The 144,179-nt window shown below is 38.3% G+C and overlaps 5 protein-coding genes and 2 long non-coding RNA genes across 17 annotated transcripts; 4 read left to right on the plus strand and 3 right to left on the minus strand.

Annotated features, from left to right (window-relative positions):
- The first annotated feature begins 215 nt into the window (after positions 1–215).
- Positions 216–6,636, plus strand: LOC124634606 (glutamate dehydrogenase 1, mitochondrial-like). Its single transcript, XM_047170249.1, has 10 exons — positions 216–395; positions 553–660; positions 918–1,010; positions 1,340–1,426; positions 1,545–1,711; positions 1,831–1,968; positions 2,267–2,428; positions 2,858–3,062; positions 3,350–3,492; positions 3,876–6,636. The coding sequence occupies exons 1-10, from the start codon at positions 275–277 to the stop codon at positions 3,990–3,992; spliced, it is 1,341 nt and encodes a 446-aa protein (XP_047026205.1). The 5' UTR covers positions 216–274; the 3' UTR covers positions 3,993–6,636.
- Positions 6,637–12,853: 6,217 nt separating this feature from the next.
- On the minus strand, positions 12,854–16,720 carry LOC124634630 (GDP-L-fucose synthase). Its single transcript, XM_047170285.1, has 8 exons — positions 16,575–16,720; positions 16,304–16,458; positions 15,937–16,051; positions 15,208–15,336; positions 14,901–14,974; positions 14,410–14,549; positions 13,660–13,788; positions 12,854–13,135 (listed from the first exon to the last, which is right to left on the minus strand). Exons 2-8 carry the CDS (start codon positions 16,456–16,458, stop codon positions 12,900–12,902), a joined length of 978 nt encoding a protein of 325 aa, XP_047026241.1. The 5' UTR covers positions 16,575–16,720; the 3' UTR covers positions 12,854–12,899.
- A 684-nt stretch (positions 16,721–17,404) lies between these two features.
- LOC124634373 (fragile X mental retardation syndrome-related protein 1 homolog A) lies at positions 17,405–63,884 on the plus strand. 10 transcript variants are annotated; one of them, XM_047169939.1, is made up of 14 exons: positions 17,405–17,565; positions 17,938–17,990; positions 18,076–18,229; positions 21,520–21,680; positions 24,288–24,437; positions 27,468–27,554; positions 28,807–28,954; positions 38,774–38,917; positions 44,496–44,648; positions 45,103–45,253; positions 58,328–58,560; positions 60,652–60,739; positions 62,452–62,563; positions 63,380–63,884. In XM_047169939.1, the coding sequence occupies exons 1-14, from the start codon at positions 17,515–17,517 to the stop codon at positions 63,612–63,614; spliced, it is 1,920 nt and encodes a 639-aa protein (XP_047025895.1). In that variant the 5' UTR covers positions 17,405–17,514; the 3' UTR covers positions 63,615–63,884. The 10 variants fall into 10 exon arrangements, with proteins under 10 accessions (XP_047025895.1, XP_047025898.1, XP_047025894.1 ...); XM_047169942.1 differs by having other exon boundaries at positions 62,492–62,563; XM_047169938.1 differs by having other exon boundaries at positions 17,406–17,565; positions 21,517–21,680.
- Positions 63,885–64,663: 779 nt separating this feature from the next.
- Positions 64,664–79,354, minus strand: LOC124634663. The gene is made up of 4 exons (XM_047170325.1): positions 79,339–79,354; positions 78,756–78,986; positions 66,395–66,482; positions 64,664–66,019 (listed from the first exon to the last, which is right to left on the minus strand). Exons 1-4 carry the CDS (start codon positions 79,352–79,354, stop codon positions 65,863–65,865), a joined length of 492 nt encoding a protein of 163 aa, XP_047026281.1. The 3' UTR covers positions 64,664–65,862.
- On the plus strand, positions 67,567–73,941 carry LOC124634376. 2 transcript variants are annotated; one of them, XR_006984856.1, is made up of 3 exons: positions 67,567–69,213; positions 73,300–73,359; positions 73,690–73,941. It is a non-coding gene; the product is annotated as an uncharacterized LOC124634376 (long non-coding RNA). The 2 variants fall into 2 exon arrangements; XR_006984855.1 differs by lacking the exon at positions 67,567–69,213 and having other exon boundaries at positions 73,109–73,359.
- Positions 74,131–78,586, minus strand: LOC124634375 (protein transport protein sft2). Its single transcript, XM_047169949.1, has 4 exons — positions 78,268–78,586; positions 77,649–77,800; positions 76,483–77,476; positions 74,131–74,357 (listed from the first exon to the last, which is right to left on the minus strand). Exons 1-3 carry the CDS (start codon positions 78,448–78,450, stop codon positions 77,206–77,208), a joined length of 606 nt encoding a protein of 201 aa, XP_047025905.1. The 5' UTR covers positions 78,451–78,586; the 3' UTR covers positions 74,131–74,357; positions 76,483–77,205.
- A 45,018-nt stretch (positions 79,355–124,372) lies between the features above and the next one.
- Positions 124,373–129,676, plus strand: LOC124634732. Its single transcript, XR_006984902.1, has 2 exons — positions 124,373–124,440; positions 129,617–129,676. It is a non-coding gene; the product is annotated as an uncharacterized LOC124634732 (long non-coding RNA).
- Positions 129,677–144,179: the final 14,503 nt, after the last annotated feature.

Consider the following 144,179-nt stretch of genomic DNA (forward strand, 5'->3'; position numbering starts at 1 on the left):
ATTTGGCCAAAGGTTCATTTCTGTCATGTCATCCGAAAGATCTGTCAGCTCTGACAAAACGAGACTTAGCAGGTGCCTGCTTTTCTTTGTAATCAGACCGATGCACGATGCACAGTGCCGCCATAGTGAAACTAAAATGATTGAGTGAGCTGGCTCGTCAGGCAGCCTCGCATGTTTGCAAATAAAGAACCTTAAGGCCATGCGTGATGAAGTCGCTAGGAAAAGCCATATATCACATGCCTATCGTGTACCTACCTACTTATAATTTCAGGTGATGGGCTCTTGTAATAGCTGTCTGCAGATGGAGTTCCCTCTGCAGCGTAAGAATGGCAACTACGAGATCGTCCATGCTTATCGCTGTCAGCACAGCGTGCATCGCTTGCCCTGCAAAGGAGGTAACCACAATACCGAGTTGCATTAAATTACCTACCTACCTAGAAAAGAGCCTTAAATTATGCCTATTTTGCTAGATAGAAAAAAGAAACTGAATAGGAATCTCTTTCTAGTTCATCGACTTCCATTCCATTACTCATCGGCGGTTTCTTTGTTTAGGAATACGATTCTCCAATGAGGTGAACTTAGACGAGGTCAAGGCTTTAGCTTCTCTGATGACTTTCAAGTGTGCTTGCTCCAACATTCCTTTTGGAGGTTCGAAGGGAGGTAAGTGCTGATACAAGGTATACGGTCCTAACGTCTGATGTCCTTCGAGCGCCAAAGCTTACGTCTGGTATTAATAATAGCGTCCAAAGCTGCTTTTGGCCATGGCGGTCAGCCAGCTGAGCAGGGCATATTAAATGTGAACATTTGCACAAACAGGGTGCACTCACTATTTCTTCTCTCATAGCATAGAACGACCTGAGAGAAATCCTACCTTGTACTATGAGCGTGCTAACCATGCATAATATGAAATGTTCCAGGTGTAGCTATCAACCCTAAGACATACTCTGTCGCTGAGCTGCAGCGCATCACCAGGCGTTATACGTTGGAACTAGCCAAGAAGAACTATATTGGTAAACAATCTTTCTTGCACTTCAAATGATCGTAGTACACTAAACAAAGGCTTGCACATCAATGAAAAACTTGTTATTTTTTTATTGCGTAGCAACTCAAAAATTTATATTAAGGAGCCAGTATAATAAATTTATATTAACCCCTTAGGGGATTTTAGCTTGACAGGTAATTTTGTAACACTTTGTATAAAATTGCGATCCTTGAAACCACAATATCTTCGTGTAGAGGCAACGTAGGTATTTATTTTCCGTGGATATTGAATCCGTAGGTAATGTAATTTTCTCTTAAACATTTAAATAAAATCAGAAATCAATAATTTCTCTTAAAGGTGCCGGCATTGACGTACCAGCCCCTGATATGAACACCGGGGGCAGGGAAATGTCTTGGATTGTGGACACCTACATCAAGACCTTAGGTAAGAATTTTTGGTGTAAAATGACCGATTCTTACCAGTGATTCAAACAGTTCCCCCGTATGTTATGTACTTAATGTTATATATGAGAATTTGTGTTAAAGTGTAATTTTTATCGCAGGCTACCAAGATCTGAACGCGGCTGCGTGCGTGACGGGCAAGCCGATCAACGGCGGCGGCATTCACGGCCGCGTGGAAGCCACCGGCCGGGGCGTCTTCATGACCATCAACTACTATATTCACGACCCCTACTTCATGAAACTCATCGATGTCAAGCCTGGCTTCAAGGTATATATATGTATTTCGGACCGTTTTCACGCGGTTTCTTCAGAGATATATGTACTTTGCTTAGGCTCTTTCTATCTCAAACGATTCAGTCGTAATATTTTACTTAATATACTACCCAGGGCAAGACTGCAATCATCCAGGGATTCGGTAACGTGGGCTCCTGGGCCGCTGTCTATCTTGCCAAGGAGGGGGTCAAGATTATCGGAGTATTGGAGTGGGATGTTAACCTCTCCAACCCTGACGGCATGAACCCAGTGGTGAGTCAATTGCTCGTCATTCTTGCAAAATTATTACTTCTGAATGTTTGATAACTTTGGTAAGTAATGGTTTCGACTCTTTGTATTATTCCGAGCTTCTTCCCCTTAGCACGCTGCACCTAAACAGCAATTCGCAGGATCAGCAACGTAATTATTAACAAACACTCGTGAGAAATGAACTCCCAGTGGGACCCCTAAGGGACTTAACTTGGGGACACGAGACCTTAGCCAAACGGTGTGCTCTAGTAGCAATAAGATAAATCAGTCGTTCTGGTGTCAAGGATCAATGTGTTTGCAGGAATTGATGAAATATATGGCGAAGAACAAAAGGAGTGCTAAGGGCTTCCCGAATGGCAAGGCGGTCGGTAAAGAGCTTTTGTACGAGAAGTGCGACATCCTTGTAGTGGCAGCTACGGAGAAGACACTCACCGCGGACAACGCTGGCAAAATTAAAGCCAGGGTAAATTATTCCTTATAATCCGTATTAGCTAGGAATTCTAACCGAGAGCTACTTGAAATTATTCGGAATTTGTAAATGATCCCTGCAAAGACTGCCCATGTTCACTGACAAGCCAACATAACGTCAGTTTTTTTTAAACTGTTTACTATGAATTTTTACTTTCAATGCACAGCTCCACGCCAAGTTAAGGTGTGTTTTGAATGCTAGCTGAGGATCGCAGCTGCTGCCGCTTTGATCCAAAACGGTTTCATGTACCTAAATACATACAAACCAGTAGTGCAGCTGCGGCCAATTTTGTGCAGTCGCGGCATGTGTGGTCCGCAGCTAGAACTCAAAGCGTACCTAAATTTTGGCCCTTTGAAGCCACAGTGTTTAGTTCATATGTCGGAGCGTTTTTTGAGGTGGTTAAGTCTATATGTTCATGTCCAGATCGTAGCGGAAGGTGCAAACGGGCCGACGACGCCGTCCGCCGATGACATTCTGTTACAAAAGAAGGTTCTGATCCTTCCTGACCTGCTGACCAACGCGGGCGGTGTCACCGTCTCCTACTTCGAATTCCTCAAGAACCTCAACCACGTCAGCTTCGGCAAACTAAGCATCAAGTTCTGGAGGGATTCTAATACTGCGCTTTTAGGTAAATTCTCATTTTCTAACAACGTATAATTGTAAATTTTGCCTCTTAAAGATATTTTACACTAGAAGATTATACCGAAGGGTATAAAGGGTATAATCGTGGGTTCTCCACGATTAGAAGCAAAACCACTCTAATATGGGGTGGCCTACGTTTAGTTAGGAATTGGGATTGTTAGTGCGAATTTCTTTGTAACATTGAAATCTGTAGACCTAATTAATGTGTTCACAATTTTTCTGCGTATAAAGATTTTCATTTATATTAATATATACAACATTGGTTTGCATCAGATTCGGTGGAGAAGTCTCTGAAGAAGGCGAAGGTGGACGCGAAGGTGGCGCCCACCAAGGCGTTCGCGTCCATGATGTCGGGCGCCAGCGAGAAGCACATCGTCGGCACCGGCCTCGAGTACTCCATGACCAAAGCCTGCATGGTATGTCTGCGTCCTACATACCCCCATGTCCGACAATCGGTGACCGTTTTCTTGTAGGAGGCAAATAGAATAGTGATAGCTATAGTTAGAAAATCTTAATAACGACCTACAAAAAATCGGTCCGATTAACTATCCTACAAACTAGTGTGGGCGAGAAACCTATAATAGCTTGCCCCAGCGATTCCATCTGCATCTCAAGGGAACTACTTCGCGCACTCAGATATAATTAAAGTATAAGCTTCCTTGGTAAATTCTATGATTGACTGAAACCTATATATATAACTGAAAGCTTTTTACATCAAATCCAACCAATAGTTTCCAAAATTAGCGTTGAAGCAAACAAACTCCCATCTTATTATAAAGTGAAACACATTTTGTTCCAGAACGTGGCGGCGGCGTCCAAAACCCACAAGTTGGGCATCGACCTCCGAACAGCCGCCTACATCACTTCCATCGAGAAGATATTTGTCACGTACGACGAACACGGCCTAGCGTTCTAAGAGGTTAATTGTTCTAACTGCTAGTCTTGTTCTTTGCTTAGATAGATTCTTCACGACTTGTTATCCGATTACAAGGAAACACTGTCACGTTGAAGTTCCCCCTACTATTGAATATATTCTCAGAAGTGTCTGGTGGTCTAAGGGAAGCATCATACATCGCTTCGAACTGTTCTAGTTGCGAAGCTGGTGTGTACATCTATATGACCTTCAAACAATATCTTCTGCATGTTTTGGTTGATGGTCACTCTTGTTAATAAGGGACTTTCATAAGATGCCTGGCCAAGGGACATGTATATGAGAGATAAGCAACCTCATGGGGACCGTGAGTCGCCCTTCCGTGACGTGATGTGATAAGAGTAGCTTACGGGATAAACAGTTTACTTTATTCCAGCTCCCGGTTCCTAATAAACATAAACGACTCGTTTTACTTACTATTGGTTGTTTTATCGTAAGCAAAACGACTGTTTATTTTAGGAGCTGAGCAATAGTGTTATGTTACCAGACCAGTCAACGGCCCCGCGATAGCGGGTGAGTCAAAATGACGGGTGTAACATAGCGAACCAAATTATACCAATTGTCAAAAAGATACCTACTTAGCTACTATTTCGTATCTAGCTCTAAAAAAAATAGGTATCTCTTGAATGAAGTTATATCAAAATTAAGATACCCGCCATACTGACATCGAGATGGTTGTATTTTATTTATCCATAGCTAACAAAATGTGTTAACTTACATAAGAACAACCTCATATATGTTTTCACTGACCACCGGGCGGGTACAATAACGTTCGTCAGCAACGCGAGTAGTCTTTTATGTAATAAAATATAACACGAATAATGTTTACAACAAAAGTCTGCAACTCGCACAATTACGCACAACAATACTATCCTAGATAATCTAAACTAAAGCACTAGGATAACAACCTGAGCAGTAAAAGCTATTGGCTGTGGATAAATGAAAAGGGCACGCCTTCGGATTCGCCGACTACCACTGTGGTTAGCTAAACCTCTTGACATTGTAATTGCAGATCGTATCAGCTGTTTAAACAGAACAGTTTATGAAATACAGCTGGTTTGCTTTTCGCTGGCTCAAGGGTGGAATTGATTTTACTTAAGGGCACTCCGATTTCTGGTGTCCACAAAAGAACACCTCGGTCAGACCCCTTACTTCGGGGACATACGCTTTACACTGTGTACAATAACATCCGCTCACAACGCGAGTAGACTTTTATAAATAAAAATATAAAAACTAAATATATTTTCATTAAAAGTCTCAACGCGTCACTGAAAAGAAGTACACGATTGACTAGTATAATAATAGTTTTGCTCGAACTTGGCGGACACACTGCCGTGTGTCTAGATATTTTATTACGACTTGCAACACGATTATCCTAGGTAACCTAAACTAAAGCACTAGGATGACTAAAAATGCAAGTTCGTAATATAAGTGTCACTAGAGAACTCGGAGTGCATGCAACAAGAGCGTTATTTAAGAAGTTAACTGTTTTACAGTTGTATCAGAAATTAATACAAAAGTTCTGATTTTCTGTTCAGTATGACCATAACTGAAACGAGGCTGCGGGAGGCGCGAGGCGAGGAATCCCCGAGACAGTCACCGTTTTGGTCACAAAGTCACGGTTTTTCAAGTCTTCAAAGTCTGTGTGCACAATAATACGAATACATACAATGTCTACAAAACTCGTAAACGGCCGCACGTCGGGCGTCGTTCGAGTTTGAATAAGACTGTTATGTACAAAATAAATGTGCACACAACTATTGTATGAAGAATGCAAAGTGATAGCAGAAAATAACTACAGAACCAAAGACATAGGAAAAAGAATATATATCTAGCGACACTTAGGAGGAGCTTGAGTCCGAAAGGCGATCCCTAGACGAACAATTAAATTGCGCAATATTACCTGCGTATAATTTTTGACCATACAGGTAATATTGAAGATTGCGCAATGATAATTAAATTTTGATATCTAAGTTCTAAAGGCTGTAACATTTTTTTTGAACTAGTTACAAAATGGTAAGTTGTAGGCATTTTTTTTGTAATTGGTATATGTAATTTGAGTCGCTGTTACACCCGCCATTAGACTCCACTATTGCGAGGCTTTTGGCAGCCAGAATATCCATATGCACAATTTGTCTTATTTATAGTTAAAATAAATATTTGTTTTTGCATTTCCGTTACCCGAGACAGCGTCTCACTGTATCCGTGTTGCCTCGGACCTTGTATGTTGTCTTGTCCTAAGGCAAGGACGCGTGGGTCAGCGCCATAATGTTGTGCTTTTGAGCTCAAACGCAACATCTAATCTGAGCGTCTGACCTTTCGCACAGATATGACGCAAAAATAGCATATTTATAGTCTGTAATATTTTTTACTGTTACTTGTTTTATTTTTATTTAATTTTATATTATCTTACTGTGCGCGATTTTGTAGTTTCTTATTTTTAAGATTTTTATTAAATTTTAATAAAAGATTGTAAAATTTAATTTCGTTTTTATTCCAAAAAATATAGGTATATTCATATTTGATACTGCAGAAATATTTTTTTACAATAACACAAATGTATACTGGACACTATCTGTCACAGGCACAATCAATCTTAGGGTGCGTCCACATCTGGCGAATGTGCCGCGAATGTGCAGCTCGCGAGCCGTTTGCTCGCTGTCCGCGAGCTGCGCGCGTGCATGTTTGTTCGTGCGCCGCTTCTGCTTGGCCCGCGCTTGCTCGCGCGCGACCTAAGCGCCGCACGCGAGCGGCGCGCAGGCGCAAGCGACGCGCTCTTTATTAAATAATAAACGGAACTGTCCGGGCGAGAACTGAGTGCGCGCAGATCGCGCGCCGCTCGCGCGCTCTATACGAGCCTTGCGTGAGTTGCGCTAAAGAGGCACACCAAACTATCGCAGTGACTGCACGCGCGCAGCTCGCAGACAGCTCGCAATCGGCTCGCGTGCTGCGCATTCGCGGCACATTCGCCAGATGTGGACGCACCCTTAAGGTCAACAGCTAGCCAAGCCAGAACATGTTGAACAAAAAAAAAAAAAAAAAAAAAATAAAACTTTATTCATCCAAGAAACAGGGTACAATATTTCTTTTTCCACAACAAAAATCGCTTAATACAACTACGTAGTACATGACTTAGTGAGTGGAAAAGAGCACCTGTAGCCTGTACTAGTTGAATAACTGTATTACAGGAGACAGGGTCTTTCGTCTTTAGTGTGTCAGGTAGTTAGCAATCATTTTGACAATTATGACAGAGCCTAATGTGTAAGCCAGTGGGAAATAGTTGCGGATACATTTTAAAGAGTATAAAAGTAAAAAAAAACTAAATAAATTAAAATAGAATAAAATTGTAAGCATAAGTCTAAGTGTGTGTAAGTGTGTTGGGTGTACGTGTGTGTGGGTGTACGTGTGTGTGGGTGTAAGTGTGTGTGGGTGTAAGTGGGTGTGGGTTTAAGCGTGTGTGTGCATCGGGAGTGTGAGTAGTATACCCCAAGTATATAAACCAAAGTTCTATATAGTTGGAGTTAATAGACATTCCGTCTGTTTGTATGTAAGGGTCAGGAGCCAGTCCTTTAGCAATATTTTACACTTCGTGAGAGAGTATGCATATATACTAAGGTACATATTTGCCTTATTGTATAGACGGGCAGAGAGAACATAATAATGTCGTTCAGCCAGTGTTGTCTTATGACGTACTAGGGGGCAAACATGAGTTTTACGTCGCTTGCCTTTAAAAAGATGTGGGTCATACTTCAGAGACTTATGTTTCCTAAGAATTACTTGAAGCACAAAGAGCTGTCTTGCCGTCAGAATTTTGGACTCACTGTATAAAAGGGACGTAGGGTACATTCGCGGTTTGTTCAACATAACTTTTAGGACAGCTCGCTGCGCTCTTTCAAGTTTTAGGAATTCCGTTGCACAAACACCACCCCACGCGGTTATGCAGTATGAGAGAAGAGACTGAGCTAAGGCATAGTACACAGCCATAATCAAACTAGCTACTAAGGTTGTTCTAAGCCTGCTGAAGACAAATATCAGTTTGCGGACGCGGCCGGTTAGTGTTTTGAGGTGTTTTTGCCAGCTCATAGTACTATCAAGAAAGACACCAAGGTATTTTATATCATAACTGCGCTCTAGATATGGACAATTACAGATCTGGGTGTTTGAGTTATAGCAAGAGTGGGCTTTTAGTGATAGGGTTTCATTTCTCGGTTGTGATCTTTTGGAGGATGAAAAAGCTAGGTACTTTGTTTTTGCGAGATTGAGAGTGAGTAGGTTATTACTTAGCCAATTCATAATAATTTTAATGGCTTTCTCTGCCGTTACCCTAACCTCTTCCCAGGAATTTCCGTGCACAAGTACAGCCGTGTCATCTGCGTATGCAAATAATTTGCAGTTGGGTATATTCAGCTGACAGAGGTCATTTGCGTATATTAGGAACAGTGTGGGGCCAAGAACACTGCCCTGTGGCACCCCAAAACCTGTGAGGGAAGTGAAGTCACTGTAAACAGTATTTATTTTTACGCATTGGCTTCGTTCAGTAAGGTAATCTTTAAATATGTCCAGAGCTACTCCTCTTATTCCTATACATTCCATTTTATTCAGAAGAATGCTGACAGAAACAGTGTCAAACGCCTTAGATAAGTCGAGAAACACGCCTAAAGTTTTCATCTTCCTATCCAAAGTGCCAACAATATTGTTCGTTAGGTCCATGACAGCATCCTCAGTAGATCTTTGTTTCCGAAACCCATACTGATTATGCGCAAGAATGTCATTCTTTTCTAGGAAATTGATTAACCGGGAATTGAGAACTTTTTCCAAGACTTTTGAAAGCGAGGTAAGCACTGAAATGGGTCGATAATTACTGACATTGTTTCTGTCACCAACTTTGTGTATAGGATGTACCACAGCTTTTTTAAAAACAGTAGGAAATACACCTTTGTGTAGACAAAGATTAATTACATGTTTTAATGGTGTTATCAGGAGGGATTTAGCAGCCTTTAAAAACGCAGTAGGTATTTTGTCAGCGCCAACAGCACTGTCATTGCGCAAACTCATAATAACCGACTCCAATTCTGCATCGTCAACAGGTAGCATAGCAAAGGAGGCGACGGGTGGGTTGGAGCTGGATGTATAATCAGATAGGGTGTTATATAAGGGTGTGGCAATTTTTGCTGCTAGTTCTTGGCCAACATGTGCAAAGTACTTATTTACTGCATTAATAGATGATACGGCATTGTTGTTATTCAGAAGGTCCAGCGCTGGTTGGGATGTTTTTTTCATATTAGCTAACTCTCTTATGATATTCCAGGTAGCTTTAGGGTTTTTCTGATGCTTTTGAAGTTCAGACTGGTTATAGTTGTGTTTTATTTTTTTTAATAGTCTATTGCAAAAATTACGATACCGGACATATATGATTTTTGACGTGTCATCCGGCGCTGACTTTTTAGTAATCTTATTTAATTTATCCCGATGTTTGATACATTTTAAAAGTCCGGGCGTGATCCAGGGTTTTATAATCCTTTTTTTATTCGGAATCTTAACTTTCCTTGTGTTTTTATTAATTATGGAGGTCAGAGTGTCCACAAACATATCTGCGGCTTCGTTAGGGTTGTCGGATTCGAGGATTCTAGCGAATTGAATGCCTTCAACGTCCTTGACAGCGCTAGGGATATTCGTTCGCTCGCGATAGGGACAAAATTTTACATTTTTGGAAACGTTGAGCTCAGCGTGAAACAATAGGGGAACGTGATCGGTAAGTGGAGCATCGAGGATAATAGTTTTGGACTTACCCAAAGTTTTCAGAATGACGTGGTCTAGGCAGTTACCAGAACGAGTTGGAAATACATGTGCCGGAAGAAGACCATGAGATGCCAAAGTGGTCAGATAGTCCTCGGAATTGAGATCACTGTTATCAAGTGAGATGTTTATATTGATGTCTCCAATTAGAGCGATAGTTTTGTACTTTGTCAGTGTTCTAAGTAAATCGTCTAGACTGGATATAAACGAACCAGCATCATGCTTGGAGGGGGAGCGGTATATCGCGACAAGTGTAAACTCTGAGCCACATTTAGCAATGAGACAATTAGAATCACTGAGGTCCACTTCAGTGATGACACAGTCAAGGTTGGTCCGAGTGTAAATTATAACTCCGTCATTTTGGTTTCTGTGATTACTTTTAAAGGAAGTGTAACCTTCCAAGTATGGGCAGTCATTTGTTTTTTTTAGCCAGCATTCGGTCAACACTATCAGGTCACATTTTATGTCAATTCTTTGCAAGATAACTACAACACTATCGAAATTGCAATTAACACTACGAACGTTAACGTGGAATACTGTTATAGATCTAGGGTTACTGTTGATATATTTTGTACATTGTTCTGGGGAACATATAAGGGAATCTGATATTTCAAAATTCTCCAGATCAACAGTGATATCAGCAATCTCAACCATTGTGTTTTGATTTAAAATAGTGAGTCATAAAATTTGGATAATCAATAGTAGCGAGGTGGCAGCCCGAATCCATGGGGGTGATAGTGTTATTAGAATGGGTATATGGAATGACTTCTAGTGTATGATATGAATGTATGTGTGTTGGTTGCCTTGCATGTTTGTAACAGTTGGGGTATGTGTGTCGCAGTAGTATGTATAGTGTGAGAAAGTTTGATAGAGTGAGTTTTCGTTTAATTGCTTTGGATTTGTTTTGTAGTGTGTTGAGTATTTGTTTTGAGTGAATAATATATACAAATGTGTGTAAAGTGTAGGTGTAGTAACAAGAATTCTTATCGTTAGCGCATGCAATATCTATACAATAGGCGAAAACAAATGAAGAGTAAAATCGAAAATAGCGCACAAGTACAGAAAATCGGCGCATTTTCAAAGACAGGTACAAAAAACTAATATCACAAGAGATCTTAGGTAGTCAAATTTGTAGTTTATGAAGATCACTTTCAGAATCTATACGAGTAGCCTGGTCACCTTCTTGTTTCCGAATATATATTCTGCCATTGTTTGTCCAGCAAAAAATGTACTTATTAGCCTTTGCAAAGTTACGAGCAATTGAATAAAGTCGTCTTGTTTTGTAAGCCAGATTCTCCGAGATGTAAATAGGTTTTGTGGGTCCTCGCAACTGTAGATTACTTGTAGATAGTTTATTTTCATTGTTGTGCTTGTTGTAGGTTTTGACTGATTGCAGTATGTTTTCTTTCGTGATAACAGATGTAAATTCGACAACAAGTGGTTTTTCTTGAGATGATTTTGTGTTGTATCTATAGATGTCACGGATGTCAGACTTTTGTAATGGCAGAGATAAGGTTTGACCAAGACTGATTATGACGTTGCAGAGATCCTTCTTTGTCTCCTTTTTTTCTAGAGGGATGTTTCTAACCTCTATACTAGCAGATCTACTGTTTCTTTCCATTTGATCAATACGATCCTCCAGGGTTTGGATATATGACATCTTATTTCTCCAGTCTAACTGAAGTTTGTCAAAGTTCACTTTCAAATCTTCGTATTGCTTTGAGATGTACTCGATTGAATCCTTGATACCAGAGCTTTGTTCTCTTATTTCGCTTACAATTTGTAGAAGTGCATTGTATTTGACTTCCTGTTTCGCCTCAAATGATGTAAACATCGTTTCGAATTTGTGAATCGCATTCGTAACTTCTTCTCCATGTTCGTTTTTGCGCTTATTATTTTGTGATCTAAAAGTGGTTTCGGACTCCGGGGTCAGAGGGAGCAGTTTAGGACCGGATCCGACTTGTACAAGTGGCGATGTTGCTCGTGGTGGTGTTCGTTTTACAGACATTGTAAAATATATTGTAAGAGAAAAATTATAATAAAAAGTTAAAAAAAAAAAAAAAAAAAAAAAAAAAAAAAAAAAAAAAAAAAAAAATATTTCCCTTCGTCGGATTCGAACTCGGAACCCAAAGCCCAGGAGGCCCGTACTTTTCGCACACGGCTATGCCTGCGCTAATATGATGTTCTTATGCAAGCAAGTTTAGAAAACGACGCTAATGAGGTCCTGTTACTTTGTTTGAAGCTTCGATTTCTGAGACTATGTTTCTGTCTCGCTCTCACCTTGCCACTGTTGCACTGCGTACGCTCTCCGGCACGCACGGCTTCGCGCGCATCTGATTTCCTAGTAGTCAGGAAATGTTATGATGCGTCCCGTGAGTTAGTTCTTCGCATATTCGCTGTACCTTTTATGTGTGTAGCAATGACAGTATGGGGTACCAGCAGCAGCGCACGGAGTACGAATTTAGTACGAAAGAATTGAGTAATTTACACTTTTTATTTTATTTTTAGCAAAAGGCGGTACTTTAATAAAATTAACGGCAAACACGAAACACGTCTGTTCTCGGTCGAGGTTCGATCGAACAGAGTGCCTAGTGCGAGTTTTGCAAGTAATTTTTTTCGATGCGAAGATTATCATACCATTGAATCACGTAGCACTTATCATAGAATTGTTTATTTAATAAAGACTGTCATCAGTACTTGGTCGTATTACACTTGAGCTCACTTTTGCGAGTGTAATCATTATTAACCGGCAAAATAAAAGAAGCAGTAATACCTAAATCATGTGACGTAGCATACGACTCTTTATTTCAATAGACTTATAATTACGTATCGAGTTGCGAATGCTGTCAAAACTCGGAATCAGCACTCCGAATACCTAGTCCGACGAGCATGTATGTAGCGCGAGCATGGACGCGCTTCCTCACGCTACACGAACCGAGCACAAGCGGCGTCAAGTGTGGACGTACAACGAACCTACAACGATTACTGTTCTCGAAAGTAGTTTTCCGCAGTGAGTTCGCTAACTTGTAACTGTCACAAAAAGATGATTATTTATATTAAATAAATTATAATTTTCATTGATAGGTACATAATGAGTTACGTCCTAGCATGTTCCCGGTTTTGTTTGAACCACGCCACAGTATCGTGTATCGCGGTTTCGAAGGGCGTGAATTTGAAGTCTTTGTACAGACTCCTGAGTTTGGCATTGGAAGCTGTCTTCTTGTATTGTCCGTCGGCCTTCGTGGTGTCGTACACGATGTCTCCGGGGAAACCGTGAGCTTTCTTTATCATTTCCGCCACAGTACTTATTGTTACTTCATCTGCTTCGTCCACTGTAAAAAAATATGTCAAAGGTTATTATAAACACATTCTTACCTACATTACACTTTTTCACGTCAATAACATGAAACTGAATCATCAAAAATGTGACGTGATGTGTGGTCAGGTTTCTTGAAACAGCTACTCAACTGCATCCGATGAGTATCAGCTGTACGAGTTTTTAAGCAAAGACCAACGAAGCGCTATAGTCGTAAGGGTTTTTCCGCCAATTTTCTCCAAATAAGGCGATTTTCACACTGCCCCGCATCATGCTGCATATTGCGTGTCGACGCACTGGCACTGGATGGGTGTGGCATGCCTTGAGTCTCATCGCGTGATGTGTCTCCGCGTGTATGCGCGTGATCCGCGTGAACGCGCGTGGATGCATTTTCTGTGTGTTAGACTGTGCGTGTTTTCCATACAAACGGAGATACTTACAAGCAACGAAAGAACACGCATCCACGCGCTACGCTGCATCATGCGGGGTAGTGTGAGAATCGCCTAAAACACTAGTCCAGATAAAATTGTCAAACTGTACCTGAGAGGATGATAGGTTCGACGCTGTCGTAGTTCCTGAGCACCCATATGAAGAGCCGCGCGAGGTCCAGAGAGTAGATGAACTGACGTAACGGCTTGCCGCTACCCATCACCGTGAATGTTTTGTCACCTGCAACGTGTTAGCATAATCATTAGGCTGACGTCCGATAATCGGTGACCGATTTTTTGTAGGAGACAAATAGAACATAGTGAAAATAATGTGCAACGCACACACGTCCAACAAAAAGTCGGTCAGAAAATCTTAGGAAAATCGGCCCAATTATCAGACCTACAAAAAGTCTTGACGTAGGCAACCTTATGCAATGTGTGTCATAAATCCATAGATATAGAGTAGTAAATAGATCGGCAATGGAGTGATTTTTTATGAAGATAAAAATGAAATACGTCAGTTGAGTGAATATCAGTCCTGGATTTATGAATAGGCTGTATAGGCCGCGGCCTAGGGGCGGCAGATTTCAGAAGATAAAAGTCAACACGTCCACTGGTTTTTTATAAGTACTTTAAATAGATCAACACATGGTCCGGGCCGTTCCACGCGCTAAAAAATAAGGTTTCCTTGGTCGAATTTACTACAATAGGAAAATTATTATTTTTAAGGGTTTGTACATGGGGCGGCGGAAATAAAGTAGCCTACTCATTAAAAATATAAATCCGGCACTGGTGAATGTTGCGTGAAAATGGTTTCAACCAAATAAATAGAAACCAAAAACCCATATAATAGTAAACGTACCGTTGTGCATAGCATCATCCATCCTCCGGATAAGCGCGGGTATGACGTGACTGGACTGCAAGTCGAAGTTATCGTGCGGACCGAACACGTTGCACGGGATGACGGACGTGAACGTGCAACCGTGCGACTCGTGGTAGCCTCTGAATGCACAACAAATCATTGTTTTACACCCAAGGACAACGACAAAATAAACAATATTAAAGAAAACTACTTTTATGTATTTTATAATATGATTTAATTCCGTCGTTTTGGATCCTTTACACTTTACAGCAGCCATGGTCACGGGCAGGTTGTCGGGATTAAGTAATATTACATAATATAACCGCGATAAAATCCATAAAAGTAGTTTTATTTTTATTACATAATGTGACATGGGCTTTTGCATTGAATTGAACCAACAAATCCCAAAGTACGTGTTTTTTTTAAGTGTCAGAATTGGTAAAACTTTTATATACCTAGGGGAATGATAATAATTGAAAGAAAAATAATACCTGTTTAATACATCAATCATCCTCTTGGCATAGCTATATCCAAAGTTTGATGTGTGTGGGGGGCCATTGTGAACCTGAAATTATTTTGTAAATATTCTTAGAAACCATATCATTGTTATGCAGTTTTACAATAGTTTCAAGTTATTTTGAAACATATCTGGCAATATTCAAATAAGCATTTGTAAGAAGGAGAGTAATTTGCATTGAAACTACAAGGAACAGCCAGTTTTCAATTTCATTATATTGGTATGATTCAAAGAAACTTATAGCGTTTGTTAATTATCTAATTACTATAGTTGAAACGTACCATAGTCTCATCAATAGGATATGTGGTTTTATCAGGAAATATGCACGTTGATAAACACGACACGACTTTCGTGACTTTATTTTTATGGCTGGCACTTAGTACATTGTCATTTATTGCCATATTCTCCCTCTGAAAGAAAAAATATAAATTATAAACTGAGGGCATTTTTAAAGTACAAATCAGAGAACATTTTAAATATAACAGATTTATCCAAGTTGAGTTACTGATGCCTTAATGTATGTAGACAATAACAACCTTTCCTGTGGGAACTTCTTCCCAAAGCTGGACAAAATACAGCCTAATCTAAGCTAGTATAGCTTGCTAACAGTGAAATTTTTGAAATTGGTTCAGGGGTTCTGGAGACTTTAATGTACAAACAAAAATATGATTCCTCTTTATTGTATTAGCATAAATAAAAACAACTGTGGTTAAAACAAGTACACTACAAAATTACTGCATGATATTTACAGACCAATAATAATGATCTTATCAGAATATCTACAAGTTCATCAAGCACTTGTTATCAAATTGTTAAAGTACTATCAGATTACCTAACAATATCTATTTTGGAATTTTGTGAACAGAATGTTTCTAGTTATTATGTTCTATTATGTTAAATACAAAGTATCTTTACGTCATAAGGAAACAAGGTCCTGCTCTAGTGTTACAAAAATTTGAAATATCTTGACTAAATCGGTTACTTTCTACTCTTACTATATTCATACTTACAAAGAAATCTAAATTATGTGCCATGTTGTGGAAGAGCCCTCCAACCATGGCGGCCAAATGTATCACATGAGTGGGACGATGTCTCTCAAATAAGGCTTCTGTTTGGGCCTTATCTCTGGAATTTATCACAAGGAGGTTAACTCACATTATCATGCTTTACATTGGCTTCCCTGTAAAGCCACTTTACACTATACAAAATAGACTGTTCTATAATTGAATCAATTTTAATCTTACATGTATCATAGGACTGGAATGGTAATTTTAGATACTAGTGGATTACATACATGGCAATTATATGAGGAACTCGATTTTATTTTTAATTAGAAATTTAATACATTAATTTTTTTAAAGTTGATAGTCGGCTTACCTGAGGTCTCCGTCTTTCGACCCACAGAATATCCAGGACTCATTCTTAACACTATCATTGTTTAATGACTTTTCTTCTTCAATGATTATTCTTATTGCCTGGCCAACAAGGCCAGAACCTCCGGTCACTAATACTACACGTCTTTCGTCACTCATCTGAAAATATTCATCATTTTGTAAATACAAACTCTGTTTACGTTTAAAATACTTTTCATCTTGGTAATTCCTTTACTGTCTCAGCAGCTTATCAATTTGTTTAAGTGTATACTTACTTTCACTGTATGGTAATGATATTAGGAAATAAGTATATTTTAGATAAGCTGATATGTGGCACCAATTCAAACAAATATTATTTTCATGAAAGTTGACATTACATCAAATTGACGTGTATCAGTGTCATTGACCGTAGACAGCCGTCAACGACCGATATCCATCAATATTGTCTATGATGATACTCGGTGCTTGGTCAATGGGCAAAATATAAACTAGAAACTGAAAAATATAAATCTAAACTTAACTTAACTTTATTAGTTACTTACTTAAAATCCAGTCAATTTGGAAAACATGCAATGATATATGCTAAAAGTGAATAAGACTGGAACTACAACAACTGCTAATGCAACAGGAGCAAACGCAACTTATTACTTTGAATTAGATTCATGGATTATTTTTTAATGCAGTAATACGTAGTTGTAAGTTATATGTGAAGTAACGTCGTTGATGATAGCTTTCGATTATGTTTACTATTGTTCGTCACCCGCGTTTTTATTTTATCAGACTAGCCAAATAAAAGCTTAGGTACGTGATTCACTATTTTATTATAAATAGTTTTTTTAGGGATATGACTGATCCTAAGATATCTACCTATATACTACGGTATAGGTAGATATCTTAGGATCAGTCATACTACGGTATAGGTAGATATCTTAGGATCAGTCACATGTTTCGATGGAGTAAATGAGTGGCTTTATTAATTAATAACAATGTTGCACAAAATGTGTTTTGTTGAATACTTATGATTATTTATTTTTAACAGGGGATTCCAAATTCAAAAACGTCGATGACTCACAAAAGTATATTACAATGTAGCAGCACTTTTTAAAAAGAAAGCTATTCTTGTCTATGCTAAAATACTGGTTAACGATTGGCCAGTAGATTCTCTACGAAGATTCGTTCTCGCTCCGAAAACGCCAAATACGCTTTCAAACCAAAATGGAGGATTTGTCGGTCGAGGTGTACGGTGATAATGGTGCTTATTATAAGGTTTGTAAATTGTGAAGTACGTTATAATTTCATACAACAAGTATTATTTTGATTAGTGTAATGTTTATTCAATTATTTCCGATGATCAGTACCTAGATAATTCTTATACTTACAAAAATATTTTTCCGGGAAGATCATCACGGCTGGAATGGACGCCATGTCCGCCTGTCAGGGCGTGATTTTTCCATGTGTTGTAATAATTATATTACTTTCTACAATTTTAGGCACGATTCAGTATTAATGAAACTGGAACAACACGCTACGCAAATTAAAATTTGCGCATAAATGCTGAAATGACCTAGATATCTTATTTCTAGCGCATCACGAAGTTGGTGTATAGTCGGAATGTTCTAAAATTCTCTTTATTTTTAGGCCATTGTCACCGACGTGCTCGACAACGAGGTTCTCGTAGCCTTTGAAAATGAGTAAGTATTGCACTTTATGGACACAAATATTTTTGAGATAAATTAGTGCGGGTATTTTTATTTACACTGATATTTTGCATTGTAGCTGGCAGCCGGAATCAAAGTTCCCGTTCTCGCAAGTGTTCCTACCACCGAAAGACACTGGCAAACACACAGAGTTCGTGGAAAACCAAGAGGTGGAGGTATACGCGAGATCCAATGAGAAGGAAGCATGTGGGTGGTGGACAGCAAATATCAAGGTATTGAATTACACATTTACCACTTTATTGGAACATCCATCACAACTTATCCAAGTTTTTTTTCTTTTACCCTCAGTTTTATTTATAATTGCTTAGTTATGCATAGATACATATTATATTTTTATTAGTTTTTTAATAGTTAGCACCAACTATGTGCTTCATAACTTTCACTTGGGATTTGCAATTGCAAGCAAGAATTTATATTAATTAATAACAAATTTCTGGCATACTTGATATGTTGTCATAGCAATTAATAATACAAAAATTGCAGAACATGTTTGGGTAACTAAGGCCTACCCTCAAATTATGCTAAATATTCTTGTCTGGGTGATAATATTTCTTTGTGTACAAACCTGATTCTTGAACCCTACAAATTATTTTATCCATATGCAAAGCTGCTCTGCATGTCATTGTGTATTACTTTACAGTTAACTTTAACTTAACATCAATAATATAAATGAAATTTAATTTCATCTCACTAAAATGTGTATTGATTAAACATGTAGTAGTGTTGCTTATGGTCTTTGTTGGTAAAATCAAAATCAAAAGTAATTTATTCAAAGTATGCTGAAAATCAGCACTTTTCGAACATCTAATTTACAAAAGACAGCCCCCAAAACGCCCGCCCTGCACCACTTCCTATGTGTTTTTGCTGGGAAGAAGAATTGGTGGAACAAACTCGCCAGCAACACAATTCTGTCTATATGGTTTGAAGAACCGTATACAAATATTATTAAAATATCACTATACAACATTGTATACATAAAGAAGACAGATCACAATCCATACAAAATTGCCCCACGTCCTATAACAATAGGACGTATCTCAAAAAAAAGACAAAAATGTTAAAAAAAATATGGCATACTCTCTAACTTATTTTTTTTACACCTTCATACGAAAAAATTGCATTAAAAATTGTTCAGGCGCTGTTATGAAAACATCGTTCGTAAGATTATTTATGGACCATTTTTTAAAATTATTTTTTTGTTTGATAGGGTATACCTCACAGGTGGTCCCATAATCATCAGGTCAGGATCTGATAACGGAAACCCTGAGAAATTCAGGGCAACTTTTGAAAGTTGTAGGCATGTGCAGGATAAAAACTTAACAATGATGATTTATTTTTGCCTTTTTGTTACAAGCATAGTTGTCACTATATTATATTAGTGGAAAGTTCTCATCAATACGATTAATATAAGACTAAATACGAGGTAGTTTACATATTCAGTTGTCGAGTTCCCTCGACTTTCTCTGTTCTCCATCGTCAGGTCAGCTCCAAACCTTCACTATTGCAAAGGTCTATTCAATACAAATAATATAAGCCCAAACACGAGGTCGTTTCCATATTCAGTTGTCGAGTTCCCTCGACCTTCTTTCGTCTCCATCATCAGGTCTGCTCCAGACCTTCACTGTTGCATAGTGTTATCAGACTTATCATCATTGTTAAGTTTTTATCCTGCACATGCCTACAACTTTCAAAAGTTGCCCTGGATTTCTCAGGGTTTCCATCATCAGATCCTGACCTGATGATTATGGAACCACCTGTGAGGTATACCCTATCAAACAAAAAAATAATGAAACAAAATATTCCATAAATAATCTTATTAACGATGTTTTCATAACAGCGCCTGAACAATTTTTAAAGCAGTTTTTTCGTATGAAGGTGTAAAAAAAATAAGTTAGAGAGTATGCCATATTTTTTTACACATTTTTATCTTTTTTTTGAGATACGTCACATTGTTATAGGACGTGGGGCAATTTTGATCCATCTTCTTTGTATATAAAATCAATTCAAATAGTTAATCATACATCACTCTAATATGGAATATGAACTTAAAAGGGCAAAATTCAATGAACCTTATCAATACTAATAGGAATTCACTGTGGATTTGTGGTACCTAGTAAAAATAATTTACACAGAGAGAAATTAAACTGTGTATTCAATAAATTAACACAAGCCCTATAAGTGTTCTCTATACGAATTGAGAGCTCTGAAAATCAGATCTTTAAGTAATTAATTGATCTATTGACTCTACAGGTTTATCTAGACATCAAAACAAAGAAAAATCTAAATTTTCATAAAAAATGTTTAAGACATTGCAATAATTTATCCCTGAATATCAGATCCAAAAATTAAGTGTGGGTCTTAAAATGAAGACTTATACAAGTATAAATCAATATTATTTGGGTGTGATGACATGCAAGTTTAGCACTATACCCTACTTACTGCACTTTCACTCAGGCATAACATGCAGCATGCAAGCAGTAATTATTATTATGCCATGTTAAACTGAGTTATTTGGGGCTCTTTCTTGTCTATTTTAAATAGTTAACTTCAAGATTCATTCATACCTAGGTGTAGTCTATCCTGCCTTCATTGGTTTGACTACATTCTCCAAATTGAGTTTAGATTAGTGAAGCCATTTTATTGTTATTGAACATTTGTAATTTTTGTTTAGAACTGAACTGCAAAAGTTTTTTGTTTTACAAAAATAAAAAACAACTTGTAAATAACAGTTACATTAGCACAATAGACTCATAACAATGCCTTGGCATCTAAAAACGAACTATTGACCAAACATTCCAAAAAATTATAAAAGTATATTGTAATGAGATATTTTTTATTAAATTATAGAATTATATGTATATTGTCGTATAATAGCGCATTGCGCATTTCTTAGCTAAAGAAAATAAGATCAATAGTAGTGCATATTATGCTTCAATGCCGTCAATATATTTCCGGGTATTTACGCATTTCTTATGCCTTAGCCTCGACTTAATTATTCAAACTGAGATCATTTTTTAAAATAGTACAAAAAAATTGCAAATTTCTACCAAACGGTTTTAAAATGGGTATAAAACTATTTCAAATCAATAGTTGCCTGGAAAAGTAGCATGTATTATTTACTAGCTGATACCCACATCTTTACTGTCTGTCTGAAGCTTCTTGAACCATATACATAATATTCTCTCAACAAAATTCTGTCAAAATAGGTTCGGTTATTTGACTGGGGGGGAAGTTTAACAAAGTAACTGATTCATTTAGTTATTACTACTTATCCATCAAACAGGTCAAGAGCTATTTCTACTGCCTTAACTTTTGTACAGCTTCCTCATACTTAGCAATGTAGGACAAAGACTTTAAACACAACATTATATTTTATTTATTTAGTTTTCTTATACCATAAAAAAATTCTGAAAGCTAGAAAAAAACACCCTTAAAACTAATTAAGACGAACTAGGTCCATCGCAGCCATCTATTACTTGAAAATCGTTATTGTTTCCAGATGATGAGGGGCGACTTTCTTGTGATCGAATATCTGGAATGGGACAACTGCTACACGGAGATAGTGCCAAAGGACCGTCTTAGAGTGAAGACACCCAAGACACCTATTGACAAGAACACTTTCCACAAGTTCGAAATACCCGTACCTGATGATCTCAAGGACTAGTAAGTATTGTGCTACCATTTAAATACTAATTGGATAGGTTACTTGCACATTTAAATTTATTCTCCAGGAAATTATGTGAAAGCTCTACTGTTTCATAATATGAAGCTGAAGATTTTGTTTGCATCAAATTTCGAACATGCTAATCTGAACTACTGGAACAATTTGAAACATTTTTTTAGTTTTAGATAGCCCATTTATCGAGATAGGCGATAGTCTTTTATGATAAAAGAAAATATAATGAACAGATGAACTTACTTTAACATAAAGGCATGCTTAGGTACACTGCAAGTAGGCTTCATGCAAGACGCAAGTTGCATGTAAGATTATTCAGGATTAGATAGAAGACTGCCAAATAGTCACAGATAAGCGTGTTCCGTTGAAATTGGCGCGTATTATCAGTTAATGTTTACGCTAAGCATCCGGACCCAACGCCCACACAGCGAATATTCGCGCCGTCCGAAGTTCATATTACTCAAGTCTGTGTCACTAGGTAAAGCATACAATTAGTAGTTCAATGGCCAATTAACGGTACATGGGATTAAATTCGTAAATCTCATTCAAGGTAACATAGGTAATAGGAAGCGAAGACTAAGGCATCATTTTCAATTAGATTGCAGAGTTATTCGAAAGTCTTATTAGTAATCTAACAACTAGAAAAGGCAAGGCAAGGTTTTAATAAGTTTTTAGTATTAGCAGAGTCGCCGAGTACATATACACGTATGGTTCACCCAGGGATAGGGTAGCTTCCCAAATAGGCTCGGTGGTTCCGGAGCCTTCAGAGTTTCGTCACAGCCTGTGAGTGCCCAAGATAAACTTACAAAGTACATACAAGCTTGGAATAGTTGTGTGAAACTTGCCTGACCCGGAATCGAATCCACACTCATACATGAGAGGTTGGTGTTTTACCCACTAGGCCAATACGACTTATACCTTCCTTCAGGGCATAAACAATAATTTTTCCTTTTGTAATTTGAAAACATATTCAAAACTTGTGTTCTACAATAAAAACTTTTTGTTTTAAGATAAATATCCTTCTTACGATCGTCTGATGCGTAGGTAGTGACACGAAAAGTTGCGGTGTATTTAATGGTTCAAGTGACTAAAACAAAAATAAAGCCGTGGAATTTTGGTTTGGCAGCTTTTGACTGTTATATGTTCGGATATTGCGGTTTATTTCTATTCTAGAGCAATTTTCTATTTAAGTTTTTACCAGTCAAACCTACTGTTTTATTGATAATACTTCCTAAATCAAATGTACGTCAGTTAGTCAAAATATTTGGGCGTATTATTTTGCTTTAAATGCAAAATAATACCAAAATCATCAAAGTTTATCAAAATAATTTACACCCATCAATTATTTTTCTCTCTATAATATTTTTTCCTAAAATGTTGGATGTATTTTGCGTTAAAAAAATTAAAGAATTACCGTAATTGACCACCTCTAATACTGTAATGGGTTTTAAATGGTAATTTACTATCCCTACCTTTGACTAAACAATAACAAACTACTGTAATCCATTAGAAAGCAGGGACTCCTGATTACATGTGTTCAAACTAGCCATCGACCAGGCAATGCATATAAGATAAATAATTTGATAATCCTTCTCAGGAATTCATCAATTAATATTACGAAATAATATTTCCTGTGATCTACGGGATAAAATGTAGATATTCACAAAAGGAAGGCATTAGTTTCCGAGCTGAGCGTGTACAATCAAACAAACTCTTCAGCTTCAGATATGATATAGTATCTTAAAATATGGATTTGTTTGTACATATCGATTTTGTACTACGGCCCTCCTTATCGAAATACATAAACGAACGTCCCGTTTACATAACCGCTCCTTTTATATCAGTGCATACTGGGAGTCGGTGCTACCCACTTTGGAACCCCATGTTCTAGATTGTATACCCGCCTTGTCCCACGGTTTCATCTCCGAGGGAACTGCTTCCCGTATCTAGACAAAATAAAGCCTTTGATGTTAGGAGGTTGTATAGCTTTCCAACAGTGAAAGTATTTTCAAGTCGGTCCTGTAATTTCGGAACCCTTAGGATACCACACAAAAAAATCATTTTTACATTATTATAGAGCTCAATATAAGTTTAGATTGTTGCTGTGTAACTATGTATGACTGTCCATCATCAGAAGAGTATGAATGCCTATCAGCCAATATTCTACTGGGAACTGCCCTCATCATCATCTACCTAGCCTTTTTCCAACTATTTCGGGGTCGGCTTCCAGTCTAATAGATGCAGCCGAGTACCAGTATTTTACAAGGAGCGACTGCGTAACTGACCTCCTCAAACCAGTTAACTGGGCAACCTAATACCCTTGGCAAGACTGGTTGATGATCTAAATCGAGCTACCCGCGCGGTTTTGAAGTCGCGTATCGACAGCTCGCGGCTGCCGTGCGAGGCATGTTCGGCCGCGGCAAATCTGCGTTTTGGTGAGCAATGTTCGAGCTGCCGCGCGCGTCTCCATTCTGCGCGGCCGCCGCGCGACCCAATGTTCGATGGCTTGCCGCGCGCAGTCGATACGCGGCTCGAGTTAGCCCTTCCTATTTCTTCGTTGGGAACGGCCCTGTAACATTGTCTGTTCCCCGCAGCGCGAAGGTGGAGAACGCACACAAGGAGTTCCAGAAGGCGATCGGCGCCGCGCTGGTGTGGTACGTGGCCGAGCGCGGCGTGCTGGCCGTCGTGTCGCGCTGCGAGACCTCGCACAAGCGAGCCCAGATGCTGCAGGAGATGCACTTCAGGTACACGACACATACTGTAGTGCCGAGCCGGCGTGCTGGCCGTCGTGTCGCGCTGCGAGACCTCGCACAAGCGAGCCCAGATGCTGCAGGAGATGCACTTCAGGTACACGACACATACTGTAGTGCCGAGCCGGCGTGCTGGCCGTCGTGTCGCGCTGCGAGACCTCGCACAAGCGAGCCCAGATGCTGCAGGAGATGCACTTCAGGTACACGACACATACTGTAGTGCCGAGCCGGCGTGCTGGCCGTCGTGTCGCGCTGCGAGACCTCGCACAAGCGAGCCCAGATGCTGCAGGAGATGCACTTCAGGTACACGACACATACTGTAGTGCCGAGCCGGCGTGCTGGCCGTCGTGTCGCGCTGCGAGACCTCGCACAAGCGAGCCCAGATGCTGCAGGAGATGCACTTCAGGTACACGACACATACTGTAGTGCCGAGCCGGCGTGCTGGCCGTCGTGTCGCGCTGCGAGACCTCGCACAAGCGAGCCCAGATGCTGCAGGAGATGCACTTCAGGTACACGACACATACTGTAGTGCCGAGCCGGCGTGCTGGCCGTCGTGTCGCGCTGCGAGACCTCGCACAAGCGAGCCCAGATGCTGCAGGAGATGCACTTCAGGTACACGACACATACTGTAGTGCCGAGCCGGCGTGCTGGCCGTCGTGTCGCGCTGCGAGACCTCGCACAAGCGAGCCCAGATGCTGCAGGAGATGCACTTCAGGTACACGACACATACTGTAGTGCCGAGCCGGCGTGCTGGCCGTCGTGTCGCGCTGCGAGACCTCGCACAAGCGAGCCCAGATGCTGCAGGAGATGCACTTCAGGTACACGACACATACTGTAGTGCCGAGCCGGCGTGCTGGCCGTCGTGTCGCGCTGCGAGACCTCGCACAAGCGAGCCCAGATGCTGCAGGAGATGCACTTCAGGTACACGACACATACTGTAGTGCCGAGCCGGCGTGCTGGCCGTCGTGTCGCGCTGCGAGACCTCGCACAAGCGAGCCCAGATGCTGCAGGAGATGCACTTCAGGTACACGACACATACTGTAGTGCCGAGCCGGCGTGCTGGCCGTCGTGTCGCGCTGCGAGACCTCGCACAAGCGAGCCCAGATGCTGCAGGAGATGCACTTCAGGTACACGACACATACTGTAGTGCCGAGCCGGCGTGCTGGCCGTCGTGTCGCGCTGCGAGACCTCGCACAAGCGAGCCCAGATGCTGCAGGAGATGCACTTCAGGTACACGACACATACTGTAGTGCCGAGCCGGCGTGCTGGCCGTCGTGTCGCGCTGCGAGACCTCGCACAAGCGAGCCCAGATGCTGCAGGAGATGCACTTCAGGTACACGACACATACTGTAGTGCCGAGCCGGCGTGCTGGCCGTCGTGTCGCGCTGCGAGACCTCGCACAAGCGAGCCCAGATGCTGCAGGAGATGCACTTCAGGTACACGACACATACTGTAGTGCCGAGCCGGCGTGCTGGCCGTCGTGTCGCGCTGCGAGACCTCGCACAAGCGAGCCCAGATGCTGCAGGAGATGCACTTCAGGTACACGACACATACTGTAGTGCCGAGCCGGCGTGCTGGCCGTCGTGTCGCGCTGCGAGACCTCGCACAAGCGAGCCCAGATGCTGCAGGAGATGCACTTCAGGTACACGACACATACTGTAGTGCCGAGCCGGCGTGCTGGCCGTCGTGTCGCGCTGCGAGACCTCGCACAAGCGAGCCCAGATGCTGCAGGAGATGCACTTCAGGTACACGACACATACTGTAGTGCCGAGCCGGCGTGCTGGCCGTCGTGTCGCGCTGCGAGACCTCGCACAAGCGAGCCCAGATGCTGCAGGAGATGCACTTCAGGTACACGACACATACTGTAGTGCCGAGCCGGCGTGCTGGCCGTCGTGTCGCGCTGCGAGACCTCGCACAAGCGAGCCCAGATGCTGCAGGAGATGCACTTCAGGTACACGACACATACTGTAGTGCCGAGCCGGCGTGCTGGCCGTCGTGTCGCGCTGCGAGACCTCGCACAAGCGAGCCCAGATGCTGCAGGAGATGCACTTCAGGTACACGACACATACTGTAGTGCCGAGCCGGCGTGCTGGCCGTCGTGTCGCGCTGCGAGACCTCGCACAAGCGAGCCCAGATGCTGCAGGAGATGCACTTCAGGTACACGACACATACCGTCGCACTGCTGGGCACAGGCCCACACTCGTACAGAAAAGGATTGAGGGTTACTTACCACACTTGCTCACAAATTTGACATTACAGTCTAATTTTCTTAGACATGTTTTCCTTCACCCTAAATCAGTCATCTTTGTCCAATATATACTTTGAAAGTACATATAAACTTAAAACATTGCTTTCGCACTTGCCTGACCTGGAATCGAATTCACACTCCTTAACAGGTTGGTTCTTTACACACTAAGAAACAACTCCTATTTATTTACACACAAACGTCTGTGTTCTTATAAACAACTGTTTACCATGGATTACTATTTCTAACTTACGATTATCGGACACACAATATTCAGACATACAATTTTCAAAGCAAACAGCTATTTTTAAGATAAACGGATGCATGTTTATGTTGTCATTGAACTTGGTACCTAACAGCCTAATAAACATGCGTACATATACATGACAAATAAATTTATTCCATCAGTCAAGTCTTTGTATTACATTTGATATCATTTGTATTTACCTTCATCAGCACTTAACTGGGATCTCAATTGTGAAGCTTCAATTGAGGTCCTATTTGTTTGGGCAGCCGACTCACTGCCTTTACAAAACTGTGCTAACATTAACATAAGCCACAGGGCCGACGGCTGTAAGATACCTGCCGGATTGGTAGTACTGGGATTATAACATTACCATTTTAATTGTTCATACATATATGAAACATTTTGAAAGAATATAAATAGATTTAGCCCTCTATATAGAATACCATTGAAGCACAAACATTGTTCTATTTATTTGGTTATTTTATATGTGTAGTGTGAATGAAATTCTAACACAGCGTTGTTTTGGTTTCAGGAATCTAACTCAAAAGCTGTTATTGCTGAAAAAGACTGAAGAGGCAGCTAGACAGTTGGAATCCACCAAAATACATAATCAGGGCGGGTGAGCACATTATTTCAATACTGCATAATTCATAGCTTTTTCGTGGTTTTGACAAAATGTGATGTGAATGTTTATGAGGGCGTGATTCTTTTACGAACACTCAACATGAATCATGGGCTTAATTACTTTATAAATGGTACATGTAATGACGAGAGTAGAAATATAATCTATGTATTTGTTTGATGATACTTCAAAATCTAATTATAAACACTGTGCATATGCATATTACTTGCTACTAGTTGCGTATTAACCTAACTGGTTTTGTTATTATACAAAGATAAGATAGATAGTCATCTATTTTGGTGAACTATAAACGTCAATATGGCTACTGATAAAATCAACACAATATTATTCCCGATAGTATAAGTGTAAGTAAAAGTATCGTGACGAGCGAAAATCTAGTTTATTGTCACACTTGGTTTCGTTATTCACGGATTGTGATGCTTCGAGCGATTGTGACGCATCGCTTTCTCTCTCGACCGACTCGTGTGACAGATGATATTTTGATAAGTGATCTTGACACCAATAAAACGGCAAAAATATTTTCATTTTTTATGTATTAAATTTGATGTTATTTAATGAAAGTATGAATTAGGTAAAATGATAGATAAAATGTAACACAATGGAGGCAAATATGTTACCCATACGTTATCTAGAATCGAGGGGATTCCCCGTAATATATAGAACGGACTGTTTCTGCAACTTTAGATATCGTATAGCGCTTATCGATTCCGGGAACTATTAACATTCGTTAGCCATGTTGTGGAATTGCGATATACATAGTTTGTAAACGACAAAATTAGCCGTTGAAAATATTTTTTTCACCCTATTTTCGGTAACGCGATTTCCGCATGCCGCGGCGACGCGTGCCGACACGCATGCTACAAATTGAGACGGACGCATTCTTGCGTGGCGCCTACCCCAGTTCGTTTGATTGCAATCGTGGCCGATACTTTTATAAATGAAATGATGGAATGCCTAAGAATATGTTGCATCAGACGTAGTTTAGCCAAGTGTTACATTCGTCATTTTTAATACTTGGATTAATTTTTCGGCGTTTGTTAGAGATTACTGTTTACTGTACTCACGGAAATGGTAACTCTTGCCTAAAAATAGTGTGTAGTTTTTTCTTTGTGAAGGTACATTAAAATAAAATATAACATTTTCTGCAGCTCCGTTCTGGTCATTCGAATGACGCATTAATTGATTTAGTAGAAAGTAGTAAGTTAATGAGTTGGTTGTATTGTTCCAGTTACACGGACGAGTTCTCTGTGCGCGAGGACCTGATGGGGCTGGCCATCGGCACGCACGGCGCCAACATCCAGCAGGCGCGGAAGGTGGCGGGCGTCACCAACATCGAGCTGGAGGAGGTCTCCTGCACCTTCAAGATTTGCGGAGAGGTGCGTCTCTTGCCCAATCATCATACCTAATGTTACTGTTACAGCCTTAGGCCTTTTTATCGTTCCACTTGCTGGGCACAGGCCTCCTCACACACAGAGAAGGATTGTGCCTTCTGATCACAAGTATTTTTTTCTGATCCACTCACTCTAAGAATCAATGACAGATGTCAATTTCTAAAGTCTCCTCGGAATTGCATGTACGCTTACACATGCTAGGAGTGTACTCGCGAAATCACGTACACATTGTTGTTAGTGGACTCTTCTCGTAACAATTTAATAATTGTATTATATGTCCTAATTTATGCTATGTTAATGTAGTACACACCAGTGTCTACTCAAAATTTGGATACCGATTGAACGGTGAGATATGTTCTACTTAGAGCGGGGGCACGCGAGCGGTGCGGCGCCGTAACGTTGTTATGTCACAGCGGCGCCGTAGCGTTGGACAGTCTGTTGTCCTTCCTCGTGACGCACAACAACTGAGCGGTGCCGCTCCGACGTCGCAAGGCATTGACCCCTGCCCGCCTCGTGTTGGTGGTTGCGAGTCCGGTGCGGCGCCGGAGCGCATCGTGTGACATGCCGTAGATATTTCTATGTAAGACGACGCAGCGACTCCGTGACCGTCCGACTCGTGTGCCCCCGCTCTTAGGGCCAGGCCACAACAGTGCGTTGCGGCGTCGCATCGCAAAAATCAACGACGCCTCACAACGCATCGTGGAAATTTCCGATGCCGCAACGTACAAATCTGCGATGCGACAACGCTGCAACGCTTTGCCGTTTAGTCGGTGTCCATACTTTGAACGACCTGCACGTGTTTTTTAAGCGATATGGCGCAGTACGATGTCGACCACCTGATATCTTTAATTTACGAACGTCCCGTCCTTTGGGACAAAACTATATCACAATTCAAAGACAAATTTTTAAAAACAGAAGCATGGAGGGAAGTGTGTACAAGTTTATATTCAAATTTTGAGGAGTTAAATAGTGTTGAAAAAACAAAAGTACTTATAAATATTTATATTTTTGTTAACTGCCAACTAAGACCTCCAATGTTACTATTAAAATAATTACAAATTTCGTTTCTGATTATGTTAGCTCCTGTTCTACTTTCATGTGTTGTTTCGTGTAAAATTTGCAAAGAATCGTCAATAATCATTTCTTCAAACGTTTGTGCGCCATCTCGATTCAATACAAAGTTGTGTAATACACAGCATGCTTTTATAATGTCTATTGTGAAATCGTAAGAAATCGATGAAATATGCGCCATTTATTTGCGAGTATGCCAAAGGCGCTCTCAACATATCGTCTGGCTCGGCTCAAACGATAATTAAAAACTCGTTTTTCTATCGATAAAAACTTCCCAGAATATGGGCGCATTATATTATTTGTCAGTGGTAATCCTTCATCCGCCACGAAGACAAAAGGAATTTCTTTTTGAAAGCCAGGTAACGGTTTTGGCGGAGGTATAGATAATTGACCTTTCTTTAATAAGTCGTATAGATTTGAGTTCTGAAAAACTGGAGTCACATTCCTTACCATATGCACCTATATCGACATATATAAAGAAGATGGATCAAAATTGCCCCACGTCCTATAACAATGTGACGTATCTCAAAAAAAAGATACAAATCTTTAAAAAAATATGGCATACTCTCTAATTTATTTTTTTTACACCTTCATATGAAAAAAATGCTTTAAAAATTGTTCAGGCGCCGTTATGAAAACATCGTTCATAGGACTATTTATGGACTATTTTACTAAATTATTTTTTTGTTTGATAGGGTATACCTCACAGGTGGTCCCATAATCGTCAGGTCAGGATCTGATGATGGAAACCCTGAGAAATCCAGGGCAACTTTTGAAAGTTGTAGCCATGCGCAGGATAAAAACTTGACTATAAGGTGTATGTCTTATAACACTATGCAACAGTGTAGATTTGGAGCTGACCTGATGATGGAGACGAAAGAAGGTCGAGGGAACTCGACAACCGAATATGTAAACTACCTCGTGTTTGTGCTTATATTGTTTGTATTGAATAGACCTTTGCAACAGTGAAGGTTTGAAGCTGATTTGATGATGGAGACCACATAAGGGCGAGGGAACTCGACAATAAAATATGTGAACTACCTCAGAAGTCGGTGTCTAATGGACGTACCTAAGTTTATTTTCCCACCGACTCCTAGGCCGATGCTCCTAAGAATAGTTTCGAAGTTTCTTAAAGAATAGTAGGCCACGGCCCCTAGTTCCCGGCAGTCCCGCTATTCCCGGTCACGGTGGCGACCGGGGTGCGAAGAATCTCCGGGTTACGGGAGGCCACCAAACAAAACTGACTCTGGCGACGTACAACGGCCGCACGCTACGGCTTGACTCGCATCTGGCGCAACTCGAGGTGGAACTTGGGAAGATTAGGTGGCACATATTAGGGTTATGTGAAGTTCGAAGAGAGGGGGAGGACTAGAGATGTAAAGTGACCGTCACGTTATATATGACCGATTAATCTGACCGAGCATATTGGACATTTATCCAATTTGACCGATCACTTATTGTCATTTATTGTCAGCAACGTCAATATCGTTTTTTTTTGTATATAAATAGAATTAATTAGAATTAAACGTTTTTTCTTTCTTTATTCTATAAAATTACGGAAGTTTTATAATCATCGAAGCTAACCAAATGTCATTCATCGATCTTTAAGATAAGATTTCGCCCGGCGAGAGATGTCGTGCAGTGTTCCGCAGGGGTCGGTTCTGGGGCCGCTCTTGTGGAACATCGGCTACGACTAGGTGCTGCGCGCCGACCTCCCTAGCGGCGTCAGCGTGGTCTGCTACGCTGACGACACGCTGGTTCTGGCACAAGGGAGGTCGCAAGAGGTGGCCGACATAATGACGCGCGGGGTTGCGACGGTCATCGAGAGGATCTAGCTGCTGGGCCTGGAGGTGAACTTGCACAAATCCGAGGCCATGTGCTTTCATGGGCTTCGGAACGCGCCACCTTCAGGCTCCCAAGTCACGGTGGGGGGGGGGGGGGGGGGTTCCCATCGGCGTCGAGTGGGCGATGTACCTAGGACTCGTCCTCGACAGCCGGTGGAACTTCGTCGAGCATTTCCGACGTTTGGGCCCCAAACCTGCTGCCTTCAAACGACTCCTGTCCAATCTGGGAGGCCCAAACGCCCCCTGCCGTAAACTCTACGCGGGGGTCATGCGGTCCATGGCCCTTTACGGGGCCCCGGTATGGGCACGTTCGGTACGGCCGCGGGCTGTACACTACCTGAACGTGCCCCAAAAGGTGATAGCCATTAGGCTAATCCGGGGGTACCGCACGATCTCCCGCGAAGCAGCTGGCCTACTTGCTGGACTGCCACCGTGGGATCTGGAGACGAGGCGAGGGTCTTCTTGCGCCTGTACGACTGGCGCGAGGAAACACTGCGCCCATCATCAGCCTATCGCAGTCCACTGCTGGACATAGGCCTCTCCAAGTGCACGCCACTGAGATCTATTTTCGGCTTCTCGCATCCAGCTCCTGCCAGCCGTCTAGCGCAAGTCATCACACCACCGTGCCTGAGGACGTCCTACACTACGTTTGTCGAGGCGTGGTCTCCACTCTAGAACTCGTTTACCCCAACGGTTATCGGTTCTTCGGCTAATATGGCCAGCCCACTGCCACTTCAGCTTGCTGATTCGGTAGGCTATGTCGATGACCTTGGTTCTCTGACGGATTACCTCATTTCTGATGCGATCCCTCAGAGAAACGCCGAGCATAGCTCTTTCCATAACCCGCTGAGCGACTTTGAACTTGTGGACCAGCCGTACCGTCAGTGTCCACGTTTCGGCTCCGTAAGTCATGACAGGTAGGACGCACTGATTGAAGACTTTTGTCTTTAGGCACTGTGGGATCGACGATGTTAGGACTCGACGTAGCTTCCCAAATGCAGCCCAACCCAACTGAATTCTCCTATTCACCTCGTCCTCAAAGTTGTTTATATTTCCGAACAACTTCGAGAACGGCGCCGTGTATCGCAATCGGTTCCGGTAGAACATGTTCATTGAACATGACCTTGGTTTTGTCCAAGTTCATCCGTAGGCCGATGCGTAGAGAAGATTCAGCCAGGTACTTTAGTATCTGTTGTAGGTCCTGCAGCGTTTCCGCCATGATGACGATATCGTCAGCAAATCTCAAGTGAGAGATGTGTTCGCCATTGATGTTGATGCCGCGCGCACTACTGACTGCGCCCGCCGGGGGGAAACTCCGCTGCCGCGGCAAGTTGTCGCGCAGCGGGCGGGGCTCCGGCGCGATCTCATGGTGGCCTGGAGGGAGCGACTGTCGCAACCCAGTGCAGGGCACGCCACCATCGTGGCGGTAAGTCCCCTCTTTGAGGAGTGACTCGGGAGGGCTCATGGCACCCTCACGTACCGCATGACGCAGGTCCTCACCAGACACGGTTGTTTCGGGAGGTACCTGCACCGAATCGGTCGTGAGGAGGCGCCCGGGTGTAACCACTGTGCGGACAGTCCCGAGGACAAGGTGGACCACACAGTCCAGGTGTGCCCCGCATAGGAAGGGCACCGCTGGGTCCTCGTCGAGGCTTTAGGCGGCGGCGACCTCTCGCGTCCGGCCCTGATCCGTCCCTGATCTGTCCGGGGCGAGAGGGAATGGGATGCCGTCGCCTCCTTCTGCGAAGCAGTCATGCTCGAGAAGGAGGAGGCGGAATGCCAGAGAGTTCGCACCTCTCATCCCAGCCGCCGTGCTGGACCAGGTAGACACCACGGGCGCCGGGCGTCGCGAGATGACTCCCGGCCACCGTAGGTGTGGGTCTGTGGGCGGTGAGTTCGGGTGGCTCATCGTCCTTCTGTCTACTTAGACGACAGACCCGTGTCGACGGCGCGCGTTGCTCCACGCGCTCCTCAAAGAGATGTCAGCAACCCCAGAGGGGCCCAGTAGGGCCAAGGCCTGCCGGGGCTGCGGGTTGTTCGAAAGAGTTACCGCGGCCCTGGTACATAAAAGGCCTACGACGGAACACGACGGTTTTTAGTCAGTAAGAGTCTGACACTCCCTCACTGCTGCTAACCCACAGCGGGAGGGGTCATTTGAGGATTACTAACGTCGATAAAAAAAAAGATTTCGCCGACACTCAATGATTAATGGTTTGTCGGTATTCATCAATAAAAATAAATACGTACTTGAGAGTCTATCTTTTTAAAAGGTTATCTATGCACTATGTTGGTGTAGAAAGGCAATAGGTATTACGTATTTCACATTCATAATGTTTTTAATTTGCTTGAGACGATAATAATAATTGTACCAAGTAAAAAATACTTATGTATTGTGTGCCAATACCCAATAATACCATGTACCAATGTGACCGGTCATTTAATAGTAATTGACGGACACTTATCGTATGTGACCGTCAGTTTACAACACTAGGGAGGACACCATAACCCTCGAATCAGGTCTCCTAATGTACTTCCGAGAGGGAGACCAACAATCCCAAGGTGGCGTTGGGTTTCTGGTTAATAAGTCCCTAGCTGATAACGTTGTGGAGGTGTCTAGTGTGTCGAACAGGGTAGCGTACCTTATCATAAAGCTCACCGACAGGTATAGCCTCAAGGTAGTGCAAGTGTACGCACCGACTTCGACACATTCAGACGATGAAGTGGAGGATATGTTTGATGATATATCAAGGGCCCTCCACTTCACTACAAAGACCCATTACACCGTTGTCATGGGGGACTTTAACGCTAAAGTGGGAGTACAGATTTGCGGCGAATCGGTATTAGGATCCCATGGATTGGGAAGCAGGAATCATAGGGGGCAAATGCTCGTCAACTTCCTCGAACGCGAGGGGCTCTTTTTGACTAAAAATGAGATTGACTTCATCATGACGAACAAGAAGCACATATTCAGAGACGTCTCCGTGATCAATAGGTTTAATACCGGGAGCGATCACCGACTTGTCCGAGGCTCTCTGAATATCAACTTCAAGGCCGAACGTTTCCGTCTGATGAAGGCCAGGCTCCGACCAACACTGCTCCAAACCATGACAGGATCTGAAACGTTCCAGTCAAATCTGGAGAACCGTTTTGCCGCCGTGGAAACCACAACAGACGTTAACCAGAACCATGAATATGTGGTTCGGATCCTCAGGGAGGAAGGTTCGAGATTCTGTAATATGCAGCGTAAGGGCAGGAAATCAAAGCTTTCGGAAGAGACATTAGGGCTTATGAAGAAACGACGTGAAAACCAGCCTATCACTTCGTCAGCTAAGCGGGCTCTAAACCAAGAGATCAACAAGCACGTACGACGCGACCTGGGCGCTGTAGGTCTCAAGGGGGGCGGTAAGAGACCAAAAAAGAAAAGGGGAGCGTTGTGTAGAGGCCTGGGGGGTGATTTGTAATTTTATTTAACTAGTAGGCTAGACAACGACTGCATGAGCTCTCGACTCTCAACAACAACTTGTGAACTAATATGAATTAAAAGATTGCTCAAACTCGGTTCTATATTTCTCTCCGCGTAGTTCATATATCTGTCCCATTTTATTGAATATAGAAAAAATGAAAATTGTTGTATGTTTGTTTGTTGTATGGGAGCCAACCAAAATATTTATTGTATTTGTTGTTATAGTGGCAACAGAAATACATCATCTGTGAAAATTTCAACTTTCACGGTTCATGAGATACAGCCCGGTGACAGACGGACGGACGGACAGAGGAGCGAAAACAATAGTGTCCCGTTTTACCCTTTGGGTACGGAACACTAAAAAATGGGGGCGCTAAAAAAATATTTATTCTTAAAGTGGGCAGTAGACAAAATAAGTTTGGGAACCACTGATCTATACGACCAGCTCCTATTTCTGAAAAAGAATTCTCAAAATAAAACAACATCAAGTCTTGACGATGAAGAAATAAGACCAAGCACCTCAACCCAACAAAGCCAGCAACCTGTCATGCCACGTTACCAGCCTGCATCGCGTAAAAGAAAAATTGACGAAGACGAATTTGAGAAGAATATTATAGCTGCTTTAAAAACACCTGAAAGTAGACATTTATCTTTTTTTAAAGGAATTTTGCCATCATTGGAAAAATTGAATGATAATCAAACAATAATTTTCCAAAGTCGTGTCCTACAGATATTAAGTGATTTACACCAACCATCATACTATCCCAGCCACTATCAAACTTCACAAACATCCGTCCAAGCAAACTATCAAACAGCTCAAATGTCTATGCAGAGTGGCTACCAATCAGCTCAAATGCCTATGCAGAGTGGCTATCAAACATCCATTCAACGCAGTGCCTTCCAAAGCGGATGCGAAACATCACCGGCACCTATGCAATCGTCTCCACAAACGCCAAGGAATGATGATGTAAATGAGCCAGAACAAATTCATTTCGATGAGGAACTAACAAATTTGACGAATGACACACAATCGGAATACGAGTTTTGAATAACACTAAATTATGAAAATGATTAAACAGTATGATTATAGTAAAAATAGTTTATTTTTTTCTTACCTTACAGTTAATCCCAGCATCTCCAGAGGTTCGATGGGTTTTTAGGGTTCCGTAGCCAAAATGGCAAAAACGGAACCCTTATAGTTTCGTCATGTCCGTCTGTCCGTCTGTCCGTCTGTCACAGCCGATTTACTCGGAAACTATAAGTACTACAGTGATGAAATTTGATGGGAATATGTGTTGTATGAACCGCTACAAAAATATGACACTAAATAGTAAAAAAAAGAATTGGGGGTGGGGCCCCCCATACATGTAACTGAGGGATGAAATTTTTTTTTTCGATGTACATACCCGTGTGGGGTATCAATGGAAAGGTCTTTTAAAATGATATAAAGTTTTCTAAAAAACATTTTTCTTAAAGTGAACGGTTTTTGAGATATCAGCTCTCAAAGTCGTAAAAAGTATGTCCCCCCCCCTCTATTTTTATAACTACGGGGTATAAAATTCTAAAAAAAATAGAGGTGATGCATGCTAATTAACTCTTTCAACGATTTTTGGTTTGATCAAAGTATCTCTTATAGTTTTTGAGATAGGTTGATTTAACTGTAATTTACGGAACCCTTCGTGCACGAGTCCGACTCGCACTTGGCCGGTTTTTCTAAATATGTATTTCTTTTGTAAATGAGGCTTTATCAAACTAAGAACTTCTTCAAAATTTACTACACTCATCCTAAAGTAATCGAAAAATTTAACCTCGTCCACTTTTAGCGCCTCATATTTCCTTTTGAAGTGGTTTCCATCTTTATTCATAATTGTCAGTGATGGGTGCACCCAGTACTTTCTTTTCTGTTTCTTTTTCTTAATACGCCTTAACGCAAGCAGAAGTAGAACACGCGCAGTGCGGTCCATGTCTCACTAGAAACTGAACTGACGGTTAGCGTCTTGTCGTACGATGTCGTATCCGATGAAATTTTTGCGTTGCGACATCGCATCGCATAGCTGTGCAATGTTTTTGCGATGCGACGCCGTAACGCACTGTTGTGGCCTGGCCCTTAGGCGTCGTCCTAATTGGCAGCGATCGCGCGATGGCGCGATGCGTTCTCGTCGTGCGATGAGTTCAAACATACAGATTTCATCAGAGTGTCCTATTTGAACCTCGCAAGTAATCGTGCGAGCACATGAAATGTTTAATATTGATCGTGCGATGCGTTTGATCGTGCGACCATGTAATCAAAGCAACAGATCTCTTTTGAGTGTCCTAATTGGACACTCGCCCCTCGCGCGTCGACGCGATGCGTCGACGCGCGAGGGGCGCGGGACGAAAGGGGCAAGGGCCAACACCAGTGACACACAGTAGGTACTCGGCTCGCTCGCGGCCGGACGCGATTTTTTGTGTTTTCATTCTTCGTGTAAAGCGTTTGGCTATTCTGTTACACACAAGATGACATTCGAAGAAGATTTAATTAACCAAGTAGGTACGTTTACATCCTATTGTTTGGAATAAACAGAGTGAGGACTATAAAAACAGGTTGAAAAGTGAAAGAGCATGGGATATAATTGCGAGGAACGTAAATTTTAAAGCAATATTGCCCGACAGCAAAAACTGTGCATCTCTATAAAGAGCCATCGTGAAAGTGGCGTAAGCGCGACGGAGCGACGGCATCGCACGATAGACATCGCGCGATCTATTAGGACACCTGTAAGGCGTCGTCCTAATTGGCAGCGATCGCACGATGGCGCGATGCGTTTTTCATCTCACGATCTCACTATCTCACTTGCGAGGTTCAAATAGGACACTCTGATGAAATCTGTATGTTTGAACTCATCGAACGACGAGAACGCATCGTGTCATCGTACAATCGCTGTCAATTAGGACGACGTCTTAGATGAAAAACGCATCGCGCCATCGCGCGATCGCTGCCAATTAGGACGACGCCTTAGGGTTGGACCACATCTGGCAGCACGGAACCGCATTTGTTCCGCCTGTGCTACCACGTGCTGCAACACGCTACGGCATGCGGCAGCATACTACGAACTGGTGAAACTTATACTGTGAACTGGTGAAAGGATGCGTTTGCATAGTATCGCGCGCTTCAAAACGGAGTGTCCCTGCGGACCACTGCATTTTATTCGTGATGCCGATCGCGTCGACGATTCCGCCGCGTGCTATCGCATTATGCTTTCTGTCTCGGTCTAGCAAATGGCAGTTCTAAGCGACAGAAAGAGAAAGGGCGACGCGACGGAAAAAGGCGATTCCGTACTACCAGATGTGGTCCAACCCTTAATGTAACCTAACTAATACACCTGTAATACCGTGTTTCTGTAAATAAAGATTGTTATCTATCGTCATAACAACATTGTGGTGTTGCAGTCGGTGGACGCGGTGCGGGCGGCCCGCAGCCTGCTGGAGTACGCGGAGGAGTCCATCAAGGTGCCGCGGGCGCTGGTGGGCAAGGTCATCGGCAAGAACGGCAAGGTCATACAGGAGATCGTCGACAAGAGCGGCGTCGTGCGCGTGAGTATACATACGTCATCCGAACCTGTACTCGACTACATTTTCACTAAACATAAGTTTTTACTGAAAAATCATCCCAACATTAAACATGGAAGTTGGATGGCCATTTTGTTTATTTAACACTTTTAATGTGTAAATGTTGAATGATGATATTTTTGGTTTCTGGAAGCCTGTCTGTTGTTATTTGTCTTTAACCCGGCGGGAGTGTGGTGCGCAAAGATTACATAGAGTATGTGGTGGGGGTGTAACATACCCCACGGAACAAAACGTGTCCCTTCGTCCAGCATACTCACCATGGAATCCTGATATTTCATGAATGTCAAAAAACTGTTCTGAAATAGTGCTAAATAGTGCCCAAAGGAAAAAAATAGTGCTCTTGTACTTGCGAAGTTATAGCCATAGTTCGATGAGTATGCTGGACGAAGGTTTCGCCCAGCATACTCACCTCCGTCCGGAGAATCTGTATACGCTTCAAACATAATTCATACTTCAAAAAATAGTTCCCAAATAGTGCCAAACGGTGCCCAAAAAGAAAAAACAGTGCTCGAATAACTTCGGAGTTATAGGCTTCGTTCAGTGAGTATGCTGGGCGTAGGTTCTACGCCCAGCATACTCACCTCAGTGCGTGAATATCGAACGAGCTATAGGTACAATTTACGTCTCAAAAAATTGTGCTTGAAATAGTGCCCAATATCAGTCCAATTTTTGCTTGACTTTTGACCTAGAAAACCATTAAATTTGATTGTAAACTTCTACATACTAACGTAAAATGGGGTACAGTCGTCGACACATGTTTTTGGACAAAAATATTAAACTTTCTAATTGTAGACTTCATGTTATTGGAAATAATTATGGTATTTTCTCACATGTCAAAAACAAACAAAGAAACTGAGAAGCGCTTGTTCGTTTCGATTGCTTTGTGACACAAAATGGACCCTTATCACCTTCAAAATATAGATCAGTCTTGTCTAATAATCGTAAGATGTTAGGGCAGCGCCATCTAGTATTTAAACATAAACATATTCATTTGCGTCGCGGGCGCCGCGCGTCGCTTTGTGACACAAAATGGACCCTTATCACCTTCAAAATACAGATCAGTCTTGTCTAATAATCGTAAGATGTTAGGGCAGCGCCATCTAGTATTTAAACATAAACATATTCATTTGCGTCGCGGGCGCCGCGCGTCGTAAGCCCCATACCTATTGACCGTACGTGCATCCATTACTGCCACACTATATTGAACTTTATCACATGAGGAATACAGGTCAATTCCGTAAACGTTGTGGTACCGTCCTTGATCCGGAAAATGATTATTTTGAATAATTTTGTCAGTTGTAATGTAAGCATTAATAACAGAAACTTTATTTTTCATGCATGATTTACTTCATTTGATATCTTAATCCTTCAAGCGCCGTGATCTAGACAAAATATATAAAATCATTGTTCCTAGCTACCGGGGTCCCATGCGACGCGCGAAGGCTTAATCATATTATTATAAAGTATTATTAAAATAATGTGTAATTAATAATATTGCGATTCTAAAGTAAATACTCCCTTACATAGACAATTAATAATTTACACAAGACAAAAATTGTTAGAAAGAAAGTTAATAATATTGTATTCGACTGTACTCAATGTAATGTATGTAGAAGTTTACAATCAAATTTAATGGTTTTCTAGGTCAAAAGTCAAGCAAAAATTGGACTGATATTGGGCACTATTTCAAGCACAATTTTTTGAGACGTAAATTGTACCTATAGCTCGTTCGATATTCGCGCACTGAGGTGAGTATGCTGGGCGTAGAACCTACGCCCAGCATACTCACTGAACGAAGCCTATAACTCCGAAGTTATTCGAGCACTGTTTTTTCTTTTTGGGCACCGTTTGGCACTATTTGGGAACTATTTTTTGAAGTATGAATTATGTTTGAAGCGTATACAGATTCTCCGGACGGAGGTGAGTATGCTGGGCGAAACCTTCGTCCAGCATACTCATCGAACTATGGCTATAACTTCGCAAGTACAAGAGCACTATTTTTTTCCTTTGGGCACTATTTAGCACTATTTCAGAACAGTTTTTTGACATTCATGAAATATCAGGATTCCATGGTGAGTATGCTGGACGAAGGGACACAACAAAACGTCTTTTTACTAAGTATTTCTCCAAAATTTTACAAAATTATTACGAAGTATTACGAATGGGAATCCCTATAATAAAAATTTTAACAAATAAATACATATTTTTAAAACTTTTATTACTTACTTAGCAGTTGAACAATTTGAGAACTTTTTGGTGACAAAAATTTATTTGCTCTATTAAACTATTCATAAAATCAACCATAATGATTAAAACAAAATAAAAACTTCTAAATTAAGACGCCACCGTGATTTTGATAGCCGTTTGCCATGCCAAATTATAGGACTACCCGCTTACCAATGGATCTGAAATTTTGATATAGGTAAATTGATATCTTTATCTAGATTCTGCCAGAACGAAAACACGATACTGATAATTTTACTCGATCATAATTAATTCCGAAAACACGTCTAAAAAAGTACTATTTTTGAAATTACAAGGAAGTTACACTATCTTTATGTTTCAAAATTACTCTAATATATTCTTAACATCAATATTAAGGTTCTGTCAAAGTCATTTTTCCATAACTATTACCAAACATTTTTAATTAAAGTTTTAAGATATTGGATTTTTTGAGCGGCAGCGATCATGATAGACGCTACGCAATTCTGAACCTTATGTCCGTGCTCTAGCGATTGATACACAATGTGTACGGAGACGAGCCAGTCCGGCGATAGCCCTCGTCGAGGTCGGACCTGCGCATGTTGTCGCTCCGGCCGTAGGTATAATAATTTGTGACGATAACTCAGATTTGCGCGCGGCCCTATGTGTGCGTCGGCTTGTAAATATACAACTTTCGCTCGTGTGACAGTGACGTCGTCCGAGCATGACGTGTTCTTATCGCTTTTTGTTATGGGTACAGTCGTTTACAAAAATGTCTAGTTGTTCACGAAGAAAATGTTTAAGGAGTCAGGTAGCGTTTCAAAAAATGAAACAACATCCAAAGCTTTTTATTATTACATCTTACAGTTTTTCATTATTTTCTCATAAGTTTTTTCAAATTGACATTGACAGTATCTAAGAAATAAATGAGGTGAAATATCTAAGATGAATTAAATACTCCTTACATATTTTCTAGCTCGGGGTACGAGGACAATAAATAAAAGTGTGGACTTGATTTTTCAAGTAGCGATTCAGAATCATTATAAATAAATAAATATTTTTATTGGGTATTAAACAAATCAAAAACTAACTTAATAATTTCAATAGATATTTACACAGATAAATAAACATTAAATTACGTAATAACTGTTTTTCCTTAAACAGCCGTAACCCCTAAATAACTGTATTTGTACCCGACTGTACCTCTTGTCACGCACACAAAGTCACTGTATATGTACAAGGGTTACCCACACATAACCGCGCGCAAGACTGAGTTGAACTTACTATAAGCACTCTGAGAACAAAAAATCTATGGAGACCGTGTTATACTATAAATTCTTTTTTTTTACATTATATTATTATTTATATTTCAGTTTTAATAAATATGTTTAAAAATGAATTACTTAGCTTCATTACTTCTTTGATACCTTACAGCTTCACTACATACATTTATAGCATACATAACACACAAGATCTGCGACGCTTTTACTCCTTAACCACTTAATTTTTACTAGCTGTTTAACGCGATTTTAGCCGCATTCCCGGGGAACTTCTTCCTGTGCCCGGATAAAATATGGCCTACATTCACTGGGGATAGTGTAAATCTCTAATTGTGAAAGCAAATCAAATCAGTTAAGCAGTTTCAGAGCATATACAATCCACAGAAACAAACAATCAAATCTTCCCTCTTTATAACATTAGTATAAATTATTTAACACTGGTCAAACGCTTTCATTTGATACCCATATTGAGAGAGCTATAAAAAAACAATGCAATTCAGCATTTTCTGGCGGTGGCTATCTTGGACTTTAAATAATATTATACATGATTCTACATACTAATCAAGCCCTTTCATTTGATATCCATACTGAAGGAATTGTAAAAAATGTATGTTATTCGCCATTTTGTGGCGGCGGCCATCTTGGGCCGATATTCACCAAATAAAGCTAGGAACACTCCCGATTAATTTCATTTCAAACAAAAAAACCTAAATACATATCGATTCATCCATTCTGGATATACAAACACACATACACGACACACCACACATACATACACACAACCATACGCGTCCAAATTATCATATTACTCTTCATAAAAAGTTTTCATTACAAATAATTTTTGTAAGTACAACAAAAAAAAATCCGATCAAAAAATAAAAAACTTAGGTAAGTTGCGGCTCCCTATCTTCCCTGTTCGGTTCTCCTGACCCCGCGCTGACCTCGGCGTGTGCGATTGGCGCGAAATTCAAATTTTACACATTGAGTGAAGAGTATAGCTTGCGCGACGCGATAGACGCGGAAGTGTAGTGGGCGGAGCTATCTAAAATCAAAAAATCCGCGGTGCGGTCTTAACAAAAAAATAGATCTTCTTTCAATTAAAAAACACTAATGGAATCAAGTGGAATATCTTGGTAAGAGGCCTCGCCGTCAGCACAATTTTTGCAAGAAAATATTGCATGTTCTAGGCACAGTGATTTTCTGCAGCTTGCACAGACATGTTTTGTTTTCCGATCTTTTTTCCGAGGACAATCCGCACATCCTCGTCATCCCATTCCCACTCGCTGCTAATCGCTTCAAGGTCATCACACACTGTTTGCGTGTCAGATTCAAGCTCATGCTCACTGCATTGATCAAATTCTTCGGTAGAACTTAATTCATCTGAAGATTCGGATAAAACTTCATGAATAATGCTTCTTATACGTCTTTCATCTACCTCCAGTGCTATTTTTATTCAAAAAGTATAAAAAATATAAGTATACATGTAAAAATACATACATATAAAACAGACGAAAACAATACGCGAACTATGTGGCGGGGTGTGACTTACTCCACGGACGTTTACGCACGTGCATTCCAATCACCAGCCGGCGTAACACCGAGATCATGCCACTGTCCCCTCCTACCTCCAGCTACACGAAGCCACGAAATCTAGTTGTTACCAGTTAAAAAAATATTCCTAGGTAAACCAATGCTGGGGTATGCTACACCCCACCACACTCCCGCCGGGTTAAAAAAACTAGCTGTTCCACGTGGTTTCAAATCGAACAAGCAATTTCGGAGCCAGCAGTCGATGTGAAACAATGAAATGTTTTCTCTTTATATATTAGTATAGTTATCGGCACGGATATTGAGCTCTCGGCGGAAGAGTGGGGATCGCTTTGCGCACTGTACACATAAGGCAATAAGCCAACAAATCGCTTCTGCTCAGGTGAGGGTCAGGGCTCAATATCCCTGCCGATGATCGTACTAGCGACTCGGCCCGGTTTTGAGTATTTCCCCCAGTATTGAGTGGATGTTAATATACCGGGCGCTGAGTCAGTGGGGGAGTGTATGAGCAGCTGTGGTGCGCGCAGGTGAAGGTGGAGGGCGACAACGAGCCGCAGCCGTCGGCGCCGCGCGAGGAGGGCATGGTGCCCTTCGTGTTCGTGGGCACGCGCGAGAACATCGCCAACGCCAAGGTGCTCGTCGAGTACCACGTCGCGCATCTCAAGGTACGCACGATCACCTCGTACCCAGCATCGCACCCTTCCAAAATACTCATTCTAATTATTCCGCATTTTTAGATTGTACAGAAGTATTAGATATAATCATCATAAAGAAATAATCTGTATATCGTCACGTATGGAAGAAAAGAACGAGTGGAAATGCCATTGAGTTGTTCGTTTAGATGCAACTTCCTTAACCAAAGTGCAACACTGACGTGGCTGCAGCTCTGTGGCCTAAAAACAATCTTATACAAGAAATGTAGGATATAATTTCTAAATGTCTGATTAACCGACACTTGCTTTTGTACTGTTCTGTAAAGGCACTTCCACTCCTTCATTCGCTTTTCCTTTCCCAGGAGATTTCTGTATCAGGCACGGTTTTGTCTCAGATCTGTGCGTATACAGTCGGTTTTTCAAGTGAGACATGTAGTATTAACGATGAACATTGTCTGTATGGCAGGAGGTAGAGCAGCTGCGCGCGGAGAAGCTGGAGATCGACCAGCAGCTGCGCGTGGTGATGGGCGGCGGCAGCATGGCGTACCCGCCGCCGCGAGGACAGCCGCCCTCCCGCGCCCGCCGCACCCGCCCGCCGCACCACCGCTACCCCACCGGTAACACACGTACTCATACTGTACCCGCCGCCGCACCACCGCTACCCCACCGGTAACACACGTACTCATACTGTACCCGCCGCCGCACCACCGCTACCCCACCGGTAACACACGTACTCATACTGTACCCGCCGCCGCACCACCGCTACCCCACCGGTAACACACGTACTCATACTGTACCCGCCGCCGCACCACCGCTACCCCACCGGTAACACACGTACTCATACTGTACCCGCCGCCGCACCACCGCTACCCCACCGGTAACACACGTACTCATACTGTACCCGCCGCCGCACCACCGCTACCCCACCGGTAACACACGTACTCATACTGTACCCGCCGCCGCACCACCGCTACCCCACCGGTAACACACGTACTCATACTGTACCCGCCGCCGCACCACCGCTACCCCACCGGTAACACACGTACTCATACTGTACCCGCCGCCGCACCACCGCTACCCCACCGGTAACACACGTACTCATACTGTACCCGCCGCCGCACCACCGCTACCCCACCGGTAACACACGTACTCATACTGTACCCGCCGCCGCACCACCGCTACCCCACCGGTAACACACGTACTCATACTGTACCCGCCGCCGCACCACCGCTACCCCACCGGTAACACACGTACTCATACTGTACCCGCCGCCGCACCACCGCTACCCCACCGGTAACACACGTACTCATACTGTACCCGCCGCCGCACCACCGCTACCCCACCGGTAACACACGTACTCATACTGTACCCGCCGCCGCACCACCGCTACGCACGCTAGAGTTCGGTTATATCGCGCATCCAAGAGAATTTTTCAAAAGTCCGGGATAAAAACTACCCTATATTCTTTCTTAAGGTCAACTCTCATCTCTGTACCAAATTTCAGTGGTTTAGACCTGAAAGCGTAACAGACAGACAAAGTTACTTTCGCATTTATAATATTAGTATAGATGTTTGCACATTTTTCTCTGAATTTAAACAAGTTGTCGGATATCTCGTGACTCTCCCGAATTTTGTTGAATGTAGGATGCAGGTTAGTTGGTTATTGTGATGCATTTTATTATGAATGTCAATGAAAGTCAAATAAAATTGAGCCCGTTAAAAAATGAGACGTATTAAAAGTGTTTACAAACATCACAATCACATTAGAAAAAGAACTACTACGAAAAGTAACATTTTTACCGAGTAGGTAAGGAAATAATAATAAACTAAAAAAAACAAACTAATGGTGCTTTATTCTTCAAATGAAACGCTGACACATTCGGGCACCCCGGCCGGGCTCGCTCCGGGCTAGCTCCGGGCTCGCTCCGGGCTCCACTCGACGCACGCTCGCGGCACTCGCCACGAGCCGCACGCTTTCTCCGACTCAACTCGGTTTGCAAATATTTTAACTCGGGCTGACTCGCTCACGGTCTAACTCGAGTCGCCCATCGCTAGTTACAATAAGCGGCATTTCACTGTAGGCAAAGTCATTATGTCTTTTTATAAAGAATTATATGTGCAAACGGCTCGTGTTTAAACGCCGCCCAAAAAGTACCTATTTCGCAACCAAAAAAAATCCAAATGGTTACCAAAATGGATTAATGGTCACCAAATAACGTTTCCTAAAATATTATGAAATAAATCATTTTTTTCCTATTATTGTCTGTCATAAAAAAAACATATGGACGCCTTAAATAAAATACACTTTAGACCAGTGGTTCTTAACCTTTTAGTCATGAGGGACCACTTTAACTAAAGTTTGTCTTGCCGGGGACCACCTCATCGGTTTACCTAAATTAGCACTCTGCTAAACGCATGTCGGCAGTTGTGTAATTAAGCAAATGCAAATAAAGAAAAACTTGCCTATGTAGTTTCGAAATGCGCGCGTGAAGCGAGCACGAAATTTTTATCGGACTTAAACCAAATATTACGTAAAACTTAGCCCAAACGTACTTAACGTTTTATTTGTTGACAAATGCAAAAAAGAAAGTAAAAAAAAACAATGCCCAAAAAAGTTATAGCCAAAAATGAATTCTTAATTTTCGGTAGTTTTTGTATGTTATCATTATTATTTTTTATTTTATTCCACCTCAATTTCCGCACACATTTGCATATAAACAGCCCATATTTTTTGCCCGATGGATGTACGAATCACTAACCAATTGAGGCGCCAGAAGTGCTTGAATATTTTCATATTTCATATTTATAATTATTTGCATACCATAAAGTTATAAAGATGTTACAATAGGGTAATTAGGTACATATTATGGACCCTGTTAGGGCACAGCAAAAGAAGGCTAGAAGGTTTAATTCCAGTAGTAGATACAATAATAATAGATGCAATAGTAGATTAGGAAAATACAAGTTATTCATTCGACTATTTTCTTATCGTCAAGGTATTCTTTAACGCTATAGTAGCATTTGCTTAGGAGAAGTTTTTTCAATTTGTTTGCAAATATATGTGTCTTTTTTTCATTTCTTAGTGTTTCAGGTAGTTTGTTGTAGATTTTTATAGACATGACTAGTGGGCTTGATGAGTGTATTTGTAATCGGGATGATGGTAAGTTTAGGCGTGTTTTGTGTCGAAGTGTGTATTTTGTCTGTATGTCTCCTCGTGTGGTGTAAAGATCTTTGTGTGTGTGTGCGAATTTACAGATTTCCAGTATATATAAGGAGGGTAATGTGAGAATGTTTAATTTTATGAAGTGTGGTTTGCAACTATCTGTTTGGTCTATGTTAACTAATGTCCGAATTAACTTCTTTTGTGTTGTGAATAGTGCTGGCGCGTCGGTGCTATTTCCCCACATTATTATTCCGTAGTTTAGCCATGCATGCGCATAGGCATAGTAGGTAGTTAGAGCCGTTTTTAAGTCTGTTGTCTTCTTAATTTCACGGAGAGCATATACAAATTTTGATAGTTTTGATTTAGTTTTTAGTACGTGCGATTTCCAATTTATGTTTGTGTCTATTGTGATTCCTAGTAATGTAAATTCATTTACTTGTTCTATGTTGTGGTTGTTAAAGGAGAAATTTAAACAAAGAGGCTTTTTTTGATGAGGGTGAAATATTATAGTTTTAGTTTTTTCAAAATTAGCTTCGAGATTGTGTGCATCCATCCAGGTTATTGTTTTAGTTAATATATTTTCAAGGGTAGAATTAATGTTTGTGATGTTATGACACGGTGTGATAATCGATATATCATCAGCGAACAAAACAGAAAGGCCAGTTCCTTCTAAGGTTTTGGGAAGATCGTTTATATAAACGAGAAAAAGAAGGCACCCAATAACACTTCCTTGTGGTATTGAGGCTGTTACTGTTTTGCTATCGGAGCGGTATGTTTGAATTTCTTTTTTTTTATCATTAAAGTGTTCTAACTCTACAAATTGAGTTCTGTTTTCTAAATAAGAACTGAACCATTCATGTGTTTTCCCGCGGATACCTATTCCATAGAGTTTATTTAACAGTATTTGATATTGTACCTTATCGTATGCCTTAGTCATATCTAGGAGCAGACCGATTGCGTATTTTTTGCTATTAATTATATTTATTTATTTATTTATTTAATGCTTCTGCACATTTCGTACAAGGCGGACTTAACGCCATAGGCGTTTTCTGCCAGTCTACCTTTGGGTGGTGGAGAAAAAGCTGTGGTAGGTGCAAAGTTTTTGTTAAAAATATTGTCAACAAAGAACACAAAAATATATATATATATTTACAATATATGAATAATAATAAATATACAGTATACATACATACTTAAATACATACATACTACAATACATACAATATTACATTTGCCAAGAGAGGCCAAGAAACAAATTAACAACAATAAAATAAAGTAAAAAAAATAAGAAAAAAACACCAAAAAAAAAACTGTCTACAGTTGCGACTCTGCCAATTTCGTATGGATGTGGTCGCGTAATTTCTTTTTGAAGGAATAACGACTGTTGACCATCCTGATCTCCAGCGGTAGCTCATTCCAGAGAAGAATAGACTTAACAAAGAAGGAAGAATGAATAATATCTGAACGGTGAGCAGGGCAGTGAAGAAGACGATTATTAGAGGAGCGGAGATTTTTATTGTGCTGTGAACACACAAACTGAAAGTGGGAGGTTAAGTATGAAGGTGAAGATGGGGTAAATAGTATAGAAAAAAGAGTAGTTAAAGCCCTCATCACACGTCGTTGTCTTATCGGTAGCCATTTAAGTTGCGCTCGATACGCTGACACATGATCGTACTTGCGGAGATTAAAAACGAATCGAATGCAATTGTTGAGAAGCCGGTCAAGTTTATTGAGCAGATCTGCATTCAGGTCATAGTAGCAAACATCACCATAGTCAATTATGGGAAAGATTAAGGTTTGCATAAGCGTCGCCTTAACATTGAAAGGGAGAAAATTTTTCAAGCGATAGAGGAACCGTAGCGTGCTAGTAACTTTCTGACTGACAGCTGCAACCTGTGATTGCCAGTTTAGCGTGGAGTCAATGTGTAGGCCAAGATTTTTCACAGTGCAACTGTACAGAATGTTGATGCCGTTAAAAGCTAAAGGTGGCAAGCCAACACTATCAACTTTGCTCATAGTTCTCGAGCTCCCAATAATAATGGCTTGACATTTGGTAGGGTTAACCTCCACCCCAAACCTGTCAGACCAATTTTTCACTACTTCTAGATCAGAATTAATTAGATCAAGCGTATTAATCAAGTCCGTAGCTTTGGTGTGTCGATAAAGCTGCAAGTCATCAGCATAAAGATGATACGAACACTGAAGCTCGAGAGTGAGTAGATTTATAAATATCGAGAATAGAAGAGGTGAGAGTATGCCGCCTTGTGGAACGCCAGCATTCAAAGTACACCAAGTTGATGAGCCTTCATCCACCCGAACAGACTGCTGACGATCCCGAAGATAAGAGGAAAACCAGTCTATTGATTCAGAAGAGACCATAAAATGGGATAGGATAGATAACAGGATGTCATGACTGACGGTATTGAATGCATTCGAAAAGTCGACTAGAACCAGCACTGTTAGGTTAGCGTCTTCCGTAGCACGTCTAATATCGCCAGTCACTTTAAGGAGGGCAGAGGAAGTGCTGTGGCCCGGCCTAAACCCAGATTGTAGTGGGCTCATGAGTTTGTTTACATGAATAAAACGCGCAAATTGCTTATGAGCACAAGCCTCAAGCACTTTGGACAAAAAGGGAAGAATAGAGATAGGACGGAAATGACTGGGGAGAGTGGGACTAGAAATTTTGGGAAGAGGACGTACGTACGCTTTTCTCCAAAGCAAGGGGAAAGTTCTAGAGAAGAAGGAGTAGTTGACAATGTGGGTGATAACAGGCAGGATCGGGACAAGGATGGTAACAATCATTTGCCGACTGATGTTATCACATCCCATCGCTTTTGATTTAATGGAGAGGATAATTTTTCTGATCTCTCCCTCATCGACTGGCTGAAAATGAAAAGGATTTATATTAGGACGCGTTAGACGTGATATGAAATTTAGAGTATCCTGTTTGGTTAAATAATCCAAATCAGAAGATGTGCTGAAAAGACTGTTTAAAGCATCTAAAGATATAGAACTAGGTAGGTCTAAATGACGCGATTTGCCAATACCCAGAGTCCCTAGAAACTTCCAGATATCGGCAGAGGTCGATGATGAGACATTGTTTAGTATATGGCGGCGTTTAGCGTTGCGTATCATCAAATTACACCGATTCCTAGCAGCCTTATATAAAGCCCAGTTTTCATCCGTACGTTCCCTTTTAAACTTGCGAAACGCCCGGTTCCTCCTGCGCATGGCAATCTTGATAAGACTGGTCATCCAAGGTGCTGGTGGCCGTTTTACCCTTACCTTTTTAACTGGTGCATGGACATCGTACAGCTTGTTCACAAAGTTGTTAAATATTGTGACCTTGTCATTAACGGAATCAGCTGTCATCAAAGGTGTCCAATCAATTTTAAATGCGTCCTCAAGCAACCGATCTACATCCATGCGTGCGAAGCACCGCCTATGCAGAACCTTAGTCTTGGGCTTGGGAGGTTTCAGGATATAGGAAAGGAAAATGAGGTCGTGATGAGAGAAGCCAGGAGCAAGATATTGACCGTGAGAGGAAACAAGGGATTGATTGGAAATGATCATTACATCCAGCCAGGAATCATTACCGACCGTGGATCGATGAGTAGCCTGGAGAGGAAGTACAATTAAGCTGGACGATTGTACAAGGTGCAGGAGTTTACGGGTACGAGGAGAATTAGGAGTAAGGAGGTTTGTGTTCAAATCACCCATGATAATGTAATGTGCATACTCTGAACCCAGCGATTCTAAAACCGATTCAAAATCAGTGAAGTAATCGACAGAAGGGGGGCAGTAGACAACACCAACGACAGCTTTGGCACCCTTCACTGAAACCTCTAGAAAGAGATATTCAGCACTTGGTAGAGGACCAGAAGAGCGAGCCAAAATCCTATAAGGAAAATCTGATCGAAGGTAAATTGCCACGCCACCCCCTCTTCTCGCAAGCCGATCATTCCGAATAAGAACGAAGCCAGGAAGAGAGTACGAGGTGGACAAGAGATCTGGTTTAAGCCAGCTCTCAGAAATCAGGATGGCGTGAACATTAATATTACTAAAAGTCACAACGAGTTCACTGTAGTGACTCGGGATACTCTGAGCATTGATGTGACATACATTGAAAAAATTATTTATTTGTTGGAATTGTGCTCTCAAAGTATCACCGAGGGTATCAGGTAATGAGCAGAAACTATCATCGTTATCACCAACATCCAAGGATTCATTAGCAGAATGGAAACTATCACTATCAGAATTCATAAATGGCAAATGATATATAAAACAAATATTTATAAGTACCTATATAAAACTAAAACTAAATAAAAAATAAATTTACTTTTTTAACTATTCCAACACCACCCGCCAGCGAACACCAATAAACAATGAATAAAACAACAAAAAAACGTTAACAGCAAAACAGTAAATAAAATAAAAACTGACACGAAAATAGCAAAAAAAAAAAAACACACACATAAAACACAAAAAAAAAATGATACACTAATGGGTTACATTATTATTATAGTATATGAAAAGCATATGAAAAGCAAACAGATAAAACTATTTATGTGCGTCTTGTCATTCCATTAAAGTGTGACTATGCATGTTTGACACATGACATATCTGACATTACTTAGTTTGACATTCTAAAAGGATTTGAGATTTAACAAAATAGGAACGAATAATATTTATTTTCTAGAGGGTAAACTAAGATTAGAATAAAATAAGTGAACTTAAACAACAAGAGATACACGAAGTAACATTACACTAACTAAAATAACAAAATAATCCAAAGGAAAGTAGATCTAAACATCCACTGTGAAGAAAATTGTGGAAAACGTGAGTATAAATATGATAATTACATATTGAGAAATGCCAGTCGTCACATACCTAATGCACAAGTGTTTTCAGATCAATCAGTCGAGGATGCATTAGACTTCACCGGGTACTTCTCCAGAAGCGGTATCAGTTCTTCCAATGAAGAAATCCTATGCCGGGTCCCATCTGAAGTCCTGACGACAATCACACCGTCCTGCGACCAACATGATCGCATACCGAAGTGCTGCCTGGCCTTGGTGAAGATGGACTGCCTGGTCTTAGTCAAGAACTCCTTCACTGAGATTTTGGTTATATTAAGGGCCTCCTGTATGAATTTATACACAGCTAGAGTAGTTGACCTGTGTTTGCGAAAACCATTTTGGCATTCATTAAATATTTTATATTTCTCGCAGAATGCGTATACACGGTTGCACATTGCTTTCTCAAAAATCTTTGATGCAGTTGGTAAAAGAGCTATGGGACGATAATTGCTAGGGTTTGTTTTTGCGTTTTTCTTATGTAGAGGTTTCACTATTGCTATTTTGAGCTGGTCAGGGAAAACGCCTTCTTCGAAAGATTGATTTATGAGTAGATAGAACGGTAAGGTAAGTTCATCTGCACATTTCCTGAGTAGTTTTGGTGGGAGGTCATCAATGCCGTGGCTGGTTTTATTTTTAAGATTTTTTATTAATGCATGTATTTCATATGGATCTACAGGGTTGAGAAACATTGTGTTCTCTGGAGTGGAATGTACGGGGTTGCATGTTGGTCTGTTAGTTTGACTTTGGCTGTTTTCACCGATAGATGTAAAAAAGTTGTTAAAAATGTCTGCGATTTGTTTGGGGTCAAAAATTATTTTGTTGTTTACTTGTAGTCTTAGGTTTGTTCGTTTTTTTTTTAATATTTTGTTGGCGCGTTCGTTAATTATATTCCACATTGTTTTTACTTTATTATTTGATTTATTTATTTTGTTTATATATTGTATTTTTTTTGCTTTAGTTACAATTTGTTTTAGAGTTTTTTCGTATTTTCTGTAATAGTTTGTTATTATTGGATTTTTTGCCTTTATTGTAAGTGTTTTTAGTAATCTTTTATTTTTGCAGGATATTTTTATGCTTTTAGTTAGCCAATCTTTTTTGTGTTCGTTTTTTATTTTTATCCTACATATTGGTATACTTTCATTCAATACATTTGTTAGTGTATCGTGAAATCCTTTATAGTTATCGTTCACATTTTGATCTGTCGTTATAATGTTGTTCCAATCTATGGTCGTCAACATGGATTTAAATTTTAATATATTAACATCGTTGAATGATCTCTTGTTTGTGTAAAAGGTGGTTTGTGAGGTGGAAATTTTTGGTATGCTGATGTTTATTGTCGTTGCGCTATGGTCTGAGAAACCTAGATCTTCTACACATGTGGATATTCTATTTGGGTGAAAATTTGTGAATATTAGGTCGATGCATGTTGATGTGGTTTGAGTAGTACGTGTGGGTTTTCTTATATGTTGAGTGTACTTAAATTCTAACATTAAATCTAGAAATTGACTAGTTTTTACATTGGTATCTAAAATATTTATGCTAAGATCTCCTATAACAACATTATGTTTAGAATATTTAGTGTTTATATTATTTAGAATAATATTTAACTGACTATAAAATGTAACTTCTTCTCTCCTATTCCAATAAATTGTTAATAATAATATATTCTCCTTAGGTAATTCTATTGCCCATAATTCTATTACATAATCAATGGACATATTGGTAATATCATTTCTTACAATATACTCAAAGTGGTCTTGCAGTAGAATGCAGACGCCACCACCTCCGCGCGTGCTTCTGCAGTATGATGCTGCAACGTTGTACCCGCTGAATTGTATCATACTAAGTTTTTCCTTTGTTAGCCATGTCTCTGATATACATATTGCGTTATATATAGGGTTTTGTTCAATGAATGCTTCTAGAATGTGTTGTTTATTGTTGATGCTTTGAAAGTTTTGGAACAGTATTTTAAATTGTTGGCCTTTGCTTGCGAAAGCAATGGTTGTCTGTAAAAGCGTCGTGTGTTGTTTCATTTGGTGGGTTAGGTTGGTATTTTCTATTTTCAGCGTTTTCTTTTATGTTAAAGCTTTCATCCTTCTCATTATTACTGTTTTTTTTATTATTTATTAGTTACCCTTCGATATATAATTTATTGTTTCGTATCACTGCAAATAAGCCTTTATTTCTAGCTTTCATCATTTCTTCTCGCAAGTATTGTCTTTCTTTACGTGCATTTTCATCTAAATATTCGGATATGGATATTCTTGTTTCTTGAAAATAGTGGCCGTTATTCAGTATGTATTTTACCATTCTTTTACTTATTAGTTCTATTATTAGTGGTCGAGTCCTCGCAGTGTTCTTGCCTACTCTGTATATGTTTTCTATATATCCTGTTAGATCTACTTGTAAGATATCTCGAAACATGTGAATTAGCCTGTCGTGGAGTAGAGGTTCCGGTTCTTTTAGGTATTCGGCAAAGTCGTACACGACAATTTTCTTCAGGTTGCTCTCCGTGCATTGGACAGTGGTGGGAGTGGAATTATATTTTATTTTTAATATTTCTTGTTTTAGTTTTTCATTTTCTCTTATTAAGGTTTCTATTTTTGTGTTGACTTTTTCTATTTCTTGTTTTTTTTGGTCGTTTTGTTTAGATAAATAATTAGTTTTCTGTTCAAAATCTTCTGTGAGCTTTGAAATGGCTTTATTTATTTCCATTTGGATTGTACTCCGCAAGTCCGATATTATGGATTCGTTATTTTCTTTTAGACGTATCATTATCATTTCGCTTAAATTTTGTAATGTTAATTCAGTTTGTATTTGGTTTCCAGAATTATTTTCAGGTGTTTGGAGTGTGTCGCCTAACAAACTTTCTTCAAAACTTGTTTCAAAATGACTGGTGCGTATTTTTGTAGGTTTCCTTATCGTGATATTATTGTCTTCATTTGGTGTAATATTCTGTTGCAGTATCATACTCTGCGAGCGCACAGGAGTGTCAGTGTTATCGAATTTGGGCATTTTACTTCGACAACCCTGACATTTCCAGGTTTTTTTTTGGTCTGGGGTCATGGATGTCTTAAAAAGTGCTCGGGGAATGTTTGGGCACTCTAAATCGTACCTGCAGTTACATTGCATACAAGTGAGATGTTCACAGGTGTGAAGGTGTTGAGTACATCCGGCGCATTTTTGCTCCACTTTATTTATTTTTGATGCTGGTGCTGCCATCTTGCGGGGAGTAGCGAAATTTCTCACTTGGCTGTCCTTTTTTTGTTTTACTTGGATGATAGATGGCGCTGTTGTGTGTTTTACTACAGGTGATTGTATTTGTTTTTGTTGTTATTTTTATGTGTTTAAAGGATATTTGAGATAAGTAGGAATTAGAAAGTTCTTTTTATCACTGTTGTACCTTATAAGCTCCGTCGTAAGTAGTTTTGTTATCGATCTGGTTCACAAAACTTCACTTGAAAAGTTCTGACAGTTGAACTTTTTAACACTTAATTTCTTCCAAAATGTGTTGTATAACGACTGTACTCTAACTTATAACACTGCAGGTTACAGTTTGTCACAGCTTTACACACTTTTTATAGCTATTTTCTCACTTCAACTATTTTTAAAGCTTTTTTTCGCGGAGCCGATGTTTGTTTACGCACTGTCAAATCTACCCTCTCGAATATACTCAGCGGTGCCTGGATCTAAGAAAGTTCGATGTAACTGGTGGTGTCTTCTCTCTTATAATAAACAATTCCATTTTGTCAGAAGTTACAGAAAGTATGAAAATCGAAGATCACGACAAGTAATTAAAAAAATGAAATTGAAAAAATCTATAAAATGTTTTATTTGATTTTGCTGAAATTTTTTCTGGCATTATATATTTTTTACTTTCATAACAAAAAAAATCTATATTTAACGGGCTATCTAGCCATATAGGTCTCGTTCGTGGTGGACATTTGGACCGGAATCGCCCATTGTCCTTTAGCCCAAACGTACTGGGTTATTCCCGCTCGGTAACACCCTGTCATCAACACTGTTGACGATCGGGAAAAAAAAGTTTCGTTCGTTCACAGTGTTGACGAACGCTACTTATTATTTTAGTGTAAAATGGTTATTATGCATATGATAAGGCCACTTTTATTTTCTAGTTCCTTGTGTTTTAAAAGATCTAACATAATTCATAAAAAGATTTAAAAAATCTATGACATTTTATTTCCATATTTTAAAAATAAAAACCAGCATTCATGGACACTGTGAACGAACGAAACTTTTTTTTCCCGATCGTCAACAGTGTTGACGAAAGGGTGTTACCGAGCGGGAATTACCCAACGTACTTAACTTTTTGTTTGTTGACAAATCCAAAATTAAGCGCATACAGTTTCTGAATACGCGAGCGAAGCGAGCGCGAAATTTTAATTATTTTTTATTTAAGACTCAAAACCAAAATTACGTAAAATGTAGCCCAAACATACATTTTCATGAATGGGGGGGACTAGGTACGACACACCCGATATACGTCCATGCTAAAACTCGCAAACTCGCTCGCAATTATAAGTAAATAAAAATAAAGTTAGATAACGACTAGCAACGTCGCGAAGCTAAACTTCGCGGGCCACTTGGAATCCCTCCAAGGACCACCAGTGGTCCGCGGACCACCGGTTAAGAACCAATGCTTTAGACTAAATATTATATATGACAATATAATAATGTACCAATGTGTTACCAATTATGTAATACCATGAGTTCTAATTTGGTAATTTCCTCTAGGGTAAAAAAGCTAACAATCGCTAGAATATTTCCCAAATACTAATTAATATACTCAATAACTTTATTGGCATACCATAATGTGTACAGGCTGGTGGGTAAAATTAAAAGAAACAATTATGGTCCCTGTCGGGCACAGCAAAGTTAGTTTTTGGAGGAGAGGACGAAGAGAAGAGAAGCTTTTTAAACATAATAATATGTGTGTAATGTGTATTTGTACACAGAAGCTGTTGGTGTCCCTTTAAATAAATAAATAAATAAATAAATATGGAATTAAATGTAGAAAATCTTGTATTTAGATATTTGAGTAGGTATTCTTTCTGTGTAGATTATAATTTATTATTTATTAAAGGCGAATGGCAGGCTTGTATGGGACTTTCGTACCGCTAATAAAACTTCGTGTTTTGGGATATTTTTTGTTTTAATTGGTACCCACCAATATGATAGACAAGCCCTTTGTAAATTCATAGATTTTTAGAACGTGGGAAGTAAAAGTTATTGCCAGTTTCGTATTTTAAGGTTATGCACTACACTACTACAGTGTACCCATGTAGGTTGTTTTAGCTAGGTACATAAACATTGTTATGGTTATAAAATAAATGTTCTACCTAGCTCGTCTCTTAATCAACAGCCAAGAAACAACAACAACAGCAAAGAAGAACAAAGACTCTGAAAGATTTTCGTTACGACGTCAAAAATCATCAAATGACCCCTCTCGCTGTGGGTTAGCAGCGGTGAGGGAGTGTCAGACTCTTACTGACTAAAAACCGTCGTGTTCCGTCATAGACCTTTTATGTACCAGGGCCGCGGTATCTCTTTCGAACAACCCGCAGCCCTGATACTTTATACCTTACTTTGCGGCGACCGAAAAATATGATTATAATGTTTTGTCATACTGAATGTGTTGTTTTCCGTAGCGGGCGGGCGGCGCATGACGCCGGAGCTGGGCGAGGACCGCAGCGAGAGCGCCGGCTACCGCGCCCGCGGCGGCCGCGCCCCGCGCACCAACCGCTCCTCCGACCGCGCCGACCGCGCCGACCGCGCCGAGCGGTCCGACCGCGCGGAGCGCCGGCCCGACGACCGCCGCGTGCCGCTCGAGAACGGCCGCGCGCACCCCGCCGCGCCGCGCCAGCCGCGCCCGCCCAACCCCGTGAGTACAGCGACTGTCGCTATCAGTGCAGCGTGAGGCACTCTCGCACTCTAAGGCCGGTTTTACACTCACACTGACCATTAGCACTCACAGCTACGCGTGTAGTTTGTCTGAACGTCGTCTACGCTGACAGCTACGCATCATTCTAAAACGTTTCATAGAATTTCATATATTTTCAATCGTCGGCGCTGATGGTCGGCGCACGATCAGCGTGACTGTAAAATCAGCCTTAGGCCGTATACAAAAATAAAGCTGGAAGAAGCTGGAAACTTATAAGCGCTTAAGGTCTACGGTGACGATCCCTTTCCGATCCCATATGTGTGCTGAGACCCTTATGCTTATCGGCGCGTGTTCATATATTTTCCAGCGTGGGTTACCAGCGCTGTCAAGCGCCGATAAGCGCTTATAAGATTCAGCTTCTTCCAGCTTTCTTTCTGTATACGGCCTTACTGACTTACCACTTTCCTTCTTGAGCCCTTTTATGTACCAGGGCCGCAGTAATTAACGCGAACAGTGTCGCAGCTCCACTCAACTCACTTTGACTTCCTACAATACACACCTTCGCTAAAAACATTTTTAAATATCAGTGTGTCAAAATACCAACACCCTTGGGAATAAAACATGATGAACCCATTAATATTGTGAATGGTGCGCAAAATTAGCATTCATTTTTTTGAGACCGTATCAGCGCGCTTAGTAGGTATTATAGTTCGGCCGTTCAGAGAATGCGTTCCTGACACGTCGTGATTGAACTGACGACGTAACTTTGTAATGGCGTTGCAGTTACGATAAAAATATTTTTGCTGGTTGTTTACCGTTTTTTCAATTGATGAGCATTAAAACAACATTATTATATCAATAATCAATGAATGTTATAATTTTGTGCCAAACTGCGTGTCAAATAACTTGGTAAACAATATTTTTCTAAATGTATACTGCGCTATTACAAGGTTATGTCAGCGCTTTATATTTTGTAGTGCTTTGCTAAAAATAACAGGCAAGTATCGTAATCTGTTCTTATACAGTTGTACTTACTTACTTAATAATACATTTTGTTTTTCTTTTTAAGAATTTGAAAATAAAGGACTATAAATAACTTTTATGAAATATAAAAATAAAACTATGACCAAACCGAACGCGCGAAAGAAAATAGCATTTTTATATTTAGGTTGAAAATGGTAACCCCAATGGCGTTATGGGCCGCCAAATCGATGAACTGGCTCTGGAGTACGGTCATCGCGTTCTAAGAATTCTACCGTATCATTGCCAATATAACGCGATCGGGCTAATCTGGGCTCAAATAAAAGGTTACGCCGCCCGCCACAATACTTCCCCGCCATTCAGGACGAAAAAGATGATGACCCTATTAAAAGAAGCCTGCGGGGAAGTTACAAGAGATGACTGGGCAAAGGTTGTTGGGAAGACTAAAAACCTGATTTTGGAACATTTTGACCGAGATATCAGGATTGATTCTGTTATTGATAATAATATAATTATACATGCGAAGATGATGATGAGACACCACCTCCTCAAGCGAATCGGAGTCTGATTAATATTCTGTACGCACATTCAATTCAATGTACTTACTTTATTGCATAGAAATACAGATTGTAACTTTGTAACAGAGAATAATTAAAACAATTTTATTATATGAATATTACCTTTCTTTTGGTTTCCACTTAAATAACTAAAATATAAATTTTATATGATTCCGCCAATTTAAAACGAAAATAATCTTAAAATAATGCGGCGGTTCATTTTGTAGGAACGGTAACGAACTTAGTGTTATGTTGTGCCCATCACTAGTCGTGACTAACTGATAGGTGTCAGGAACGCATTCTCTGAACGGCCGAAGTATAAGTGATTTAAGTCTTCTAACTGTCTACATTTATTTTAATCCCCCAAATGTTTAAGATTCATTATCAATCATTTAAATATCTGCCTATTTAATTTACAATTATATATTATTATTTAATGTATGAATATTAATTATTGTTAGTTATTAATATACAATTATTTTCATTTAACGAAGTTACTAACTTTACCTAATACGATACTGTAAAATTGCTAAAGACAAACGTTTGTATCCAGAGTGGCAGACGACGTGAGGACAGACGAAGGCAAACTGATGATGAAAGCAGCGTGCTGGACAGCCAGGACGTGTCCAGTGCGGACAGAGGTACGACTTAGTGCTAACTGCTTACCGCGTCCTATGTGAGCGACCGACACTCCTGTGTCGCCCCCTAACAATTACATTCAGCCTTTTAATATGTATGAATAACACATTCCTACATATAACATACTTAGAAGGTTAGGTGGCTAATTTCTGAATAGGAAAAGTTTTTGACGCGAACTGTACTTATATTTTCGGTTTGCGTTTCCGCGTTTGTCGTTCACCTAGGATAACGCCATAGTCTTGCAATACGCACGATGCATCTCGTCAGGCTTAGCCTATTAGCTGCATTAGATATATGTCTGTTGACATATTTATAGTCCATGTCTTACATTAGCCAAAAATATTAGACACGAATTTTATTAATAACAAAAATAGGTGTACAATATTCCTTATTATTTGTTGAATTGTATGTTTAACCTTGTCAACCCGCCTATTTATTTGTGGGATACTACTGTTTTGCGCAGCCAAACAACTAACTTTAGGCTTGCCAAGATACCTCGTACGTATTGTACATACACGGGCGCTCGACAAACTGGACCCTACGCGGACCGTTTGATGCCAGAATTTATTTATTAAAAAAGTACTTTTTCGAATAGGTGGGTGTGAAAATTAACAGTATGGCCGACGTTCCTTGACGAGCTTAAAGTTACGGTGTGGCTGCGCGGTAGATCTTTTAGGAATGTGTATTGCGCAGCTAATCAGTCGATTTTACAGTAGCCAAGATGCATCGGTTTTACTGCTAACACACTTTCACCTTTTTTTTTTCATTTGAAGTAACGATACCCACTTGAACCACACGCCGTAGTAAGATTAGTTGAAACATCATGATGTTTCTATCAATTGGAAGTTGACAGAAACACTGTGGTGTAATAGTTTAGCAGGTCAAACTTAAAAGTAAGTGTTTTCAAATTGTTGACAGAGATTGTTTCTTAGGGAGCGGTGGTGCAAGCCGGTTTACCAGAATTCTGGCGTCAGTTTAACAAAGTTAACTACTGCGCGTTTTACGGTTGTTATCCATTGCTGGCCGCTCCGGGTTGTGATACAATGTAGGTAGCGGGAAGCCTGCTGTGTTTATAATTATATTATAACTATAAAGATATTCGTCTCGTTTAGAAACGAAGTCTTTGCAGCTACGTTATTGTCCTTAGATATTAATTAGTTAAAAGATTAATAGGCTTTTAATGTTTAAATAAAAATATTATCAGATTCCTTGCGTTTGAATTTAGTTGTTTAGATGTAGATTCGAAGTTATAATTTATGTTTTGTGACAAAATCACAATTTACTCTAGTCTTTTCTTTTGTTTCTTATTTGATTCATACTATGATACTTACGTCGTCACGAATGAGTGAAAACTTTGTTTTATAATTATTGAATTCAACAAGGACATGATGGTCTTTGCTTGTTTACTGGATACACATTATATAGATGGTAAATATATTTCTAAAATATGTCCGTTTGTCGACCGCCTATAGCATAATACCGAATTATGTATTACTATTATGAGTGCTAAAGCAATCAAAATTTTATTCCATTATATTTATCGAAAAATCTGAAAATATTACTGAATGTGCTAGTTAAAATGTAGTTGTAGTGTTTTTATCTCTTAAGTGTATTTATGCATTATGTTGTTTATATGTTTATTTTTGTTTCCGTGCACCCCGTTTTACATTTTAATTAGTACATAATATGTAGAGGGATGAATGGTTTGCGGTAGTGAGTAGTCGGGTAGGGCGTACAGTTGGCATGTTGTCCAGAGTCGGGCACGTCGGACGAGCAAGCCGCCGGCCAGCGCAACCCCGCGCCGCGTCGCCGCCGCCGGAGGACAGGTACCCAAGACCATGCTACACGCGTACACTATTCTATTGTATTGTTCCCAAGCGAAATATTCATTTTAAAAAAAAAACAAAGGGCTTGAATTTAATTCTTATAAGTACTGAGGTAGTACAAAGTAATAAAAAAAAGTTTTTTTTTCTTTTCATTATTCTTTTGGGAAAAATATTAAATCAGAAGAACTCTCTGTGCCACCGCTATTGACGGTAACAACCCCGGCACCGCGTGAATCATGGGAATGCCACGAACGAATTTACCAAGCTATATCACTCTCAACAAACACTCACACGTTTGAATTCCACTACTTACACCTAAAGATTTTGTTCAGCGTGATGATTGTCAACCATTGCACCTACAATTACTAAATAACAATCATACTTTGTTTAAAAAAACAATCGAATACATATAAGTAACTTCATATACTGATATATATCATTTGTGAACAATCAACTAACTTGTAAGTAAATGCATGTTTTAATTTGTGTGTATTACACTAAAAATTTATATTCTTCTAGTTCACGGCTTTTCATATTGTATTGTTGTAGAAACATAACGGTTGCATGATCTAGAACTGTTCGCAAACATGATGTAAAATTTTCAGATTTGTAATTCGACCTCGATACTCATCGTAATTCACTTACAACCCCTACGTGCTTAGCACATTGTTCTATAAGCATGATAAATATGACCATGTACAATGATGTGGCACGAGATTGGTGCAGAAAAAAACCAGTTGGTCTATTTGGGCATGGTATCCGTGTAAAAGAGTGGGTCGGGTCGGGCTGCGTCAGTAAGCGTGGTGGGTGTTGCAGGAGGCGGGTGGAAGAACGGGCTGAGCGGCGCCGGGGCGGCGGGCGGGGCGGGCGAGGCGCGCGGGGCGGAGGCCCGCGGGGCGGGCGAGGGCCGGGCGGGCGGGGCGGGCGAGGGCCGCGCGGCCGAGGGGCGCGAGGCCCGGGCGGGCCCGGCCAAGCGCCGCAGCCCGCTGGCCAAGGCGAAGGCCGAGCCGCTGCTGAACGGCACCGCGTAGGCGCTGGGCCGCCGGGCTGACACCCGCTCGGCCCCGCCGCCGCCGGGGCCTAAACTAAACTAGACTTACTCGTATTATGCTTTTGTAAGAGATTCGTGATTTGTATTCCTGATTACTCGATATATGAAAATTAAAGATGTGTACGTCGCTCCCCGGACGATACGCGCCGATCGCGGCCTTTCGGTACCTTTATGGGAGATCGGACATAGCGCAGTACATACGTGTTCGTAGCCTGTACTCTGTGGTTATGTGATTTCCTATAAAATAAACATTTCTGTACATATTTTCAATCGTATTTTTATTTGTACGAATAGTTCGTTTCGTCGTCCTCCCTGTCTAAATTACAGAGTGTAGCGACATTACAAATTTTTACAATATACACGTTACGATGTTGAAATACAATTAACACTTTATAAAAATAGTATGACTAGTTGGAATGTTACAATTAATACTTAAATTAATAATACTATAAACTCGAAAGGTACCTCGGTAGGGAAGGGGGCGGGATACATACATTTAGTTTGGTGTGGCACTAAGAATTAAAAATTCTAATGTGATTCTGATGACACAGACCTATATTAACAAATATTTACAGATCTAGACTAAAATATCAGTCATAAACAGTACCGTGATATGCATTATTGCCGGGATATCACTAGGAAGTATTTACAAAGATATGACGTCAGGTAAGAGACAGGACCTACTCAAGTGAAGCGAAAAGAAATGCCATGTTCACAAAAGTAGAGGACACAAAAACGAGACAAAATATTATAATAATTTAAGCCTAATTTACTTTGACTACTTTTACCATTGTTGATTGACTAGTTTTGTGAACAAGCTTTCTAGTTTCATGGATATGACATCAATTTTTTACTTACCTACTGTTAGTTATTTGATATTTGTACACGAGAACTTCCAAGAATACCTACTAGACATGAAAACTAAGATTCGTTTCAGATTCAGTTGAGAATTTTGTGACATTAAGTATTACGAATTGACTTTACAGCCATGTGTCCTCCCAAAATGTACTTTATTCTATTTGTTTTTTGAGCTAGTAATATAATGATGGTCTATGCTATGTTTCCAATCTATTTTGCAAATGAAAAAAAAAATGAAAATGACAAAAAAAAAACCTAAATGATTACGTAGATTTCGTAGTCAATGTAAACGAAATTGACGAATACAGATACTGGAAAAGACTTGATTGTTTTCGTCCAGTTCTGTTAGTTCTATTTCATCCCAGATTATTAATGTACCTATGTATTAACAGTGTAGAAAACATAGAATGTTGATTTCAATAAAAAATGTATGCTATGTGCAATACTAAATTAATAACCCAAGTCTTCTTCAAAATGGTTGTCTTTGTTTTAAGTACTTAGACTAAATAAGTATTTATGTAGTTATTCTTAGACAATTCATGAAAATCACACAGTTTATGATTGTTTGTTTCTATTCACTTGGCATAGATTCCTTTACGAAGTAGGTACGTTTGCTTGTACAAAATGATATGTGTCTACACTGTACAATAATTAGGCTTCAGTATATATAGTATTATATACTTAGGAATACTGTAATTCTTTCCTATTATAAACATACATTTGAAAAGTCACAATGGTGACTAATATGAAAAAGAAACATTGTTTTTGTAAATTCATTAACATTGTATACTTTTTAAGTAAACACTGAAGTCTTTAAGACCCAGATATAATTTTGATTCATGGCATAAAAATATATGCGTTTTTTACTGACCTGTTTGAGTTTTAATACCTTTATTACCTATAGATGGAGTAGACGTCTAATGACAGCAATACACTTGATATCAGAATATTTAGACCTTTGTTGACATTGTACAGGCTAGTCAAGCGTGTGGCTATCTATCACTTAAATTGTGTGCAAGAGTGAAATGGAAGATTTCATAAATCCTCTATTCCATAAAATAGCCAACCATATAAAGTAAACCTTTTTTATCAATAGTCAAACAATAATAAATATCTTAGTGCACCGGTTCTGCAATAGATGTGCTGGCACAAATTTATCAAGTCCGCATATTTGCAAATTTTTTTGCAATTTCTGCATTTCAACCACTTAACGGAAATTAGACTATTTTTAAAATAAACTTGATAGTTCTCAAATCTTTGCGAACATACAAAATATACACACAAAAGTGATAGCTACCCGCTTGCCTATACCAGAAGAATCGTACAAAGCTGTTCAAACAAATGTTCCCAACTCAGTGGGCTTCTCCCCGGCAATAATGAGGTGGTGGCATTAGAGTAGTCGATGCTTGTCCTCGTGGCACGTCTCGAGGTCACTGTCCTCAGAGTCTGAGTGCGAGCAGTACGAGGAGTCGCTCCAGTGCTGGAACTCCTCTTTGTGGTGCTCTAGTGCCATCAGCGAGGGAAACAGGCTGTCACACGCGCTGCATCTGAAATGTCACCAATTACATTATAAGTTAAAGGTGTAACTGAAATCGCCCTTATTTGGGTTTTCCCTGATCTCTATAAATTGGTGGTCATATTACATAGGATATTCTAGGGAGCATCTTTCTGCTCTTCAGGCCATCCGCTAAGATATTTTAGGTACCAGGAGAAGGTCTCCGAAAAAACTTCATAAAATTAACATTACAGATCCCACTACAGTCTACATTAGGTACAACATTCATATTTTGGGTGTTCCTGTATTTTAATTTAAAGTTCTTGTTGCCTGGGAAAAAACTGGATTTTCACCGGAAAAAGTTCTACCTTAATGAGGTTTTACTTTCACCTAATTATTTAAAATAAGATAGGTTTTGCTTGCTTACCCAAAATGTCGTTTCTTCTGTTGATGATCGCCGAGTTGACGACGCGTTGGAAACGACCGGTCGCACACGTTGCAAGTGAGAGCTTCGTCTGAAATTAAAATGTCTACTTTATTGGTATTTATTTATTTTCCAGCATATAATTTACATTTTTAAATATTAAATATAAAAATAAAAAACATTTAAAAATATAAAAAATAGGTTGCCACCGATATCGGGCACAGGGTCCAAGGTACCGGTGGTTAGGGTCCCAGAGACAGAAACCTCCTCACAATACGTGCCGTATCAAGGAGTACTGCCTTCTGAATCAGTCCCTTGATCCAGCCGCCCAACGAGAGCCTCCTGAGGTGTTCGTCGAGGCTCTTGGCTATTAAACCATTGGCCGTAACGACAATCGGCACAACAACAGCCGTGTCGACACTCCACATGGCGACAACCTCGTGCGCTAAGTCGAGATACTTTATTTGTTTCTCTTTCTCAGCTTTCACAAGGTTCTCGTCATGCGGAACGGCGACATCGACTATCATCGCGCGGCGCGCTGATCGATCTATCACCACAATATCAGGCTTATTGGCTACAATAGTCCTGTCAGTGATGATAGATCGATCCCAGTACAACGTGATATGGTCCTTTTCGAGAACTGGGTCGGGCGCATACTTGTAGTACGGTACCTCAAGGTCTACAAGGTTGTATTGCAGAGCAAGCTGCTGGTGGATAATCTTGGCCACTTGGTTATGTCTGTGCAAATATTCACCATTAGCCAAACGAGAACAACCAGATATAATATGTCTGATAGACTCACCCGGATGGTGACATGCCCGACATATGTCAACCGTCCCGTCTTTCACGATATATCTCCGGTAGTTATTCGTAAGGATAACTTCGTCCATAATTGCAAAAATGTCTACTTATTATTATTCCTTAAGGAATAACCATAACACTCCTCCCATCTTCGAAGGTAGTTCATTGTAAGTCAACAAAAAGTTTTCGCTACTCATAAGCACAAGCACAAGTCATACGTACGATATTATGTAGGTACATCCAGGATGGATTTTACGAGTAAAGATTAATTGAATTTCCTTACAGTAAATGAATGGAAAAATTGTTAGTTGTTATCGTTACTTACTAACATTCAATATTGTTATAGGCACATTATTTTCAAACGCATTTTTAAGTAAATAATATTCGCTTGTATACTGTTTTCTTTACTAAAGAATAAACAACATAGAATATGTGCTGTACGCCTTTGAATAACAAGTTAGTTTTCGTTTATCAAGCAGTGTTACTTTTACGTAAGTACTAACGTAGGGGCCCATCTATGTACAGCTACCAAAATTGGATTTTGTAATGTCAGTGGATTTACTGTCGTGGGCACTGTGGGTTTGCCTACAATCCTAATTTAGGTACTTGTGACGTGCTTATTTTCATGTTACTCACTCTGTCAAGTCCCTTATGTACTTCCCCTACAAGCTCCCTACCTCGATGAACTCTCTTATACGGGTGTAGTACCTACTCCGTTTTTAAACTCTACCCTAATAAACCTTATGTATAGGTACACCAATACTTAAATACTTATTTATGGTACTACCTACACCAATGTACTCTCTTATGTAGGTACTGTTTTACGTATTCCCCCAAGTACCGAATGGCCATTTAGATGGTCGATTTAGCCCGCGCGGCAAAAATCGTGCGGTTGTACCTACATAGCCCTATGTACTCTTTGTACTTTTTTTTGGCAGGGGAAAATCCTCATGGACTTTCCTCCACCTGGGGTCGATGTCCCGGACTCTTACAGGCTAAAAACCCACACAGTGTTGCCTTCAATTACCTATTGTCGAGGGCACGGGTAACGCCAAAGCATTCTTCTGCACCCCCGACAGGTACCTATTGGCCCGCCAGATGTTCAAAGGCGGACCCTGATACCCTCTGTGTCAAACCATCACATCCTCACAAAAGGAAGCGACGGCGTTCCACAATTCTTCGCTGCCGACCATGCAGGAAACGACAGCCGGCATCGAACGACTTCCCGCAGAATCTACTGCTGCCGCAAGATCACGGCGCTGCGTTGCCCATGCTGTGCACTCCACCAATGTGTGCAGCGCCGAGTCTTCGCTGCATATGCCACAGTGGTGGCATTCGGGCGTGGGCTCCCGGCTATGCGACACAGAAACTTTCCAAAACACCCATGTCCGGTAAGAACCTGCGTCAGCCGGAAGCTGAGGGCGCCGTGGCGTCGCTCCAGCCACTCCTTCAGTATGGGCCTTACCGCCGCGACAGCGGAGTGCCCTGCCGTGCGTCGCGTAAGTCGCTGCTCCCATTCCGCAATGAGGTCTTGGCGGATCTCTGCCCTGCGCGTCTCAACTTGCCGAGGCACGAGGCCCTCGCCCCGCCGCTGCTTAACTCTCGTTGTGTATTTCCCTCATTCATGTGCCACCCCTATGTACTGTCGTGTCCCTGAATGGAATGAATGTTTAGTAGGAAAGTGAATTTTCAACCATGTCGGATGGATGTGTTGCGACAGCTCTGTCCTTTAGGTACCATACAATCAGTAGGTACATATTTAATGTGGAGGCTTAAATAAAGGATAAGGAAGTATGTACCTAAGGATAACGATAGATCAATATTTTCGTAGCATCGTCTTACTCCTATGTGGATGGAGTTACGACAAAAATGGCAAAAAAATTGCCGAAGAATCCACCAGTGTGGTCTAACGAGCCGAGCGTGTATTCCATGCCAAATCTGCGTAAAGATAACAAAGAAGAGGAAGAAGCAAGCGCGATAGGCGGAGGAAAACAAGCTCAGGCAGACGGCGCGGCTAACAGGTAGGTATGTACCTAATTTTAATACTACAAGGGGCTAATTTGACTTAAGCGACACACGATTGATATCTAACTACGATTGAAGCGTACCTATGTAGCATTCCGCTATTTTTTCTTTTAAATAAACGTTTATCCTTTTCTGTGATTCAATACTCGATACTCAATTCTTTAATCAACTTTAATGCATATCATAATGTTTACAGTTGTTGTTCTACAGGTAATTTATGTCACAATTATTAGGTATACCCAATCGATTACAATATGATTGTAGAGCAGGGACCCGCCCGATTCTGCTAAGTTTATGATGTTAAAATTGAATAGAAATGGAATCGCAATAGCAGTTTTAACCATATCGGGCATTCTGCTACTAATAAAAGACCAATCGTATTCCAATAACATTCGGTTGGTTTGCGATTGGTCTGCCATTGGGTTTATACGGTAGTTTGTTCTAAAATTATATTGCAATCGTAAATAATTTGCAGACAATATGACTCATTATTGAAGCCCAGAATAGGATAAAAACGTTTATTTTAAATTATAAATTTAAAAAAACCCCCGACCCAAAAAAAGTACGCAATTAAACCCTATAAAAAGCAAAAAATAACTTTAAACACTACGTAAGTACCAACTAAAGCATGTCAGACTAAACTAAATTTTGTCGTGTCGAGGGACCGCTCTAATTTATTAGCCTAACGTTAGAGGTAATTATATACTACTACATTATATATACTACTTATAACTTTGTATATAATTGTGTTTTTATACGAGTGTTGTAATTAGGTAGGTATCATTTGATTTATGTAAGTATTTTTAAAGGTAAAGAGCGGTCCCCCGACACGACAAAATTTTGTTTAGTCTGACATGCTTTAGTTGGTACTTACGTAGTGTTTAAAGTTATTTTTTGCTTTTTATAGGGTTTAATTGCGTACTTTTTTTGGGTCGGGGGTTTTTTTAAATTTATAATTTAATTTTATTTCATGCTTTTTGAAGGAGCTCCTTAATTTTTCCTTCCTTCATTTAATTTCTTTTATTTTAAGATGGGGTCGCTATATGCGATCACGGCCAAAGGAAGCTGTTTAACAATCCTCATGACAAACTGGCTCTGGGAGAATTGCACAGATTAAGAATCAATAAAGATTAACTTTTGGTCATTCTAGATTTTCAGCAAAAATATAAATCGGTTTATCCGTTTCATTCCGGCATTCCAGGGTTTCATCCGTCACATCCTATTTCCAGCATCAGGTTCTCTTCAATTCGATTCGATTTCCTTCCTTCGATTTCCACCAAACATAGCTAAGAACACTCCCGAATGACATTCCTTTCAAACAAAAAAAACCGCATTACAATCGGATCATCCGTTTGGGAGCTACGATGCCACATACACACACACACACACACACACAGACACGTTAAACTTATAACACCCCGTCGTTTTTGCGTCAGGGGTTAAAAAGAAAAAATAGCAGAATGCCAAATACCTACGCTTCAATCGTAATTGAGTCGTGATTGGATCTGAGTCGGATGTGAATCGAATGTCGCTTGAGTAAAATCGGTAGAATCGCGCCCCAGGTGGCCCAGTAGCGCTCGTTGTTACAATTCCACGTCTGGCGCAATTGAGAAAACCGTCACAAGTTAGGTGATCAAAACCTACACCTCACTCGATAAGAAGCCGCTGTCGCGAGGTTAGAAGCTAGCACCTTTCCATTAATGTATAAATGTATATAATTTATATTAATTATAGTATATAATATATATTAATATCCATAAATGTATATAATTTGTTCATAGATTCTCACAAGCATTAATTACAACAACCAAAAAGACACGGACTACACCTTCCTATGTTTCAGTGGATGAACCGTGCGACTATATAGCATTGCAGTGTTTCAGAGCTTTCCAGTACGTTATTATTAAATTACCTAGATACTAGAATCCGCTAATGCTTTCACCTACAAACTGTAGGATCTACTCCGCGCTCGCTCATAAACAGCAGCCTTTCTCGATAAATGATTTTTTCAAATCGATCCAGTAGTTTCCGAGATTAGCGCCGCGCGTTCAAACAAACTTCAGCTTTATTTATGATTCTAATTATAAGGAAGTAGGTACAAAGCTGATGGATACATTTCATACACATCATCATCCTCCGAGCCTTTTCCCAATCATGTTGAGGTCGGCTTCCAGTCTAACCGGATTGAGCTGAGTACCAGTGCTTTACAAGAAGCGACTGCCTATCTGACCTCCTCAACCCAGTTACCCAGTTACCGGGCAACCCGATACCCCTTGGTTAGACTGGTGTCAGACTTACCGGCTTCTGACTACCCGTAACGACTGCCAAGGATGTTCAATGACAGCCGGGACCTACAGTTTAACGTGCCATCCGAAACACAGTCGATGGTGTCTAAGATATACTTAGAAAGTACATACAAACTTAGAAAAGTTGCATTGGCACTTGCCTGACCTGGGATCGAACCCACGCCCTCATACTTGAGAGGTTGGTCCTTTACCCACTAGGCCATCACGACTTTTTTTTTCACAACAGACGGAAGAAAAAGAAAGACGAGTTTGATCTTTTTTAATTCCGTGCGGCAATAGTCCCATGATCGATCAGTGCTTATTCTTATAAGAGGTTTAATCCAATTAATTACTCATCGTTTTACTAGGACCGGAAGAATATGCGCCCGAACAGTTTATAATAAGTATTTTACTTTCAAGAATTACTGCATGTTGCTTTTCACCAATTGCATGGAAAGATATGAAGGTTTGTGTTTGTTAGTTCATTTATTTATTTCACAACATATCATTTACATTTTTAAATATTAAATTATAAAAAAAAAAAAACATTTAAAAATAAAAAATAGATGGCCACCGATATCGGGCACAAGGTCCAAGGTACCGGTGGTTAGGGTCCCAGAGACAGAAACCTACTCACAATACGCGCCGTATCAAGGAGTACTACTTTCTGAATCAGTCCCTTGATCCAACCGGCCAACGAGAGCCTCCTGAGGTGTTGATCGAGGCTCTTGGCTATTAGACCATTGGCCGTAACGACAATCGGCACAATAACAGCCATGTCGACATTCCTCATGGCGACAACCTCGTGCGCTAAGTCAAGATACTTTATTTGTTTCTCTTTCTCAGCTTTCACGAGGTTCTCGTCATGCGGAACGGTGAAATCGATTATCATCGTGAGGTGCGCTAATCGATCTATCACCACTATATCAGGCTTATTGGCTGCAATAGTCCTGTCAGTGATGATAGATCTATCCCAGTACAACGTGTTATGGTCCTTTTCGAGGATTGGGTCGGGCGCATACTTGTAGTACGGTACCTCAAGATCTACAAGTTTGTATTGAAGAACAAGCTGCTGGTGGATGATCTTGGCCACTTGGTTACAAATATTCAACGTTAGCCAAACGAGAACAACCAGATATAATATGTTTGATAGACTCACCGGATGGTGACATGCTCGACATATGACAACCGTCCCGTCTTTCATAATATTACCTCCGGTAGTTATTCGTCCATAATTGCACATACAAACCCTTCGGTTTCTCCAAACAGGTCACCGAAGCGTAGCCAAGCTACGGACGCATTGAAGTCTACATCGGGACCATGAAGAGCTCTGAAAAAGCGTCCATGTAGCTGTTTGCTCTGCCATACTTCCTTGCGATCATGGGTAGTTAGTACCACAGCTCTGCGCCAGTTCTGATTTGCCAACGACAGCGGAGTGGGTCCTCTGTCCACTGCTACCATATCACGGTGCATACCCACGTCGCTTTTGAGAAGATATTCCCTGAGACTGCACACCTCACGGTTGTTTTTTTTCACATTTCCGTGGAATGTACAGTCTCATCACCGACGATCATGGGTGATGCATTCGTTCTGCGGTCAGCAGTGTGCGGACTCTCCTATCCAAGGCATCCTGCACCCAATTCAGTTTGAGTCCATTTGAGTATGCCGAAGGAGTACATCAGGACTGGCATGACCCAACCATTATAGGCGCGAACCTTGTTGCCACCTGATAAGGAACTTCCATCGGAAACGAAAATTCCATCAATGTTTTGATACTTTCGTTTTGTATGTTCATAGTTTGGCAAGCCACACATATGGGGGCATGTTACAAGCTCAAACCCAACAAGAAAGTTCACCGTAAGTTCAGTTTTATTAACATTGTGTTTAGTATCTTAAATCACCTACATGCATTTTTTTGGAGTCAATCATCGGATGAGCCCCTCCCCCTCGTATGTAGGTGGCGTGTAAATGAGTATCAGGCTCATATCGCCTCAAACCATAATAATACCTTATGGAGCCCTAAGTAATCCAGTTCCGAGGTACTTAACTGTTTTACAATCCCACATCCATGATAGATCGACCCGGCTCATATCTCCAATCGTTTTATCAACCTTCTTACAATGTTAAAATCATATTCACAAGGAGAACCAAGGCGAAAATGATTAAAAAAAAATGATTTGTTTTCAGGTGAGAACTCAAAAGATTCACACATAGGGGATGGCTATTACTGGCCAAATAATTACTAGAAATAAATACCTACTAGTAGACTTTACGTGAAGAGTGGCAGTTATTATCCAACTTTGGCAATGATGCCAGCCTGTTAACAAATTGTGAAGAAATACTGATACTTTTAAAAACATGGCGGTATGCAATTGAAAGCCATTCATCGTTAGATACACCTATATTATGTGTAGTGTAAATAAATTCCTGGAAAACTGATAGGCAACTTGTTTTAGTATCCAAGGCCAAAATATAAGCTAGCTTCCGACCGCATCGTCCTAAGGACACAACTTCGCTTACTCTGGTAAAAAGTAGCAACAACAATGCTTCCGAATATTACTTATCTAATAAGGATAAATAATAAATAAACTTGTTTCTCCACAGGATATAAAATAAGTAATAAAGGGCTTCCATAATAGAACTTAAGAAAAGGGCCAAGTTTATTTGAATAAATCTTTCTACAAAAAATATTATTGTAACTAGATTTTTAATAAGTTTGAGCATAACTATTGATAACAGATATTCGTTCGCAAGGCAGTAGATGAGACAAGTATAATCTAAAAATTCTGACAGAATATTCGATAAATACGAATGACATCCTTAAGGCAAGATAACATTCATAAATAGATTTAAAAGTGTGCGTTCGCGCAGCGGAATGTTGTTGAATTTAAAGATTTTAATTATGCAGATAATTAGTGTATGACGTCCTATAATTGTGTATGGTAAATAAAAATTTGTGTATGCAGCCATTGTGGAGAAATTCACCAACAACAGATTCCGCTGGGCGAACGTTGGCGAACGTTGTCCTGGCGGAACTTTTTTTAATCCATAGACTTTAGAAGAAAAGAGATGTGTCCAAAAATTAGTGTGTATTTGTGTATAATTGATTATGTATGAATGAAATCAGTGCATGCATAAACTTTGGAGAAATTCAAGTTTCCGATACGCGAACGTTTGGCCATTAGCTAGTTTTCATATAAAGCGCTTACATAGAGAGCTGTAGATTTTTACATACGTTGTTTTGAATTTGTTTATATTTGTTTAAAAAACAGATTTAGAAAAAGTCGTAGGGTTTAAAAGATAAAAATATAAACGTAAAATACACTTATAAGGTCTTAGTTCTTAAAGTATGCAGTTTGGGGTCTAGATTTTCACGTTTACACAAACCTTGTAAGAGTCTCCAACATGTTACCAAGTATCAATGATGTTCCGTTAGTAATTAAAAAGTTATAGGATATTTTATCATGATATATGATGAATAGATCACTGTTTTTCAAAGCAGTCGAATATCACAACGTTCTAAAGGAATTGCATGGTAAAATGTATGCCAATAATTAGTTTAATCATTCAACTATTCACTTGCAAAATTTCATGTCATTAAATTCAGTAATTAAAGAAAGACAATTATAATACTGACGGAGCAACGCAAACCTACATAATCCAACCAAGTTCGGATAGCTACAAAAAAGCGGCCGTGCCATATGTCTAAGAAACGTTCTTAACTTGGAAGGTTAGTATAATTATTAATATGGTACAGCTGCGTACACAAGCGTTAGGAAAAAATAAAACAATTGCATTTCTTGAATGAAAATTATTTTTTTTAATAATAGCGCCACTATCTACGACATTTTAGTTAAAATACGTAACGTTTATTAACGTTATTTTTAATCACCTAGTTAAGTAATTTATGTAAGTAATGATAATAAAAATATTTTTGTACACGGATATTTAAATAGAGAAGTACTTGTTAATTGAAGATTTATTTTTATCGTAGATAGTGGCATTATTATAAAAAAAATATTTTTCATTCAAGAAGCATTGTTTTATTTTTTCCTAACGCTTGTGTACGCAACTGTGCCATATTAATAAATACTAACCTTCCAAGTTAAGAACGTTTCTTAGACATATGGCACGGCCGCTTTTTTGTAGCTATCCGAACTTGGTCGGATTATGTAGGTTTTCGATGCTCCGTCAGTATTATAATTGTCTTTCTTTAATTACTGAATTTAATGACATGAAATTTTGCAAGTGAATAGTTGAATGATTAAACTAATTATTGGCATACATTTTACCATGCAATTCCTTTAGAACGTCGTGATATTCGACTGCTTTGTAAACAGTGATCTATTCATCATATATCATAATAAAATATCCTATAACTTTTTAATTACTAACGGAACATCATTGATACTTGGCAACATGTTGGAGACACTTACAAGGTTTGTGTAAACGTGAAAATCTAGACCCCAAACTGCATACTTTAAGAACGAAGACCTAATAAGTGTATTTTACGTTTATATTTTTATCTTTTAAACCCTACGACTTTTTCTAAATCTTTTTTTTAAACAAATATAAACAAATTCAAAACAACGTATGTAAAAATCTACAGCTCTCTATGTAAGCGCTTTATATGAAAACTAGCTAATGGCCAAACGTTTGCGTAGCGGAAACTTGAATTTCTCCGAAGTTAATTCATGCACTGATTTCATTCATACATAATCAATTATACACAAATACACACTAATTTTTGGACACATCTCTTTTCTTCTAAAGTCTATGGATTGAAAAAAGTTCCGCCAGGACAACGTTCGCCAACGTTCGCCCAGCGGAATCTGTTTTTATTGAATTTCTCCACAATGGCTGCATACACAAATTTTTATTTACCATACACAATTATAGGACGTCATACACTAATTATCTGCATAATTAAAATCTTTAAATTCAACAATATTCCGCTGCGCGAACGCACACGATTTAAAATAAAAATCACAATCCTGTATATCGAGAACACTCACACATTGAAAACGAAAATTAGGAACAGACAATATTGACGTGCCATCGTAATAGTATAAATTAGAACCTAAAGAATTTATAGCTCGTTATTTTAGGTCTTGAACAGCTGCTTAACATCTCGCTAATTTTGATAACCAGTTCACTTTTATAGGGCAATGGAGTAAATACAAATACATTGACCTATTGAACAGTTAAAATTCGCGTTCAGTGACCCGATGCGATTGCGAACATGACGCCAACACGCAATGAATTTGAAATTCATTATGTAAACATTCATATACTTAGCTGCAATCTATCGTCTTTACTACATATTGTGTCGTTTGTTTCGGTTATTTTGAGCTATTTGATGCGTATCTTAAGACTTAACATAATTTACACAATTTCATAAATTCATTTAAATTTTTTACTGAAGCTCAAAGCAATTAAAGTCTTTCTTAAGGCAAATGTTTTTCAACACGAGGAGTGGAACTGGAGAATTTTATTCAAGTTTCATATACAATTCAAAATCAGTTATTTTTAATTGTTAATCCATGAATAAAGAGAACAAGACAATGTTCAATGTTACAAAATTTTCTTTAGTTCAGAAAACCTTAAAACCACGATTTTATCTCCTATAAGTATAAAAATAACGATCTTATTTACTTGTATCAAAACTTATATCAAAGTGTTGCAGTCAGGGTTCATGTTGTGTTATATTGGTAATGTATTTGATACAGAAGACTTGAACATGCTGCCGAAGAACCGCATGCCCGATGATCCGCCGGGTATGGATCCCATCATCATCCATAGAAGTGCTACTACTTGTAAGACGGCACATACAATCGTCCATGGCGTGCTCTGCAAGTGCAGTGCACAGTACAACGTGGCTATGAGCGTCAGCATGTACAAAGAGGTTGTGAGTGCTCGCTCTTTACTGAACATGGACTTCAAGTGGTTCCATGGGCCATACAGGAAACTGAAACTGTTTCAGAAATATCATTAGAAACTAGCCATCAACAATGTATTCTTTATAATTGAAGTAACATTTATTGATGAATTCTAAATATTGACATGATTCAAAGCTAATTCAATTTTAATGCTTGAATATCATTGTTGCATACATGCCTAACTTGGCAATACCTTTGGAACCTTACCTGATTATAAAAAACATGCTTCCTAATGTGAATAGCAGTGCAAACTTCCTGGCTTGGAGCAGCAGTATGGGTATGTAGAGGAATGACAGGATAAAACATAGTACTCCAAAGAATAAACATATACCAAAGCCCATAAACCTTTGTGTCCGGCTCTGAAAATAGATGAGGTAAACTTTTCTATTTTATGTGTCAAAAGAGGTTGAGTTCATTCCTATTGTCATAAACAGCAATAATACATTATTTTATCATACATCTATTGTCATAATAACAAAAATAAAATATTTACATTATTCTAATAGCATATTGCTAGACACAGGTAATGGATTGGAATAGTAGTTTGCCTGTTAATTAAATATAAGACTAGTATTGCCAATCTCCTACAAACTATATGCATGACCTCAATTTAAATAACTAGTACTGTAGTAAAAACATTACTGAAATATTTGTACAGGTTCTTTCACAACACAAATGTGTTCACATGGGTAATGTGGGATCTAGTTATACGCAAACCAGTTATAAATGATGTAATTGATAGCAACGTATTGTGTTGTCCGCATCACAAACAAAGTCATAGCTGAATGATTCATACACAAATTAATTAAACATTCTCATTACTTACCAAAGTGAAGTACTCTTTCTGTACATTTTCGAACCATGATGCGGTACTATTGGTGCTAGGGCTCTCATCCGTACTTCTTTGCATAAAACTAGGAGTAGAGAATGAAGGTAAACTGAAGTTGTAACTTCGACGACTTTCATTTTTCAGTAAATATTGATCCAAGTCTGTCTTCAAGTTCGCCATTTTAGGTTAGATCACTTTGGTCCCGTTTAGCACGTTTTAGCACATAAAATAAAAGTTTGATCTATTTTGATAAACAATTCTACAATTATAACACTGCCCACTTTACGGCTGATGAGTAAAATCTCAAACGTCAAATCATATGACAACTTTGCGAACTGACAATACCACAGACAAGAATTTTCACTAGTGCTGCGCATGCTCCCAAAACGTATCGATTGACTTTTAGTCGGTTTTTAAAGAAACTAATTATTTCCGTTAACGTTTTTGTGCCATAAAAGTATAACTTTGTGAGTAATTAAACGTACCATAATCTGTATCATCGCTGAAGTCATCATGTGCATGTCGACGAACGTTGTTATTATATCGGTCGTGCGCACACGGTGGGCATACTCCGCCGGTGTCACGTTCATCCAAATCGGTGCTACTGGCATCTGACTCGGCTTCTGCTTCCTCAATGTGAACATCATCTGTCTGTCTGTTATCGAGCTTCTCGTTCGAGGACAACTGATTGTAATTCTTTCGCGGAGGTCTCGATTCTGGAAAATATCAGAAAAAACCTGTTTTATTCCCGTGGCATATAAATTTTCCAGGAAAATATGTACATAGGTTGAGAACACCAAATAAATCGAACCTATTGGCAAAATAAAATCTGTTCTTGAGATAACCACAGGACTTCTAACTAGCTTCTAAATACGTCATATTAAGTCAAAATGTTATTCATTTTACACGCATTGAAAGAATGCGTGTAAAATGAATAAGTACCTACGTAAGTAAGATCTAAGTAAGTTACGCCTATTAACTGTATCTGAAAGTTTAAAGTTAACTGACAGTAGGTTAATTGCCATAAAAATTTTAAACTACACGAAGGTATTCTGCCCTACTTTGTACTTGCAGTAATCGACATTTTTGTGAATTTCACTTTTTTGCAACAATCACATCCTAAGGATATATTGTATACGTAAAAAAATCTTATTATAAACGTGTTTTTTACGTAACTTGAAAGGCAATACTTGCACCTAAATGTTACTTTTACCAAAAGGATCTGCAGCATTAAGCATATGCTACAAAATTATGCAGTACTTGCTACGTTTACTGTTTATGCTATTAGCATTTAACTTTTTAGGTACATCTAATACTAGCTAAAGCCAAACGCAGTAGTCACCGTTACTGCATTTGAATGTAGCAAAAATAACAAAAACCTACTCTTGCGATGCTAAGCCTAAACGCAGTATTCTATAGAACTGCGTTTTCAGTTTGCGTGAATTATTTAAGCTAAGTAATTTTTTTTTTATAATATCTACCTTCCTTTGTCTTATTTCGTTTCTTACGGCCAGTTTCTTCATCAAAAGTTAAAGTTAAAGTTATGGCTAAAGTAATGTCTAAAGTAAAAGTAACGGTTAAATTCAATTTTTCTATTAGTTTTGCTGTCACTTTAGCCTTGAAAAAACGAATTTGACCGTTACTTTTACTTTAGACATTACTTTAACTTTAACTTTTGATGAAGAAACTGGCCGTTAGTCATTTATATATTTGACAAAAGCTAATTTAACCAGGCATCAAAATATAAAATTTGTGCTAATTACAAACACAGTATTGAGCATGTGCTAGGTAGGTGTGAATTTTGCAGTAATAAACACTATTACTGCATTTAGTCTTGGTAATACGGTAAAGCTCGCAAGCCCAGAAAGTTAATGAAAATGCAGTCCCGATTTATCAAAATAAGACAATAAAGTAGGTTAAGAAAAAATATATCAATAGAAAGCTAGATTTTTTTACTATTTTTAAGTCACACTTTAAAAGTTATTTAACGGATATTTCTCCATTAGATATGAAGAAATAAGTTTACCGCGTTTATCTCTAAACCGCCATTTTGCAAGTACTGCGTTTGCAATAAGCAGGGCAGTATTATTGGTTGGTGTTCTTTTAAGCAAAATTAAAGAACAGCTTACTGAATCACAAACTTTTTAACCGACTACCCAAAAAGCGAAGGTTCTCAATTCGACCGTATTTTTTTTTTGTATGTTTGTTACGCGATTACTCAGCCATTTATTAATCAATTTTGATGATTCTTTTTTTGTTCGATAGCGATACTTCTGAGGTAGTCCCATTGTCATCAGGTCAAGATCTGATGATGGAAACCCTGAGAAATCGAGGGCAACTTTCGAAAGTTGTAGGAATACATAGGGTAAAAACTTGACACTCAGGTGTTTGCCTAATAGCACTATTCAACAGTGAAGATTTTGAGCTGACCTGATGATGGAGACCAGAGGAGGTCGAGGGAACTCGACAACTGAATATGTAAACTTCCTCGTGTTTGGGCTTATATATTATTATTCGTATTGACGAGACCTTTGCAATAGTGAAGGTTTGGAGCTCACCTGATGATGGAGACCAGAGAAGGTCCAAGGAACTCGACAACCGAATATGTTAAATACCTCGTGTGTGGGCTTATATTATTCGTAGTGATGAGAACTTTCCAGTTATGCCGATAGTGTCAACTATTCGCGTCACTGAAAAGCTGAAAATAAAACACTTTGCTTTTTACTGTTTTTGGAAGTCGGTTTTATTTTTCCACCTAGTCTCTCAAAATCGTAATCTCAAACCGCGAAATAATATAATATGTGATGAAAACAAGTGTGCAACATGTATCATCTGTGTAATTGGAATTGTGGCACGCGTGCCGGCGCCATTAACGGCCGTACCTCGACGTCGGCAACTTAATAACTTATTTTATTAGCTAATTTACGCTGCTTGTCCGTTGTAGCTCCACCGATTTATTTTCCAATTACATGAGTAGTGCAATTTTAGCAAGATTGGACGCAAGTTTCATCGCAAACTTTGTAGGCAAATAGTGTTACAGTTTTGTTTGTGAATTATGTTGGCGTGGATATGAATTTAATTTATTAAGCTTGGTTAGTTTGCATGGTAAGTAAGTAATAGAATTAAGTCTTCTGCTGGAGCCTTGACAAGTGTCCGTCAAAATAGCGTAATAATATGGTGTAGATACCCTCAAAAGATGGATGGGTTAAGTACAGTTAATAGGCGAAATATCAAATTCGGATCAAGAGTCCAAGACCTCAAAATAAATACCGGCGATCGAGATCAAAAATCTTCAGATCCCTATTCGCTTAACGAACGCTAGGGACCCTATGACTATGATCAATTAACGTATTACCAAATGATAGGTAACCTATAGTCCAAACCTTATGGCTTATTAGTTTAACTTTAATGGCCATAAACTCAAAATGTGCGAAATAGTTTGGCGTTAATTGAGGTTTATGTAACTTGATAAAAACCATGATGGGCTGTATAATTTAATATCACAAACTCAGAGTTTTAAAGCTTTTAATTTTCGTTACGAAAGCAATTTCGTATTATGAGTAGGTACCTAGGTTGAAAATTACTTAGCTATTTTGGTACCTACCCACTAATTCATTGAACTACTTAATTACAAGTGATCGATCTCTCATTGCACGATCAAACAATTTGTTGAGTACTCTTACACATACTCTTATACATGGAATATGGAATTCTAAGGCCCATAAATTCTAGCTAAAACCAAAGTTTGCTTTCTCGCAACAGTCTTGTGGTCGGCTTCCAATGCAACCAAACACTAGTGTGTTTAGGTACATGCAAGTACCGCCTACGTGCAATTTCCGACTCAGTTAAAGGGTAACACGATACCAATTAGGATGACTAGTTGTCTCTACGGATTCTGATTGCGTGTTACGAGTTTCAGAGATCTCCTAATGACAGCTAGTTGTTAGTTAGTTGTAAGTTTGAAGTTGTACTCATACAAAAGTTAAATGCTGATCAAATGTAACTGTAGTTAACAGACATTCAATAAAGGTATCTATTATTACCTACCTGTAATTTAAGATTATCGCTCAATCCTCCTACTTATGTGTGAGAGGAGGCCTGTGTCCAGCAATGGGGAGGTAGAAAAGGCTGATGATGATTTTAAGGGTAAAAAAAAACGAGGTATCTGTTTGGTATATGACTTCTCTTTGGAATTCTATGGCTTATAATTGATATTTAATTTATTTATTTCATATATGTATTAATAAAAAAATAATATGGAGGGACTGTCTCGTTGGTCTAGTGGTCGCAAGCGTGGCTGCTGTGCTTGAGGTCTCGGGTTCGATTCCCGGGTCGGGCCGAAATCACTTTGTGGGTTTTTAAACTTTAACAAAGCAGCCCGTAGTCTAGAAGTTGGTGATTGATTCGGAGAGCACGTAAATGTCGGTCCTGCGCCTGATCTCTTTCCGGTCGTGTCGGATTGCCGTCCCAACGGGTTATGAGAGTGAAGGAATAGAGAGTGCACGTGCACGTGCTCGTGCACTATAATATGTCCTGCGCAGCTGGCTGATCTCCTTTAATAAGAACAGCCGCCGTGGCCGAAATCGGCCGTGGACGCCATTATTATTAATGTGGAGGGAGGATTACACATCCTCGTAATAGATGGCTATTAGTGTATAGCTTAGCTTGCTTTTAACGGCTTACTGAGTCACAAGTTGCTACACTATTATAATATCACTCACTAATCTAGACACACGGCAGTGTGTCCGCCAAGTTCGAGCAAAAAAAAGCGACACACCGGCCGTGGGTTATATTACACGAACCATTTCGGGCCAAATTCGACCCCACTATAACTCAAAATCTATTTTATTTACGCATATCAAATTTCTAGTATCTGTTGAGACCCTCTCACTTATCTAAAATACAAAATTTCATTAATATACCTATTGTAGGTCTTGAGATATTGACGTCAGAAAATCGCTATTTTTACTATACGCTCACTGACTATGACTCACTCATCAAAAACCTAGACCACTTCCAATGGTCGTATTGACGTCTTTATGTCAAGGTAAAGGGAAAAATCTGAAAATGGCCAAGTGTGAGTCAGTTTCAAAATAATGAAGGTGTGTACCCCGTGTAAATGTATACCCCTAAGGAACTAAAACGAACTAAATTTATCTACATTTATATAATATATCTTCGAATGGTCATACCGATCTGAAATTCGTTACAAAGGTTTGTATTTAGTCAAAGTAAAGAAAAATCTGAAAACGGCCAAGTGTGAATAACTTTCGAAAATAACGAATGTGTAACTTTGATCCACGAACATAATATATGATAACATGTCATGTCTAGGGAATGCAATCCCGACTCGAGATTGCAAATTCGGGATCCCGCGGGATTAGAAATATCAATCCCGCAGGATCCCGGAATTTTCGGGATCCCGTCTAATTTAAAAAAAAAATTGAATTCAGATGACTGAAAAAGCTAATAACTGCTTGTTTGTGATAGTGAGGTTAATTAAAATAACATATCACTCGAAAGAAAATAAAAACCTTTATTCTTTAATCTTACCAACTAAATAATAATCAGGTTGTAAGGAAATTAACGTAGGTAAATTAGGTAATCAAAACAATAAGCTTATTTCAAGGGAATTAGGAAAAAGAGTGATTTTGAAAATGACTCCTTAAAAAACAAAGGGTATTAATAGTTTCATCTGCTAAACGGCATCTAATGTCCGTTGCAATGTACCCCGCTGCTGAGAATGCCCTCTCCGACTCAACGCTCACTCAAACAAATCCTTTTCTTTTTTAATGGTAGATTCTAATTTGTTTAAGCTCGTGGACGTAGATACACGTGCAAAAGGACTTGGTTGTGTGTGTGTTGCGTCGCTGACCACTGCCGCCCAATCCCGTCAATCTCAAACAGGATCTCGTCATATGATGCGTCGGGATTGATCCCGAAAAATTACACGAGATCTCGCGAGATCGGGATCCCGCGGGATCGGGATTGCATTCCCTAGTCATGTCAGTCAGTCAGTTAGTAAATCTAGTCCATTTAGTTAATCTAGTTCATTTCTTTGTAAGAAGCATAGTGTATATTCAAAAATCTGAAAGATAGTATAAATGAGACATTTCCTTAACTAACTTAATCATAAGAAAAAATAAAATAAACAACCTTACAAAAATAAATGAAATCCCACCCAAAACAAAAATGTGAAAGGCTGCCAAGTTCGATAATATGGGAATGCTTCGCCTATAAAAGAAGTGAGATCTGAATAAGTATCAAGTTCTAATAGAAACTTGGCAAGTTTTAATAGAAAATTATATACCTGATTCATTGCGTTTAGTAAATCGGCCGTGGACGCCATTATTATTAATGTGGAGGGAGGATTACACATCCTCGTAATAGATGGCTATTAGTGTATAGCTTAGCTTGCTTTTAACGGCTTACTGAGTCACAAGTTGCTACACTATTATAATATCACTCACTAATCTAGACACACGGCAGTGTGTCCGCCAAGTTCGAGCAAAAAAAAGCGACACACCGGCCGTGGGTTATATTACACGAACCATTTCGGGCCAAATTCGACCCCACTATAACTCAAAATCTATTTTATTTACGCATATCAAATTTCTAGTATCTGTTGAGACCCTCTCACTTATCTAAAATACAAAATTTCATTAATATACCTATTGTAGGTCTTGAGATATTGACGTCAGAAAATCGCTATTTTTACTATACGCTCACTGACTATGACTCACTCATCAAAAACCTAGACCACTTCCAATGGTCGTATTGACGTCTTTATGTCAAGGTAAAGGGAAAAATCTGAAAATGGCCAAGTGTGAGTCAGTTTCAAAATAATGAAGGTGTGTACCCCGTGTAAATGTATACCCCTAAGGAACTAAAACGAACTAAATTTATCTACATTTATATAATATATCTTCGAATGGTCATACCGATCTGAAATTCGTTACAAAGGTTTGTATTTAGTCAAAGTAAAGAAAAATCTGAAAACGGCCAAGTGTGAATAACTTTCGAAAATAACGAATGTGTAACTTTGATCCACGAACATAATATATGATAACATGTCATGTCTAGGGAATGCAATCCCGACTCGAGATTGCAAATTCGGGATCCCGCGGGATTAGAAATATCAATCCCGCAGGATCCCGGAATTTTCGGGATCCCGTCTAATTTAAAAAAAAAATTGAATTCAGATGACTGAAAAAGCTAATAACTGCTTGTTTGTGATAGTGAGGTTAATTAAAATAACATATCACTCGAAAGAAAATAAAAACCTTTATTCTTTAATCTTACCAACTAAATAATAATCAGGTTGTAAGGAAATTAACGTAGGTAAATTAGGTAATCAAAACAATAAGCTTATTTCAAGGGAATTAGGAAAAAGAGTGATTTTGAAAATGACTCCTTAAAAAACAAAGGGTATTAATAGTTTCATCTGCTAAACGGCATCTAATGTCCGTTGCAATGTACCCCGCTGCTGAGAATGCCCTCTCCGACTCAACGCTCACTCAAACAAATCCTTTTCTTTTTTAATGGTAGATTCTAATTTGTTTAAGCTCGTGGACGTAGATACACGTGCAAAAGGACTTGGTTGTGTGTGTGTTGCGTCGCTGACCACTGCCGCCCAATCCCGTCAATCTCAAACAGGATCTCGTCATATGATGCGTCGGGATTGATCCCGAAAAATTACACGAGATCTCGCGAGATCGGGATCCCGCGGGATCGGGATTGCATTCCCTAGTCATGTCAGTCAGTCAGTTAGTAAATCTAGTCCATTTAGTTAATCTAGTTCATTTCTTTGTAAGAAGCATAGTGTATATTCAAAAATCTGAAAGATAGTATAAATGAGACATTTCCTTAACTAACTTAATCATAAGAAAAAATAAAATAAACAACCTTACAAAAATAAATGAAATCCCACCCAAAACAAAAATGTGAAAGGCTGCCAAGTTCGATAATATGGGAATGCTTCGCCTATAAAAGAAGTGAGATCTGAATAAGTATCAAGTTCTAATAGAAACTTGGCAAGTTTTAATAGAAAATTATATACCTGATTCATTGCGTTTAGTAGGTGTGTGAAAACTTGCCAAGTAACATCATTAAAAAGTAATTATTTTTAACTTCAGTATGTGTATGGAACTTGGTACTTATTCAGATCTCACTTCTTTTATAGGTGAAGCATTCCCATATTATCGGACTTGGCAGCCTTTCACATTTTCGTTTTGGGTGGGATTATTCTAACAGCAATCCGCAATTAACATGCGCTGATCACAAATCATGTTGATTAGTTTATATTTGATAGTTCCAACTCGTGTCACGTATCCGCTATTGGTACATAATGATATCACTAATTACTTTCCACATAATAGAATCAATTTCGGGCTCCTGATTGAACCATATTTATTATGCACATATATGTATTACAATTATGTAAATGGTGTAATTTGCTGGACATCGCGTGATTTGTAGTCATCAGATAGGTATGCAGTTCAGTTATACTTTGGCATAAGTAATTGCACCATTTTGTGATAGAATTGCAATTTTTAGTTTTGATATTTATCTACAGAAACTTTTAATTGAGTAATGTTTATTTATTCAATGGGCAAAAAAGACGGCGACCCAAATTGAAAGATTTCTTATAAAATATTTTATAATACTAAATAAGTAATATTTTATAATACTACCCGTTGAATGAATAGGACCTGCTATGATTTAAAAGCTGTCATCATTCTAATATGGAAATGGGATTTCCACAAGATTGTTGACACTTGAAATTAAGAGAACTGTTCGTTTGTTCTAATCTCGTGTCGGCAGTAATTGTGCAGAGAGTCACTGTCAGTCATCATGGCTGAGTGGCAGCTGCGCCAATAACATGATGTAGGTACAGTACAGTTCGTACAGGTAAAATGATGCCCAACCAATATTAGTCTAGGTCTTTCCATACAAAACTAATTCAATGCGCACTTCTTGCTTCCTTAGAAACTGACATATCTGCAGAAACAGTACCAGTCATTTTAAACATATACTAATTTAAATGTTTTGTATGCATTTTTGTCTTCTCTGCAAATGCAACAAGTTTATATGTTAAGGATTCATAGATCCTTTTACTTCTTTCTTGCAGTTACCAAACAAATATATAAACAACACACTTAAGACTAATTTGCCAAACCAAAAACCCCAAACAGCTCGGTAACTCACAGCAATAAAACAGGGCTTACAAATCTATAAAATAAATCTCCCATGACAGGATACTATCCCAAATTATTAGCAGGTTCTATCGACTCCAGTATCCGCTGGGGATCAGTAAATGTTCCCTGTCTAATTTATGGTGACGCGAGCCGAAAGCGGACTAAAAAAATTGATCCCGAACAAACTTTGGGAAACCTTTCGTATCTTTATCGCGTCGTATCTTTGTGTTAGTTTACTGTTGTACTGGAGTCTTCTGGTGTTTGTTTGTGTGGAAAAGTGAGTTTCAAATGTTTTTACTCATATATGGTATCGAGTATAAGTTTTCCGCTGTTGCACCCGCGTCCCCTGGAAACTTCTTATCTATCCGACGACTCGCTTTTGGCTGGTTTTGTTTTTATTAGCTCAATTCGATGCTAGAGTGAAAAATATTGTAAGTAGGTTCTACGATTTGTCTGTCAACACCATTTTAACAATAAATAGAAAAAAAAAATACTTTAAAATACATAGGTGTATCAGAATTTTCCTGATAAAGGCAATAAGTATTTTATCGACTTTTTATGTTCTACTGATCAGTTCTACCGTACCCCGAACGCACGAAATTATTAAAAAAACATAATGATTATATGATATCGTTGTCTGTACCGATAGAACCTGTGTAAAAACGGAATATCAAAATCCAATGAAAATGGATTATTGGATATTTTCGTAATTTGTACTTTATACGTACCCTTCCACTGACTGTTTCAGTAAACGACCCCGTTATTTGTGAATAAAGACCATCAAATAGGCTTCAGTACAAAAATATTAATAATTGGATTCTAAATGTCGTCATAAATTCATCTTAACGGAAAACAATAGTGGGATTCGTTGTGAAAACAAAATCGAATTAATTTTCGATAATTCTGAATAATCGTTGCTCATTCGTATTTGTGAAGTCATGTTTAGCTTACGTCATGACAAGGTGATTTTCATTTTTAACTATGTAAATAAAACTAATGGTTTGTCTAATTTTCCATTGCGACCTTTTTGATAATGCCTATGTTAAGTGTATTGTGATCATTGAATCTCTTGGTTTTCTTACAAAAAATACATAAGATTTAGTTACCTATTTCGACATATCACAAGCCTTAGTTTACCTAGTATAGCATTACAGTTTACAAAACAAACAATTTGTGTTATACAAGACACTTAAAAGCTACAAAATATCGCGTTATAACAATCCGTTATTTTCCTTTTTTCGACTTTTCTGCGAGCAAAAGGATAATGTGACGCAACGTAAGTGTGTCACAGCCACCAGTTGCCGGCAATCGAGCGAGGGAGTCGCGATCCGTTCGAGACGAAACTCCGAAAATATAGCAATATTAATTTCGCGTTCCGCGGGCTTCTCAGAAACTCCGGATTTAGTTAAACCAATCTGATATTGATCTAAAAGCTAATGCTCAATGATCAAACCGAATTAGTCTTGTTAGGTTAAATTCTGTGAAATATTTTTAGATGCCATATTAATCGAGTCTGGCTTATATTAACATACATAAAATAACTAGATTTCTCCGCCGGTTTCACTAGCTGTGTCGAGGGAATTACGCAATTAAATGGAAGGCCCCATTTATACTAAATTGGTAGGTCCTAACTTACAGTAAAAGCGTAACAAATACCCTCTGTGGTCTATGAATTATTGAATTTGTCCGTGTTTCCAAAGTATATATATAATAATAATTCATTTCAAAATAGACGTCGTAATAGCAAGAAACACATTACATAAAAGTTAATTCTTACAACGTTACTATTATAATAATTTACATAATTTACCTTGTTTCAGACAAAGGTAAAGGTTATTTACCCTAATTAATTTTACTACAATTTCTAAAATGAATACCGACTTTATTTATTTTGGTAAGTAATAGATAATTAACATTTAAACTTAAAGATACACTTAGAGAAGAAAACATAGCCAACATAGCCCTAAAAGCTCAATTTTAAGTTCTCTTTTACTTTGCAAGTAAGTTAATTAAACAAATTCTAATTTTAGAGAAAATTAAGCAGCTTATTACTTAAGAGTACCAAAGAGAATACATCTAGTTGACATATAAGTACGTATGTTTTAATATTTAATCTATTATTCATTATAATTATTTTGCAATGGAACATTATTACTGGTACTATAAATGCGTAAGTTAGGTACTCTGTCATTCTGTGTGAAATGTGAAAGTTTCTTAATATAAATTTTAGTCCCTACAATGCAACTATACCCAATTCACAAAGGTATTATTTTTCTTTGAAACCTGACACTTTCAATATTTCTAACAGCACCAGTTCTGAAGTAATTCTGTCGGACGTCAGACGGATTACTTTAAACCATCGCCCACGACCGGCTTATATGTGAATGTTCTATTCTTATGGTACAGTTAGACACAAAGGTGGTTGACCATAGAAAGCAATTCATTTTTAACATGTTACGTCGTTTGCAAAATGTACTTAATTGATCAAAAGAGGATATTTAGAGGCCGTAGATGATTTATATATGTTACCGGAAATGTATGTAATCCGTCATTGTATACAATTCCTAGGAAATCTATACATTTCCTAAATAGTAATCGGAAATGTATATTTAAGATATCAAGGGGTAAGCGGGGGATAGTGGAGCGAGGGTAGGTATTGCATCATCCGATCAGGCGCAATGTTACCTGATTGAAGCGAAGCATGCAAGAAGGCATGCAGCATGGAAGCAAACATGCAACATGCAGCAAGCATGGCTTCTGTCACGGCTCCGGCGCTGCGGGGCTCCGGCGGTCCCAGGCCGCCTCGCCCCTCCGCGCCTTCGCGGTTTTGAATTGCACTATAGGGGTAGGGCAAACAAGACTACGTGGAGTCGGTTTTGCAGCGATTCGTTTTCGTCATTAACTTCAATTTTTAATACAACGTGTTTTCATTAAAAGTTATTAATGGCAATATGCTAAATAAAATGAATCCAAATGAAATTCTACCATCTTCATAGTATACCAATTCTGTAAGAAGGAACCCTACAGAAACCATTGTTCTTATAAATTTCCTAATAGGATATTGGAATTTTATACATTTCCTAGGATATGTATGTATAAAATAATTATTGAAAGAATATTTAATACATTTCCTACATAGCTTCGGAATTGTATACATTTCCTAGGAGGTGTATACAATTTCTAGACTTCATACATTTCCGGTAACATACTTATACATAAATTCAATTTTCTGTATAGTTTGCTTTATTGGTTTATTTGGAGCGAGTCTTACATAGATATGATATACTGCTATGAAGAAAACTTTGTTTTTTTTTTCACTTTTTTACACTTTGGTTTACACTTTTGTTCGTGTGTTAGATGTTAGTTTTGTACGTATGGGTATTTCAATGTTATCCTGGCTATTTTGAAAACAAAGTTGGACACCTTAAATGGCGTTGCTAGCAGTTTAGTCTGTGAGGTGATTCGAAATACGGCAGGACAGCTATAAATTACCTATATAAAATGTAATATGCAATCCCACGTTTATTTATTTCCCGAGTTCAGAGTAGGTAATTCGGTTTATCAAGTACCCAAGTCTCAAATTCAGGTACGGTTATCAACTTCTCTTCCTTCGGTTGCCTTAGTAAAATAATAGAATAGAAACTTGTCTTCCTGACTGTAGGTACATACATGGAACAGTCGGGCCGACATTTAACCCGTCAGTTACGTAGCATACACGGACACTAACATTGCAGGGTTACAGTTAACGTCAGTTCATTGCACATTCTAAAGCGAATCGTTAAACTGTCACAGGTAAACTAGGATTTAGGATTTTACCGTCAACGTTTAAAAATAAGAAACGGAATAAATGTCAAAACGTTGTGAAGAAAATTGAATCTTCATTGAATATAAGCTAAAATACACATAATACTTAAAGATAAAGTTAAAAAGTTACAGCCTTTTTATCGTTCCACTGCTGGTCACAGGACCTCCACTCGCACGGAGAAGGATTGAGCGTAAATCTACGAACTACTAGCATATTGCCACCTTCATTAGTTCAGAAATCTGTTTAGCTTAGTAAAGTAGTATAAAAGTCTTGTAGCATAGGAATGTTTTAGTTAGAATTATACATGTTGTGTAAGCAAACATTTAAGTCCAAAATGAACAGAAAATCACTCAGGGCTACTTTAACATAGGATTAACTTTGTTGTTTTACTTTTACAATTGTTAAGTACCTACTTAGTAAGCTTTTTCATAAATACTACTTTAAAAAGCTCTAAATTCGTTCAAATATTTTGTTTTAGTAAAGTTTATTCTACATAATGTTGATTCCAAATAAACCGCTTACAGCATTGTCTGATGTTTACAATGCCTGTTTACGATTCAAATGCCAAAAACTATTGTTCCAACTTGTTTCAATATTTGTTCATTTGTTCAGGCAACTCGCAAAACCAACTAATTGAATTTTGACGCCGCTTTTACAGTTTCAAAACCCAGGATCGAGTTAAAAAGAGCTGCACGAAATTGTGTTTCTACTCTAAATTGAAATATGTGAACAAAAACATGAACTAAAGAGATAAGTCTAACAAAAACATTTTAGATTAACACACGTTTAATTTGGAATAATGTCGGTAATGTATGAAAAGAGCTTGTTTTCACATGACTACGAACGGTTACCTGAAGCTTTTCTACATATATAATTCCATGTCAAACCTTTACTACGTTGCATGTATCAAACGCAGTTACAATTTTGAAATAGATAATAATATAATAATATATATGTCTGGACACATTTTCACACACGGTCGGTTAGCCCCATGGTAAGTTATTAATTAACTTGTGTTATGGGTGCTAACACAACTGATAAACTACATATAGCTACATATATACATATTGATAAATACATATTGTAACACCCAGACCACGGCCAACAAACATGCTCATCACACACATGTCGACCGAACCGGGAATCGAACCCGGGACCTCAGGTTCGGCAGTCCGGCATGGTGACCATCGCGCCATCAAGGTCGTCGAATAGATAGTTAATAGGTGAACAAGATCTTTGTAGTGTATCAGATTTAATCATAGAAATCTAAACGAACGAATAAACGAATAATTTTCTTCTATACGTGGTAGTTTTCAAATGATATCATTAAGCTTTTCCATTTAGAAGCTACATGAGCGGCCGTCAAAAGTGACTCGCTGGAGCGGAGAGCACGTAAAAGCAACTATGTTTTAAAAAGCAATCTGGTAATGTACCTGCAGCATCGTAAACCTTCCCCTGCGTCTATTTGTAACTACAAGGTTTAGTCTTCAGCAGTAAATCAATTTACTTCAGTGGTCATTTAGTGACGTTTGTGTTTCGGGGTTATTGAAAAAGGTAGTAAAGAATGAAGGAAAAATTATTTACTTTCTAGGTCCTTTATAAGAAAAATCATGCGAATTCCACACTCTTTGTTTGTGTTATAGTTGGGTACTAACTGCTGGTGGCAGTTTCAGCCACGTCTCATGGGAACTACATCCGTAAATCCCCTTAAAATAGCCTTTTTGAAAAATATGCTAACTAGGTCCAATAGTGACTGAGATTCGGGGGTTTAAACAAAGTCTTAAGCTTTTAATATTATGTATACATTCAAAAATATAAAATATGTACTTTGAACCCTGATTGAAATTAATGAGTATTTTATACAGATATTAAAGATACCAAGGTACCTACATTTCAGATAATAAAACAGTATATTGCTAAAGTAAACAAACACAATATTACCATGAACTGTTGTGGAATATGATTAATTTCGCCGCCAGTCATATGCAAATTACCTGTTTGTGATATAGCTACGGTAATAAAAGGGATGCATCTAATCTACCTCATGACAAAGGGGTTGATTTATATGCAATATTTCAAGGGTTAATGTCAAACGTTTTCATAATTTAGTACTTAAAGTCATCGTTGTTGTTTACTCTAAAAGGATTAACCAATCAACCCTTCTGTATGATTACTAGATCTATTTTATATTAGTCTAGTTTATTTCACTTAATTTAAGTAGTGTCAGTTTCTACATACGTTTCTGAATGTTGGTCCACCTGTAATTGGCAACTGTGTAAGCCCTTTTCGTTACAATCTTGTGTTATTGTTAATTTATTGCTGAAGCTGTTGGTGTTCATTTAATAAATTATGCTAATCAATAAATACATGATTAAAACTAGATATATTTGTGAACGCATTCAGTCACTTTTAAAATATTGTGTTAGTTTCAAAACCTATTTCATTTCGCATTGATTGATAGACAGACAGGTTCAGTGAATAGATGCTACGACTCTTGGGATTGCTTTCAAATTGAAAATTGACTACTTACATTTTGCTGTCTATTCAAACGAATTTATCGAATAAACATGTAATCGAATAGGTAGCAAATAATTTTCAGTCTAACGTATTGTTTGTTAGCAAAACAACGTTGTCTGAGAAGCAGTATGTTGTAAATACCTAGGTATCATGAATTTTGATTAATAAAAAGTTTTAAAGGATCATAAACAAAATCCAATAAGGAACTATTCAAGCTCATTCACTCAGATTACTTAAAATAAATGGCCACATGTTGACATAGTAATTAGTTACGCCACAAATCTGTAACGAGTCCTCACGCCAGAAAAACATTCAACACAATTATATCATAAAGCGAGCACCCCTATAAACACTAATTCCTTTCCTGATTACCTCACTAACGTCCAACGTAACGAGACTTGATTGCACAATAAAAAACCAACCTTAATGTCTTCACTTAAAACACAATATAAAGGTCGAGAGGTATCTTGTTAAAATGGTCTTTAACACGGAGCGGTAATGAAGTCTTCTACTATTAAGCAATCGGCGCCAAGCAATTTTCTTCCTTTCTCTCCCGTATTCACGTTCTAAATTGCTTTGTCCGTGGTGAGGTAGGATTAATTAGAACAAAACAGCTCCTACAGAGTCCTGTAGTCCTGGTAGCCGGAGACACGTCCAACTAATTGAAAAAAAAACAAAAGATCCTTGATTTTAATTTAAATGAGAACTGGTTTATTATTTGACAATTATAGAGGTAGAAACGTAAAGAGGTTTGTTTAATTTTCTTACTCTTGAAATTGATTCTTATTTTAGTATGAATATTATACGTTTTCCAACAAATTACCAACCCAATCACACTTTAGTTTTCCAATCATTTTAATAGGACAATGGTAACTTTTACAGCGATACACCATCGATCACCCATTGAATGCCATTCAAAACTACAAGCAAGTTTAAATCTCCCGTGACTCACAAATGTTGTTCACTCTTTCCCAAGTTACCTAGCAACAAAAGGTGATATACATAACTAAGATTGACACATCCGTGAAGCAGATTACTGCTCACCCCATCCATCATTCACTTTATCCACCAAGACACCTCAAGCCCATACATGTGTTTAACAAATAGTGTTTTCCCTTCATATTGTATCCCCTGATGATCTTAATGTATTACAACGTAGGTAATCTCCGAGGAGATCGCTTTGGATATTTTACGTAAGTAAGTAAATAAACGGCTGAGAACGTAACTCTTATGTCGTTTTAGATTAAATGAATTCGTGTAGCACTTAGTTTTATGTGATTATCTGATATTAATATGTTATTCTTTAGGGATATTTTTATGAGGATTTTCGATCTTTGAAGTTGAGAATTTTTGACAAAATTAATCACGGCTTTTGTTTTGTAGATGTATTTCTGCTGAAAAGCATGTTTTCTGAAAGGTGTTTTCCCAAAATAAAATAAATATTGTGCTGATTAATGTATTAAAGGTAATATGCGCATAGACCTTTTATTTTCCACGACATTTTGTTTTTGGAAACGCTTTAACTACTTCCAAATATTCGAAGATGTAATTAAGCACAAAACTTGAACTCGAACACAAAAAAAGAAAATAGCACAGTAGGTAAAAAAACCTGGTTACGATAATGATGTCAAATATATAAATATAGAGAAAGAATTCCACGAGCAATTTCATGAAAGAATACTTGTAAAAGATCTAATCTTTTATAAAGATATTGGAAAAGATACAAGTAGAGACAAGCAATAACGGATGGTATTACGGAGGAAATACCAATATTGTAGAAACTTAGTGCTTAGATAACATAAAACCTGTATTTCCTTGAGGATGAGAAGAAAAGATTCTATATGGGCTAACATTCTTATTCTAGTCGTCTAACGATTTCTATTATAATGAAGGTATAAGCTGTATTACCAGGTAAACTCATACTCTACGGTCTTAATAAGAACTTATTATATTATACGAAGGACCCAATATGGGGAGATTCATTCCATCATATTTGTTCGCAAAAAAAATATTGTGGTGACGACTATTTTTTATTTTATTTTATTTTATTAGGGAAAACAAACAGTAGTATATTATTGGTACACAAAATGTTCTTAAAACTAAACTTAAAAAATATAGGTACTATGCAAAGGTAATCGCTTCACCTTGTCACAGCTATTTATTTACTGCGTTTGGTTACACGATATCCACTTAAAAAGTTGGGATAATTAACACCAATAAATTCCCACCCGATACAGTATCGGCACTCGGCTTTTACCAGTTAATTAAGGTAAAAAGACTTCAAGTGAAAAAAGATCGACCAATACGGTACATGAATTGCCACTAACAGCCGCGTTGAACACATTCGTGCTTTTCCCCGGAGCTTTAAAATGCACGTTAATCTAGTTTTTGCGCACTCAAAATGGCGAATGGTGATGACCGAGGAATTATTGTTTATTTTTTAATGGATTTGAAAAATATTAACATCCGAATGGAGAACCTTTTTTTTAGCGAAGTCGGTTAAAAATAAAGCTCTTTTTTCCTAGTATAGTACCTAGTCTATTATTTTGTTCTTACCCCTGAATTTTTGACCCACTACTCAGCTTTTGTAAGTCCCTCACGTAAGGCTATAAAATAAATTTTCATACATTTTTGCGAAAACTTTAAGAGCTCCCTACGCGAGGCTCCCAAACTAACGTTACTACCTTCCCCTCATAGAATATTGAGAAATTGTTACCTTTCTTTTGAACTTGCCCAGTAACAGCAAGGGAAATTAAGGAAATATCAATAAACAGTATCGGTTTCATTTTACTGCTTTTTTTTCTTAACAACGTGCCATTTTCCGTTAATTTCCTCAACAAAGAGAAACTGAACATATAACAATCTTCAGTTACAATATCAAATGCCAAGCCCTTTCCCAACTATGGGGTTGGCTACCATTCTAACTGGATGCAGTTAAGTGTTTTACCTACCAGTGTTCTACAAGGAGCGACTGCCTATCCGACCTCATGTTCAGATACACCAGTTATAAATTCCATTAATAATTCTGGTCAACAATGTTTAACTAGTACCCAGAAGGTACATATTACAATATTACTTACCATTGTATAGTTACTTACATTGTATCCGTAGAATATTATAACGAAAGTGAACAGTTTAACCTATGTCTATTTTTGTATACCTGTATGTGTGCCTGAAGGCGAATTTCAGGATCACATGAATTTCCAAACACTTTATACTCTCATAAAATATTCACTTACATCTTAAAGGGCAAAGTGGAACAATTTGTGATTAACTAGCGTTGCTCTGCGATTTCTCCCACCCACGATCCAATTTGAACTATACTCCTACTCCTACGTTTTAAGGCAAAAGTATGAGAGGTAAGTACGTGTACATCTATAAAATGGTTCATCTTTGGGATTTCATAAAAATAAGTTATTCATAAATAAAATCATTAATAAAAAATAAAAATCAACACAATTAATGACCATTTCTCGAAGTCACCAGTAACGCTGGACGACAACGTTAAATCGTCTACTATTCAGTATCTCTCAAACCTTTCTTTGCCTAAATGTACTTCGTTTTCATTCCACCCGGCTACGGAGGGAGATATCAAACGTGCCATTCTATCCATCTCCACAAAAGCTGTCGGGGATGACGGCCTTCACCTACAAATGCTCCTTCCTATCCTTAATATCATAATTCCTGTCATTCTCCACCTAGTTAATTATTCCCTCTTCACTAGCTCCTTTCCATCGGCTTGGAAGAAAGCTCATGTGTTGCCCTTGCCCAAAGTCTCCAATCCATCCTCAGTGTCTCAGTATCGTCCTATATCCATACTTCCAATTCTATCCAAAGTCCTTGAGAGTGTTGTCAATAATCAATTTTCTCGTTATCTCTCCTTTAACAGCCTGCTGAGTCCATACCAGTCTGGTTTTCGCCCTGGCCATAGTACAGTGTCGGCTCTCATCAAAATTACTGATGATATCCGGCTGGCTATGGAGAAGGGGCTTTTAACTGTACTGGTTTTGCTGGATTTTAGCAGTGCGTTTAACTCAGTTGATTTCGACATCCTCTTAGGTATCCTATTCTCACTAAATGTATCTCCTTCTGCTGTTGGGTGGTTCAACTCTTATCTTCGAGGTCGCTCACAGTCGGTCCGCGTTGATGAGGCTTCCTCTGAGTGGCGGGAACTCGCTGCGGGTGTTCCTCAAGGTGGCGTTCTCTCTCCATTACTTTTCTCCGTTTTTATAAACGCCATCACTAAGTCACTAGTTTCGCATTACCATCTCTATGCAGATGACTTGCAGCTTTATCAACACTTCAAACTTGAAGAGCTACCGAAAGCAATTGATGCCATCAATAATGATCTTAGAAACATAAGTCAATGGGCTAAGGATTTCGGGCTTCTAGTCAATCCTGCCAAGTCACAAGCTCTCATTATTGGTGGCAGATATTTCCTTAATAAGCTGTCTTCTCCACCACCGGTCTCATATGATAGCGTTGCAATCCCATACTCTTCTACGGTCAAGAACTTGGGGGTAATTATGGACTGTCATTTATCCTGGGGTTCACACGTTGCAGATGTAAGCAGAAAGGTATTTTGCTCGTTTCAGTCACTCAAACGTCTCCAGAAGTTCCTGCCTTTTTCGACAAAAATTAATCTCGCTCAGTCGCTTCTTCTCCCTCTTTTAGATTATGATGATGTCTGTTTCCTTGATGCGACTGAGGAACTTCTTAACAAACTCGAGCGTCTGCAGAATCTGTGCATCCGCTTCATTTTTGGCCTCCGGAAATACGACCATGTGTCTGAATTCCGGAGCCAGCTGAAGTGGCTGCCAATTCGGCAGCGTCGAGATGCTCATATTCTGTCTTTTCTCTACTCTCTTCTTCACAATCCCAACGCTCCAAATTATCTTAAGGAACGCTTTGAGTTCCTTGTTCCTAGAGGCAAACCCTGTCGCTCCTCTTCATCTCTTCTACTCCGTTTCCCTCCTCATACTTCGAGTCGTTATGATGGATCCTTCACTGTTCGCGCTGTGAGGCTTTGGAACGCTCTGCCTCATAGTATACGTGACAGCATATCGTTGGATGTCTTCAAGAGACGAATTAAGGAACATTTCCTGTCAACATGACCTTATTTGTATGTATGTATTTATTTATTTATTTATTATATTTTATGTTTTATTTATAGGTATATATTTTATGTTATGTAGTTTTATCTTTGTTTTGTTTAATGTTGTGCACTTTTAATTTTCTCTTCCCTATCGCATCTCTCTATCGCTCTAAGGTTTGCTGTTAGAGAACCCAGTTCTGGGTTAAGCTCGCCTTTGTACATTACATACGTTACATACGTATTTTTATATGTTTTTGTGTACAATAAAGAATAATAAAAATTAAGTAGATAAGCAAATTAGAATAAAATAATCAAAGAATTATTAGAACCTCTTCATCAGTTTTACTAGAAGAAAAATACAATTGCATTCATTGATACCACGTTTAACATCCAAATTATCAGTGCGAATTACCTAGTTAATCTTACGTGCAAACGTAACGTACTTGTATGATGTGAAACGTTCAAACCAACTTTCGAATTCATAATATTATGTAAGTAGTATAAAATATTCATACACCTGTAAAAGGGCGCAGTAGAACAATGTACGATATACAGGCAATATAAACTTCTACATAAATATAAAAGCATAGGTTAGTTTACACGAGTTTTGTTTCAAATTCCCTGTTTTATATACCTCGTTTATACTTTATAGTGTTCCGTTCAACCGCTCAACTTTTTATACGTTGGTCTACATTGTAGTTTTATTTCTTCAACCGACTTCTTTAATAGTTCGGGATTTTAAGCAGAGCGTTATATTTTTTTGTTTTTGTTTAACTTTGTAGAAGGGTACTTGGGCTACCTATATTTACTGATGTTATAAATACGGAAAGCTTTTTTTTCATTTTTTTACATTTACCGAAAATACTATGGTACTTACTTTTTACACCTTTCATGAGTTTAGAGAATTTAGATTTGCATTTGAAGCATCATCTTTGTAGCAGTTTAATGTTGTCCACTGATCGAAGGCCTCTCCCAAAGAACAACGTAGGTACCTACCAGTCTTGGCCAACCTACTTCGATGACGTTCAAAAACCTTTTGATGTTATACTAAGTTTTACATACGTATATCACTCTCGAAGTTCCATTTATCTCCACACACTTTAACAAAAGATAATATAAGTTTTCAACACCACTTATCTGGTCTTTTATGAACTCTTTATGTCTCGTATCACGAGCAAATTAGCATTTCATTGCTCGTGTGGCATCAAGTTTGCGAATAAAACCGGCAATGGTTGCCGTATTGAAAACCAGCGCTGTTGTCTCGTGCCTGCGTGCGCGAGGCACAGCATTTATGCTGAGCGCTGTCCCTTTTTCGCAAGGTGGCGCAAATGCAGCGTATTTACTAAATGTTTGTTTGTTCTGTAATTAGTTTTATTTGTTTTATTGCTTTTGCGTCGTTTGCGTTAATAAATGGTTTTTCTTTCTTTCTTTCTTTCTTTCTATTATCGTTAACCTTAATAGTCCAACAGTAGACATTCGTAGACAGAGTCCATAAACGTCAAGTGTTAACACTACAAGTTTCAGCAAATATTAAGCTGTTTATGGATTTTTTAATTCTATTTACAAATGCATAAAGTTCGGTTTCCTATGTAGCTTCTTCCGGTTACGGACTGCAGTTGATTACCAGTGCTTTGTATGGAGCGACTGCCTAGCTGACATCCGCGACCTAAATTACATGTGCAACCTGATACTTCTATGTAAGACTTGTTGTCAGGTACTCTAGGTTCGGATCGTAATGACGACATATACAAATGAATTGAGAACCTTCCCCTTTTAGGAACAAAATGAAAATTACATTACTTAATACAATTGTAATTTCCAACGATGAGCTCATTCAAACAAACAAATTCCATTATTTGAAGTTTCCTCAGAAAAACGAATAAGATAGTTAATGGAACGGAAAGGCATCTCTTCGATTACTTCATAAAACAACAACGTTTTTCTATTTGATATACGAGAAGGTTTGAAAAACTGAAGGCAAGTTTAATCAGCGCGAAGTAGTCCCGCCGGACCGTTTTCAATCCGTACCGGAGCGCCGGAGCACCGCCGGAGAGCGCCGGAGTGAAACTTAGGAAACACAACCCTTCCGCTGCCGATGTAACTCGCAAAAAGGTTTGCTTAATAACTTGTTTGTGAATCCTTTTTTTGCAAGGCTATTCGAGATGAAATTGGATGTTTGGGGGTTAGATTAAAACAGAGGTCGTTTGAGCGCCGCTTCAATTTGAATAGAATGTTTTATATTTCTTTTTAAGTTTCGCCGAATTATTTGTCTGTTTTGGTTATGAATTTAATTCGTTCAGGTATTTTTGGGGTTCCGTACCTCGAAAGGAAAAAACGGAACCCTTATAGGATCACTTTGTTGTCCGTCTGTCTGTCTGTCTGTCTGTCTGTCTGTCAAGACCCTTTATCTCAAGAACGCGTGGACGTATCAAGCTGAAATTCACATGAAATACTCAGGTCTATTGTCCCTTTAAGCTGTGAAAATATCAATCTTCTAAACCAAGCCAATCACAAGATACATCCGATTATGTCGATATTTTCAACAAATCGACACTCGCAAAGGAATCAAAACCTACAGGATACTTCCCGTAAACTCAGAGTCTTGAAATTTGGCGCGAAGCATTGTCATATAATGCAAATATAGGAAAAATTTCGAAAATCTCATTTTTTTAGTTATATAATATAAAAAAAATATTTTAATAAAATGAAACTTACTACCTTATTTCTCACGAACGAATAAAGGTATCAAATTGAAATTTAAATCAAATACCAAGGTTTATTGTCCCTTTAGGCAAAAATATCCCTATAGTCAAAAAATCAAACTTCTAAGTTAACGCGATCAAAAGATACAGCAGTTTTACCGACACCTACAAGGTACCCTACAAGGTACTTCCCGTGAACTCAGAATCTTAAAATTCGGCACGAAGCAACGTTATATAGTACAGATAAAGGAAAAATTGCGAAAATGATAAATTTGAAGTTACATAAAATATTAAAATATTATTTTTGCTTACATGACATAAAATATTTTTTTAATAATTATAAACTTACTACCTACCCTTTTTCACATGAACGCGTTGAGATATTAAAGTTTTGAATAAAACGTGAAATTCATATCAAACACTTCTTATATAATGGCCTCTAAACTGTGAAAAATTTTAAATCATTCAAAGGTCATTGGGCACCTTAGTATGAAAACCATACCCACGGCGGATACAAACGAAATATAGCACAGTATAATGATAAAGGCTCTGATTTACTATGGCATTAGTCGCATCAATGTGAACCATGGGAATCTAGAGAAAATCAGGTGTAAACATCAAATATTTTCCTCATTTCAATGGGGAATTTAAACGACCAAGTTTGACGGATTTGAGAAATCATTTCTTTGTAGTGAAAGAGTATACTCGCCGTTTATTTCCATTGTCATCAGGTCAGGATCTGATGATGGAAATCCTGAGAAATCGAGGGCAACTATCAGAAATTGTAGGCATGCATAGGATTAAAACTTGATTCTCAGATGTATGTCTGGTGATACTATCAAACAGTGAAGGTTAAGAGCTTATCTGATGATGGAGACGTGAGAAAGTCGAGAGAACTCGGTATGTTTTAGTTACGTCGTGTTTGGGCTTATATTATTCGTATTGACGAGAACTTTTCACAAAAGTTAAAAATAAAAACTTTTTACAAAAAAAAAACAACTTCTCAACAAAACTGTTTATATGCATCGGTCTAGATCTCGGTGGTTAAATAAATATAGATGCATCCTCTAGCTAGACACCGACTTCTAGACCGATGCACCTAACATCTTTTTAATTTCTTTCTTGCTTTTGTTTTCTTGTTGCTTTTTTATATGTTTGAAGTTGGATTTGTTTGTAAAATGCTACAAAATAAAATAATGCCGACTTTATAAAACAAAGAAAGGGACAGAATTACACTTTTGTCAAGGCTCTAGAAACGTAAAGCCAGCAGCCCCGAATCCTACTCTCTAGAAGTCGTTGTTACAATTCGAAAGCTGCAAGTCGTCCGGCGGTTTCGAAAAAACCTGAAACTGGGGCTCTTTAGGTGATTAATCCCTCAAAAATAAAAGATCCCATTCCTGCAATGGCTGCTTTAACCCAAGTTAGTAGTGAATTCTCATCACCTAAAATAAAATAAGCTCCAACACAAGGTTACGTTATAAATTGTAAAGGAGTTCCCATAACTATATCTGATCTTAGCTGTCGATCCCACAATGGCAGTCAAACCTATCTTTGTGGAAAGTCTTCGCCAATACGAATAAAATATCCCCAAACACGTGGTAGTTGCAACATACCGTTCGGGAGTTCCCTTGACTCTCTGTAGTCTCCATAATCAAATCAGCTCCAAACCTTCACTGTTTACCAGTACCCTCAAAAATACACTCACATGTCTGGTTATGACTCGATGCGTGCCTACAATATTCAAGAGTTGCCCTCGATTTCTCAGGGTTTTCAGATCCTCATCAGATCCTGGTCATCCGGATTGGCACCTTCCTTCTTTATGAAATGTCTTTAACAATAAAAACTAGCATTGCAACCTGTACAATCCTCTGAAACTGCTTGTCTTTTATATTTTTCAAACGATCCTGGACATTCGTCTCCATGGAATTTTAATAAAATATTTATATTCAAAGAAACGTCATACCATTCTCCACGATTTAAAACTACTTTGATTCATGTCCGCCACTTTTTACAAAGCGGGTCAGATATGCCCCATGACCTTTAAGACACGTAAGACAGTTATTTTCAATCAGATTTCTGAATGATGGCTATAAAATGTTGTATATAAATAACTTCAATAAAATAACTTTTACAAGGTACTGGCCTACTATTTTAGTTATATTATAAAATAAAAAATATTAACTATTTTGACTCTCACGAAATTACCATAACTATGATTGTTCTAAACTGAACGGTTGGCGCGAAACTCACTTTTTATCTGTACAGCATTTGTACGGAACCCTCGGTGCGCGAGTCCGACTCGCACTTGGCCGGTTTATTTTTTGTAAAGGCACGTGTATGAATGAAATTAAGTAACGTACTTGACATTTCCTTATAGGATTTTTATGTTATCTTTCACTAGTAGTTTCATCCACCTGAGGAAAACCCTTCCCGGGTATAACATGTATTACACATTTCATATATGATTAAGAAAGTTATTTTTTTTTTTATAAATTGTGTAATTGTCTGATTACTAAGGATAGGTAAGCTAATTTGCAAAGAGAACTGAAGCTTATTTTCTACTAGCTGTTGCCCGCAACTTCGTCTGCGTGGGCAATATAGAATAGTCAAAATACTACTTATCCCGCAGGTGCATTCTTTCACGTGACAGTATAATTAGGATTAGCACTTAGCAGTCGCATAGATTCATTGATCAAGGTTGTGTTGTGGATGTGACCATTTATCTAAACAAAAGAAGTAAAGTTTGTGACGTTGTGAATATCTCTGGATCTAGTCAGCCAATTTGGAAAATTATTACGTATGGTGCGTAAGTAATTTTCACAGGAAACAGTTATAATCTATGTCTATATGCTTTGAGTCTGACAAAGCTGTCATTTGTACATTTTCTGCAGCTGCTGCGACTAATCAGAAGCCAGAAAGTCTGTCAGTCTTACCATGGATATCGGCTTGTGTAGTTGACTGGATTGAAGATAGGTAGATAGGTAGTCGCTCCAAGCAAAATATTGGTACTCAAACAGATTCGGTGACTGGAAGCCAACACCAACATAGTTGGGGAATAGCTGGATGGATGATAAAATGAGTCATCATCATCAGCAGGCGCATAGGGTAGGATAGTTTCACTACTGGGGAGAAACACTTGTATGACGGGGATTTTCTGTGCACTTACTCACTATGGTAAGGCTGACCCCACATTAGGCGTGCGCGATCCTCGGGCGTGTGAGTAGCGCGGGCGTCGCGAGCACGCTGCATGAACGTCGCGTTTTGCTGCCCTGCGGCATGTGTGAAGAGTGCAAGCGACGCGCTCGCGGCGAGCACGCGGCGCTCGAGTTGCGTTCTTACCCCTTCGCCTGCTATCCCCGCCGCCCGCTAAACGCCTTAGCAGTTAAACGTCAAGGAGAGCGGCGCGTGCGCGCCGCGAGCGCGCTGTAGGTAAATGCCGCAGGGCAGCAAAACGCGACGTTCATGCAGCGTGCTCGCGACGCCCGCGCTACTCACACGCCCGAGGATCGCGCACGCCTAATGTGGGGGAGGCCTAAGCCGGGACTCCACCGAAATGTTTGCATTAGTTCACGAATAGGCAAAATGTACGTATCTGTGAGAGTCCACTTCATGTTTTGGTACTTGAAACCTGCAGTTTTGCCAAGATTTTCAAAATGTACACTTGCAATTTGTCATTTCTTGGTGGAGCCAGCAAATCGAAAGGAACATAAGTGTTGTATACTGTGCGTCACTACCGCACACCGGGAAAATTTCGCTCTTGTGGAGGCCGTTTATATACCATATTTTGTGTCACCCAGGACGACAGTAAGTATCCACCGAAACGCTTTCAAAGATCTGATGAACGAACAAATCAGACCTGACTTGGTCACCTGGGGCCAATCAGAGCTCTATGAAGCGATCATATGCTTTGGCTCCTACTGTTATTGTGGTTTCTGAAAATTTATTCACCTCATTCAACGATGAATGTAATTCTGATGGTACTATTAAGAACACTTGCTTAGCGCAGAAGCTGACGTTAGCAGGTCGACTCTTTTGACTTCTCGAATAGGATACCATTGGTTTTTGTGCAATGCACACCTGCAATGCATGCTGGATTAGGATAAGATACAGGTGGATAGGATTTGCAACAGAGAACAATTATGTCTTTGTGATTGAATGACATCAAACGTAGTTTTATATAAAAGGTGTTTTTTTAGACTTGGCTCGGGTCTTACTGAGACTGTTCGTAATCGTGACCAGTGTATTTGCGATCAGAAGTTGAAAGTAAGCATGTCTCTGGTATGCGACGCGCAATTTGTACGTTTTCAGACGCATAAAGCATTTTACGTGTGTATGGTATTAAATCGAGAAAGCTCCCATTTCTTATCTGCACTTTGTATCTGGGCTTGTTCTTAAAGCTACAGAATCCTACATTACCTACCTACCTCACGCTTAGCAGCGCTTGCGAGAGACAGATACTCCTTTCTTCTAGGATTAAGTTAACATATTTTGCATCAGAAAAAATAATGGAGGTCTACTTAATACTACTCACTCAAAGTAATTTGTTTTAAGGCCACCACATTAGTGGAAGATAAGCTAAACTATGTTTATGAAAAAATCCTGATATAAACTCCATCTGTAACTTTAAATGATAATTAATTGTTATACTAAAGTCATCATTTTTGACATAATATTCAAAAAATAATTTAGATGGCACCGTTTTAAATTTGGCTGAGAACTATTATTTTCCTTTCATCAAGGTAATAATTATAATTGGATTTTGATGTGGCTCGGCAAACTGACAAACACTATTGAAATGTCTATCGAAAAATTACACTACGTGTTAAAATATGGTGAATTACGGAAAATACACAACTCCATCTGTTGAAATAATAATCCTCTATAAAGAATGTATGGTAATTTATTGTCATTTACCACCTCGCTCCTTTGACAAATTTTATGTATTTTATTTAACACAGATTACCACAGATGGAGCTACTTTAACCTTGGCTAAACACAATTTTCATTTTTTTTTTCTTCCGAATATACTTATGAAGGTGTGATTTTCTGTGTAAAGGTTAATAATAGGCCGATCAACTAATATAAGTACAACATTCAAATGTACAGTTTTGACAAACAGATTGCGTGTCGTAATATTTTACATCTTGAATTCACAAAATTAATCATATCTTTTGATAGAGTGAATCGATTTCGATGAAACAAAAACTAAGTAATACCCCAAGTTACGTAGAATTTTTGTATGTAAGCATTGTCTGCATTGAATTCGTAGATTTTACGTGAATCCCGAACAAACAAACAGATAAACAGACAAACAGACAAAAATGACAAAAATGATGGAAATGGGTTCTGTTAGTTATCCTTTAACATGCTGGCTATTTTTTTTGCCAATTTCTTCAATGTACAAAAATTACTTTTCTACAGATTTATTATATGTATAGATTAGTTCGTACTAAGAAACCTGCATAAGATAGCAACCTCATTTTCTACAATTTTGAATTGTAAGCTTGCTTAAATTCAATAATATCTAGAGCGGAATGGAAACTAGTGCCTTACAATATGAAGGACGCGGTGGCATTTTATTTTTTTTATTACTGCACTACATCTTGCACATGTATAACAAGCAGTAGAAGGTGTACGGATTACATGTATTATAGCATTATATGGTCCTATTTAAAATATATAATCACTAGTATGAATAAGTAATGATATATGCTTATCTCCAACATCAATTCAACACTTGGACGTGTTGTTTTTTTTTCAGAAATTATTGAATGACCTCGCTGTATGTGCAGCGTGAGGGAGAGTCAGAATCTTACTGACTAAACCCCATCATGTTCCTTCTTAAGCCCTTTATGTACCAGGGCTGCTTTAACTCCAATGTGTTATGCCTTTATTTCATTAAGTAAAATTTAGGAGATTTAAATGTTAAGGAAGAATTTAACAGGCCCAAGGATTAAGAGTTCAATTGACTTAAACATGTTTGATCCCACTGTCTGACAGGTGAAACGAAACTCCTTTCTTCGAATTTAAAGTAAGACGAATACAAAATGTAATTCCTATAGCAAAACATTTGTTTAACCAACTCGGCTGTACTTTAATACCTTGGAAACTCAAGCCCAGAGCTATAGTTTGTGGTGCCCGGTCCGTTCCTTCGTAATGAGTTTTCCTTATATTTTTACAGGAAAATCACTTGTTGGAAACAAAGTCGCGGCTAGAAAAATATAAGAAGGGAACAAAGCTCGTTTGTGCGCGATTGTACGCCAATATTATAAGAATAAACATTGTGTTATGTAATGTACTTGGTGTGTGGGTATTGCTTTGACATTTCTTTATTTATTCGACAGTTATATGTTAGAATAAGAAAATTGTGGAGATACCTACTCATATTTACTTTACTTGAGGTATGTAGCATTAAACACAGAAGTTAGCATGCTTACATATATAAACGTTAATGCTGGATCCCTCTGAAAACACGCGAAATATGAGAACAAAATAAAAATGTAAAGTAATCAAATTATAGTCCTTTTTTCGAAAAAGAAACAAGTCCACGCACCCGCAGACATTCAATTTCCTTTGAACCTAAGATAAGGTAATCAAAACCAAAATTCAAGAGCGGTTTCTGAGAATTTAAATACGATTTAATGTTTAAAGGAATAATGGTATCTGTAGGCTAATGTAAGATTACTCTCGCCAACAATTCATTTTCGCAGAAATAACAGAACAAAGTGGAGGAAAAACGACATCATTATAATACACAACGATTATGTTTACTTTAAGGGTTCCGTAACTCATTAGATAAATGAAGTGTAATGACGATATTCTACCAAAATCCTTCGTGATTATTTGTTTCCGCGACTCCACTACTGGCATTGTGTTCGCGCACAGACGTAGTAATTTCGCGGACATTTTATAAATGTACGAGTAGACCAGAAGAAACATTTGTGTACGTCATAGTGGCACCTGTGGAATCTCACCTTCTAGTTTCGTAATTGTTTTATTCGGGTACGTGAATAACTTCCCGGGTGAAACCTTATACGAGAGACGACGTATTCTATTATATTCTAGAGTCATAAGATAGTCACAAAACAGCTAATTTTGTGTTACAATTGGGTCTTCTTCCGTTGGCGCAATGGTCACCATGCCGGACTGACGAACTGATGGTCCTGTGTTCGATTCCCGGTATACTTATTCAACATTTGTGTGATAAGCGTGTTTGTTGTAATATGCATCTATTTATCAACGTATATGTAAGCTTAATTAATTTTGTTGACTTAGTAAGTATATTCTATAATTTCTCTCTCACTAATTTAATTCTGAAATCTGTAACATTACATTACACATAACGTTACTCAGATGAACGCGAGCTATATTTTTTACACTCGCGAGGGAATTGTGAAATTTTTAAATGAAGCATAAATCATAATTTAAGGTTGAAATACGATATCGTTGAAGAGAAACATTTTTTAGATGTACTGATTATTTTGAAATTCCATTAGGGTTACGAAAGTTAAGTTATTATCTAAGGCAAAATATATTTTCATTTGAAAGTAATATTCACTGGGATAAAAGTTTTGAAATACATATTAATGGGAAGGTGTTTGACTTGAAAAATAAATTGTAAGACATTTAGACACTGGTTATACATACGTTAAAAAAACCGGCCACGTGCGAGTCGGACTCGCTCACGAAGGGTTCCGTACCAGAGCAAAAATTGGCAAAAAAAAAAATATATATTTATTTAATTCTATTTTTCAGTATTTGTTGTTATACAGCAACAGAAATACATCATCTGTGAAAATTTTAGCTCTCTAACTATCACGGTTAATGAGATACAGCCTGGTGACAGACTGACGGACGGACAGAGGAGCGAAAACAATAGGGTCCCGTTTTACCCTTTGGGTACGGAACCCTAAAAAGGCCGAATATGTACTTGATTAGAGATAAACATTCCATATATAAAATTAAGGGGCGTCTAAGGCGCGTTTATTTATTTGCGTAAACAAGTGTTACCACAACAGTTTAAAACAATTGCAACACTCTATACAAACATCAGTTAAACACATGTTCACACAATGTTTATATAATTTAATTTTGTAATAACTCTGGAATTGTTTTTGTTTACGTTTGTCTCTTAAACTGTCGTTTAAACTTGTTAACGCAGAAGCGTTATATAAAAATATATATAAAAAAATTTAGGGTTCCGTACCCAAAGAGTAAAACGAGATCCTATTGTTTTCGCTCCTCTGTCCGTTCGTCCGTCCGTCTGTCACCAGGCTTTATCTCATAAACCGTGACAGTTAGAGAGTTTAAATTTTCACAGATAACGTATTTCTGTTGCCGCTATTACAACAAATACTGAAACCTAGAATAAAATAAATATTTCGAGGGGCTCCCATACAACAAACGTGATATTTTTGCTCATTTTTGCTCGATATCCATAAATATATATATATAGAATATTAGTTTGGATGGTACGGAACCCTACGTGCGCGAGTCCGACTCGCACTTGGCCGGTTTTTTTTTTTATCTACGGAACTTTTATGTGACGACATCGACTTTCTATGACATTCACAATAACATTAAAGTTACAATTTTCTCTACAATAGCGTAATTATCTTAAAGCTTGAAAAAATTGAAAAATTAAGTCATTAAAACATAATTAGAAAAATAATTAAAGAACATCAATCATAGTACCCATTTAAAAGGTTAGCATGCGTAATGTTGCAAATCAGTGCCCATAAATAATGTAAAACCGGCCAGGTGGTAAAATCGGTTTAAATAAACGGTTTTAGAAATTCAAAAGTGAATTTTTATTTACATAATAACATACCTATCCTATTTATACATACATTTTTTACATACCTAATCTAAATATTTACAAAAATAATAAGAAAAAGGAAAATAAAAAACTATGCGTCAAAAAAGCGGGGATCGTAAATTCTAAATCCTCTAAAATCGAGAAAATGTTGACCTTTGCCAACACTGAGGTGGTCTATCCTTTCTCATTATCGTCACAGAACCATGAAGATAATAGAACTTTCATATCTCATTTTCAAGTAGCTATTACTGAGGTTTTTTCTTTGACGGAAATTGTAGTGGTTAGTTCACTAATGACCTTTGCTATTCGATCGGTAGCAATCAGTTGGTAGAAATGTGAAACATCTTACGTAAGTTGAAGAAAACTATAAGAAAATAAGGTTTAAAACTATAAACAATTGTGATAACTAGATCAATAAGATATAAAAAAAACCCTATACTACCTAAATTTATACCTTAAAAATAATCTTACAATTGAAAACGTCATTCTTTTGGAATCGGTTAAAAAATTCTTTACATATTTGCAAAAATGACCGCTTTTTAAATAAAGACTGGGCATGACATTTTGTAACATACATGTTTATTACGACGGAGAAATAAGGCAGTACTGTTATTTAAACGAATAATTCCGATATTTCTTATTTAAAACAAGATAAACATTGGTTACATGTACCCAACAGATGAAGCGGTATTTTCGCTGCAGTTTTAATATCAGGAATTCATTTAAAATTTTTACAACTCTCTTATTGTGACCGCGGTCTTATATAAGAATGTCATTTAAACTATGAATATCTTGTCTCACCTCCAACATTTTCTTTATGAAAGTGGCTTTATAATGAAATCTTATAAAACTTCTTACTTTCACACTTTTCATTTTAACAACTTTTATAATTACGCCGCTAAAAGGCGTTTAACTTGACAGGTATTAGAAAGAGGTTATAGCTACATCTTTTCCATAATTATAACACCATTTCAAACGTATCCATTGGTCTTATCAGATTTGGTTATTTTGAGTCTTGGTAACTTGTCAGATTTGGTAATTTTGTCAGTCTTGGTAATTTGTAATTTCTGCTCTGATCTATAAACTTCCTTATGTACTTTCTTATAAACTTCTTTACGTACTCCCCTTATGTACTTCCTTATGTACTCCTCTTATGAACTTCCATATGTACTCCTCTTATAAACTTCTTTACGTACTCCCCTTATGTACTCCTCTTATGAACTTCCATATGTACTCCTCTTATAAACTTCTTTACGTACTCCCCTTATGTACTCCTCTTATGAACTTCCATATGTACTCCTCTTATAAACTTCTTTACGTACTCCCATTATGTACTCCTCTTATGAACTTCCTTATGTACTCCCATTATTTACTTCTTTATATACTTTATTATATTCTCCCATTATATACTTCTTTTTGAACTCCCCTTATGTAATCCTCTTATAAACTTCCTTATGTACTCCCCTTTTGAACTTCCTTATATACTTTATTATGTACTCCCCTTATGTTTTTCCTTATGAACTCGTCTTATGAACTTCCTTATGTACTCCCGTAAGTATTTATGTATGTACTCCCCTTATATACTCCTCGGAAAATATTAGAAAAACATATTATGTATATGCTACTTTTATCCATGTCTGAGAATTTGCTGTTTAACCGCGTCCAGAATCTTGTGTATATCTCCAAGATGTTTTTCTCTAGTTACCCTACTATACATACATTTCCTTGTTATACATTATCCTTACAAACACATTGGGCAGGATAAGTCCCTGAAGTGGGCAACCCCTCCCTAACGTGAGTTTATGGAGGCTTCCCCATGTCTTAAGAAGTAATTATTACAAGGTATGTTAGTGACAGGCTAAGTGTCACTCCCCCCTTCCCCTTACATTTCTCTTAGACACGTTATTTACCTCGTGACCACAATATAACATCATTATTACAGTCATAGTCGTGAGCACCTTTTGTTTTGGGGAAGAAAAGAATCCGGGTAGCATGGAGTATTATAAAATCACCGCGTTTAGACGTGATATTTGAATTTAAGAACTTAGTAATTGTCATACTAATATAATATAGAGGAAAACTTTTTGGTGGTTCGTTTGTATTGTTATCGGCACGGATAATGAGCTCTCGGCGCAAGAGTGGGGATCGCTTAGCGTACTGTACACTTAAGACAATAAACCAATAAATCACTTCTGCGCAGGTGAAGGTCGGGGCTCAATAGCCTTGCCGATGATTATACCCTGTGGTGGCATCAAAACTACTGAGCCAATTTCAAAAAATCTTTCACTGTTGGAAAGCTAAACTCTTCCCGTGTAACATAGGCTAGGTATATATATATTTTATCCCTTTACGGGCGGTAGAAAACGGCTAGTCTAACATATCATCATCATCATCATATCAGCCAATTGCCACGCATTGCTGAAAAACAAATCAGTAAGCGTTACCTAGTGAGCGCCAACCATTATAGAAAAATCATAGATACCTACAGTGTTTTTTATTTAATTTCACCAAGATGAACTTTCTAAGTATTTGAAACTCAAAAGCTAACAATAATGTTCCGATTACATTAGTACGTTCATTACCCGGGCATAAAGAATAAAAGTAACTAAGTATAGCAGGGTTTCACGAATTTATTAACCTTTCTGGAATCGAACGGTAAGGTGAGACAATAAATATTCAATTGTTTGCGGACGCCAGCCATTCCTCTGCTCAATGAGTTTTATCGGGACCATAGACAACTTGAAAATCGAATGGATATTGCAAGTTTTAAATTTAAAAATAGACTTTTTTCTTTGCAATGAGTGAAACATAGCAGCACTGTATAAAATTGATTGCTCGGTCTTTATATATGTACGTAAGGGAAAACTAAATGATATTACACCGATGTCAAACATTTTTAATCGAAGTACGAAACCAAAAAGCTTTATGGTGTTTTCTTTTACAATTTATTTTAAGCCTTTTAAAAGTTTAGGCTGATATGGTTTACCTAAAGCTTTGCTTACAACACTATTAAATAACCTTTAAGCATTCAACGAACCGGAGACGCCATTGCCGTTCCTTTTTTGTCAAAGGTCGAAAAGCGCACCTTATACTCATAATATCTGAGAACCATAGATGTAAGGACTTCGGAAACTTTTGGAAAAACACGAACAAACTGAATCCTAAGTCGAGCCTCCCTGTAAGTATTGGGGGTAAACATGAACCTTCGCACATTGCAAATATGTTTGTAAACCAATTTAAAGTGAACCCCGTAGCAAATCCGGCAGTTAATGTGAATGAAACAGGGGCAGACACTGACGTGAGCATGAAGTTGGGTGTGCAATTCTCGGCTAAAGATGTCACAAAGGTCATTAAAAGTATGGTTAGAGGTAAGTCCCCAGGACATGATCACCTCAGTGTCGAGCACCTAAGACATGCTGGAACACATTTGCCGAGAGTACTGGCTATGTTTTTTAACCTATGTATAAGCCACTCCTATTTGCCAAGCCCACTTATGAGAACTATAGTCGTACCTATTGTTAAAAATAAAACCGGTGATATTTCAGATCCCGCTAACTACAGGCCAATATCCCTCGCAACGGTTATTGCTAAGGTATTGGACAGTTTGCTGGATACATACATGGCACCAAGAATTAGTCTTCATGATGCACAGTTTGGTTTCAGGCCTAGACTATCAACAGAAAGTGCCATTATGTGTCTTAAGCGAACTGTCCGGTACTATACGGATAGAAGTACTGCTGTAAACGCGTGCTTTCTAGATCTCTCCAAGGCTTTTGACCTTGTGTCCTATGACCTTTTATGGAAGAAGATGGGAAATGAGAGTGAAGTGGAAACTGAAGTTACTTATCTGCTAAAGTTTTGGTATGAAAATCAAATAAATAATGTTAGATGGGCAGGGACACTCTCAGATGAATATAAATTGAAATGTGGAGTGAGGCAGGGCGGAATCACTTCCCCACGCCTATTTAACTTGTACATTAACAAGCTGATCGTTGAGCTCAGCAGCACTGGCCTCGGCTGTCATGTTGATGGTGTTGCAGTCAACAACATCAGCTATGCGGACGACATGGTCCTGCTGAGCCCTTCGATCAGTGCGTTAAGACGACTTTTGAAGATATGTGAGAGTTACACGGTGGCTCATGGGCTAAGGTACAATGTTAGTAAGAGTGAGTTTCTGGTTTTTAAAGTTGGCACCAAAAGTGACGTAAATGTGCCTCATGTTTTATTGGAAAATACCCCCCTAAAACGTGTTACAAAATTTAAGTACCTGGGCCACTGGGTCACCGATGACCTATGTGATGACCTGGATATAGAGAGGGAGCGCAGGGCGTTGTCTGTCCGTGGTAATATGTTGGCCCGCAGATTTGCACGGTGTTCTCATAACGTCAAAATGACCCTCTTTCGAGCCTACTGTCAGTCATTCTACACCTGCAGTCTGTGGGTTAAGTATACGCAGAGGGCATACAACGCTCTGCGTATCCAGTACAACAATGCATTCAGAATGCTTGTTGGGCTGCCGCGGTTCTGCAGCGCGTCGGGTATGTTTGCCGATGCGAGAGTCGATGATTTCTACGCAATTATACGTAAGCGTTGCGCCTCTCTAAGGCATAGAATACGCGGCAGCTCCCACAGCATACTCAGAGCATTGAGCGATCGGTGGGACTGTCCAATGTTAGGCCGATGGGTGAGACTGCACACACAAGTTGGAGTTGGATGAGTGTTTTTAAAAATATTTATGTGTAGTTGTTTTTGTTTCTGTATGTGTACCTACTAACAATAGTTTAATAAGTTTTAATGTATTTACTAATAACACTATGGACCACGGTCTGCAAATAAATGAGTAATAATAATAATAATATGTACATTTACATGCGACAAGTTTATGTCTGTGACTTGTGTCAATTTTGGTATGTGTATGGGTAATAATGTGTTAGAAAATGTAAGAGTGAACCACCTCCACACTTCAATACATGTGTTGTATTAATTCGTCCCATGCTTTAATTTACAGACTTTTCGGATTTGTGCTCATACCGACTCCAGTTGGTTACATAATCCAAGTGACTATACGTACACCTGACAGGCAATCTATCCACATCAATTGCATTGTACACAGTGCATCCATAATTTGTGCACGCATACACGGCGTGTCAGTTTACTGGCGGCCTGAACGCGCTTTGTGACGTCACGATCCACAGACTATAGCGACTTTGATGTAGTTTGCTACAGGGATGGACTAGTCAACGGTTTTGTAGAAATTAAATGGTGAGGTTTTATTTGGACTCATGAGAATGATAGATTTCATGACATCGTACCTTCTAGAGTAGTAGAAGGGAACGAACAAAGAAACTATGAATATGGGTATAACGTTGTTGAGACGAAGTGACCCATGCTGTGCTGAAGCCCCGAAAATGATTGGAATGATAATGTTATAGGAACAGGGAACACATTGTATGCCCATTTGAATTCTCCGTATGTCTGTTACATTTGGTACAAAGAATTGCTGACCAAATTTTTAAGAATTTATGTTTGAATTCATAAATATATTTAGAATAGTTTTATTAGACAAAAATGTACAATGTGGAACCGTAAAAAAGAGTTGGTATTGCTTATGTAAAAATACTACCTGTGGACACTCCCAGTTTTTTAATTAAAAACTAGACTAACATTTTATGCGCAATTACTTAGTACGTAGGTACTTAAATATGTAACTAGTTCACAGAATTGCAGTTCCGGCGAGTTGTAGAAGTTTTTAATGATACGTATGTAAATAATCTACGCTCCGCAAAGTAGCTCATTTACATTTAGTAACACAATTTTAATAATTTAAGCGCTCTAACAGCCAGTTTCTTCATCAAAAGTAAAAGCCAAAGTAAAAGTCAAAGTAATGTCTAAAGTAAAAGTAACGGTCAAATTCATTTTTTCTATTAGTTTTGCTGTCACTTTAGCCTTGAAAAAACGAATTTGACCGTTACTTTTGCTTTAAACATTACTTTGACTTTTACTTTTGATGAAGAAACTGGCCGTGAGTATGAAATTCATATTGACATTCCTTGTTTCATTCATTGTACATTTTTGTAGTGAAAAGATCTCTAACAAGATGGAGTAACGATTTGATAAAGACTACAAGAATGTTAGATCCGATAAGTGTAGAACCGGGGCGCGCGGGGCCCGCGCCGGTGTTTAGTCAGTAAGAGTCTGACACTCCCTCGCCGCTGCTAACTTACAGCGGGAGGGGTCATTTGATGATTTTTGACGTCGTTAAAAAAAAATCTGTTTTTGCAATTAAATCAGAATGTCTCATTAATAGCATCATAACTGTTGTTTTTCATACCTTTTCGAATTAACAGATCCATGAAAATAGCTCGGTGCCTAGGGTGACATGACAGTGGACTAATGTAAGAAAAGTTGATGAGGGTGAAAGTATAAATTATTAAAATGCCTTTATTTCAAGGTGTACTTAACGTTGAGGGTAATATTAAGTTAATGGATTGAATGACAGAACAAAACATGATGTTATGTTCCTTTCAACGTTTAATCAAATTCCTGAAAATATGATACATACTTTAACAAACAGGTGTTTTACATTCAAAACAGGAGTAATACAAATATTATTTTTAACAAAAAAGTGCAACTAAAACATTGGTCTAACATACTGCACTCAAGTAAAATCAACGAGCTCATTTCACGTGTTTTCTCCACTATTAATATTTCTGTCTGTTCGTCACAGTCGTATTCTAGTTCGTGCCTGCGCTATGCAAATGCCTTGTTTGTCGCTACAGCGAGACACCTTGTCAGAATTACAAATTTCGATCTCCTTTCAAATATTAATCCCAACCCGCTTAGTATGACGAACACTTTGGACTGTTTTTGAAGTTTTGATAAGTTACACGAAGTTTGATTTGAGGAGTAAAGGATAGGGTTGCTGTAAAATATCATTATTTGCTTAAATAATGACTTCAATTTCTGTGAAATACCTGATTTATTATGTAATTTAAACTCAAAATCAAAAATCTTGTATTCACGCAACTCAATTCGAAAATCAACTCAATTCAAAAATAGCACGTTTCGAACGTCAGAATTGCATGAGACACGTGCACCCTTCACCACTTCCTATATGTTATTATTGGAAAGAAGAAGTGACGCAACAAACTCCCAGCAACCGAGCAGAAATAATCCTCTGTAACTGTTTAAGAACAAATGTTTTGTTACAGCCTTTTTATCGTCCCACTGCTGGGCACAGGCCTCCTCTCACACGGAGAAGGATTGAGCATTAATCACCACGCTTGCTCAATGCGGGTTGGTGATTTCAGACTTTAAAGTCCAGGTTTCCTCAAGATGTTTTCCTTCACCTTTTTATCAGCCATTGGTGTCCAAGATATACTTAGAAAGTACATACAAACTTAGAAAAGTTGAATTGGTACTTACCTGATCTGGAATCGAACCCACACCTTCATACACGAGAGGTTGGTTCTTTACCCACTAGGCCACCACGACTTAGAGAACAAATAAACTGGGTCAATATTTAGTTCCCTAAGTACTAAGCTTAAGTAAATAAAATAAAATCTAATAGCTTCAAACTCGTGTAAAAGAAAAGTAATTAATGAAAGTCTGAAAGGGTTATTAAGTCTTATTTAGAAAGAACTAGACTACTTACTTCCCAGTGTTTAATGCCAACTTGAGTTAATTACTGTAGACTTGAATAATATCTGTAATCAGGATCTTAATTCAACCTCATTTCCCTTTCACGTCTCTATCTTCATGTATATTGGTTGTTTTGATCTACATAAAACTGTAGTGTTGTTCATCCATCCATCCTCCGAGCCTTTTCCCAATCATGTTGGGGTCGGCTTCCAGTCTAACCGGATTCAGCTGAGTACCAGTGCTTTACAAGAAGCGACTGCCTATCTGACCTCCTCAACCCAGTTACCCGGGCAACCCGATACCCCCTGGTTAGACTGGTTAGACTGGTGTCAGACTTACTGGCTTCTGACTACCCGTAACGACTACCAAGGATGTTCAATGACAGCCGGGACCTACAGTTTAACGTGCCATCCGAAACACAGCCAATGGTGTCTAAGATATACTTAGAAAGTACATACAAACTTAGAAAAGTTGCATTGGTACTTGCCTGACCTGGGATCGAGCCCTCGACCTCATACTTGAGAGGTTGGTCCTTTACCCACTAGGCCACCACGACTTTTTTTACTGTAGTGGAACTGTACTGTTGTTCATAATTACAATAAAAAATTGCATTGCAATCAGGTGAAAAAATAACGAGTTAAGAGAAAAGGTGAGTGTATATTGGGGCAGTAATTAAATTCATAACTCATACTTACCTTCCTAAGGTTATTGAAATAAGAAAATAACTATGTATAATTTAAGATTTAGTTGTGGTAAGTAATATGTAGTATTGTAATGTACATCATTAATCAATTCCAAAAAAAACTCTGTATGTAACCCAAAATCCACCTAACAATGTTTCCTCAAACATTTCACTCCGCCATACCCACATAATAGGACCTACGTTGAGGGATGACTGTCAGACCATAGACAAATGAGTTGCGCGGATAGTGATGTGTCACCGTCGACAATGCGATACAGAACCATCGACAAACTAAAGACGATAGACCATTGTTAGAGAACAAAGTCACGGCTTCCTAAAGAAAACGTGACTATTATAATGTATAAATATTGTAATATGCTTAACCTTTGACAATTTATGTACGTCGCTCGTATTTCCGAGGAAATTTCCTAAAGCCTTTTTATAAATTAGAAGCCATTTTTGGTAAAAGATATTGTATGTGAACCTATTACATATTGTTAACTAACATTTTGTTGTTGTATAACCAAACTTTCCGTGCTTGCGTTGAATTAATTATCTAATTATAAGTCCTACAATAAGGTTTGCGGTCATTTAATTTGTTAACAATTTTTATATTTTCAGAATAGATATATTTTGGTTTAGATACGTATTTTGTTATTCTAATTGTGCGCCTCTGTGTAACCCTTTAACATCAAAACCTAAGGAATATGCATTTAAATTGGGTGAACATTTTTTTTGGAAATAATGAGATTTTGTGACATATTTTGCAAATAATATTCCTCTATTACAAAAAATATAAGTAATCATCTAAATCCAATATAAACAGGTCGTATATAACAGTGCTGAGCGTCAATCAAGCTCCCAGTGGATCTCGTCATCTCGGCGACAGTCGCGCGATGATTGGAGCTCGTTAATCATACGCAGCCTCGGATAACGTATCTAGGACATGTATTACATTTTAATATATCCCGTATTTAGGTTACTAGCCTTTAAATATGCGAAAGTAACTCGTGTAAGCTCGTGTTATTTTTGGTAGGAAATCATCAAATGGCCTCTCCCTGTGGGTGCAGCGTGAGGGAGTGTCATACTCTACTGAGTAAAACTCAAAACCCACCATGTTCTTTCTTGAGCCCTTTAAGTACCTGAGCCGCGGTAAATAATTCTACAACTCGAACAATCCCTCAGCCCCGGCAGTATTAAGCCCTAGTGGGAAACATTGGCGCAAATAGCTCTGTCTGTCTATTTGTTATAGTTTCACGCACTAACTACTAAACTGAGTAAAATGTTTTACACATAGATACTCAACAGTGTCATAATAATGTTCAACAATTTCCAAGTGCAACACTACGCGGCTTCGGGCGCTACGGCGTAGCAGTGATACTACGTCGTAGCATGCCAGCTACGCTTACCTGTAGTAAGGCTACGAGATATCCTTTGAACAATTCGTTTGTTGTTTTCAACGTAACATATTCAAAGATATTATTTCGTTTCATTTTCTTGACATGACATTTTAAATAGAATACGAAATATTACGATATTATTTTAATGCTTGGAACAAAGTAATTTCATAACTCAGTCAAAGCAATTGAAATTGTCAATTAGATACGATACCAAGTGTGAAGAAATATCAACAAAAAACTTCGGTAATTATGTTCTTAATTACTGCTACAGCCTTTTTATAGTCGCACTGCTGGGCACAGGCCTCCCCTCACACGGAGAAGGATTGAGCATTAATCACCACGCTTGCTCAATGCGGGTTGGTGATTTCAGACTTTATAGTCCAGGTTTCCTCAAGATGTTTTCCTTCACATTTTTATCAGCCATTGGTGTCTAAGTATAGGTACTTAGAAAATACATACAAACTTAGAAAAGTTGCATTGGTACTTGCCTGACCCTGGAATCGAACCCACACCCTCATACTCGAAAGGTTGGTTCTTTACCCACTAGGCTACCACGACTTTTTGGCGGGTTGGGGGGGGGGGGGGGGTTCTTAAAATATCTGAAAAAATCTTGTATATTAAAACACACTTTACTGTTATACTATTTTTAAAAAGAATGACCATCGAGTTTTTTTAGGTAATTACTTTTGAAATGGGCAACTAGAATCAAACTTATTTGTATTTTTGGCATACACTAGTGCTTGTAAAGGCCTAAATTAAATAAAGGATTTGACTTTAACTTCAAAATATTATAAAACAGTTTTAATCTTACTTTGTATGGGTATTAAAAACACACTAGTCTTAAAATAACCGTCTCACCTCATGCCGTAAAAGGTAAGTGATTGGATCGACATCTCACTGAGATTACTACCTGACACACGAGTACAGAAAGACGCACATAAACAAATAAACAATACGAAAAAAATACCTTTTCTTCTGTTATTTTCAGTAACATTTTGTTAAATAAATACCTCGGCGTAAAAGGTGGTTCTATTTGATTTATTATTGAAAACATTTCACTTGGCTTTCCCTAAAGAGTTGGGTAGAAGTGTTGCCTCGCTGGAGAATTTTATATAATGTCTTAGGATACATATAATTATTGAGGCTGCGGGATTATTATTGTTTCTTTTGAAAGAAACGCGGAAGGCTCCAGAAGATAAAAAGGAGGGGTTTTGATATAGTAAGGGCCAACTTAATTGACGGTTGGTTACGTAAACGGTCAGTTAAACAACTTTTTTTATTGCAATGCCCGATTTCCATAAACATTTCCAATTTTTTTTGTACATCCTTGCATTGGGAGTCAATACTTTGGGTCCCAGATAAAATGTTTATTTTCGGCCATTGGAGGTTTTTATTAATGACAAACAGCTGCTTAATTTGGTCCAAAAGCAACGATATAATGAAATATTTTTGGGGTATTTTTATAGAAAATGCCTCGCAGTAAAGCATACCACTTATTTTCATAAATATTTTTTGCTATACACATCTTATATTTATGATCGATCATATTTCATTATTCAGACTATATCCTAGGCCCCCTGCTTAGCTATTCATACCATGTACCGGGTCACGGTGCAAAATACACCTTATATTATATTAAATTAGTTTGAAATTCCAACGTTTTCTGTCAAGAATCCGTGTCATCCTGACAATCTCAATATAACTGGCGCTTGAGTGACGCCTTTGAGCTGCTGAATAATTTATTATCTGACGGGGCTTGTGACGTCACGGACAGCCATGCTCTTTCGGTCTTTGGGAAGACAATACCATAGGTCCTGGTGCTGGACTGTAATGGGAAGATATCAAAATATATTATCATTTCCTTTGTATTTTTGCTGGGTAGAAGTGCACAAAATGAACGAAGTATTTGTGAGTGTCGTCTTATCTTTTTATTTTTTATTTACTTAGGGGCGTTTATGACATGATGAGTGCTAAGAAAATAAAAATATTTATTAACCCGTTTATTCCTATTTAAGAGAGGCTAATACAACGAGAAAATCAGTTTTTTTCAGAACGCAGACGAAACGAAAGAGCAAGTATCAGACTCAAAACTTTACAGCAGGTACACTTAATTATTTTAATTGAAAATTGAAATAAAATTGGGATGTTTTAATCTAAATTAAATCTAATACAAGTCTACTACCGAAGCCCGGAGCAAATGAGCAATGCGAGAAAAAATGAAGCGACATTAAGTAGCCCATTTCATTTTCCTTAAATTGTCGTTTCTTAATAAAAATGCGGGTTTCAAGTCGAGAAGTCTTTGATGTTACAAATAACTGAATTAAGTTAATTTTCCTTACGATGGTATAAGCGAATGTCGTTGGCACAGGTGTGGGTCTGACTTAATTTTATGAAAGCTTGTTTGCCTCGAGCCTTTCTCTTGAATTGTCTTTTGAGTATTTTTTTGTGTATAGGGCTCTGGAATTAACAAGTACAATAGGCTTTTTATTAAAAAAGCTCGATAATGTTACTATAACACGCTTCACTGAGCTCCACTGATAGAAATAATGCTTTGTTGAAAGTTTAGGAATATTTAACAAAGTTTTGTCTGCTGCTTGCGGCTAAATACAAATAATTTTATATAAAGTAAGTACTAATCTGTGTTAAATCCCCGGTTTCACTGGAACTACTTCTCGGAATTGGATAAAAAATAAAGCTCACTCACGTGAACAAGAGCTCTTAGTTATTCCTTGATACATTTGCTACATACTAGGAAAAGTCCCATCGAAATATAGCTTGCCATTCCGGAGTTTAGCCAGAACAAACGAACATATATTATGATTATGCTCTTTGTAAAAACCGGTTATTTTAACATGACAAACAGACACTCCAATTTTATTTAATATCAGTACTTTATTTACACGTTCTTCAGATAAAATAAATCTTATCTCGGTTGTTTATCCAGTAAATAAATAACACAGCCTTCAGGAAGATGGGGAATGTCTCTATATACTAGGGAGGGAACGACTCTATATACTCTGGTATTTAAGAGAAGCCACATCTATCTCTAGGTATATGCTGGTGATAATGATGATGAAACCTCATCATCCTCATCCTCCGAACCTTTTTCCCAACTATGTTGGGGTCGGCTTCCAGTCTAACCGGATGTAGCTGAGTGCCAGTGCTTTACAAGGAGCGACTGCCCTGACCCAATACCATAGGTTAGACTGGTGTCAGACTTACTGGCTTCTGACTACCCGTAACGACTGCCAAGGAGGATGATGAAACCTGACAACACTTAAAAAGTGATTTTTCAAGAAATTTAAAGAACAACCAACCTTCTACATCGTCAGGAGATATTTGAATATCAAACGGTATATGGGACCAAGTTAATATGACCTTGACCTCAATTATATATCACGCCTTCCTTCCCACAAGACAATAAGACAAACACAACTTGATCACATTAGCGGAATCAGCGCGGTTTAATCTGAGCTAAGTAAGACAACACGCCGCCGCCGTGTTTGCTCGTCTTGCCGGCGGTCCTAGCCGTAATTATATTTCGCTGGAGTATGCCCAAATATTTGCTCCGTAGGTACAATCAACAAGGGGTTTTCATATTTGCTTTTGTAATCTTCGAGAATGTCTTGCGGACACTTTGGGATAGGTACAATTTCGGGTCTTTCGTCATCTCGACACGCTTAACTCACCACGAATGTGTCCACTTGGTGAAAACATAAAAGTGAATAATTTAAGTTTCACTAACTGAACACGCATCAAAATCTTGACGTGTCGAGTTGACGACATGATAAATAAAATTTTGAGTTTCACCAAGTGGACACATTCGTGGTGAGTTAAGTGTGTCGAGATGACGAAAGACCCACAATTTCAAGCTTTTGTCAAATGTGCGTTAATTTTGAGTAGAATTTCGGTATGGTCAAGATGAATAATAAAAAAAAAAACCTATTAGGTATTATAGATAAGGAAATTTAGACAGAGATAAGAAGGAAAGCCTTGTAGGACAGTAGAGTAGAAAAAGCTTATTAAGAAATAACAAACTCGGAAGTGTTTTTACTTGTTACGCTTTTACACTCATTATCAGGAACAGAAGCACTACATAGATTCAATTTTGTACGTTTATCCACGTATAATTATGTGTATATTCCATTCAGGAAACGCGAACCTAAAACCCAAATCCTGACCACATCTAGCAGGACTAGTACAGACACATTTTTGAAGTCACTATGGCCTCGTTAATACTTTCAGGTGCAGTGGTACCAACTTCAAGAAAGTGCAAACGACGCAAAAGTTTTTGATTCTTCGCTTCAACAAAGGTTGGTAAAATGAAGATCTATCGATGTTAGCAAGTTCCTCTAACTAGAATTAGGTCAAACAAGGTGCAAATTCTTCGTAGAAGGTACCTATTAATTGCATATTTCCAAGTAATGTAAGTTAATATCAGTCACTCGCTAAAGTTCTTCCCTAGGTGTAGTAGGTAACTTCTGTCCTAGAAGAGATATGAGAAAAATAACTATAACAATACTATCGTTAATGAACGTTTCAAACATAATTACCTACCTTTTTGAAAATGTCCCAAAATAGAAAACAAAAGACGTAACTGAAAACTCAACTAAAAGAAGTAACTGAAATAAAACCAAATCCTCACATTCTTTATACGTTGACCTTATTAGCTCGTTATTCTTAATTAGAGAGGTCACAGGATAATTAATGGACCTAATGAATAACTGCTTCTGGTTCCACAGACAACAAATGTTTCGCCGACTGCCGAGCACAGAGACCGAATTAATTGTTAATGTGTTTCGGAACAAAAGAGAAATAACTTGAGAAATACAGAAATACAATGCTGGATAACCAAAGAGTTTTTAAGTCGTAAATCTTGACGGTTCAGGCTGTATGAGTTATGACCTTTGCGTAATATCATCTTCGGTTTATGGCGCATAGTTTTTGAAAGTTGTTTCTGTTTGAGATTGAGGTGCTTTTCTTTTATTGCTTTTACGTAATTGTTCGTGAAAGTTGGGAACTTGTTTCTCTGAAGGTATTTCAATAGGTTATAAAAAGTTTTATTGGCCTACTTACAGTTTAACTATGTCAGGTAATTTTTTATTTAGTTTTTGTGTATAAATATTTATTGGGGAAGCACAAAATGTCCATTAGTGATGGATAACTGCTTAGTTGTGATTCCCATGGTAGGTAGGTTTTCTATAACAAAAAATTTACCTGGTTTTTTAGAGCCCCTGAGGGGAGATACTAAGCATAACTTATGAAAATGTAGCACGGATATACCTCTATTCTGGTTAGTAACCTTGATGTTTGGCTATCAGATTCCCCAAGAAAATACTCAGGCTCGTGTAACCTTAAATACGTAATTGAAATATTAATATATCTCAGGTACTATCTCGTACATCAAACAAATTAATAATAAATTTTTGCTTACACTCCGTATTTCTTAATGAGAGCTTACTTATCTCAGCGACGTGTTTCACAAGTCAAACATGAATTAATAATTAGTTTCTAATTTGTACGTATGTAGATATTTACTGCCGCTTAGGTTTAGTGAGCGCGACTGGTAGGCATGGATTCCCGGGTTCGAATGGCGTTAATATCTGTCTATCAATTACCACATTTTTTTTACAAATTACTGACCCAAAAATTAATTAAAGTGTATCCTTTTTCACGTTATGGACGTAAATGATTAATTGATGTTATATTATTTGTGACACGCGAACGGATCCTTTATAAAGGGCGCACCTCACGTCGGTGAAACAGTCGCGTTGTCAACCTGTCGGATATAATGAAAGAGGCTCCGCGGCCGCGCGTCAGCGATCGGGAGAATATTAATTATGACAAAATACCAAATGACTGTTGATGTTTGATATGTTGTACAGGTTATATAAATGCTGAAACTTATACATATGTATAGACAGACGTGTATGTTTATGCCTGTTTGTCTGTTCCTAAATCATTATACTTTAACCGTACACTCACACTTTTAATAACAGATTTTTATCCCATTTTCTTTATTATTTATCAAATCATGGATTGTAGATAATAGGAATAAAATAAATAAGGAAAAACTTATTTTGTTATGAAATAAACTAACATATATAAACTATCTCCACTTTATTATAAAACGTGGTTTTAAGAAGTACCCACTTTAGTAATAGGTTTAGTCCACTAACTTTGTTCGGGACGGTGGTTTAAAGCTGGTACTTTTTTACGACCACGTTTTATAATAAGGTGGAGATAGTTTATTTCATAACAAAATAATCTATGTTTATTAGGTATATTCCTTCATATTCACAGCAGTGGAAAATTATTCACAATCAAGAGCGTAATACTTAGCTACAAAGTTTGCTGTGCAACTCGCGTATATATAATACTTATAGTTAAAAATTGCATTACAATAATAGTTGGAAAATAAATCAGAAACGCTAGAAAAACAACAATTACAACTCTTTCACAACAAAGAAGTTTCCGCTTTTTTCATAATGAGTGAACACCGCCCGTACAGAGCAAAAAACCCCAAGTGAAAAACCGTGTGAAACGATGTTAAACATAAGTATATTTTGCGGACAGTCGTACACATATTACTTTGATATTCTAATAACACATTAATCAGCAATGCATTTCTAACATGTATGAGTATATTCGTTGTGGCTGCCCATAATTTAAATACACATACTGCATGTCGATTCTATAAAATATCACAACTCACTTCGACATCACTCTCACTTCGACTTCGATCTAAAGGGAGAATTCCGTGGACGCGACAATAGTCAACCTTTGAAAATGTATGGCACCGTTGTCGAGGCCCGTGACAGTCGCGCGCGGCCGACGAATTTCGTAAGCTGCTCGCGGCATTGTCAAAAATTTAATTCTGGTTTTACTAAAATTCTATAGATGTTATTAAGCGCTAGACCATGTTGAGAAGCGTACGGCCGCGAGCGGCTCACGAAATTCGTCGTCCGCGCGCGACTGTCGCAGCCCTCGGCAGCGGTGCCATACATTTTCATAGGTTGACTTTTGTCGCGCGCGGCTGCGACAATCGCGACCCACGGAATTCTACCTTAAAGTTTCGTGATTGACATTGTCAAACTACACTAGCGCTTCACTATCGAGCGTGTTGACAAGTTGAACTAAATCAAAGTCGAGATTTTGACAGATTTGTCAAAATCTGTCTATCTATAGGGGAGGTAGGGGAGAGATGGGCAGTTGGGAGACATGATCAAATCAGAATAAAAGGGGGGTCCTTTTATTCTGATTTCTGATCATAGTTTTGTTTTTTTTTAATTGGGTAGTTTACGTTACCGACTGGTAACGGTGTTCATCCATAGACTATCTGTCATTTCTGTGAGTTGTCAAGAACAAACACTCGTAAAAGTACTTAAATATTTTGTTGCGGTTTCGGATCGTTATAAAGAGAAAACTAATGAAAGGTATGTGTATTTTCTATTATTAATTATTGATTGTCAAAATCTCCAGTTACAATTATAGTAAGTCGATGCAATCCACACCTATTATACCTTTAGAAGAGAGTACTACAGCAATAGTTAATGGGCCCCACGTTTTTATTTTAGTCTAATATGACCGGGACCACCTACGTAGGTTGACAGGTAAGTAACTATTTTTATATTACTTTCCTCTATGACAGAAGAGAAGAAAATATTGTCCACAGATTAATAATGGTATTGGCGCTGTCAGTATTTTTTTTCGTAGGGTAAGCATAGATTATATTCACAGCACGAATTTAGAGATTTCTGTTTATTTTATACTTAAAAGCTGCCTCAAATTCCTTACAATAACAAATTATAACTAAAACATCATATTTAGCTAAAATTCTGTGTCAAAACTGATAAAATTAAAAACTGATTAATCTCGGTTGACATTTTGTCGAGTGGGGAAGTCACTAGCACAGCATTGGTCGATGTCGAGCTCACTTCACTTCGCAAGTGATTAGGTGATGTTTACAGAATGCAAAATCAAGGTCGTTCTGAATCGAATGCGAAGTGAGAGTGAATAGCGAAGTGAAATGCGAGTTGTTGTTCGAATTTTATAGAATCGACGTGCAGGCAGGCCTTGGCCCTGTTGCGCCCCGCTGGGGTTGCTGACAGTATTCTACTTGTGTAGCCCTTTCATTTGATACCCATATTGAGGGGGCTGTGCCATTTTGTGCCGGCGGCCATATTGGATTTAATTAAAGGTGTATACAAAATTTCAGACCAATCGGTTGACAGGAAGAGGGTGAAATTTGAATTACTAAATTTGATCCAAGAATAAATAATAAAACAAACGGGGTGAGCTAAATAAAACCGTTTAAATATCTCGTAATGTTGAAACTGATTGTAATTTTTAGGAAAGCTCTTTCATTATATCTAGCCGAATATAAGAAATGGCAATAAAAGTTGATAATGATCTGTAAAATCTGATTTTTTATGCAATAAATTGTGAAAAAGTGCCCATCCCTCCCCTACCTCCCCTAAAGTATGAAATGACATTACGAATCGAAGTGAAATGCGAGTTGTTGATCGAGTTTTATAGAATCCCAGTACTGTATACCTATTGTATATTTAATTAGAAATGGAATCTATTATGAGCAAAGTAATTAGTGATATCATTATGTACCAATAGTGGATACGTGACACGAGTCGGAACTATCAAATATAAACTAATCAACATGATTTGTGATCAGCGCATGCTAATTGCGGATTGCTGTTAGAATAATTAGTGAGTGATATTATAATAGTGTAGCAACTTGTGGCTCAGTAAGCCGTTTAATGCAATTTAAGCTATTCACTGAAAGCCATGGATGAGTAGTCCTCTATATCAAAATGTTATAATCCAAGTTTGGCAGTAGAAATAAAAAAATCTAAGAATCTTGTACGACTACATTTTTATATAGATTGTATGTAGTCATGTCTGACAACCAATCTCCAAGGGATATCGAATTGCCCGCCGTAACTGGGTTGAGGAGGTCAGATAGGCAGACGCTCCTTGTAAAACACTCCAGTGTTTCAACTAAAGCCGAACCCAAACATAGCTGGGAAAAAAACTAAACAAACACTTTTACGTATATTCATCTCCATCAGTTTAGCAAAATGCATCATGCAATAGACACGTATTAACAGAACACGCTAATCTGTAGCTCCCAGCTGTCATTAGAAGGTCTCTGAAACTCGTAACACGCAGTCAGAATCCGTAGAGACAACTAGTCAACCTAATTGGTATCGTGTTACCCTTTACCTCAGCAGGAAATGACACGTAGGCGGCCAGTTCATGTTAGATTAGTTTAATATGATAAGCTAATTATATTTACTATTATTGCAAGAATTTTTTAAAACTAATTACACTAGATGATCCACTGTAAAGAGACCAAGGGTTTCGAGACCATTTTCCGTACTTGAATAAAAAGTGTTTAAGTAAAGCAAGTCTATTACTTTCCTTGATAAATGGGGTATCTAACGTTGTATTTTCTTTTTCATATTGGACCAGGTATTGGACTAGAGGTTCCTGAGAACAAACAAAGTCTTCAGCCTATCAAAACAGTTTAAGTAAGTACCTATTTGCGTTGTATTGACTAATTCATAAACACTCACACGCAGGAATTGTACGAAATTATATTATTAACGTCCTTGATTCCATTTCTGTTAAAAATAATAAGCTTTAAATCTCCATGCATGAATAATTAAATCACAGCCCATCACTGGTTTTATTGAGTTAATATAAACTTTAACTACCGCGAAATAATTTAACACATTCCGAATTTATTATAGCCATTTAAGTTAAAATAACAAAATAGGCCAAATTGCGGGATTTGGGTTACGGTTAATTTGTTCAGGACTAATTGATCATACGAGTATTTAAAGGAACATTTTAATATTTTCGCTATTCAAAACATTGTACTAAGCGCCATTGCCTGATCTCCTATGAGATCTTAAGCTGTTTATTGTCTTAAAGTAAAATGAACTTGTCAGGAAAAAACACGGGGTAACAAGATGCGATGGATGGATTGTGTAAAAGTCGACAGAACAGTCGGCAGACAGAATAGTATGGAAGAAGAAAACATGCTGCGCCGGGCCCCGAACAAAATGGGGATAATGGCAGGAGGATGATGATGAATTTTTCGGGTATCACTTTTCAAGAAAAATTAGAATATCATAATTTTACCTTTTTGGGAATTGGTGTACAGATTACATTTCGTGTCAAACTCGACAATTTCGAAAATACTATTGCATTTCACAGGAGCATTCGAATTTCTGTCGAAAAAACATGGCTACACTCGCTACATTCTCCATGTTTTCTGTTTCGAAATACAGGATTGTAATCGAATGTTTTGCTTTGCGGACTAATCCGGGAAAATCGGAACTTGTGGACCAACTACCTTGAGTTACGTTTCAATTTGTTTGCCTTTACTGTATGCTAGAATGTATAAAGGAATTGTTTGAGAGCGTTTGAAAATTCAAGCTTTATTTTTTAGTACGGTATGTGTTTCAAAAGATTTGTTTTTATTTTTTTGAACACGAGCTAGCCTTCTCTTAGTCTTAGTACTTCTAGTTTAAAATTATTTAAATCGAAAATTACTTCAGTAGGTAACTCCTTCGATGAAAATTGTACAAATCTTTTTCATTTAGCTTGATGTTTGGGATGAAAGCCTTCGTAAAATAAAGTTTTAGAACATTGGGAAAATTATATCACGGGTCCTGGCACCTAGGATAAATATTTTGAAGTAGTTTTTCCCTCATAAAAAATCGTTCCTGTATCTATTATTCAGAATACCTACTTCAGCATCTTTACTTTATTAAGTTTAGTTACCAAACAAACAACTAATACGTATATACAACATTCCTTTCCTACTTATTGAAGAGTTCTCAAACAGCGTTTTCTCTAAATAAACACGTGTTCAAAGGCTGTAGAACACATCTTATTTCTGTGAGCATTCCCGTTATTTACACTGCGCGGCAAACAAAACGTCTTGCCGTAATCGCTTTGTGATCACTGATTAATTGATTACATTGTTTATTATTTATTTATGATGATGAACTTGTCGGGTACCTGTTTTGAAGATAAATCTGAATATCATATTTTACCTCTATGCATTTAGAATTGGTGAAAATAATATGCAATAACATACAATATACATTACAAGTAACACGCTGTGTTAGGTTTGACAGTTCCTTTCCTACTTATTGAATCAAATCAAATCAATAATCAAATCAAAAATCATTTATTCAAACTTGGCTGCAAGACAGCATTTTTTGAACGTCAGGAATTTACAAGAAGAAGACTTCCCAAGCAGGGTTTTCCTCTAAATCTAGAGGTAAATAAACACATGCTGAAAGGCACATCGTATTTCTGTGAATATTCCCGTTATTTACACTGCGAGACAAACAAAACGTCTCGTCGTAATCGCTCCGTGATCACTGATTACGCTCCGACGGCCGTTCTGCTTAATTGATTACATTGAAAGCTTTTGTGTTTAATCCTCGCGAATATTTGTATAAATGCGAGATAAGTACGTCTGTTTGTATTAGGCGGTGAAATTGGTGTGTTTGATGGAAGGATAGAATTTTGCGAGATTCAGGATGAAGTTCCTACGGGATACTGATTACATTGTCACTAGAATCGTAAGATTATCATGAGTACAGATACCGGCACGGATATTGGGCTCTCGGCGGAAGAGTGGGGATCGCTTTGCGCACCCGTACGCATAAGGCAGTAAATCGCTTCTGCGCAGGTGAAGGTCATGGCCCGATATCCGTGCCGATAACTGTAGGTATATACCTACGTATTTTGTTGGAATGATCCTGTTTTTTTTCGATACACTTTCAGTGAATAGCCGAGTTATGGAAATAACAAGTATAGAAAATAGAGGGCGAATAAAGTTCCCACTTATTAGTCATCGCATTAGGTTAACATCAACCTGTAATGGTAGATTAGTGACGTAACTAAATAAATAAAAGATAACTTCACAAGAACATTTTCTAAAATCAAATTAAAAGTAGATGCATTTGCAGTAGTTGTAGCACCTACACAGATCTTGATACTATTAAACACGTGCAAAGGACAAAGGAGGCGGATTCTCGGAATCTCTAAGTTCCGACTGATCCAACTTTATAATATTATCTAGTAGCATTTGAGTTAGATAAGAAAGATAACAGTATACGTAGTATACGTAGTTATACCTGTAGAGGTATTTTAATCTAAAAGGAATGGTTTTTAAAATATTGGCTCCATTCCAGAAAATCTTTTGAGTCAGTGAGTGACTAGGCACTTTTTTACAATACTAGTCCTTTTTCTCTTACAGCAATTTTTAAATTGATGTACTTACTTGAAAATGCAAATGGGCTGCCTACTCAAGACCTCTTAAAAACACAACATTAATATTGGATACACTTTAGTAGTTTATATTATGTTATTACTAACATATACACACAGACAAATACTCAGTACACATTTAGAAACCTCTTTTACCACAGTTGGGTAAGTATTAGCAGCATTCAGGCTTCATGAAACCCTATTTTCCAAGCAATATTTATTCATTTCTTTTCCATTGTACTGTTGAGCGGGTTTTGTTTAAACAGTACAAAACCTATTGCTTGGCGACCCGGTTCTTCAACCTTGTATTGGAAAGGCGTTTAAAGGTTCTCTCTCACTGGGGTACTTGTAATGTACCTAATGTTACGAACCTAGAGCCAAGACGCGCGTCGATATGTTCTGTATCACTATAATGTAATGTTACAGAGCTTAAGGATATATAATAGCAGGTAAATTATAAGCAATAAGGTTAAGCAATAATTGGCATGGGTTGGTCTATGGATCTTGAACATATCTGGCAGTCACTCCGGGCCAAAAGTCAACAAGTCTGACAAGCAGCCCTACCAAAGGACATCGAATTTGCATTGTGGGCAGTCGCTCTAGTAAAACACTGGTTTTCAGCTTCATCCGATTATACTGGAAGCTGACCCAATATAGGCCACTGGTATCACGTGTTGGCGCACTAAAATTGCAATTTCGCAACATTTTAAAAATGTTCGTCCCTGTTTTCTCGAACAAGCAGACCAGAAGAAACATTTGTACCGCACACTGGTGGGATCACGTCTTAACCTTGTTACCCATATTTAATCCCTCAGTGGCCTACATGACAGAGAAACTATTCAAAACTGAATTTAAACTGAAACATTTGAAGCTCGAGCTCGTATTGTATTAGCTACTAATCGTTTTCTCGCGATTTCACCCGTGTTCCGTGGGAATTAATGTCCATACCGGGATAAAATATACCCTATCTTATTTGATAAGAGTGTAGCTTTCAAACAATGAAAAAAAATTATAATCGGTTCAGTCGTTTCAGAGCTGTTAGGTCCAAACCAACTAACATAATCCTCTTTATTGTATTGGTGTAGATGTTGCAATGAGCACCACGCTTCACAATTGAATCAATTGTTACATTACAGGCGAGCGCTCCTGTTGAAGGAATACCTTTATTTTCCAAGCAGCTTCACTTAAGGCCGTATATTTTCTTTTCAAACAGTGTTTGCAGCGCTTGCGTCAATTGAATCAACTCGTGTGATCGCTATGTGAACGCGAATTATTTTGAAGTAGCGTTTTTACTTCTTTTATTGAAACAGAATAGGTCGGGGTTGAGACCTTGGTCCAAAGCACTATGTTCTAGATTTCCCTACGGTTGCACAAGACTCCCAAGGCAACTTCTTTCTACACCTGGATAGACGCTTGTCTCAGATATTATACTATCTGTGTAAGAATCAAATTTCATTTAAATTGGTTCCTGAAAGTCGGACCGATAGATAGACATTCACATTTACTAAAAAGACTACTACTACAAATGCTAAGAAATAAAAAAGTTTACCCTATTATTACACCCTGGAATTGGTGCCAATTTACTAACTATAACATATACATATATTAGATAGGCCTATTATAGAAACACAATTCCGTGTAACGTCGATGAGGTTACCAGGTATCAAGTAATCAGTGTTCTCAATTATCAGTTCTTGCAAGCTGCTGCTTGCAAGTGTTTGCCGATATGCACTCGAGTGGTCACACTGATTGCAAACACAATGTACTTCTAGTAGCATATAGTCTGTAAATTAACATTGAACTATATACCTACAAACAGTTAAAGGCTTTAATAGTGACAAGAAATAACATTGTCTCTTCAGGATTTTATCTAAAAAAAAACAGTATATTGTTAAGTGTTCGTTCATACAGGCGTCTGCAAAACCCTTTTTTAATGTTTTTGGAATATCCTATTTATCTTGTAAATAAATAGGACCGAGAATAAAATACTTTTACTTCTTAAGCTTTCGACTATCGGTGTACTATATTTCATTCATATTGGAGTACTAATTTTGACGTGAAAGCGTAACAGATAGGTAGAGTAACTTTTGCATTTATAATATCATCATCATCATCATCCTCCAGCCATTATCCCAACTTTATCTTGGTCGGCGTAACATGTTTTCTCCTTCCATACTCTTCTATCTGCCGTCATCTCACAAGTAACATTCTTTACTACCTCTACTTTCACACAATCCATCCATTGTTTCTTTGGTCTTCCTCTTCCACTATATCCGTCCACGTTCATACTCATCACCTTCTTCACATTTAGGTATAATACTATTGACAGAAACCGCTACCTCTTACAAGTCACATTTCAGACATACACATAGTTACAAACACAGTGATCTCAAGATCTATGTCACTATGTGTCAAGCGTTGCCAGCTGAATCTATTTACCCGTATACTGTCAAACACAACTCGTGAATAAACAAACTCTCCAACAAATAGTATTTCGCTAAATAAAAATAAATTATTCCAGATGAAATGGTATGAAAGACGTTGAAAGGTGTATTGACCCTATATTTTTAAAGTGGAGAAATAAAATGACATTGGAGAATAAATTGAAATCTTATTCTGTTATAAACATGAAACTAGATAAACCGCTTATATTCTTGTTTCTTGTGAAATCTGAAGGAATATAAAACTTGGCAGACATTTAAATTATTGAAAATCTGTGATAAAGATTTTTACGGCCTTGAGAAAAAAAATCGAGATGTGTTTAATACTACACTAAAGAAGTAAAAAATATGGAATCACAAGCCATTTCATTACAGAACCCTAAAACCTCTGTGTTTTACATCACTAATGACCAAAAAATAACCGAGCGTGTTTAACGAGTCCTGAAAATATAAAAATGTATATTTTAAATCTGGCAACACAGACGCTCGTTATGTCAGCTGATTATGACGTTACAATAATATTGTATTACATTGTAAAAATGCTGGGGTTTTACTGTGTAATGTAAAATGTTCATTAAAATAATATTACTTCAGTAATAGTGCCCCAGCGTTGTTTTATGATCTTCTTTTGTTTTTATGCTGTGTTTTTTTAACCGACTTCAAAAGAAGGAGGTTCTCACTTTGATCTTTACGTATGTATGCTCGTGCGCAATTATCTCACGTATGACTTATGCGATTTGCGATGGGGTCTTAGCATAGTATTTGTCAGAATTAGGAAAAGGTTTTAGATACATTATTGAAGCCTTTTTTTATAAAAAAAGTATTTGGATAGTCGATATTTATCTACGCTGAAGAAAATAAACAATACTTTTCTTTATTTATATTAAACTTGAACTATAAAATAAATACTATCAACAAATAAACATTCTCAAATCAAATACAAATACAAACCCCAAAATTACAAAAACAAACGCAAACTAATCCCGTGGGCCAATACTTCAACAAATCAACTATTTGGCAAACTAAACTCCACAGTTTAATTAGTTTTATGATCCTTGTACAAGGATTTAAATTACGAAATTACGTATTTAGAAGATAGGCACCTGTCAAAATCGTCTGGTGCGGGTAAGACTAGAGTAATTCTAGGTACAAAGACATAATATTGTAGGTATAAATTAAAGAGAACAAAATGAATAGCAGAGGTGTCATATTGCAAAATCTCATAAGAAAGTACGGCGTCAAAATGTGGGTGCTCGGAAGACGAGGAAAGTTACTAGCTCCGCCATTACACGCCTTTTGTGAAACTCGCCCATTATTTTCGAAATAAATTACCAATCAATCAAGATCATTCTTTGGTGCTGCAGGATTGTTCGAAAGAGTTACCGCGGCCCTGGTACATAATGAACACGATGAACTTTTAGTCAGTAAAAGTCTGACACTCTCTCACCGCTGCTAACCCACAGCGGGAGGGGTCATTTGATGATTTTTGCCATCGTTAAAAAAAAGGTAAATCTTTGGCAGATTTGGCCGATTGTTTTTGACAAGGAACCCAAATGCCTCGTTAGTGGTAACTGATCTCGCTTACCGCACGTTACTTTGACCTACGAGTAGTACGCCTGACCTACCTCCCCTATGTAGGGCTGCCATCTCGAATTTCACCAAACCCGGACAAACATTAAAAAAACCCGGACATTTGGCGTAAATCGCATTTTTTCCCCGAAGGAGTACGATTTTTTTAAACAAAATAATACCTAATTTGTAATCCATTTACTATTAACACATACCTACTTAAATCCAATGAGGTGCTTCCTTACATGAAAAGTGTCCGGGTTTTCCCCGGACACTTCTTGAAACCCCGCCCGGACGGCCCCCGGACGGCCTCCAAACGAGGACAAATCCGGGGAAACCCGGACGGATGGCAGCCCTACCCCTATGACATCTCTGCTATCTTTCCTTTCTCTGTGGTACAAATACACAATGTTCTAGGTACAAAGACATTTGATTATATTATCTTGGAAACCACGTGAGTGCCAGTCTCACACATATACTAAAGGTAATTCTTGGAATCTGACCAGTATCCTATTACCATACTAAGAATTGAGTCGTATACGTGACATGTTCTTGAATAAACTGGTTTGTAGGTTTTAGCGTGCAGACGTAACAATTGTGTATGTACTTACAAACAGATTTCGTGATTTCGTGAGAGAACATTTATCGGTTATTTTATAAAGAAAATTAATGTACTATTTTAACAGTATTATTTTATAAGAATACTATCTTAATCCAGTGGTTTCCCTACGTCCCGTTGGAACTCCGGAAACCTGGATTAAAAGTACCTATCTTTTAGCCCTTTACTATAGATAGCTTACGTTTTTAAACGCCTTCAAAGTATAAAAAAATGTCCTATCAAACGAGCAATATAATGTAAGCTTTACAAACGACCTTTAAGCTCATCACCTCGTAGCTTCGCACAATGCTGGCATACCCTCAAGCACCCATTATTCGGCTAAAGAGCATGAACGAAGACATTTAATAACTGGGTCGGAAAATTCGACCTCGAAAAGTTGAAAAGGCGATTCCCGTCCCTCCGTATGGGCGATTTAGGGACATTTTTGAACAATATTCTTTGTTGACACGATGCCGCTTTGTATCTGAACAGATGTACCGACAATCCAGTATTTGCATATTAATATATTTTTTTTGGGAAGCGTCAGGGGACTGACGTGTTATTATGGGATGTTTGAGTTTACTTTGATTTTCAATGGGTCACTATTAATCCTGCTAATGGAGAGTGTATGTGTGTATGTTTCTGTTTGTTACTCTTTGACAAAAAAACTTTTTTACAAAAAAATATAACCGACTTCCCAAAACACTAAAAAGCAAAAAAAAAATTTTAGGTGCATCGGCCTAGAAGTCGGTGTCTAATGGATGTCCCACAGTTATTTTTGCCACCGACTTCTAGTTAGTGTTTTGGGAAGTCGGTTATATTTTTTTGTAAAAAAGTTTTTTATTTTGAGCTTTTCAGTGAAACGAATAGGTCACTATCCACATAACTGGAAAGTTCTCATTGATACGAAGAATATAAGCCCAAACACGAGGTAGTTTTCATTTTCAGTTATCGAGCTCCCTCGACCTTCTCTGGTCTCCATCATCAAGTCAGCTCCAAACCTTCACTGTCGCAAAGGTCTCGTCAATACGAATAATATAAGCCCAAACACGCGGTAGTTTACAGACTCAGATGTCGAGTTCCCTCGACCTTCTCTGGTCTCCATCATCAGGTCAGCTCCAAACCTTCACTGTTGAATAGTGCTATCAGGCATACATATGAGTGTCAAGGTTGTACCCTATGTATGCTTACAACTTTCGAAAGTTGCCCTCGATTTCTCAGGGTTTCCATCATCAGATCCTGATTTGATGACTATGGGACCAACTGGCAGCTATTCCGCGTCGAATATAAAAAGAATCATGTAAATCGGTCTATAAACCTCGGAGTAATCGATGTACATACATAGAAAAAAAAAAAAAAAAACATACCGGCCGAATTGAGAACCTCCTCTTTTTTGGGAAGTCGGTTAAAAATCCTAGTAAATGGGTTTTGTTTCGCGATAGCAAACAGGCAACTTTTTATCTATTTACAAGAAATACTTCTCTCGGAATTACATCATATACCTACTTATGTAACTTTCTTTATTTATCAACACGGTAATGTGAGAGCAGGTATACGCCTCTCATTATCACACTGTCTATTACTGTGCTATGTTTAATTGGAGGTCGATGACAGTAAATGAATAATAATGATATTACTCCCAGCTGGGTTGTACAGCAATTACTATAATGTCACCACGAGAGATAAGAGCAATATATTGTTACGTGATTGCAAATTGCCGCTGACAGTTAACTGAGTGTAATATTATGTAGAACGAACACAATTCTCGAATTTAGTTCCAAATTCAATTTTGTGATCAGCAAGCTTACGGGCTCTTTTTAAAATTTACTAAATAGGTAAGTAGATACCTCAGAGTTTTAGTAGGCTGATAGTTTGTTTGGACTCTTAAATCAGTATGGAGATGAGTGGTAGTAGATACGCACATTACTAAAATCAAGTATTTAGCCGGTATCAAAACGACTGGAATCTGTGATTGGAGTCAATTAAAAAATCGGGTCAGCTGTCGGCTAACTATTTAGTGTGCATCGTGCGGGTATTTTAAATAGGTTTTAGACTTGGTTAAATCAACTGAGTATGAATTCTAGTACACCTATTGACATACAAAAAACAGCGATATAATTCCAAAGCATTATTCGCAATGATTTATCAATATCCTGAACAACACAATAACCGGCGCGTTTGAACTGTCTCACAACAATTTGTTCGTATTTCCGACACGAGAACGCTCAGTATCAAATATCTATTATACAGGGCAAGTAGTTTTATTCCATATTATTGGTATTTCCATTAGAGCATTGCTCTTTGTTTATTTACAAAAAATATTATTGATATCGATGTGTGATGGATTTTTCTGCACTGCTAAACATAGGTGAGAAATGAGATCAATAGGAAGAAGCATTATCTTTATTTAATTAAAAAGATGAATAAATTAAAAAAAAAAAAAAAAAGAGAAACGAAGTTGTTTATTTCTAAAAAAAAAACGAAATAAATTCGCTTTCCTGATTTTCTTCTCCATCTAAAAAAGCACCGAGAACTACTTATGCATTTTGAAAGTTTTATTTTTTTAAGTAATGACTTCATTTTATTTGCACAGTACCACTCAAAGTTCAGAAGAACTTGCTCGCAAGCAATTCTCTAAAGAAAACAACCAAAGGTTAATTTGTAGTAACCTTTACTTTCAACCTAATATTTTATATATCTACTATAATAAATCTTAAACTAGCTCTGTCTTTCAGTTTTATATTTTTACGCAAACCTTAAGAACCGATCAAGCCAAATTATGGCCAACTAATTTATTTAAATCTTGTCGGTTGATTTAACCGTAACATTATAATAACTTGTTTTATCATTTAAACTATATTTCATTCAAAAAAGTCATAAGCATGAAAAACAATATCGTGTCTGACTAACGATTCGATATTATAACACAATCGATATAATTTCGTTAGGTAACATCGCTATAACTATCACGGACAAACTATCAGGACAGAACTATAGTCTATCAATAAACTCTTATTAAAATATCGTCGAGAAAACAATACAGGCGCTCCTAGTTTTCTCGATATTTCGTAAACAATTGATCGAGTGCCGAGTATTCTATTAGCTCGCTTTTGTTCTACGCCCGGCGGACCGTGGCTGAGTGAAAAACGGGACTCTCAACTCTCAACCTGGCTCTGTTTTTAACCTGTTAAATAATAATACTGGTTTCAAGTTCTTTGTTTTGTATTTTGGTGAATGTTTTCAGGTATTTGAGTGCTATTTATGAAATATTTTGGGGTTTTTTGGACGCATTTACGTTTAAAAATAAGTCCTATAGGCAACGCAGGCAAGGAGGTCTTATTAAATCAACTTTTCCTCCATTCTAGTCTCCTTTTTTTTCTAAATATATGACATCCGCAAAAAGTAATTTTTATTTCTTGATATTCGCACCTACCTTACAAGTCCCTAAATACAGTTTTTAAAGCCATTTATTTAGATCCCTGAAGGTTATATATAAAGCTTTCGCGATATTTTAAAGTCTCAATTAGATAAGCAGGAAAAATATTTATTTAACCAAGTAGTCAACGAGGCGTTAATGTTGAAATATCAATTTTAATGTTATTTTAATGGCCAGGGGACTGACTGCTTACAATAGCTCAATGTTATGAGGTTGGGAAGTTGGTAATGATTGAGTATAATTGTTGTAAGATAATGTTTAAGTACTTCTTAATAAGGGAGCGAAAGACATTTTTTTTTCTTAGTCTATACATATAATAAATCTGTAAAAAAACTGTGTCTGTACATTGAATATATTAAAAAAATAATAATTGGGTGGGGTTTAGGAACAGTAATGGAGCACAAATCCAAAAAAAAAATTCTGTCTGTATGTCTGTTTGTTTGTACACGCTAATCTTCCGAACTACTGAACGGATTTCAATGATTTTTTCTTTGTTGTATTAGTATTAGGCCTGGTCAACATATAGGCTATAATTTATCTTCGAAACTTGAAGACCTGATGCAGAACTCCAACAGACCAATAAAACTATAAGAGATACAAATATGGTGCCGTGGCAAAAATTGTTTCATTTGATGAGCATTTTTAGCTCAGATAATAAATTTTAAGATCTGGAACACCTGATGTGGAACCCCAAGAGCCCAGCTTCTCTGTACCATATACAGGTATGCCGTTTTAGCAAAAGTTGTTCACTTTCTATTGACTTATACAAATTGAAGATCTAAAACACCTGATGTGGAACTCCAGGGGCCCAGCTAGACTATAGCATATAGAGGTATAACGTTTTAACAAAAGTTGTTCAATCTGATAAGCACTCTCTGTTGACTTATAAAAATTGAAGATGTAAAACACCTGATGTGGAACTCCAGGAGCCCTGCTAGACTATATGAAGCATATGAAGATATGACGTTTTAGCAAAAGTGGTTCAATCTGATAAGCACTCTCTATTGACGTATAAACATCGAAGATCTGGAACACCTGATGTGGAACTTCAAGAGCAATACTACACTTGAAATGTACAGAAATGAATGTTATGAAATAGGTATGGTGAATCAAAAAAAGTAATTAGTCCGTCTTTTAGATAACCCTAAAATAATGGACACGTATTTTTCTTTTCTCTCTCTCACAAACAAATAATAACGAAGATACAACAACGCTTGAATTTCGTGTTAAGTCACTGCTTAGTACAAATTTTACATACCTAGACGTGGCGTCACGAACCCCCACTCTCCGACTTTGTTGTGTTATATCTCATTATTATTTTGTATGTCTCTTCCAGACCTCCGGACTACAGAGTTCCGAATTTTTGGGAGGCAAACGTGGGGCCGAAGCCAACACGCTGAAGCCCTTTTGAGACAACTTAAATGAAATGGTGACACAAAACCGACGATTATCCCTTTATACACTATAGAAATGAACCCAAGGACAATCCCCGGTGGACGTCGTTAAAAAAAAGACAATCCCCGGTTCTGTGCTAAACTATTGCTAACTATGGAGGAAAACTACTTGGGCTATTGTGATGGGATGTTAGTGGATGACAATGTATTAGGTACATGTAAAAACGGCAGGTGGAGACTCGCCGCCTCACTTACTGGGCCCCCAGGAACCAGTCACTGAATAGCAACAAGAGGGCAACAGGGACATGAGCGGCTGAAGGGTGAGGATACCTCGGTGGACTTTAAACGCAGATTACGCGCTCCCTGTGCTTACCATGAGGCACCTACCCTCAGCAAGGCTACTAATCCTGCTCTAGCGACTCCACTCTGGACGGCCAAGCCAAGCCAGAGGCGTGAGACCTTCCCCCGTCATGGGTCACTCCGACCGGCCGGAGATGGGGGACAGTATACACTCCCTGGAGAACTCAGTATATATAGCCCCGCGGGGTCGCTACTCCCCGTCATCAGCCTCAGATGTCCTGCGGTGCCTATATCTCATTATTATTGTCGTTATTATCTCAAGAGCCTTTGTCCCAATTATGTTAGGATCGACTTCCAGTCACGATGCAACTGAGTACCAGTGTTTTACAAGGAGCGACTGCCTATCTGACCTCCACAACCCGGTTACCCGCTCAACCTAACACCCCTTGGTAAGACTTACTGGCTTCTGACTACCCATAACGACTGCCAAGAATGTTCAATGACAGTCGGAACCTACAGTTTAACATCCCCTCCAAATAACGGTCATTGGTATCCAAAATATACGTAGAAAGTACATACGAACTTAGAAAAGTTGCATTGGCAGGCACTTGCCAGACCTGGAATCAAAGACGCACGCTCATACTTGAGAGATTGGTTCTCTACCCACTAAACCACGAATTCCACTAAGTCACCACGACTTTGTCATCTATTCAATATTTTTTTACGTTATATATTGTTATAAGTGTAATATTTTTGCCACACACAACTTAAATGCGGACTAATTACCCATGTAGCATTTTGTTCCATTTAAGAGTACACATTTAGTTCCAAGGTGAACTTAAAGCATTACTACAGTTCACTCGTGATGTATTAGCTGCATTATTGCAATTAATTACACCTATACTTGTCTAAGGGACTTATAGGAGTGTAGAGTAATACTTTTATACGACTATGGGTGTTATAATACTCTAACAACTATTCTTTAGTCAGCTTTCTGACTAAGAGCATTATAGGAGGGTAGAGATACGGCAACCGCTGTTTAACGGCCTACTTGTTCGATCTTGTAGAGCTAGCATTTTAATAGAACACTTCTGGTCTTTTATAAAGCCAAAGGCTGTTATGTTTATTTGTTTTAGACTATTATACAGCCAGTAGCTGTATTAGGACTTGTTTGTGATACTTAAAATAACCTTTTTTTACTATCTGTACAGAAGTGTTTAAATGATTCACATGTGGACTGTAGGCTGCTTAGAAGGACTATAAGAGTTCACATAGCCGTATTTCATTTCCACCATTTTGTTCTACGTAACCTAAAATGTTTACCAAATAAATCTACAAGATTAATGCAGATTTATCACAAAATACGCAGATAGAGCGAATAAGTTTTGGTTTCATGTTAAAATTAATTACCGTAGTATAATTATAATGCCAACAAAATATCAAAAACTGGAAATGTAAATTTTCCTCTCAGCCAGTTTTAAATATTTCAAAATGAATAAAGCGTTTTTACAGAGGCGCGTGAAAATTTTAGTTGTCAATATGTATACATTTCACGATAAAGTTGCATTCCCATGGCATTAACATGATATAGTATATAAAACAGGTACCATGCGTGTTTATTATAATAATAATCCGCCGGAGTTAGTTTGCCCCGAATCCGCGCACTCCGTACAATTGTCAAACTAATATATTAAAATGTAGAAATAATTTAGGACACAAGTGAATTTAAGGTAGCTTACTGGAGTACTTTTGTCCGATTTTAACTGTGAAAGCTGTGTATTTAGCCACTTATTACACATATGTACGTTGCATGGTTCATAGCCGTTCCATATAGTGCCGTAAGTCAGCCTTAAGTCCGATGTTACTACTTAAACTGCTATTATAATGCTATTATACTTCTAATGTACAGCCATAGTGAACTTAAGGCTGTCTAATTTGTGCCCAAACTGGTTCAATAAAAGCATTATAGCAAGCTATACAGCTCATATACAGCTGACATACA

Source organism: Helicoverpa zea, chromosome 11, assembly GCF_022581195.2.
Source record: "Helicoverpa zea isolate HzStark_Cry1AcR chromosome 11, ilHelZeax1.1, whole genome shotgun sequence".
In the NCBI taxonomy this organism is placed as follows: Eukaryota; Metazoa; Arthropoda; class Insecta; order Lepidoptera; family Noctuidae; genus Helicoverpa; species Helicoverpa zea.

Bases quoted from the DNA above. Each gene is read 5' to 3' on its own strand.
- LOC124634630 (XM_047170285.1), bottom strand. From the start codon at position 16,458: ATGAGTGACGAAAGACGTGTAGTATTAGTGACCGGAGGTTCTGGCCTT. The intron at 15,337-15,936 runs GTAAGTATGAAT...TTTTTCTTTCAG, and splicing joins CACATAATTTAGATTTCTTT to AGGGAGAATATGGCAATAAA. The intron at 14,550-14,900 runs GTATTATTTTTC...TTGTGCATTCAG, and splicing joins ATGATTGATGTATTAAACAG to AGGCTACCACGAGTCGCACG.
- LOC124634373 (XM_047169938.1), top strand. From the start codon at position 17,515: ATGGAGGATTTGTCGGTCGAGGTGTACGGTGATAATGGTGCTTATTAT. The intron at 17,991-18,075 runs GTAAGTATTGCA...TTTGCATTGTAG, and splicing joins CTCGTAGCCTTTGAAAATGA to CTGGCAGCCGGAATCAAAGT. The intron at 27,555-28,806 runs GTGAGCACATTA...GTATTGTTCCAG, and splicing joins AAAATACATAATCAGGGCGG to TTACACGGACGAGTTCTCTG.
- LOC124634375 (XM_047169949.1), bottom strand. From the start codon at position 78,450: ATGGCGAACTTGAAGACAGACTTGGATCAATATTTACTGAAAAATGAA. The intron at 77,801-78,267 runs GTAAGTAATGAG...ATCTATTTTCAG, and splicing joins AGAAAGAGTACTTCACTTTG to AGCCGGACACAAAGGTTTAT. The intron at 77,477-77,648 runs GTAAGGTTCCAA...TTTCTGAAACAG, and splicing joins AGCATGTTTTTTATAATCAG to TTTCAGTTTCCTGTATGGCC.
- LOC124634663 (XM_047170325.1), bottom strand. The intron at 66,483-78,755 runs GTACGTTTAATT...TTTTAATTTCAG, and splicing joins CAGCGATGATACAGATTATG to ACGAAGCTCTCACTTGCAAC. The intron at 66,020-66,394 runs GTAAGCAAGCAA...GTGACATTTCAG, and splicing joins CAGAAGAAACGACATTTTGG to ATGCAGCGCGTGTGACAGCC.
- LOC124634606 (XM_047170249.1), top strand. From the start codon at position 275: ATGGGCTCTTGTAATAGCTGTCTGCAGATGGAGTTCCCTCTGCAGCGT. The intron at 661-917 runs GTAAGTGCTGAT...GAAATGTTCCAG, and splicing joins TTTTGGAGGTTCGAAGGGAG to GTGTAGCTATCAACCCTAAG. The intron at 1,712-1,830 runs GTATATATATGT...TATACTACCCAG, and splicing joins ATGTCAAGCCTGGCTTCAAG to GGCAAGACTGCAATCATCCA.